A 144179-nucleotide genomic window follows, 5' to 3' on the forward strand; every position below is an offset into this window, starting at 1 on the left:
ATGTGTGACCATTCTAGCCAAAAACTGGAAGAAATCCAAATGTCCATCAACTGATGATAAGCAAACAAATTGTGTACCACAGAATACTAATATGCAATAAAAAGAGGATGACATATTAGTACCAGCAACACAGGGATAAATCTCAGAAACATAACTCTAAGTGAAAAAATCAAACTCAAAATATTGTGCATTGTGTGATTTCAATTATAAGAGATTCTAGCAAAACTATAGCCAGTGGTTGCTGGAGGCCAGAGGTATGACAGAGGGAGGAGAACAAGTATAATAGAAACAAGGAAGGAACCGTTCTGTATTTTGGTTGTCATGGTGACTATGATTGTATACAATTACCAAAATTCATCAAGCTGTATATTTAAAACTTGTGAATTTTATAAATAGCATTGTGAGAAATAGAAAAAGAACAAAACAATACAAGTTAATGCTTGCTGGGAAAATTAACGTTAAGTTGAGAAATAGCACATGAAAAGGAGAAAACCTAGGCAATGACATAAGAATGCAGCAGGATGATCCTGGTTGTTCTCCCTTCCTGGGCTGCTTGCAAACCAAATCTGACAGAAGCATGGTTGTTGCATGATCCTGTGTCTGGAAAAGTTGGGAGAACATGTTTCTGAAAGGCAGTATGTAACGAATGGTTCGTCATCTGGTAGAGATGGTTAAAAATATTAACATGGTCAAGATTAATACTTACCAATTATTTACTTGTTCGGTGCGTGCACTTTACTGTGAGTACGTAACAGGAGATGGCATTTAGCTGAATTACCTTGTACGTAAATACATATTCCTTTAAAGAATGAGGTAAAAAAAAAGACATACAGGAGACCAATTCCTATTTGGTCTTTGGGGATGTGTTGTGTGTGAAATTTCTCAAGTTTACCAAAGCTAAATGAGTTTCTCAATACATTTATTAAATGGCACATACTACTGGTTATATCAAATATTTCACATGATTGACAATAACAATAAAAGGCCTAAAGGAGATATTTTAATCCTTGAAAATGCTGACTGTAGATAATTCTCTGTGGCAGGTAACTTTGAATGGGCCAGATATGCTACTTGATGCTGGTTATAAAATGATGAACAGACATGTTGCCCATAGTCTAGAATAGGAGTTAATGCACAAATATCTGAGTTCCTTTTTTCAACAATTTTCCTTTTGAGAGTTTAAAAATTACTTAGTGTGAATTGATGCTTAATATTTTCTATATGTACTTCACAGTTCACAAGGAGGTTTTTAAAAAATCCTATAGATCTGGGATGCAGTTACCATGGAAACTCACTTTCTGATTGGGTTTTTGCATTTCTTCCTATGGTACTGTCACTCTTGTCCTACTAAAGCAAGCAGTGTTTACTTGCCTATTTAAAAACAAACTTTTTAGTGAGGTATAAAACCTACAGAAAAATGTAAGAGTAATAATCATCAGCGTGATGAATTATTCACAAAACGAACAGCCTGGTTTGGGTGTGTGTGTTAGATACACGCATGGGGTGTGTCTGGAAACAAACCACACACAGTCATTTTAGGAAGTCAACAAGGTCTTAAGTTGAAAAAGAAAGAACAATGGAAGTGTGCTACTTAGCTGGAAGGAGGTAAATAACATGATACTGTAAAAGTGTTAACAATTAAAGGTGTTTGCCTCTCAGGAGTGAGAATTGGGGATGAAAAGGTAGTGGGGCAATATTTCACTCTTTTCATAATTTATGTATTTGACTTTTAAAAACAATGCATCTTATATATTACAATTTGAAAAATAATTTATTATTTACAATAAATTAATCAACATCTATAATCTATCCTCCTCCACTCCAAACAAGGCCTTTGTTATCATTTCAAATATTCATCTCGGTTTTTATTTTGTTTAAATTGAGTTTTATTTTTACCTTAATGATGTTATTTTAAATTATGTCTCTACTATTCAGGACTTATTTATAAATCTTAGCCACATTTTATTTTTTAACTATACGTTAGACCCACAACAGCATCTAGTATCCATGTTATGATTCTGACACCAATTACAATGTGTGTTTTTTCCAACACACCACCAAGCAATTCTTTGACACCATATATATGTCCTACAACTCAACTCAGTTCAGATACTATCTACCTGGTGATAGTGTCAGATCCCACAGGTTAAGTAAGGGCTCAGTTGTACAGGACGGCCCCCCTCCTCCCACTTCAGTCGAAAAGTCCAGGTTGTCACCTGTGCTTCTGACCGACTATAGATTGAAGGTTCCAACAACCCTTCCTTGGGTCTGATTAATTACCAGTTTATCATAAAACAATATAACTTAGGAACAGCCAGATGGAAGAGATGCACAGGGCAAGGTATGCGGAAAGAGCATGGAGCTTCCGGACCCAGCTGTCCCTGAGCCCACCGACCAAGGTGTTCACCACCCTGGAAGCTCTCCAAACCCCTGTCTTTTGGGTTTCTATGGAGGCTTCCATACTTTGGCATAATTGATTAAATCATAGGCCATTGGTGATGGATTCAACCTCCAGACCCTCTCCCCTTCCTGGAGGTGGGCCAGGTCGGAGGTGGGGGGGTGGGTATAGGGGGATTGAAAGTTCCAACCCTTTCTTCCCCATCCTTAGCCACTTTCCAAAAGTTACCTCATTAACAAACTCAGGGTGTGGTTAAAACTAGTTTGTTATGAATATCAAGACCCCCTTAATCACTCTTATCACGTAGGAAATTCCAAGAGTTTTAGTTCTGTGCCAGAAACCAGATGAAGTCCAAATATATATCTCTTATTATTTTCCATGACATCACACATCTTCCTGTTTCCTGGATATTTTATCATTATTCCCTCTTTTTGGTGGAATAGATCTTCAAGTAATTCTCTCAGAAACGATTTGTGCTAAATTTTGAGTTCTTTAAATTCTTTGCTCATGCAAAAATCCAAGTCAAATGCTAACTCCTATGTGAAATTCTTAATCAAGTAAAATCATTTTAAAGAAAGGAAGTCATTTCAGCAGAAAGTCTTTCCCATAATTGATACACGTTTACTATATTTTATAGTATATTACATTGAGTTAACCTGACTTTCCACCTACAAGGCTATGAAATGGCCTGGCAACCAAGGATCCTACATGGTTAGTGCCCAACCCTTAGTCGGTGTTCAAAGTTTATTCTTTTCTTAAATAACAGAAGGATAGGGGAGAACAGGAAGATAAATGATCTTTATGTCAGCAGCAGGTGAAAGAGTCCAGAGAATGGGAAATTCCTGCTAAGTCTTAAAGATAGGCCAGAATGCAGAAGAGGCTCTTTGTTTTCGTTATGGAAGGGGACTTCTTGGGCAAAGAGAAAATAAGATTCCAAATAGAAAAATGGCAGCACATGCCAAGATACAGACGTGTGAAGATGCACGATTTGCTTGGAGTGCATGGGTGACAGTGGCAGGCTGTGAGGGGCTGTCAACATCAAGATTAGCCCATTTAAGGAGTTTCTGTGATGTCTTGTAGAATATGAGGAAATAGTAAGTTTTATCCTCTCTGGGATACCTATGTCCTCATAGGTAAAAGAAAAAATTGATTATAATCAGTAATTTTTAACATGTTCTCTAAAAAAGCAATGGAACCTTTCTTTCCCCGGGTCCCATGCTAAACACCAATTTTTATGTGAATCTCCAACTTTGTTCAAGTTAAAGGTAGAGCTGTTCTAGCCATAATTAGGCTGAGGAACCTAGATCCCAGGCTACTTATTCTATACCTTTCCTTCCCTTTCTCCCTCTACAATGTGGCCACTGAAGAACTCACAGACTCTATAGAAAATAAGCATAATAATTTTTTGACAAGTGGTTCCCAACTAGATGGTATCTGAGAAAGCATCATGGAAATTGTGCCCTTCGCAACATGGTAAACAGTTTTTAATTTTTTAAGTACAGCATCAATTTAGATATAGTAACACTAATTATCTGTGATGATTGTTAACACCCAAATTTCTATGGTATGTATGTGGGGCTAAGGGTGAGATGGGGAGGAGAACTGATGCAAAGGGTCTTTGGGGCCCAAATACTGAACTAGATGATCTCCAAGTTTCCCTTGCAATCCTCACACTAAAATACATAGTGGCCTGGGCTTCTTTATATAGCCTTGTCACTCAGCTCTGTAAAAAATATTTTACTGGTGTCCATGGATATTTTGATAGATTTGAACTAAAGAATAAGATTCCACAACTATGCCAATAACTTAATAGTTTATTAGTCAGTCAACAATATTACAAATATTTAAAAATTACTTAATATAAATAGTTGGCAGCAAACTATTCCATTACAGAGTTAAATTACCAGTACAACAGACAGACTGGAGATTTAGACACCTGGAAGATAACAATAAAATAAACTAAAGTATTTTAACAAAAAAATTTAAGCTGAAGGCGTTTATCTAGTGTCCATAAAAGCATGGGTTCTCTTTTTATTTAGAAAAAAATAAAAAACGGCTTTAACATCCCATTAGGAATATAAAATAAAATCAACTGAAAATATTAATTTGCATATCAAAGAACCATTTATAATTACAATCCAAACACTCCATAAACCACTTGTGCGATTCTATACAGAAACTGGGAATTAGAAACTAGTTGCTTTAATATTACAAAGATTTCAGCTCCAAAAATAATTCAACATAAAATAAACTTTAGCAATTAGTGTCATAAAATTATATATTTCCACATAAAAATACAAAATAATATTAATGACAAGAATATGAAAAATTATTCCAAGTATTTTACTACTATTAAAATAAAATAAAACCCAAAAAAACAAAATAGAAATATGCATGAAAAAAGTCTTTCCTTTTGTTAGCAAAACACTATCCAAAATAACTACAATCATTTACATCAGTACAAAGATTTCTGGATTTAAAAAATAGTTGCAATGACAAAAGGGGTATCTTTTCTGACAGTAAAAAATGACACTGTGGATAAAATCTGCAAAATATGCAATGAAAAAAATAAATTTGCATTAAAAAGGTTTACACTGTTATTTTTTTTATACAAACATTAGAAACAGTATTGCACATCACAACACAGAATCGAGGTTAGTCAGCCTTCCAAAATGTGTTATATTCAAGTTTTGTAGCATCTTTGAGGAGAGGCTCTGTGCAGCCAGATGCAACAGGGATAAAATATCAAGTGTTTTCCATACACAAATATATAAATGCTAAATGTTTCCTTCTTAACAAAAAGTGTGGATTTTTAAAGTTTTTTTTTTCCTCCACAGTCATACTTTTGGGCAGCAATAAGAACATTTAGGGAACACAAATGAAGAAGCTTTGAAAATACAAAAATACAATCAAAATTAAGAATTTTCTACAAAAATAGTAAAATAAATATGATCTGTAAGTTAAAAAAAATTCCAATACAGTGTTTAACAGTTAGAAAATAAGAATGTAGTAAATAAAAGGAAAAAAAAAAGAAAAAAAAAGAGGTAGGGGGAAGGTGGGGAAGGAATAAAAGATTAGACTAATAAGCTTTCATTGTAACAGAAATGAAGGGAAAACAAACCATACATTTCTGTCATTTTTACCCATGGCAAAAAGGGTGTTCTATTACATTTCCCTTCATTTCCAATATTTATTTCTGTTTAAGAAGGGAAAGTGATTTTCAACATCTCCAATTATTTTCATCATATAATTTTAGTGTTCATTATTTAATACATGAAAAGGCTCTTCAATTTTAAACATTAAGCAGAAATTATGAAAATAAAGTTTAAAAATCTGCGAAATTAAATATCTAAATAATTAACATTGCAAAACTACTGATTTCTTTTCTAAATTCCAAAAATTGAGGTATAGCAAAGGAGATGTCATCAGTCAAAAAAAGTGTGCCATAAAATAGCTGACTGTTGGAAAAATCTCTCACAGAGATATAAAAATAGTGCATAACAAATGTCAAATGGATCAAGGTTGGCAGGGTTAAGGTTAGAAAAGAATACTCCAAAAATCTGGAGGATCATGGTTAAGTAACAAATAGGGAACATTGACAAATAAATTAGTAAAAAGCTCTTCTGAAAACAGCATCAACTTTAAACATTAAAAACTTGAACCACAACCACAATAAAACAGCAGAGTTAGACATGAACCACATATTTTTACAGTACAAAAAAGCACACCATAGACAACCAGTATTAAGATCAACACTTTGCTCACGTGAAGGATTGTCCCAAGGGGCTGCAATACGGCAACACCCTTGTAATTTTCTCTCTTTAGAGTCAAGAATCTTATTTCAGCATTTTAAAAAAAAACATCTACCATTGCTGGGTGCTTTGCTTAGATTGCAGAGTAACTCTTACATTAAAATATAGGGGCTAGTTGCATTAAAAATGCTCTAAAGAGAAAAAATATCACTAATGATATTCTAATAGTGTTCAGTACCAAAAGAAGCTCATTAACTATTGCATGTTTCCATGCCACTTTCTCAAAAAAACTGCAAGCAAAGTCATTACCAAAATTCCTTCATCAAAATTTTTTTTTTAAAAAGCAATTCTTAACCATTAAGAACAACAATTTCCATGCAACAGTGACCCCAGTTTAGACAGAAGACCCCAATATACATAGGTCAAACATGTATGCAAGTTTAAGCCAGATTTCACCATTATCTTTAAGGTAAAATTGAATTTTATGCAACTAGCCATCTGTATATTTCCCCATCTCCATTTTGACTTTACTTAGGTTTACTAAAGTTTTGCATTCTTTGATAAAGTTCCTTTGTTTAAATATGGGCTTCCTGTGTGTCTTACATTTGGTGACCAGTTAGCAGTGTGCTGGCCATCTTTGGTTTATAAAGGATGTCTTAACCATGAACTATCAAAGGGGCTAAAATCAACTTTCTTTAAAATTCTAGTAATTTTCTTTTACTCAGTCTTTTATCTATACTATATCACTGCACATGAATTAGAACCGCACATCACAAAATTGCACAGGGATTACAAATATTACATCCAGTCTGCATAAAATCAAATTCCACTACCGACCAGATCACAAAATGGCTGCACTCTCTAATCTAAAACTAATTTGCATATTGTACACATGTAGGACATTTTTTTTTAACTTGAAGTCACAATAATGCATGCAAGTTTGCTTTTTTTAAACAAATTTTATAATTTGTTCATGCTACCTAGATTCAAGAGAGCTTTTTCAAACATTTGCAATACCTCACCTCTTGTTAGTTAATAATTCTAGTGCATGCATATGGTGTATACAGTTAAGTAAACATGCATTTTTTTTCACATTCTAAAACTATGGCAGTTTAGGCCATATTGTGCTGCCTGCATTTTATCTGCAATGCAGTGTGTCTCTAACGTTTTCAATCCCGTATTAATAGGTGGCATTTACACATAACACCTATATAGCAGCAAAGCTAATACAGCTTGTGATTAAAAATGTTTAAAAATAGCTAATAAATCAGATTATCTTGAGGTATTATTTCTTGCAAGTCAAAATGGAGAGCAAAAAAATCAACCCTAATTTTTAGTTTATGTATACACTGAAAATAGCAACAATAAAAATAAGCATTTGTAGCAGACATATTCCATCTTCACTATTATTTTGCTACCTTTGGTAAATTACTGGGGCAGATCTTGAAGTTAAAAACCCACGTTTAGAAATAAGTGCACGCTTCACCCACTATATAGCAGCAGACTGTTTGCCCCTACGCAAAACATTCTCATATCTAATTTTAACTTTACATATAAAAATAACTTGGAGAAAATACAAAAAAACATTTTATATTAACATGAAAATATCACAAAAATTAGTAAGCCTGAGATGTAGGGTTTTGGTGAAAAACAAGAGGCTTGTAGTGTTTTGGCTGCTGATAAAGATGCATGTATTGATAGCTGGGGTGAAAGCAGAAGAATGCACTTATTTCTTCTGCATGTCAGTATCTTCAGACACAGTAAGCCACATGCACCCTTTCTTTCCTTGTTAAACAGAGGCAGGTTTGCTATTCTTAGTTCCAGCGGAAGTGGATCTGACGTGGGCGATCAGCACCTTCCTTTACCAATGGCTTATGGAACTCACGTCCTGCACGAGAGTGGATATTTGCCCAACAAAACTCACAGTAATACTGCAGGCAAGTGACATTGGCACAAAAAAAGGGAGCAAATTTTCCACCACAGCGTGCGCCCTGGCATTCATCACACATCTGGTCATCTAGCACATATGGCTTTACCTCCACCTAGAAAAAGAGAGAAAACATATCCCATTAAGTCTGCTTCAAAAGTCACTTTAGCAATACTTTAAAAGGTTCATACAATGTTCTAGAGAAAAGGACCAACAACATTCAATGCTGAGAAAGCAGGCATCTTCCCTGGGTAATAGCTTCACCATACAGTAGGTTAAAAAAAATTAAATCATTTTGTTCTTGCACTAATCATTTTTTATGTTTCATGTTCATAATTGACCATATGATTAAATGAGTTCTTAGTTTGGCAATTTTATTGTATTTTGATATGTTTTCTTCTGAGAACTATAAACTGAATAGTATTTAAATAACTCTCTTTTCCAAAGACAAAAAATAATTTAAAAAAACTATAGAACCCTAATTGATTCGCAAAACATTCCACCCTCACCTTTCTTGAAGTAACATCTTTAAAACACCTGTGTGTTAATATTTTCAGAGGTGGGGGTGACTGTGAGTGAAAAACAGAAGGGTATGGAAGACAAATAGTATTTACACCTTTGTTTTCTCATTCCAGTGCCACTTGTGAGATGGCATAACCCAGCAGCCACTGATCATGGCAATGCGTCTCTACTACAGGTGAGAGCGATACCCTGCTTGTAAATAACTGGTACAGACAAACCAGAACTGTGGATAACCTTATTAAGGGTATGTCTAGACTTCTGTGTATTTATAAGATACGAAGTCAAAGTCCCACTGTGAAAGCCTGACTCAGTAGAAGACCTCAGACTTAGGTCAGCTCTGAATACTAAACTTTTTAACCTCAGTTTCTGTATCTGTGAGATGAGAAAGGCAATAGAACCTGCTTTATAGAGCTGTAAGGATTAGATTATGCAAGTAAAAGCACTGAAGATAGTATGGCACATGGCAAATACTCTGTATATTAACATTAGCTACTATTAGCTGCAACAGCCTTGTTTTCTGGCTTGTAATAACTTTATGAATGAAAGGTTACTACTTTTGTCTGACTGAATAGTGCCAGGCAGCCTAAGATCTCTGCCTTTCCTCAGGAGAGAAGAGAAAATTGAGTGTTTAAAGGGCTTGGTTTGCCCAAGGTAAAGAATAATAACCCAACAATTTCTATTTTGAATGTATTCTACTGAAATACTTGCATGTGTGCAAAAAATGAATATATAAGGGTATTTTTCTTCAGCATTATTTTGAACAAAAACAATAACAGCAAACTACAAACAACCTAGTTGACTGATGAAAAGAACTGTAAAACAAACATTTGATAGAAGGGTAATGAAATTATGTTTTTGTTTGCATTTGTATTTCATGGTTAGGATTAGGATAAACATATTTTATATATATTGGACATTTTATTGTCCTAAATTGTATCTTTTGCATATTTTTAAATTCTAGATATTATTTTATGAAGCTAATCTACTTAACTCAAAATCAAAACTTCAAAGATGAAAAACTGGATTTCAAATTTATGATTTTAGAATACAGTCAAAACCTATTTGCGATTAATAATAATCTCTAACAGCTCTTGAATGTGTGAAAGGGAGTTTCATTGATTCTTCACTATTCTTATTTTCCATTATTTTCCCTTTTTCCCTTCAGAGGAGCTATCTATGATACACAATCACCTGGAGTCATAACTAATAAAATGATTAATAATTAATTAGCCAACTTGAAGTATATCACAATTCACTTCAGTAACTACCAGAAGTCACAGTGAATTATACTACTCATGGAATAACATATAAAATTTAAAACGATTTACACATTTGTGGTGATTGTTCTTCATGGCTATCAGGGAGATGAAAGTAAACTTCAAAGTGTTCATGAGCCTAAAAGGTGAGTTGAATAAACAATTTTAGTTCCCTCCAAATAAGTATCCTGTGTATCTTTGGATTATCAGCTATAAATTTAAATTTAATCTGTTTTTATGGTTTAATAACTATATTCTTATTAGAGAGATGAAAGGTATAAAGATTAAGGGTTTGATTTTTTTGTATAAGCAAAACTAATGACTTGTAAAATATTTAAGGCTCAAATTCTTTCAAATAAAGTTCAAAACATACCTTAGTAGCACATATCTTAAAAAAGTAAACTTTTCTCTCAGGTAGTTTAATGACTTTTTAAGAAGGCAAGTGTTTCTCAATTCACTTGCTTTGTATCAGGGTTTCTCTTTAAGAATCAATATTTTGCCCCAAATAATTGGTCCTCCACTATCATTTTGGAAACAAAGAGGTATGAAGCATGACACTGCAATAATTTTTTCCCTTTGCTTCTGCATATTAAACAACTACAATTATATAATATGTAAATAACTTCCTCTGTGACCCTATCACCTCTCTGCAAAAGTAGGGGGTTAGACTAGATCAGTGGTCTAAAGCAGAGGCCCCCAAACCCCGGTCCGTGGCCCAGTACCAGTCCGTGGCCTGTTAGGAACCAGGCTGCACAGCAGGAGGTGAGCGGCGGGCAAGCAAGCAAGCAAGCAAGGGAGCAAGAGCAAGCGAAGCTTCACCTGCTGCTCCCCAGCTCGCATTACCACCTGAACCATCCCCTCCATCGCTCACATTGCTGCCTAAAGTATCCCCCCCACCCCCACTACGCCCGTCCGTGGAAAAACTGTCTTCCACGAAACCGGTTCCTGGTGTCAAAAAGGTTGGGGACCGCTGGTGCATGGCTGGACATCAGAATCACCCTGGGGGCTTTACAAACTACTGCTGCCCATGCTGCATCCCAGACCAATTACAGCAGAATCTCTGGGGATGGGACCCAGATGTCAAGGTTTTCCTAAGTTCCCAGGTAACTTTAATGTGCAGTGGAGGTTGGAAACTACTGAATGAGAGGAACTCTAAGGTTCAAATCAGTTAAACAAAATTTCATAGCATGTCTGAGTAAAAGCAGAGCCCTTTTTCTTACTTAATTTTTTTCTTTCTTTATTGGGGGGGCAACATTTTTAGTAACAATGCAAACAAAAATGCCACTTTGCAAATGTGAACTGAACTTATGCTGTACGTCTTTTCTAAATGGTATGATTTGATAATTAAATTTTGGGGACTACTTCTAGAGTCTATGGTCTACGGGTATTAGTTAACCAGCTCCCCTGCCCCCAAAACAGTACAGCCTCAGAGAAGAAGCTTCAAGAAACTGTTACACTGGTAAAATAAGTACTCACTCAAGTTATATCTACGGTAATGGGTATAAAAAAGTTAATTTACCTCATATTTTTAGTATATCTCATCTGTACTACAAATGTAAACGTGATTATTCAGGAACTATTCACAGATTTTAGCATGAGATAGATTTGTAAAGAAACAATTGAGTTTTGTTCACTCCTTTCTCTTATTTTAGATGGTAATCAGTATTAGAAATTATTCAATAGGGTAGCTTTCACAGTTATCATCCATAACACTTCCTAAAAGTTCTTATTGTGATGACCTAAGCAATGCTACTAAAGAGTAAATGTTTTAAAGTTTAGGACAATCATCTTATATATTTACTTTATTTACATATTTATTTTTGCATATATTTAGGAAAATATACAAAATGTGTTTTTATTTTAGATTTTATAAATCAAAAATAAGTAACACTTAAGTAACACTTAGTGCCAAGCTCTGTTCTAAGTGCTTCTACATATGTGAATTCACTTACTCCTCAAAATAACTGTGAAAGAGATACTATTACTGTTTTCCATTTTATAAGTGAGGAATAAGAGGCATAAAGAGGGTTCATTTGCCCAGGGTTACAGAACAAATGGTGGAAATGGGATCCCAAGTAGTCTGAGTCCAGAGTACAAGTTTTTAAAACAAGCTCTGCCTCTATAGTTAAAAGGATATTAAGACCTTATTGGCTGATAAAAATTTTTGAACTGCCTTTAAAATTATATTTATATTTTGTGTATTATACCTAAAATTTAAAGTCTGCTCAAGAATTTTACATTTCAGGGATATTTTGATATAATACTCTTTAAGAGCTAAAGGAATATAGAAAAATAAACACTCGGTTTTTGAATTACATTATTAACTCTGTAGGGTAGTAAGCTTTGGATCAGCACCTCACGATAGGACTTAAATGATTTCCCAATATGCAACTTACACGTTTATCAATATCACCGTGCTGAAGCTGAACAAACCGAGCACTAATGGCAGCAATATAGCTCTGCTGATTGGAGAAAGCAACTCGACCAGCACCTTTTGGATATTTTAGCTCAGGATCTGTATCAATTCCTGCATAACAAACGCCACCATACAGCCGGTCCATGATCATAGCGAGCTCCACTTGAAAAGGAAAAGTAGTTCACATCAAATGGGAGAGAACACAGTAAATCAACAATTTTTAAGTACTTTTTTTTTAAAGTGAAAGTCTATAGGATAATGCTCTTTTCTAAATCTAATCCTTTCTCTTGTGTACTAGAGCTCACCTGCTCTCACCACAGAAGAACTGGACAACTCAACTGTCTACTGGACAAGTCATATTGATATTTAACAGACACTGCATCACTCAGTATGTTCTAAATGGCACTCCTGATCTTCCACCATCCAATTAAACCTATTCGAGTGAGTTTTTGCTGACTCAGTGAGCAATGGAAAAGATGAAGTTGCCAACTCAAGACCCTTGGCTTCATCCTTTCTATTTTCTTTTTTCCCCACTGTATATGCAATCCTACGAACTTGATTTCCAAGACATATCTAGAATCCAATCTCTTTGCCTCCATCACTAACATCCTGTTTCAAGGTATCATTTTTTTCATCTAGATCATGGCAATAGACTTATCTCCTTGTTTCTGCCTCCTGCCCCAAGTTTATTTTCAAAACAGCAGCAAGAGTGATTCTCTTAAAAATATAGCAGATACCAATGGCTTAACTGAAATTTCTCCTTAGGAACTCTGAATGGTGGCACAAACTAGCTTTCAAAACCAATACCACAACCTTCTTCCAACCTGCTCTTTCTCCAGTGTTCTTTATCTTCTCAGTTAGCGGTACCAGTGTCTACCTAGTAGCTTAAGACTGAAAACTGAGATTCAGCCTTTGCATTTATCTTATAAATATCTGTGACACCTGTTCACTTGGCTCTTCCACCACCACCACTACCACTAACCCAAGCCACCACTATTTGTCTCCTGGACTGCAAAAACAGGCTCCTAAATTGGTCTACGTATAACTACTCTCAACTTGACTCCCCTCTCCACAAGTCATTAACTAAACTGGTCTTTTAAAAATGAAAATATGATCATGTCTCTCTTTTACTTAAAAACTCTTCATTGGTTTCCAGTTGCTCTGAGGATAAATAACAAGTTAGCTATTAGACTTGTATGATCTGACTCCTATTTACTTTTTCAATGTCTTCTTGTATCTCTCACCTCATTCCTTATATCCTAGGCCGTGACTCTGGACTTCCCTCAGTCTCTCCGAGGCACTCTGCTTCCCTCCACTGAAGATCTTTGAATATGCTGTTCCCTTTGTCTGAAACACTCTTCACAACCTCCTACCACCTAACCCTGCTCCTTCTGTTCAATCTTTATATGACAGCTCAAATACAAGTATCTTTAAAATATCAGATTACAGCACATTTCCTTGCTGTATGCTCTTCTGTTCCCCTTAGTCTTTCTTTGTAGTAGCTATGTCTGTAAGTATTTACATGTGTGAATAGTTCTTTAACATGCACCTCCCATACTGGAAGAGGATGCTTTCAGTGATGGAAGGCGCTAACACACTTCACAAGGGTACACCGTATCATAAAACTTGCTTGTATGGCGGGCATTTACATCTATAATTATGTTCCTATATGACCTCTTCTGGTAGATCTCTGGTTCCTGATTACTGATGAACATAAGTTTATCATTCACTTATCTAAAGTGTCTTTAAAAAAAATCCCGTATTTCTTCTTCAGATATCAGAATCAAACTCCATAAAAAGACCCCAAATTCTCATTATCTTAGAGAGTTACACTTAAGAAAGTCATAAATGCAGTATTTGAGTGGATTCTTCTTACAGAGTCTGTTTGGAGTTAGCTATCAATATTGATAGATGAGTGTCCAATTCTCCAGTTCCTTAATGGTCTTAAGAACAATTCTCAGAATTTGTCTCAAAATTCTGTAGCAAGCAACTATTGGAGAAGGAGAATCTGCCCTTCACCCACCCAGCGGTGACATGTACACAATAGTACCAAATGTGTACCGAATCAATTCATATTTAAATGATTGTTTTAAAAAAAACAAAATTTGTTAACATTCTACTTACCAGCCCTTAATGGCCTAGGAACACCTCCAACAAAAATTGTTTTTCGAGGATCCAAAGGCTGAGAACCATCCATCACAAAATCACTATCACTTAAATTCCAAGGACGGATCTGAACCTATGAAGAAAATGACATTACTGTATTAGGTCTCACTCCTTTAATAGCTGATGAGCTTTGTGCCACTGTACTGTTCAAAATTTTGGATAGATGGGTTTGGAAACAAACTGTTAATATTTTATCCAGATATAATAAATTATATGAATTTTAAAAAATTGAACTCAAAATGGTAGTTTATTTATTTTTTCACTAATGATCATTTCAAAACTGTTTTTGGAAAACTTGCATTTGTAACTTAAAGTTTGAGTAGCATTTACTTACAGGTTTGTCCTTGATAGTAGGGCTGGAAACACACAGATAGAGTTTTCCATCTTCTTCAATACAAGCATCAATTAGTGCCTGAACTGAGCTCTCTTCTTGAAAGAGAAGGAATGCATAGCCTGTATTAACCATAAGAATGAGGCAATATGTCAAGGTAAGTGATTTTACCCCAAATTTCAGTATGGTTTAGAAAATACATGCCTTTGAAAAAGATGAAAAACCTATAAAGTAGGACTACATTATACTTTCTCTAGGAGAACATAATATCCTATGGAATACACACAAAAAGAGATACTCAGTAAAATAACTAGCTACTTTATATAGAGCACTTACTATCCGATACTGTGATAAGAGCTTTATGTGAATTATTTAATTCTCACAAGTCTATGAAACATTATTCCCAATTTACAGAAGACAACCCTGAGGTGTCAGGTGGTTAAACTACTTGCCCAAAGTCAGTCACATAAGTAGTTGGTTGATTAATTTCAAACCTAGATCAGCTCTAAGGTCTCCTACGATACTGTCTTCTTAAAGACTGTGGCAGGATTAACCAGTTGAGCTTAGCAGGAGTTGAAGTTTCCTTCAAATGCCCTCAGGGTAAGACAAGTTCTAGAGCATACTTTTGGACAGGTGGAAAACAGCACATGTGGAAAGGCCCAGGAATTTCCATAAGTAGAGGGAAAATTCCACAATCATCCTGACAACTTCCAAACGATACTAAGAAAACTCCCTTAGGGAGGTTGGAATGAAACAGGTTCCAGGCTTCCCTGGTGGCGCAGTGGTTAAGAATCCACCTGCCAAAGCAGGGAATGTGGGTTCAAGCCCCGGTCCGGGATGATCCCACATGCCGCAGAGCAACTAAGCCCAGGTGCCACAACTACTGAGCCTTCGCTCTAGAGCCTGCGAGCCACAACTACTGAGCCCATTTGCTGCAACTACTGAAGCCTGTGAGCCTAGAGCCTGAGCTCCGAAACAAGAGAAGCTACTGCAATGAGAAGCATGCACACCACAACGAAGAGAAGCCCCCGCTCACCACAACTAGAGAAAGCCCGCGCGCAGCAATGAAGACCTAACAACAAAGACCCAATGCAGCCATAAATAAATAAATAAATAAATTCATTTAAACCAAGAAACAGGTTTCTTAAGGATAGGTCAGACTTTTATTTTATTTTTTACATCTTTATTGGATTATAATCGCTTTACAATGTTGTGTTAGTTTCTGCTGTACAACAAAGTGAGTCAGCTATATGTATACATATATCCTCTCCCTCTTGAGCTTCCCTCCCACCCTCCCTATCCCACCCCTCTAGGTGGTCACAAAGCACTGAGCTGATCTCCCTGTGCTATAAAGCAACTTCCCACTAGCTATCTATTTTACACACAGTAGTGCATGTATGTCAGTGCTACTCTCTCAATTCATCCCAGCCTTCCCTTCCCCCTCTGTGTCCACAAGTCCGTCTCAAGGTGGATGAGCAGCAGAACACTTTTTGTCAAACAGCCTGGAGACTATGTTTGCACTTGGGATCCAAGTTCTTGCTTAGATTCCTGTACCTTTTGAAAATATGCCCCTCCTCCTTTCCTTGTGACAAGCAATTGTCAATTTTTAATCAAATATGATGTATCTAGTAGGCAGAACAGAGTTCATTATAAAAAGGCATCGAAATTTACATTACAAGTTTACTGTTATGTGATTAATTCCCAGCAGCAGATGACTATAAATGACCTAACAATACCCCTTTTCCTTGACAAGATTTCTATGCACAAAACCTAGAGCACTGAAATCTAGTCCTAATGTGAAGATGTCTTCAATCAGGCCAACCATGTCTGTGCCATTAAACAATGGGAAGTAAGAGGTCATGTTTTACTAGGAATTCAAAAAACACAGCTTATTGCCAACAATGGCTTTTAGTGCCACAAAGGTCTGATGTGACACACACACAAAGTACTTCATTTTAATAAAATTACAATACCTGATTTCATAAATAAGCCATAAAGCCAACCTACACAAATAGAAACTTCCAAAGGTATGATTATGCAAGATTAAAACCACATCTTAGAACTTTTTAATTGCTAGAAACAATTTAAATAGGCTTGGAAAAAAAAAAAAGACTAGTTTTCTTTATGTGAAGGATTTAATTTTGATACAAGCTAAGGTTTTTTTATTTTAAATTTTTTTTTTATTTTTTGGCTATACCACATGGCATGTGGGATCTTAGTTCCCCAACCAGGGATCAAACCCATGCCCCCTGCATTGGAAGCGCCGAGGCTTAACCACTGGACCACTAGGGAAGTTCCCAAGCTAAGGTTTTGAGAGCTGTAATTGTTTTGTAATAATTGAGGGGATATAAGACTGATTTACTAAAATAGTATTTTAAAGTCAATATTTTTAATGTTATGTTTTTATGATGTTAATTTCTGATATTAATATTTTAATACTGCTTAATAATTTTTGTGATTATTATGGAAAAAATGTATCACAAAAATTAATTAAGCAACATGGCAGGTAAATTATGATCTAGCTAAGGCAAGCCATTAAACATTAAAATACTCGTACCAAAAATACCATCTAATAGTTCTTTAGAATTTATTAGCACAAGCTAATGTTTACATAGGGTGAATCTTATTCACTGCAAAGGACAGGTATGTATAAGTGTGGCTCAGTATCCAATGTCTCAAATCATTACCTTAATTACAAGGTAGCTTTGTCAACTGAATGCTTCTACACAGTGTTTTCCAAACCATGGAAAATGATGAATTACATCAATGACAAAAATGCTTGAAAGCACAAGGTTTAGGAACATTGGTCTTTGGCAATGAGTACAACTAACTATAATGTACCAAAATAGTATAATTTGCCACTGCTAATATTTTTTGTTGTTTTTTTTCTTGTTTTCAGTTTGAGAAAATAAACTAACAACTACCACAAAAACCACAATAACAATGCAACAGCAACAAAGACAGCAACTATTCTGTTTCATGAAATTAGTGCCAACCTACCTTTCTTACATTTCTGCCCATGCAGAAAATGTGTATCTGTCTTGACAAAAACTAATTCTAATACCTTTCTAAAATTATATTTCAACTCCTGCCTGGAACTCTATTGAACAACTTTTTAATCTATCTAAATTGCACAGTATCTTTTAGATTTAGTTCAAAATTTCTCAATGAAGCTTTCCCCCACCTACTTCAGGTCAAAGGATAAACTATCCTACAGTATTTATAGTTGTATATATCATTTATTAGGCAACTATCAACCCATGAATTACTGAGAATACAAAGATGAGTAAAGACACAGTCTGAGAGATTAATGGAAGAATCTGACATTAATAAAATAAAAGCATATTTATAAAATTGTAAAACTGTAATATTGCAACTGTGAGGAGTGCTCTGAAAGGGCACAGTTCTAGAAGGGCCTACAATAGGAGGATTTGACCTCATTAGGTGGGTCCTTAACAGTTTCCCACCAGCAACAGATATTTAAGCTGAGAAAAGTAGGAGATATACAGATGAAGAGGCAGGGAAAGCCTTCAGGTCAAGAGAACAACAAACATAAAAGTCCTGAGGCAGGAGAGAGCAAGGCCAGTTTGCAGAGCTAGAAAGAAACAAGAAGCAATACTGGGAAAAGGAATGGGATGGGGAGGGCTGGCAGGGAGAATGCATTTTTGCCTTTATCCTAACAATAAGAGAAACCACTGATGGGTTTTAAGCTGAAAGCAAGGAGTAGCACCATCAGATTGTTTTCACAGATATTACTCTAGCTATGCTGTGGGAGAAAAACTGGAGATAGCCAGAAATGTGGACAGACTAGTCATACACCTGAAATAGTCCAGACAAGGGATGATGGTAATTTAGTCAGGAACATTAGAAACCAACAGGCATTTTTATTGAACACTCAGTAAAATAACTGTATAAAAGGACAAGATCATAACACTGAACAACAGATTAAAACTAAGCTAAGAAATGAACATCTACATCAATATGGAGCTAATTTTCTCTCTACACCAAGGATTCAGGACCTCCAGGTCCAGTAAGTTCCAAAATCATGTGAAAATTTAGAGTATATGGAAACAGGTCCATATCTCTAACTAGACTCTCATGGAGGTCTGGGATCTAGAATCTCTGGTTCAAAGGATTCTGTAAGTATAAGATCTAAAGGTATTAAAAAAAAATCACCACATTATTCCATTTCTCTAAGGAACTACATAAACCACTAATGGAAGTTCTATAATTCTCAATGACAAAAAGTAGAGACGGCTCATATAATTTATCACCAGAATTCCTTGGCTAGTTTTTGTATGCCAATAACTCTTAACATGTTTCCTTTCCTGGAGCCAAAATCAGATTATTCAATAGATCTACTGGAGTCTTTTTTCCAGGCTTGAAAATCCACTCAGCCATGAGAATAGTGTGTTTTTTCATTTCTAAAATTACATTTCAATAATATTCAAAGTAAAGTCTTAGTCTTTCAACCTCCCCTTTCTTTTATTCACTTCAGAGAATGTGCCATTAGCAATCTGACTGACTGGATTCATGTTCACTTCTCTCCCCTTGCCTCCCCTCCCCACTCGGGCGGGTGAGGTGATCCTTCCTGTTCCCACTGACTGTAGCATTGCTTTGCTCAAATGAATGTGCACTCAATTTGTGATTCTTGTCCTCTAGTGACCAGTCACAGTAGTATCCTGGCAATATGTAAGTAACACAACTAGGCATCCTCTGCACATTTTATCTCTTTATGTAGTTGAGTTTTTTTCTGACCATTCATTTTCTTCTCTATCTGAATTCATCAACAGAGTATATACTGCTCTCTTGTTATCTGCTATTATCTGGAACACTTATGTATATCTTGCAATACTTAAAATAGTCATAGGTTTATATTTTATTCTCACTTCACACATTTCTTAATTTCACTGATCAGAGAAACTTTATTATATGTCTGTACCCAAGTTACTTAGAATGATACTTTAGGCAGAGAAAATTAGCTCTCATATAACTTATTCCCTAGCAAATATTAACAAAAAAATCTCTTACCTTTTGGTGGAAAATAGGACTTGCTTTCTGCTTTATGAGGCCAATCTACTACCAAAGGCCCAAATCTTCTGAAGCTAGCAGTTATTTCATCTTAAAAAAGTACAATAATATGCATTAGGAATCAGTTTTAATGATTCATTCTAAAAAACTCCTATATTTTATACGTTATTTTAAAGATTTAAAAATTTAAAGTACCAAATAGCCTAAGATAAACTAGAATATAAATACTAGAAACATGTCTAATATCCTCACTAAAATGATACATAAATCTTAATAGCTATTTTAATCAAAATAGTTTTTAAGTAGCACATTGGCTAGAATAATCAATTCAGTGTGACTTCTAAAATTTTATATACTAATGTATGGACACTAATGGATTTATAGTATAGCAAATCATAAATATCACTGGCTTGAAAAACATGCCAACATTATATCAAGTTAAAGATCCATAAAGAGATCCATTACTGCTTGATAAAGTAAAATATTATAGGAAAAAAGGGCTGCTGAAACAAGACATGTAAAGCTATAATATTTCTAAAATATACTAGGGTCTGATACATGCCAGGCAGTTTCACTGAAAGACATACAGGTCACATCCAATGACATGTTCTAGGTTATTTTATCCCATGGAAACTTTATTATACTGATTAATACATAGAATAAGTTTGTGGATATTTGAATCACAACTGAAAAAATTCCCAAAATGTAGCAATATATTCTCTATTAGTAAGTTGTGAATGACAGTGGCAGATTTCCCACAGCTTTGCAAATATTAGTTTCTGTATTTTTAATCTTGAATTATTTTTCTTGTTATTATTACACATGATAATTTTTACATATGCTTATTAGTCTTTGTATAACCTAAATTTCCTGTTTATGTACTGTTTTCATTATTTGCTTGGGTTTTATAGCCTCTTTTCTTATGTGTTTCTAAAAGCACATTTATACTTAAAGAAATTGAATTTTTAACTGTCATGCATTACAGGTAAAGTTTTGTGGTTGGTTACCTTTAATTCACTGTGTGTGTGTGTGCGTGCGTGCATGCATGTGTGTGTGCATGCATGCATGTTATAGTCATACAAAAAGTTTTAAATAAATACATAAAAAAGTTTAATGTATTCAAATATGTTCTATATTTAAAAACATAAGTGGGAGATGAACTAGATGAAAATCTTATTTACAAAAAATTCTCACAATAATAATATGCATAAGATATAAACTAAAGAAACAAACTTAAAAAAGTTATTTGTTCAATTATCTTTATATTTCAACAGGTGACAAAATATTTAAACGGAGATGGATATCCATTTTAACTGAAAATCTCTAGAGGTAAAAAAAACTCCATATCCCCATTCACATTATATTTCAGGTTTGTTTTTTTATATGCCAAATCATCATTTTACCTTCATCAATATCTGGAGGAAGACCACCAACAAAAACTTTTCGAGAGAAACGTTCTATTCGCTCTCCATTTTGATGAGCTGAGTAACATGTGGGTGAATTTAAAACACCAACTTGATCATTATGACCATCATCCAGCAAGCCATCATCTATTGGAAAGAGGGAAGAACGACCTAAAATATAAGAACAAATATAACTTGAATCTCGGATCTAAGAAAATGATAAATTAAAGTCAGGCATAAAAAGAGCAACAACAAATTCAAAGGCTTAAAATTGAAGGCGACATAGGCATAAAAAAATTAAGGAAAATTCAGAGAGTTTAAAGGTTTAATTACCTAGATTCAAGAGAGAAGTTGTCTGAGGAATGACTTAGAAATAAACATGGTCATATGACAACAATTACATCACAAACAAACACTAAATCACTTCAATTTCTTATGGAAAGCAGCAAGAATCTGATGTATGGGGATGGGTAGACTGGATGTGTAACCTTTTAGAAGAAAGGTTTTAGGAGAAACCTTTTAGAAATTGGTGGCAGAAAGAAATGGCACAGACTAAACAGATAAGAAGACATTAAAAACCACTTGCAGACTACAGTAAGTAAGGACAAAAGCACCAAGTAATACTTGCATATAAGACCTTGAATTAATTTACTGCATGTGTAAATATGCACATATTTACATACATATGTGTAAATATGTGCTTCTGCACATATGCAAAACAGAAAAAGGCACCCCCTCTAGGACTTCAGTCCCCATCTGAGCCCACCCTCATATGGGCACAGCCTGTATAATCCTCTGCAGCAATCCTGATGCTAGACTCTGTGGCCTGCATACAGTTGGGGTTGAGGTGAGAAGGAAGGGGCTACATGTCTGTGAACTATAGCTAGCTAGATGTTAGAAATAAGAATTTTAATTTTATAAGACCAAAATCAGGGAGAAAGATCATATTTGGTATAGGAAACAAATTATTCTGCAGATTCAAATTCAGTTTAAGTAAGATGTTCTGAAAGATACCCACGTTCACTGAGTAACTCTGGATATTTAGCTTTCCCAATACCTTTGCTATCAGGAATAAGGACCAATGAGAAAAAAACGTCAATATTCTTTGTGATCAATGGAAAGAAAGCTCTTCAAAATGAAACTATTTTCCTTAAAATGAACCTCATCAAGAGCCATCAAAAGTAATATTAATTATGAATAACTGGTTCAACTTTCTATGGTTGGACTTTAAGTAAATAATTGTATATTTTAAAAGGAATAAGATGAGGTAGAGAAACAACATGCACATTAACTAGTTTTTGATTAAAATGGCAAATCCAAATTTTATACTTATTTCAGACATGGCAATACTTAAGTATAAATATCGAATGCAGTGACAAAGAAAATCACTACATAAGCAATGTCACACAAGTGACCCAAAATGACTTAAAATTTTTTCTTAACTATAATATTGTAAGAATATTCATTATATATTAATGAATTATTCTATATTTCTAATTATAATAAATACTACAGTTAGTAAAATAACTATCAAAATCTATAATCTATATGTCTAAAATCTATTAACCAAAGTTCAGCTGAATGAAGGATGTAATGGAAAGGCTAGGAATATGTCACATACTGGCCATACTAACAAGAATCTTCATTGTTGGAAAATCATGACCACTTTCCTTCTAGAAGCCATAAAAGTTATAGAGTTAAATACCTGTTTAAAAGAGGAGTTAACTAAATATATATCACCAACAAAAATATTTTTTACCTTTCCAATTATCATCCCCTATAACCCAAATCAACATGGCAATAAAAGGAGAACCAGTTAATAATTATGTTTTCCATGTACTTTAAACATACTTTCTAAGAATGATCCATGAAAATGACTGGCAGTAAAGGTAAAATTATATGTGTTGAGAAAAGTAGAGTTTGATCATAAAGTGATTTGGACTAAAATATTTACAACAGTTTTCAACCAAAATTAAATTACCTTTCTCCTTTTTTGCTCTGAAACTAGGCTATATTTTCAGGTTTTACACCTCAAAAGAATGAAATTGACTGATAATGAAATCACAATATAAAATCTGTGGGATGTAGCAAGAGCTACTTACTTAGAGGAAAATTTTCATACTTACAGGGAATTTTATAGTTTTAAATGCATATTCGAAAATAAGAAATACTTAAATAATCCTAGTTTCTGCCACAAAGAGATAGAAAAATAATAAATTAAATACAAAAAGAGTAGCATCAAGGAAATGAAAAAAGTAAAATCAATGACACAGAAAACTAACATTAAAAAAAGAGTCAATAAAGGCAAAAGTTGGCTCTCTGAACACTTAAAAAATCGATATACTTCTCAGTAAAGTTCATCAAGTTCATGAATAAAAAAGAAAACTAAAATTACCAGGAGAGGAAAAGAAAACATTTGTACAAAATTAGTCAATTTATAGCTTAAAGCTGAGCATGGTTCTTTGATATCAATGTATATCTATACTTTTATGTACTGATTGTTGTTTTAAAAATAAAAGCAAACACAAAACAAACTATTATTATTAAGAATGAATATTCCTCCCATCCTCAAGATCCTAGCAGCCACTCTACTGGGTTAAATAACCCACCAGTGTGATGGTATGATTTTTATTTCATATGCAAGGATTAAAAAAACTATCAAAACAACAAAAGTAGGTCCAGGACTGATCTCTCTCAGGCACCATCTGTTTAATCAGACAGAATCACTATCACACATGTTTCTCCAAAGAACTGAGACAGGAGCTATAAGGTACATTTGTTACTTAAAAGCATTTTGCCCCAATAATAGGTTTGTCCTTTTCTCACAGAGAATGAATAAGGTATTTAATTTAAACAACCAATTAAAACCTAGTACCCTGTATGTCTTTGTAAATTAATGTCTAGACATAATATATTTACTTTATAATTAAGTTCACTAAAATTCTGTTTCTTTTAAAAATTGCTATTTCTGGGTATAAGTGTAGAGTAGGTAAGTCAGTCTCTTTGAGGAGGAGGGATTAGCAATTTTTTTCGGTAAAGGGCCAGATGGTAAATATTTTAGACTTTGTAGGCCATACATTTCTCTGTTGCAACTACTCAACTGTCATCACTGTAGCTCCAAAGCAACCAGACAAAAAGTAACTGAATGGGCATGACTGTGTTGTAATGAAACTTTGTTTAAAAAACCAGAAGCCTTGGCTTGTGGGTTATACTTTGTTGACCCTGTCTTATAGTGTTACCCTGGCTTCTTTTTGGTCATGCTTTGAAGATTTCGTCCATTCTCTGACAGTTATCATAATAATTAACATACAGAAATCTGTTGCATTTCTACACACTAATAAACTATCAGAAAAGGGAAAGCAAGAAAACATCCCACCTACAATCACATCAAAAAGAATAAAATACCTAGGAATAAACTTAAGGAGGTGAAAGACCTATATTCTAAAAACTATGAGGCACTGATGAAAGAAATTGAAGATGACACAAATAAGTGGAAAAATATACTGTGTTCATAGAAGAATTAATATTGTTAAAATTTCCATACTACTCAAAGCAATTTACAGATTCAATGCAATCTCTATTAAGATACCAATGGCATTTTTCACACAACTAGAACAAATAATCCTAAAATTTGTATAGAACCATAAAAACAAAAACAAAAACAAAAACCTTGAATAGCCAAAGCAATCTTGAGAAAGAAGAACAAAGCTGGAGGTATTAGGCTCCCTAATTTTAAGCTATACTAAAAAGCTAGACTAATCAAAACAGTATGGTAGTGACATAGAAACAGACACATAGATCAAGGGAACAGAACAGAGAGACCAGAAATAAATCCTCGCTTATATGGTCAATTAATCTATATGACAAAGAAGGCAAGAATATACAATGGGAAAAGATAGTCCCTTCAATAAATGGTTCTGGGAAAACTGAACAGCTACATGCAAAAGAATGAAACTGAACTACTTTCTCACACCATATACAAAAATAAACTCAAAATGGATTAAAGACTTAAATGTAAGACCTAAAACTCCTAGAAGAAAACATAGGCAGTAAGCTCTTTGACACTGGTCTTAGCAATACTTTTTTTGAATATGTCTCCTTAGGCAAGGATAACAAAAGCAAAAATAAACAAATGGGACTACATCAAACTGTAAAAAGCTTTGCACAGTGAAGGAAATCATCAACAAAATGAAAAGGCAATCAACTAAATGGGAGACGTATTTGTAAATGATATATTCAATAAGGGGTTGATATCCAAAATATATAAGGAACTCATTCAATTCGATTATCAACAATAACAACAACAACAAAAATAAGCAGAGGACTTGAATAGACATTTTTCCAAAGAAGACATATAGATGGTTAACAGATACACAAAAATCTACTTGGCATCACTAATCATCAGGGAAATGCAAATCAAAACCACAATGAGATACCAACTCACACCTGTCAGAATGGCTGTTATCAAAAAAGACAAGAAACAACAAGTGCTGGCGTGGATGTGGAGAAAAGGCAACACTCATGCAATGTTGGTGGGAACAAAAACTTATGCAGGCACTATGGGAAACAGTACAGAGATTTCCTCAAAAAATTAAAAATAGAGCTGCCATCTAGCAATAATACTTCTGGGTATTATCTGAAGAAAATGAAAACACTAATTCGAAAAGATACATGTACCCCTATGTTTACTGCAGCATTATTTACAATAGACAAGATATGAAAGCAACCTAAGTGTCCATCAATAGATGAATGGATAAAGAAGATGTGGTATATATATGCCATGGAATATTACTCAGTCGAAAAAAAAAATGAAATCTTGCAATTTGCAATAACATGGATGACCTAGAAGGTATTATGTTAAATGAAATAAGTCAAAGATAGATACTGTATGACTTCACTTATATATGTAATCTAAAAAATAACACAAATGAATAAACAGAACAAAACAGAACCAGATTCATAGATACAGAGAATAAACTGGAGGTTTCCAGAGGGGAATAAATGAAATAGAAATAGTTGTAAAAGGGATTAAGAGGTATAAACTTTCAGTTGTAAAACAAGTAAGTCACAGAGATGCAATGTACAGCATAGAGAATAAAGTCAATAATACTGTAATAACTTTGTATGGTGACAGATGGTTACTAGACTTATCATGGTGATCATTTTGTAATGCACACAAATACTGAATTACTATATTGTACATCTGAAACTAGTATAATATTGTATGCAAATTATAATTCAATAAAAATGTGAAAAAAGTATTTATCAAAGATGAAAATTTTCAGCCTTGATGTCATCATAAAAGGGTTTGGTAGTGGTGATATTAGGGAGTATACACTTAGTCTGGCTATTTCACAAGACTGTTAAAAAAGTCAAATGAGTTCAAATTAAATCTAATCATAGAAAATCCCAGGTCAATTTTTAAGCAATACTTTAAGTATAATGTATTATTAATAATTCCTTATTCATTATAGCACATGAATATGAATGGCTACATATACAGTATGAATAAATCCAACCTCTCTAATTAAACCTCCATATTTTCATTCTCTTTAAAAAGTATTTCTCTTATCTTCTCATTCCATATATAATCTACTAAAATCTACTAACTAAAGCTTTGCTTGTCTGCTAGAAAAGATTGCTTTGTGGTGTTTAGTACCACTAACTAAAATACTGGAGGTTCTTTATTTCTGTTATTTTAAAAAATATTCTATATATTTTTACTCCTTCTGGAGTAGAGCAGCCCTTTAATCCTTTATTAAAGGGAAGATTGCAATAATAGAAATATTTTAGATTGAGAGATAGAGTTTAAGTTACATTTCACACCTCCCTTCACAACCTACCACCCTACTCCAAGCTCAGACGAGTATGTTCACTCTCAGAATGGAATAAACATTGAACAGACAATAAATACAATAGATGTGAGAGTCTTTCTCCTTTCTAATCCTGGCCCCCAGGCAGCACTGAAGTAGAACTCTTTATGGCTCCCACAGTACAGAAATACATAGGAGTTGGGGCAGGACACAAATGAAAAGCAGGGAAAAAAAACTTTGCTTTTTCTTACTTTCAGTATAATTAAATTTTGATTATTCCTAAGGTATATTTCATATATTAATATCTGTAGCCAGTTTGATTTAAAGTTCTTATGTTGACATTATTAAAGATATTAAAATATATAAATTCATTTTGGTAGTAATTTGGTTTTACTGCAGTCAAGCGGGAAATCTTTTAAATGAAAATAGCCACTCTGTGCCTGAGCTTAAAGGTGAGTCAAAGGTGACAAAAGAAGAAAAAATAGTTCTTCCTAAACTAGATTATAAAGTCAACATGCCTTGAGAAAATAATACTGTCCACCCACCACTGCACTGGTAAAGAACAATGTCTTATTTTTTGGCAAAAATTATATCAACTCAGTGTGACACATCCCACATCAACAGATCTGATGTGTATGAGATTTCTTTTTAGAAAAGAAAAATGACTAAATAAATGAATAAATGTACTTCCTTTGATGGACCAAATCTAAAACATGAAACCCATAAAAGGGGTTCTTGGTAGTTAAAAGGTTATTGATGTGATACTGATATAACATCTAGCATAGGAAGAGGAAAAAATGAGTAGAAAATAGGAAGAGAGCCAGGCTACTTCTAGTTCTTTCTGAGTCATTCCTTTGGTATGCGGCTTTTTTTTTTTTTAATGTTTTATTACTTAGTGTGTTAAAGTACTTTCAAACTCAAAATCTCTCAATAGTTATTTCTAATGGATAAACTTTAAAAAAAATTTTATTGAAGTATAGTTGATTTACAATGTTAATTTCTGCTGTACAGCAAAGTGACTCAGTTATATATAATATATTATATATATATTCTTTTTTATATTATGATTTATCACGGGATATTTTCATCTGACCATCAAATCCAAAATTGTAAAAGGTCCTATATTCACAGAGGACCAACTAAAATAATTACTAATGCCATGTAATTTGGTCCTATATTCACAGAGGACCAACTAAAATAATTACTAATGCCATGTAATTTGAGAGGAAAATTCAGTTGTTACCCCCCCAAACTAAGCCATATAAATGTGACAACTGTCAGTTCTGTCCTATAGAAGGCTTCTACCAAAAGCCTTAAAACCATCTGAGGGGCTTTCCTGGTGGCACAGTGGTTGAGAGTCCACCTGCCGATGCAGGGGACACGGGTTCATGCCCCGGTCTGGGAAGATCCCACATGCCGCAGAGTGGCTGGGCCCGTGAGCCATGGCCGCTGAGTCTGCGCGTCTGGGGCCTGTGCTCCGCAATGGGAGAGGCCACAACAGTGAGAGGTCCGCGTACCACAAAAAACAAAAAACAAACAAACAAACAAAAAACCATGTGAGATCTTTCTTCCAATGCTGGGAGGCAGTTATGATGTAGAGGATATCTTTACGGCTCCCAGAGGACAGAAATATATATGAGTAGTAGCAAGTTCCTATCTAAAAGGAGAAATTTTTGCTTTTTCTTGATATTATAGTCACAGTCTACAATTATTATTATTTTTTTTTGTGTAAAGTTACTTTTGCTTCATCTCTCCCATCATCACATCTACCTTTCTCCCCATCAATTTCTGCACATGAAAAAGAAAAGCAAAGTTTAAGCCATGGAAAATGTCAGCTGCTTTCCTACGAAGCTGAATAGCACAGTATCATATAGTCCTGGCCTTTTCCTTAAGATAACAAGAACCCAGAGGGGAAGACTTTTGTGGGAGAGAAAAAGAATGTGTGTGTGTGTATGGGGTTAGAGACAGGGAGAGAGAAACTATTATATTCTTAGAAGACACAGAGAAATATTAGCAACATGATTTCTATATATCAGTGTTAACAGTAATCTGTTTGGTATTTGTCATTTTCAACTGGGTCAAACATAAAACTAATAAACTAGAGTTGTAAATTACATATCATAGATAAGACAATCAGTTACAGATTGAGAGAGCATGTCACCTTCACTAGTATTTATTAAACAAATCTCTTAAAAAAACTATAAACAGCAGGTTTATTTTAAAAGATACACAAATAAATTTAAAAACAGTTAAAATCTGGACAGCTTAAAATGGAAAAGTTTATTAAATAACCATATTAGTATGAAAATGTACTTTAAAGGTTAAGATATTTAGGATTCAAAACTTTGACAAGTGCGCAAATCAAAATACAATTTTTTCTGTGAGTTTCCAGACATTGCATAATAAATCTGGGATAATTAATTATAACATTGATCAGTAAAACCCAATTAGAAAGAGTTATACCATAGCAAACAGAAATGAATTACCTCGTCTTCGCCCATAACTCCTTGCTGCATGTAAACAAAGGACAAATTGTAAAATGTCAGAACTAAAAATAAGCCCACATATACAAAAGCTACGTGGGCATCTGGAAATTAGTGCTACTTTGTCTTAAGAGCTACCACAATGTCATCACATAACATCAGCATGGTGTTTTAATATTTACAATGCACTCATATATGTATCATCTGAACTGTATAAAAACTGTGAAATTAACAGGAAAAATATAATTTATTCTCATTTGTGTTAAAATTCATGAATAAGTATTTGTTTCATCTAATCAGGATAAGAATATGTAACACTTTATGGTTAAATAGCATCTCAAATAATTTTCCCAACGAATGGAAATAACATGAATTAAATCCTTGTTTTTCTACTTATTATAGTGATATAGCATATACTGTCCAACTAGTAATTCAGATCTAAATCACTTTATACCAAGCCCTGCATGGAAAAAGTAAATGGAAGACACAGAAGAATGAAAATATATAACAACATTAAATTCATTCTCTGAAGCCTGTAGAGTTTAGATAGAATGTAAAGAAATAAATCCATGTTCAAACTTGCTTAGCTGAAAATGATTAATGATGTACTATAGCTAATAATGCTTTCAATCTTTTTGGTACAATTTATAACAGCTAACTAAGCGCTTATGTCTCTACATCTGGAGTAAGAGGGATTTAGATACAAATTATTATTAGTATCATTGAAGAATAGTACATGTGTTAAATATTGTAAAACTATAAAGCAGAAAGCATTTCAACCTATGTTATTAGCAGTTTACATAATTCCTCATGGATAAAAAATACAGCAATTTATTTTTCATAAGAAAGTACCAGCTTGATAAAATTTGCAACTTGTTTTTAAATAACTCATTCCCCCAAATCTGAGTATACAATGAGTATTTCCACTCTGGAATTAACAGTAAACCAAAAATGACTGTCAAAATCAAGATCTTAATTTATGTTCATGGATATTTTTAGGCCTGGGAAAAATGTGATATTGAAAAATTTCCAATCAAAATATATATTAAAAGTTGTCAGAAATGTAGTTTCTCCAAAGGTATAAAACTTAAAGATCAAAGGAAAACATTTCATGTCATTAAATACATTCTATTATAGAGATTTTACCAAATTAAACAAAAAATTTATACTAATAAGGCTTTAATATAAAGAAGTGTGCCTACAAGGTTAGGATACAGCAGTAGTTTCCCTATAATAAAAAGGAGGAAAATCAAACTTGAAAACTCTTAATCATTTATACTTCAAGAAATAAGTCAATAAATATTAGTCTTTTATATAAAGTAACCCTGCCATTCTACTGTCTTTAGTTATATAATCTGTTGCAGAATTAAACCTGTCCATGACGTCCAGTTACCTCAAAGCCTGGCAGATTTACCTGACCTGTATACTAGTTTATACATAGCTTACCTCTATGTGTGTTTCTGTATATATAATCTGTATATATATAGATTATATATAGCTTACCTGACCTATATATTAGTTTAGGATGAGGGTAGGGGTGGAACCAGCATTTAGAATTTTGTTGTGTAGGTCTTCTAAAAGTTATATAGGCCTTAAGGAAAACAGGGTTTCAAAGAGATGGAAGTCAACTATGGAAAATCAGACAATAGGAATAATAAAAGGAGCTATCAAGAACAGGCTATAGAAGAATGAATCCCCTGAAGTCTTACTAGTTGTATTAAGCATGGAAATGGTCAATAGCCCCAAAACACTTCACAGCATGTCTTAGGAGCTGGGCTTCCTGCTTATCCTTAGGCCTGGTCTAATGGCATTAATCCAATATAAATTTGCTTTGGGGAATTTCATTCATAGCTGTAAAGGGTCAAACATTTATAAAGCAAATGAAACTGTTTTAATCAAATTTAAAGTCAAATTATGAATTATGATGAAATAATAATGTGTAACATAATTCATGATCTATTGAGAAAATTAACGACATCATAACCAGTTTATGCTTCTTAGCTGAGGCTACTCAATATTAAAATAGTGAAAATATGCACAAACACAACATCTTAGGTTTCATGTCAGTCCTAGGTTTGAACACATTATTTAGAAAATTTCTCCAACTATCTCATACCTGAGGAATTTTAGAATCCTGTAAAGAGCTATTGCACGTATTTTTTGGACAACTCTCAGATTCCAAGTCTTTACATTACCAAAAATAGAACTGACTGCAGATGAAGCTAAACCATGTGAAACGTTTCCTCTTCCCTGTCACGGAAATAACCAATCTGCTACCACCACGCTAAGCAGTGGTATGTGTACTCACTTTTTCTACCGATATTTCTATGTGAATTTCAGGGATATGTCCCACTGCAACTGAATCAGAATTATCAGAAATCCTCAGTGAGAAAGAAAAATCATTAAATGTCTAGTATTCATTATGTTTTAATTAAAAGAGACTTCTTAAAACAATATGTTCCTCCCAAACTCATTTAGAATATGATTTAGAAAAAAAGCAAATAATTTGTTGTATAAAACACTGTATTTATAATATTAGATTTCAGTTACATAAATTTATAAAGCCTTAGAAAAAGTGAGGAATTGTCTATTTAACATACATGTGTAAATATATATATATTATGCATGTGTGTTAAAATATGTATTATACACACACACACACATATATATATTTCTTTGTTTTAAATGAAGGTAACAAGAACGATGTGAGAAAAGCCTGAAGACCTTTCTTATACAAGGAACTTTACATTTTGGTCCTGGATTACCAATGATCTTATTTAGATTCTAACCCACAGCTACTAAAAAAGAAACAGGATAATTCTAACATTCTCCTTAGGACCTTTGTGCCCTTATATATTGACTCTTAGCTATAGTTTGTGGTACCTGAATTACTGCAGCTGGAGGAAGGGATAGGTAAACATACCAAATCAGCTGGAAATATTTAAAGGTTAAAGTTCTCTTGGTGTGAAACTAATGACATTCTTATTTTTTGCTCTAAAAAAGCCAAAACCAGGGAGAGAAATATGACTCCCAAATCATAATCCTTTTCAATATCCAAAATAAATCTGCTGCTATCTACTTTACTTCCATCAGCATAAAAAAATGAACTGATTGCATACTCAAGTTTCCTATTTTCATAACTTAATACACTTAAAACAATTTCATTACTGAGTAAATTTTCTTAATTAAAAGATACACATAACTTCCTCCCAAAGTAGAGCAAGCTCTTGATTACAAACATGGCTGTATGTGGCTAATCACGACAAATTTGAATTTCAAACCAGCTTGCTAATGCCACCCCTTCCCCATACTTCTCGATCTGTTCTCCTTTTGAAAAATCATATGTACTAATAAAAATGTAAGCTATTTTCCTTGGGAGACATGTGAAGGGAGTACAGTAATTCCTACAGTAATAGAAACAAATACTCAAATACATCATTTTGTATTGCTCCTTACTTCTATGGAAAACAAGGTGTTTTTCAAAATTTTGTATTTTGTTTTTTACTACTGATAATTAAAAGTATAAGATTTATACACTTAGAAACATTAAAGCCGTCATTCTAACATCAGAGAGTAAATCCTTTGGTTTTTAGACAATCTACCCATTCCTATATAATGTGACTTCCCTAAAGGACTTCTGGATGTTAAATTTGGACTCTTCTACAAAATTTGAATTACTCAATAGTGGCAGTGTCCACTAGTCAATTCAGCTGGATGTCTAATTGAATTGAGGAACATGGTCTGTTCAGAAATAGGAGCCTATTTGCAGTTACGTTTCTATGGCATTTTTTATTGTTAAAATTAAAAAAAAATCTAATATAACAATTTCATGAGACATACAGGTGTGGGATTATAACTTTTTCTATATCTGAGTAAACAGAGGCTCAGAGTTAAAGGATGTGCCGGGGTAGTTCATAGATTTACCGGTTTTGACCAACTTCCTGACCTTTATTCCAGTCCCTGTTTATCCCTTATAGGAATATTTACATGTTTAGCCATAATGCTAATTAATTAGAAAGGTAGAATCACAAAATCTTTACAATGTTTGCCTCATCTTCATAACAACTATATTCATATTTATGTATTATTTTTTAATGGACTCAATCAAGCCTAGCACCACTGTAACATCATAGATTTCTGCCAGTTCTGTATTTTCTAAGGAACGTTCTTAAGCTGTAATAGTCATGTGTTTATTTTAATGTGTATTTGTGCACCATCAAAAATCATCTTAGGTACCACAAGGGGCAAGTGTACCACACTGTAGAAAACACTGCTTGAGAAGTCATTTTACTTTTATTGACTAAAATTTTGTCCCTAAATAGCTTCTTCCAAATGGTTCTAGTTTGGCTTTTTGAAATAACATAAAACAAGCCTTCTTTGTCCACTATACATAACATTCTTCAGTTGAAAATATCAGTTTTGTCTTCTCTTAATTTTATATTCTCCAAACAGATCCAACTCCATCTATTCACAGGACATGACTTTTACTCTTTCAAAGTCATTTTTATCACTGTTCATCACCCATTGCCACAACAAACTTTGACTTTCAGTAACTAAATACTGAATACTGTTCTAAATACTGTACATGAATGAATTCACTCACTTCTCACACAATCCCCCTGAGGCAGGCAGCATGCTGCCTCTCTTTTACACATGAGGACTCTTGAGTCAAAGGGAAGCTGCCCAAGGTCACACAGCTAGAAATAGCAAACTTGGGTGTAAACCCAGATAGTCTGGCTCCAGAGTCTGTGATGCTAACCACTACGAACTACTGCTAAACCACCACACAAAAGAAATACTGATGTATAATTTATTACCAATATTGATTTTCAAAGTCTGTAATATTAGCTATGCTTGTTGGTTAAGTAATACAACTTACTTAATCAATTGCCTAATAGTGAGTGAAATCTGTAACAAACTAAAAAGAGCAACAATTTAAAAAGCAGGTCTATGTGCCGAGATGCTATAATTTCTTTAATCAGTCAATCATATTTATTAATAATTTAGTATAGGCAGAGGTTTGGTATTAACATCACTTAATTCTCACTTCTTCAATAACCTTGATGTCTACAAAAATTATCGAAATCTTTAATATTCAAATACTTTCTTACCCTATAAATATACCCAATTTTCCACTCTTGCTTTCCCTCTTAACCAATGATCCCAAGTGAGTGTCTTTTTTTTCTCTTTGGATCAAATTGTTTCTACTGGCCGAAACACTTTGATGTCCTAGTTTCATTATAATTTTTCTCCCCTAGTCCCTTGCCAGAAGAAGTTCAGAATTTCCAGGATGGCTTACTGTACTGAGTATGTACTATAGCCCTAAAATGGCATTCTGTGAAAAATGCTCACATAATGAAAAAACAGATTTGTCCACAGATGCAACTCTTGCCTGCCTTAATTTTATATTCTCCAAACAGATCCAATTTCTTCATCTATTCACAGGACATGATTTTTACTCTTTCAAAGTCATTTTGAAAATATGACTTTGAAAATATATATTTAATAAAATATGCTTTTGTCTACTATGTTATAAAACACTTTCAACCTAACATCTAGATTATTTATAAAGGCTTTAGACAACTGAAAAAGTCAATTCGTTTAACAATTAGTGCAACCAAAAAGTATAAGCTGTAAAAATAGTGTGGCTACTAAGCTCTGCTCACACAGAACCAACACATTCTACTGTGATTACGATATACTTCTGAATCATCCTAGTTTAACTATGTATTCAGCAGTCTAAGAACATCTGTGAATGATCTAACAAATTATCTCATACAGTACTTTCCTTCAGATGGATTTTAACAGAATACGTGAAACATATGCAAATTCAAATTTTTCAAGTAAATTGCTTTTTTTAGAAGTTAAAATAGAAATGTGAATGATCTTTATTTACCACATAGACTGTTCCAAAAGAAAAGACTTTAAGGAACTCAGGATCAATATATTAAAAATTTATCGTTACCTAAAGCTATCATTATTTTATAAATCAAGCCCTGAGAGTAATAAAGATTATGATCTATTTTGTGTTTTGTAAACTCAATTTCAACAGTCTAATTTTTAGTCACAGATTTAGAGTTCAGAGACCAGCTACTTAAATGATATGTTTTTTTAATTCCATGGTAGAAAAAAAGAAGTCCTGGAATGTAATTTCTAGTGCCTTTCTGGTTAAAGTCTATGGAAACACCAAAATTCCCTAACTTCATAAATGTGGACTACTAGACCGCTGTAAGGTCTAGCCTGAACATGGCCTCAGCCTAGAGTGCAGTCTGGCCCCATTGTTAATACCTTGACAATTCTACCTCTAACCATCTTTGAAGATCCTTACTAATAGTTAATCCAGTGCTTAGACTAGGCTGGCATGTGGTGGGTGACTCAATACAGAAGGGTCAAATGTTGAATGAATCAATTTAGCACCTCACTTAACACTTTGCGTCTTCAATTTTTCTCTCATTCCAAAATCCTATCTACCCTGACAATCTCCTAGGTAGCCTAGACTTTATTCCTATCTTTTCATCTTTTCTTAATATTAGTTTTTACTTAACACTAGAGTTCACATGGTCTAGCTTTACACTGGCTGTTTTTTCAGCCTTTGTTTTTCAATTTCATTGCCATGTTTTTTCAACAAAGCTTTAGCTGAAAAAGAAGTGCCAAGCCATTCTAGTAATTAATTATGTATTTTAAAGGAAGTCCTATGCTATCTTTACCATTCCTTCTTCATCCTACTTCCCTCTCCTCAGACCCGCCCTCTGATTTAAAAATACCTTTGTGAAGGATATTTTAACCATGCATGTCTACTCCCACAGTCATGGATGTGCTAGGTACCGTGACTCTGAATGCAATGTTTGCCCCACAGAAAGAAAACAACTTTAATGAAAGTTTATTCTTTTCCACCAGAATAAAATTCACTGTGTAAACTTTCTAGCTAGAATAAATTAAGTTGGTGTGACTCCCATAATTATAGAATCACCAGTATATTCCTTAGGTGAACATAAACACAAGTACTATAATAAGTAACAAGCTCTATGCACTTTGCAAATATTATCTCATTTAATTTTCATAATGAACCTTTAGACCGTTACTTCCATTTCACAGATGGGAGACTAAGGCTCACGGAAATTACTTGACCAAGTTAATACAATAAACTGGAAAGCCGATATTCAAACTCAGGACTATCTCCAAAGCCGTGATCATTGAATTAAATCATACTGTCACAAATACACTTTAATGACTGCTTTGCCAGTGAGAATACACTCAAACTCCTAATTCTGCTTTCTGTACAGGAAGAGTTGTAGCTTTATTTTTATACTGAATACTTATAAAATGATTAACTTGTGTATATGGGGAAGGTTTAGAGAAACATGTATTCATTCATCTTTTTTTATATAAATCAATTGGAAACATAAAATGTTGTTATAAAACTTACCATTTAACATCAACAGATTGTCAGTTCCTGGATGTGGATAGCTCAATCGACCTTTAAAAAGACAGGAAAGGGAAGTTTGAAGATTATGGAACTGTTTGAAAAGCAAAAAAATGGAAGGGGAGTAAGGAGGAGAAATTTATTGAGCACAGTACAGTTCTTAAGGAATAAAAAATTAATGTTTAGCTCAAATTGTATTAACTAAAACTGTCTTTGAAAATTGAAAACAAAAAGAAACAGTTAACTTTAGTTCTTAGAATATAAGAGCACAATGTGATTTGGGAGCAATGCTTATAGAATAAAGCCTATTTGTTTTTTTTTTATGTGAAAATGATGTAGGTATCCTAGTCTTTTAAACTTAATATAGGATGTGAAATTTAAAAAAAAAATTTTCAAATCTGTTTGTAATTTCTGCTAAAGATCTCTTTTCCCAAAAATGATATTTGAAGGAAAGAAACTTACATTCTTAAATAAAAAAACAAAATATCATAATAAAAAATAAGCCCCCCAAACTTATCACAACTTGCTATTGAATTCAATATGATTTTATCAGTTTCATTTAAAAAAAGAAGTTTAGGGCTTCCCTGGTGGCGCAGTGGTTGAGAGTCCGCCTGCCGACGCAGGGGACGCGAGTTCGTGCCCCGGTCCGGGAAGATCCCACATGCCACAGAGCGGCTGGGCCCGTGAGCCATGGCCGCTGAGCCTGCGCGTCCGGAGCCTGTGCTCCGCAACGGAAGAGGCCACTACAGTGAGAGGCCCACGTACCGCAAAACAAAACAAAAAAATCTTAAATGCTTTATTACAAATGATATTGGAAATTTAACTTGTTCAAAGTTTATAAATGTCATAAAAATATTAAAAATGAAAATATTAAAGCTGAAGAGCATAGTACTTCTTTTGAGTCATCCTTCATTAGAAGTTTTGCATTTACTAAAATGCAGAAGGGACAGTAGCACTACATACTGCTGTGGAAGAGAAAAAAGGTATGCATGAACAAACTGTGGTTTATCCAGCAGTTTTACATCATAACACTTATTTGATTAAATGCCAATAGTGAGAATGATTATTGTTTGTAGTCCATTAAAATACAGGATTTTCCTCTAATGCCTGAATCTCTGATAGTCTATTAGAAAGGTACATTAAAATCCACTTAGAAAACTTCTAAAAATTAAATATCTGTGAGATTGCATTTCAGCAACGTTTAGCACAGCCCTTTAAAAAGACAATATGATAGTGTGTAATGCACTGACACCGGGGGGGGGACCAATAAATATCTGAATGGATTTGACATGATTAGTAAGGAGTAGAGATTAACTGCATCTACCCTTACCACTTCAGCAAGTACTTTATACGCTAAGCGTCCTTTCCAAAATATCCCATGCAAAACAGATATTTTCTATTGGCTTTTAATTATGAAGCTAAGGAATTTGATTATCTCCAGTACAAGAGCCAAGTGGCAAAGATAAGCTAATTTTGACATTCAAATAGATAGCTATGTGTGTGTCTGTATATATATATATATATATATATATATATATATACACACACACACACACACTTATGCATACACACACACTTCATCTGAGCTCTAATTTAACTACACATTTTGTTTTCAGACTCAACATAGTTAAAGTAAATGTTTCTGTCCTTCAAAGGACAATTTACCACCTCTCATTTACTCCTAAGTTTCATGCAGCATGATATTAGTTAACTAAATGACCTCTTAAATAAAGCTGTCATACTCTAAAAAAGCTTATTGTTGTGATACTTTGTGATACTTTTTAGTATGGAGTAAGAAATAGAAGAGTATGCACAAAAGGCACAAGACAGAAAGAATTAGGAAGCAGAGCTTTCTTAAACTGGATTTCAACAGCATGTACTTTGTCTGAAGGATCACAGTTTATTTTGGAAATATACTATTTCTAAACATCTTGTTGCAGCTGACCAAATTTACAGAACAACTTAAAGTCATGAAAAAAATCACTGTTATTTCTTACTTGAGATTGAAAATCAAAATCCCTACAAAAGTGGCAACCTGTATTGCTCTGATCAGTGTAACAAGTTCCTTAAGTCTTGTATACTGATAGTGCAGGATGCTGAGGATACACATATGAGTGAGATACAGTCTCTGCTTATGATGTGGTAGGAGAGACAGACACAAATATGCAATTTCAATAAACTCTGCCAAGTGTGAAGAGTTATGTACAGTATGCTATATAAAAAAACACAAAGGAGTACTTAACCAAGCCCAGGGATTCAAGTAAGACTTCCAAGAAAAGTAAATTAAGCAAAGCCTTAAGACTAGTTCCACTTCAAAATACACTCAACTTTCAATTGCCACATAATTATCTTCTAAAAGGTTCACTGTTCACTTTATTTGTCCCAAGACACAGGTAACAAGATATTTTCATTACTAATAGTTTTTTGACTTCTGGTCTCTAAATGGACTTAAAAGGCACACCTTATGTGGAAAGTTCAAAAGACAGATATCTATTTGCAAATGGATATACATCTGTAAATACGTTCTAAAATACAATTCTCCAAAGAAGAAAATCTCTCAATATAACTAATGAAATATTCAAAAATGAAATAAGCAAATTTAGACTGTTTTAAAATTACCCAAGTACTTTTCCTCTACTGCAGTGAAATACTAATACATCTTTACAAGTCAACTTTCACAGCTGTATTTTACATGGGATAGTATTAAAATTACTTTAATTAAGAACCTGCCAATTGGTAGTAATAACTAACACTGGAGGGCTTATTATGTGCCAGGAGCTTTTCTAAGTTCTTTACAACCAATTATGTAACCCTCATAATAATCCTGTGAGTTAGGTACTATTATCTTCCCACTTGAAGGTAAACTTTGCCATAAGAGGTTAAATAGCTTGCCCAAGGTTACCCCACTGGCAGGTGGCACTGGCAGAATTCGAATCAGGCAGATTAGCTCCATACTTAGTCACTATCTTATAATGACTTCCTAGCTAATAAAATAACCTGGAGAAAAGTATGCATGGTTGGTTGTAGGGTAAATTCATCCATTAAAAATATTCACAGAATAATTATGTAGCATAATAGCTAACTTATACTTTAATATAGAAAAGAAAAATAGAAAAAAGCCACATTGCTATAAAACCAATTTCTCCCTATTATCTAAGGGCCTGTGGCACAGACCGGTAGTTGTAGACTAACACCTGTTTCTGTCGATACTAGGACACCCAAATGGACAGACACAGGGCTGCCCAGAGTAAAAAAGTAAATTTCCCAGCCTTTCTTGTAGTTAAGTATGCCCATGTGTCTAAGATGTGGCCAACAGGATGTAAAACAAAATTGGTAAGTGAAGTTTCTGGAAGGTATCCTTAAAAGGGAACATCTTCTCCCTTTCTTTTACCTTCTCTCCTGCTTGTCGGAATGAATGCAGAAGCAACGGCTCAACTGAATCAGCCATCTTAGATCATGAGGCAGAAGCTGGGTGTGAAGGATAGCAGAACAACAAGACAGAAGGACCCTAGATCCATGAAAATCACAGTACTGCTTCTAGGAGTGTTATGTTTATGTAAAAGAAAAAAACTTCTATGTTGTTTAAGCTGCTTATGAGTTTTCTGTCATACCAGAAGAAACTAACCTTACAAATAAAGTCCTCTAGTAATGAGTTTGGGCAAATTGAATTTTAGGTAACTGGGTTATTATTTATTATTGTGAAAATATGATAAAGTATAATAATTTAATGGTGGTTTTAACATATCTATAAGTAATCGGTATATACTACCTCTTGGTACTTTTTCTTTTACATTAAAATACTATAAAATTTAAAATAAACAATTTTGAAAAATATATATTTATTCTTAGGTGTCAGTGAATAACTAGAGGACCTACAGTCTCAAAAATTGTCTTATTAGTCTATTATGATTTTAATATACATAATACATATATAAAAAAACAATTCATGTTAGCCATTTCAGATGCATATTAGAGCATCAAAAAACACTGAGAAATATGACAACTGCATACAACTTACCAATTATAAAGACAAATTACCAGTTACTAAAATTTTAACAAAGCAGTATTTAAAGACCTTCATTCAATAAGTTAAGCCAATATTAGACTATTCACATATATACATTTATTGATATATATCAACATATGAGTTCTTTCTCTAAACTACTTACTACCAATAAAAAGAACTTACCAAATAGTGATAAAATTATAACATTTCTTATTTCACTTTTTCCTTGGATTTAAACATTCTTTTAAGTTACAGATATATGAATTGGAAAGGATAAAATGAAGCAATCACTTCCTCAACATCTCTTAATGTTTGTGTATTCTCAAATTTAAAGCCTCTAGTTAACAAGAAAATGTCCATTTGATGAAGTATCATCTTATTTCCTTTCCCAGATACCATACTCTCTTGGTTTTCCTCTATCAGCAGCCACTCCTGAAGTCTGCTTTGCTATGTCCTCTTCCTCTTTTCAACCTTTAAATGCTAAAGCCCCAACGTTCACTCCTTGGACTTCCCTTTCTACGCTGCCTCTCTATGTGATATTATCTACTACCAAAACTTCATATGTCATCTCCAAGCAGATGACTGCAACTGCAACTCTCTACCTCAACTCCATATTTCCGCAGATCAGTATATAGCACTTTTTTCCATTAGTTTGCTCATCCCAAAACCTTGGGTTACCTTTTCTCCTCACTCTGTCTAATCTGTGTATAAATCTGTCAACTGTTCTATTATCAACATACAGATCAACCTGATTGCTCTTCACCAGCTCCTTCACTGTCTCCCTGGCCCAAGCCATCCCCATCTCTTCAGACTGCCAGAATAACCTGTCTAGTCTCCATTCAGCAGTCTGTGTGATCCTTTTAAAACCTAAGTCAGCTCATGTTGTTTTATTGCTTAAAACCCTCCCACACTTAGAATAAATATCTGGCCCCTCATGCTCTACCATTCTAACCACATTGGCTTCTGCTATTACGTAAACATACTAGGCATATTCCCATTTCAGGATCCGTATTATTTCCTCTCCTTTCTGTTTGAAATGCACTTGCCTAGATATGACAAAAGCTTGCACCTCTCACTTCACTTAGGTCTTTAAGAGATGCCATCACAGACCATCCTGTCTAAAACAGCAGCTTCTTTCTTTCTCTATTCCCTTGACACTATATTTCTTCCTTCATAGCACTGATTCCTGTTGTCTCTATCCTTCATTCAAACAGATGCATAAGGGCAGGACTTTGTCTTTTTTTGTCTTTTTTATTCCCTACTCTAGCATCTAAAACAGAGCTTAGTACATAAGAGACTCAAATATTTATTAAATGGATGAATGAAATAGCTCATTCTGTTATGTGAAACATAAGCTCAATCTAAAGCACAGTACCTAAATATATGTTTGTATGTGGGGGCATGGAAAGGACATTGTCTCAGTGAATGGAAAAATCAAAGAACAAGCTTTTATCAGTTCATTTCTAAACCCCTTAAATATGGGGAGGGGAGGGAAAAAGACAAGTCTTGCTTTTTGCTCTTTGCCAAGATTAATTTTTCCCTTCTCCACGACTGTTTTCTTTTTCTTAATGAATACATCCAAAAAATGATCTCCAAAGCCCCAATATTCACAGTTAATGATGCCTCATTATTGATGAGAAAATTGCTGAAGAACATGCCACACATTCTGCCAACTCCTTTTAATAGGAAAAAAAAAAACATTTAAATCACATATTAGAATCATAAAGAGTTTGAGTTAGAACATTAAACCAACTAGTAAGAGAGGCAGTATGGTGTGGTGGTTAAATGCACAAACTCAAGAGCTATTAAATTCTACCACTTACTAGCACTGAAGCTTAGACAATTATTGTTAGTAAGCCACCAGTCATCCAACTGTAAATTAAGGGTAAATATCTACCCTTAGTTGTGAGAATTAAATAAGTTAATACATACATGTAGAGTCCTCAGAACAGTGCTTGGCATATAACAAGTGCTCAATAAATGATATGTTATATACTGTATACATATATTAAACACACACACATACACACACCCTCAAATGAAAAATTCTAATATGAAAAATTCCTTTTTATATGCTTTAAATAAAGCATTGCTCCCACTGGTTTGGTACACTCTTCTCATATTTTTTTCATTATCTACATTTCACCTTTACTTTGAAATCTAATTAGAAAAAAAAAATGGTTCATAGGAAGCCTGGTAAAAGCCACTCAGAATGTGGTCATTACCAACCTTGAATAACTCCAATCTCTGCTCAGATCCTACGGGTAGGACAGTCATTCCTGACCTCACTCCCAAATCTCAATGCATGCCTCATAAAAGCCTACGAATAAGATCATACAAATGTAGAAAATACCCTTAGATCCAGATCCCAAGAAAGCAACAGAATCATTCCTTAACTACCTCTAATAAAAGCCATCAATCTACTTTAGTTTCCAGGAAAATTAATCAAGTTAACTAACTCTTAATTCAGGATCTCATCATAATTTTTTCACCTAATAATTATTTATAACTTTTTAAACTTTTATCCAATTAATACCAGAAAATATATTAAGAAACATCAAGGAACATAGAATAGCAAAAAGTTTATTTCAAGTAAAGTAGAACCACAAAGAAAGACAAAAAAACACAAAAGGCTAAACCAAAGTCATTAATCATCTGGTAAGATAATGTATTATCGTAAAATTACTTCAATAAAACTGGTACTAACTGATATATGCAATTAATGTTAAAATCAAGTTGCACTAATGGTCACAAAACTTTAAACTGTAAAAGGGTTTACTAACAAAAATAATATTAAGAATAACAAATGGGCAATCAAACATCATCAGTGGCAGTATAAACTGGCATAAAACTTAAAAATAAGTTGCAATATACATCTAGAGCCTCAAAAACAAATGTATTAAGTTTATTCTATGTATATAAACTCAGAAAGAGCTCACTGAGTTTTATTTAAAAATTGAAATACCTAAATGTCCAACTATAGGGGAATGGTTATACAAACTATTTTACATGTGTGTAAATAATTTTAAAAGTTCTAAACAAATAATGATAAAAAATTATTGTGGAAAAATGTTTAATCATTCAGCCAATAATTTATTGAGCCCCTTCTATTTGCTTGGCACTAAAACAGATGCTGATTAAAAATAAAGCAAAAACAGAAGTGGTCATTGCTCCCATGACACACTATCATGTGAAAAGTTCTATACACTGAAAAAAAAAAAAAAAACTGACTGAATCAAAAATAAATGAGAAAGGTGCTCAAATTAAAAACAAATATAGTTCCTTAACAATCTTTACCAAAGTAACCTACTATTGACTATAGTGTTAGGGAGGCTTCATTAAGGAGTAAGTGGACTAGGAGTTACAGAGACTTCCAGCTGAACATGGAGGACTGAACACATGTGCTCATCTCTGCTGCTTTCTGAAACCACTAAAATGATAGCACATTAGAACAAAGGGAATGGGAAGAGATCACAGAAGAATCATATCAACATTTTCAAAAGCTGTGAACATGAATGGGTGAGTGGTAGCTGACTTTGGAGACCAGAAATCATTGAAAGCACTGAAAGCAAAACTGGTGTGTGCCTGGGGAAGATTATCAACAAACAAGCCATTTACTATAGCAGAAACCTGGAAAGGTTCAGAAATAAGAAGCTCTGGTTATCACTGAGAGTAAATATGAGTAGAACTGAAAACAGGAAGGCTGATGATTGCTTGTCAGTTTCTCCATGACCCAGAGAGACACGCAGCCCCTTCCTTCTTTGGCTCTTCTAAGAAGGCTAGTAGTAGACAGGCATACAGCTCCCAGGCAGAAGAATGGAAGACATACATCCAGGTTCATTCCACAGACCAAAAGAAAAGATGTGAATACAAACATTGTGATAGTTCCATGATTGGCTTACAGTAATGCTCGCTAGATTATAAGCCCTAATTACATACACAGTTTCCAATCACCATTTTTGTCTTATCTTTAAAAATGAATGGACAACCCTCAGAATGGGAGAAAATATTTGCAAATGAAGCAACTGACAGAGGATTAATCTCTAAAATTTATAAGCAGCTCATGCAGCTCAATAACAAAAAAACAAACAACCCAATCCAAAAATAGGCAGAAGACCTAAACAGACATTTCTCCAAAGAAGATATACAGATTGCCAACAAACACAGGAAAGAATGCTCAACATCATTAATCATTAGAGAAATGCAAATCAAAACTACAATGAGATATCATCTCACACCAGTCAGAATGGCCATCATCAAAAAATCTAGAAACGATAAATGCTGTAGAGGGTGTGGAGAAAAGGGAACACTCTTGCACTGCTGGTGGGAATGTAAATTGATACAACCACTGTGGAGAACAGTATGGAGGTTCCTTTAAAAACTACAAATAGAACTACCATATGACCCAGCAATCCCACTACTGGACATATACCCTGAGAAGACCAAAATTCAAAAAGAGTCATGTACCAAAATGTTCATTGCAGCTCTATTTACAATAGCCCGGAGATGGAAACAACCTAAGTGTCCATCATCGGATGAATGGATAAAGAAGATGTGGCACATATATACAATGGAATATTACTCAACCATAAAAAGAAACGAAATTGAGCTATTTGTAATGAGGTGGATAGACCTAGAGTCTGTCATACAGAGTGAAGTAAGTCAGAAAGAGAAAGACAAATACCGTATGCTAACACATATATATGGAATTTAAGAAAAAAAATGTCATGAAGAACCTAGGGGTAAGACAGGAATAAAGACACAGACCTACTAGAGAATGGACTTGAGGATACGGGGAGGGGGAAGGGTAAGCTGTGACAAAGCGAGAGAGAGGCATGGACATATATACACTACCAAACGTAAGGTAGATAGCTAGTGGGAAGCAGCCGCATAGCACAGGGAGATCAGCTCGGTGCTTTGTGACCGCCTGGAGGGGTGGGATAGGGAGGGTGGGAGGGAGGGAGACACAAGAGAGAAGAGATATGGGAACATATGTATATGTATAACTGATTCACTTTGTCATAAAGCAGAAACTAACACACCATTGTAAAGTAATTATACTCCAATAAAGATGTAAAAAAAAAAAAATGAATGGACAGCAAAGGATCATAAGATATTTGACGACAGCCTCCAGCATGCGAAAACAAACAAATAGAAAAGAGGAACTTAAAAGAAGCACAGACAATCCAAGGAAATGGAAAAATAATCTTCAAAACTATAATACAGTGTTTAAAGATAAATACTCCAGAGAAATAAGATCAAAGAATAAAACTAGGAACGTTTTCAGAATTTTTTAAAGAGGGTCTTAAAAGTTGTTCAGAGAAAAATTTTAAAATAAAAAAATCATTAGAAGGGTTGAAAATAAGAGATGAGGAAACCTTTCCAAAAGCAAAACAACAGATAAAGCAATGGAAATTAGAAAAGCAAATGATGCGTATAGGAGACTTAATATTTCAAGAACAGGAATTTCAGAAAGAGGTAACATAAAAAACAGAAGGGAAGAAATTATCAAAGAAATATAGTAAATTTCCATGAACTGAAGGAAATTAATCTCTTAAATAGGATGGCTCAATGAATGTGCAGTGCAATAAATAAAACAATGAAATGGAAGGAAGGAAAGATGGAAGAAAGGAAAGAAGACAAGGGAAGAAGACAGGTAGGTAAACCCTTCCCCACCACCATACATTGGAAGACCTGCATTCATTATTACAAAATTTCAGAACCACAGGCATGAAAATATTCTAAAAGCTTCCAGTAAAAAAAGCAAAAATTTAAAAACAGAAAATAAGACAATCAATCAATCATACAAATGAACAGGTTTTATAATGGTATTATATTTACAGTAGCCCTGGAAGTAATGAAGCATTGCTTTCAATATTCTAAATTACTAATATATAATTCCACACCAGCCTATCATCTTATGTAGGTAGAATAAACATGTTTTTGTACATACAAGTCTCAAAATTTATATCCCGTCTGAAGGAAGGTTCTGTAAGACAGGCCCAATAAAACAAAGGCATAAACCATTAAGAAAGCACACGGAGATCAGGACATGAATTCCCAAGGAAAAAGGAATTCCTGGGATTAGGAAAGTCCCAAAATGACAGTTACGGTGGGCTACAAGGATACCTACAACAGCAGGAAAAAAAAAAAAATCAATCTGAATGACTATTTGATGTTTTTACATGTATTGAGAGAAGCGTCAGTGTTCTATAAATATATTTTGGGATGAATTAGTGACTAGTACTTAGAAAACTAACCAAACAAACCAAAAGAGATGATGATTAATTCCAGGAAAAAGAAAGTTATATGAAAAAGAAAATGTTATAGTACAAAACATATGAAGTGCACCTATGAATAATATCTGTATTATCATAGTAAATATACCCTCTAATTTAAACAAAAGTGGTCCTAAAATAATTTTGAGAGGACAGAGCAGGGAGAATGTTGGGGTATGGGTAAGTTAAAGTAGATAGTCAAAAGATAATACCTAAAATGTAGGAAATATAAAACATACACTAATTGGTAAAACAAAGTTGAAAGTGGCTACATCTAGGAAACAGGAATCAGAAGTAAACAGAGAAGAATGAGGGAAAAGACTTCTATTTTTAGCTCTGTAAGTCTTATGGCACTATTTCACTTTTTAATCTATGTACATATATTTTTCTTAACTAATTTTTTAAAAGCTAACCTGGTTGGAGGGAAGGTAAACATTGGAACATCTCAAATATCTTATGCTTATATATTTAAAAAGAAAAGACTAGAAAAATTTTACACCAAAAATATCGAACGTGGTTATTTTAGCTTGTGGAACTATTGATGATTTCAAAACTTTTGTTTTCTGAGTTTTTCCAAATTTCTTTTAATGAATACATACTACTTTTTGTAATAAGAAAAACATTTTCAAAAGGATAAAGTCCTATACTCTGGAGGAAAAACCTTCATTAGAGATTCTCAGATCCTTTTCAAATACCATAAGCAGCTAAAATTCATAGGCCTAGTTATCCCATATACTTGCTTTTATCACTGCAAGTTCTATATAGAAAGTATTCTTTTTGTTTTTATTTTCAATTTAAAAATAAGAGTTACAAGCCCATGTTTAAAGTTCTAAGAAAGATGCTTTGTGTGAATAACAAGCTTTTAATGAACACATATATTCCCTGAATAAATGTGATTTTTAAGAAAATTCATTGTCATTTCTGTGTGATGGGTTTAAGTTTTTAAAAAAGGAACTGCAGTCTGATGTAACTCAGATCATTTAGTTGAATATTCAAAGATGCTTGGAAGAAATAACAACTATACTCTAAATTTAATAATATTTTTGCTAATTAAGACACATATCTAAAAAGAAATAAAAATTTAAAATCTCTATCCATGATACCATATTTCAAATAAGTCTTCTAAAACAAGAACTTTTACAGCCACACTTTCAAAATTTTTCAATCTGCAGGCATTACGACAGAAGGTAAACTCTTGTAAATCGTACTTTCCTTAAGATGAACTAAATTCTGAGTAGTTGGGGGTAAAGGTATCAGGTATGTCACAACAGTGATATCTCTTAAAGTCAGAATACATATAATAAAATGTATATGGCTTCTATATAAATATAATTTATTCCAAAGATAATGATTTTTTTCTCTTTATCAAAGGCCAGTGATCTACAGGAAAAAGAAAAAAAATCAATGAAGTAAAGGGAAAAGAATATGTAAATTCTACTTGCTCCTTTTTAAAACAAAAGGAAACATTTTATTGAAAAATTTAAAGCATACATAGCAATTCATCCTTAATTATCTTTTTTTGAAGACATTCTAATGAAATGATTTTTGTCGTATACTTTTTTTGGTACTTGTGAAAATTTTGACTCAGGAACCACAAGTGGCTGAAGAAAAGCAAAACTGGTTCTGAGAAATGCATGCCTCTCTCTGTCAGAGTGAATAAGCTAGGGCAGTTTAAGAGGAGCCATGTAACTACTTTGGCATGGATATTATTGGTATCAGTTTTATTTTTCACTCTGATGTATTTTAATAAATTCCACTAAAATTTAAAAAATTCTTCATAGATCTCCTTGATCTTGTTCTCCTATACGAGAGTTTCTCAAAGTGTACTCTCGTTACATAGTCTGCAATGCACAATCTCTAGGAGCAGGGTCCTGAAACCTGCCCGTTAAACATGTTCTCCAAGTTTGAGAACCTCTGTCCAGCTTAGAAGTTCTTAAGTTCAAAATGTAAGTTCTCACACCAGACTTTTAGAAATTTATACAAGTTATTTTGTGACTCTGTATTTCAATTTTATACTAAGGCAGGAGAAGAGAATCAGAGGGAAAAGAGAAGTGTCTTCTTCGAAGAAATGCAGCAAGAATTTACTTGGTACTACCAGGACCACTTAGCACCTTATAGAAGTCATTCCTTATTTTCTCAGGGGTTATTTTCCTTAAAATAAGCAGAGAGTTTTACTTCAGGAGTCTTAGAATAGGAGTTTAGCAGTCAAGTAATAAAAATGATGCTAGATATATAAAAACACATAATAAATAAAAACATTTTAAAGGCATCCACTTCTAAAATATGTTGGTATTGTAAAATCACGCTCTAAATCCTTTTTCCTGAATTCCCCTGAATTGTTCAGGGAACATTAGTAAAGGCATTGTGACTTGCTGAGACAGATCCTCCTAAGATTGTTATATAAGCTACATTTCTTCCTACTGTTCTCAAATGATCTTTTATGCGCTTAAATTAAATTTTTTTGTTCTCCCTTATGCTTTGGAGGAGGGGGTAAGCAATTTTTGGTAAAAATGCTTACACAGTAAGACCTTTTTTGTAAATTGCTGAGGGCAGAGAGGGAAGAGAGATTAACAATAATCGCTGTCTTGTTCTTTTGTTTAAAGGGGAATGCACTGACCCACACATACATAAAAAGATCACAGATTATTTAAAATAGGTATGCAAACACAAAACTGCAGAATCACAGAACTGCACTTGGCAAAGCATGATTTACTTTAACCATTAAAAGAATTCATATTTGTCCTTTCTTTGAAAAGGAAAATATTTGTCAAAAATCAAGACAGTCATCAGAAAATAGGAGGTTCATGGTGAGAAACCACTGCAGAATAAATAAAACAGATCAGTCAGTGCCACTCGTACTAAGGAAAGTATAAAACAGTGTGTTACTGTTCACAGTACAGAGGAAAAGGCAGCAGCCCCCCCCCCCCCCCCCACCCTTGGACTGGCTGAGCGGTGTTATACCCAACCAGCATCAGGAAGCCCTGAACAATCTATGCCAGGACCAGTCTGCTTTCAGTTCCTCAGTTGTGATGAGCTCTTAAATACAACCTGGTCCCTTTGTCTAGGTGATACTTTCCCCCCCAATATTTTTTCATCTTTGTGCTGCTCAGGTTTCAGGTCTCAGCTTTCTTTACTCCATAGCTACGTTAGGTACCTCCACTTATTACCTCCTTGAACACTTTATAACCTCTCTCTATACTATTTCTAACACTTGTAGCTATATCTATACATAATCTGCATGTATTGCATGTATACATCATGTTATATTAGTATATTCTATGTATCTATGTATATTACACATATAAAGTCTCTCTTTCCCCCCTAGGCTGTACATTCCACAAGAACAGAGACCATGTCTGTTTCACATAATGCACAGCAGGGTCTTGGACACTGCATGGTACAAAAGTAGAATAAAAGGAACAAAAGTGGAATAAAATACATTCAGAGCCCCATCTTTGGTTGCCATCACTTCACATCTTTAGAGCCTCGACAAGACCCTTCCACCTGCTATGCTTGACTATAAAGAACTTAACATTAAACAGTGACCTACTGACTTGTAAAAACCATCAGGCTTGCATTCTGGGCTTAAGTGGGGGTGGGAGGGTCCTTCTGTTAGTATAATTAGTCAGTTATCAGTCATGTCAGTAACCTGCCATAGATTTTCTTTGGATTCCGGAGAGCTGCTTGATTGCTTTTCTATCAACATTAACTCTTACCTGAAGTACTTTCTCTTTTCCTTTAGAGAAGTAGAACCAAATGCAAATTTAGTTTTTGCCTTTCATCTCTGTGGAAGGCAGCTTCCATGATGGCCTCCGCTGATCCTTGCCTCCTAGTAGCCACAGCTCTTGAGTAGCAGACTACTCCCCAGCTGAGCAGGGCTGACCTATGTAGCTAGTAGGATGTCATGGAAATGATGGTGTGAGACTTCCGAAGCTAAATCATAGAAGACACTGGGGCATTCACCTTGAGCTTTATCATTTGCTCTGGGGGGAATCCAGCACCATGCTCTGAGGACACTCCAGCAGTCCTGTGGAGAGGTCCACATGATGAACTGAGTACTCCTACCAACAGCCTGCACTAACTTGTCAGCCACATAAGTAAGCCATCTTGAAAAAGGGTTCTACAGCCTTAGTCAAGCCTTCAGATAACTGCAGCCTCACTGATATCCTGACTGCTACCTCCTGAGATCTTCACCAGAACCAATCAGCCAAAGTGCTTCTGAATTCTAACCCACAGAAACTGCATGTGACAATAAATGTTTATTGCTGCTTTAAGCTACTAAATTTGGGGGTAATTTGTTATGCAGCAATAGATAAATAATATAATCTTTCGTTACTCAAGTTCATACAGAAAATTTTCTAGAAACTTTCACCATTAACACAAAGGGAAATAAGAAATTCATTTTTATTTTTTCAAGTTTACCCCACAACTCCCTCCTCCTTGTTCATTAGATCCCATAAGGAAGACAAAGCAAATGGTTGGTTTTTTTGAAAATATTTTAGAAGGATAAAATATGATTCATTCTGTTTTTTAGAAAAAAGAAAAGAATTTCCTTATATTAAATAGAGAATAGAATTTTCTGAAAGGGATGAAAAGATAAGAGAGATGGGATAGAGGCTGAAGTGATGACCTAAAGATCAGGAATGGAAGGGAGGAGAAGCAAATTCAGGGATTGGTTTCACCTACTTGTCATAACCTTGCTTTCGCAGATTTTACTGAGGCCCAGCACAAAGAAGATGTGTAATGATCAGAGTGTGGGGAGGAAGATACACAGTATGATATCCCAGAAGGCAGGGAAATTTGTACTAGTAATAAAACAAAAAAACAAGTGGAAGCACTTGGTATCAAGATAATTTTTAAAAGGTATATGATGGCAATTTGGCAGAAGTACCAGTCTTATTTCTTAATTCTATGTGGAGAAGCATTCTCAAAATGTTTTTTTCTTTTATTTTTTTTCTCTGTTCCCTGTCATAATAAGTGTAGAACATAAAATACTCCAATTAGAAACAGAGATGATTCCTAAAGGTGGTGATAAGCATGTTTTTCCCCTTCCCACATCCAAAGATAATTTTTCTAACAAAATAATTCTGAATTAACTTGAGGTTTTTAATTACTAAATTCCTCTTAGCCTTATGCTGCTTCCATTTTCTTTTTCAAAGTCTTCTTTCTAGGTTTTCCTCCACTTTTATTATATAACAGGCTAGAAAAAAAAGAAAAACTGAGATAATTAATAGTGAGATAATGTTTTCTCTTAACATGTTCAAAGGGCTTTTTTAAGGAAGACTGGGAGAAACAACAATGAAAAAGTTTTAATTATTCACTGGTAACAGTTAATACTGACTTTATCTTGTATTAGAATTTCTAAGGGTTTTCTATCTACAGAAGGCAAGGAAATAAACAGAGGGAAATTCTTCATAATCACAAGCTGCTTGCCGGTTTCTATTCTTAAACAGTGGATCCAAGACAAATGCCACTGGAACTGTCGGGATAACAGTGAAAAAAAACAAGCCCTCAACTACAGATACTCAAAAAATTAGGCTGAATTTTAGTTAGAAGCAACCGCTCTCAAAAAAACGAAAACCAAAAATCAAAATATAACTATCATTATTAGTTTGTGAGCAGAATTAACATTATCACACATCACTGACAATCACCAATGATCCCGAGCTTCTCTAACAATAAAGGAAATAGACAAGAAACTCCTTCACAAGCAAAATCCAGAATCAGAACAAAAATGTTTAGATATCTGATCAATATTGCCAACTGAGCCACAGCCATCATCTTGCTGCCAACTCTGAAGTTCTAGAGTTTTTAGGCTAACTCTTGTAAGGTAATTCTTGGCTTTACAGAATTAAAGACGGAAAGATTACAAAGTAACCCGTGGTTTTGACTCAATGAGAGATGTTGAGCCAGAACCAACCAGTTAAGCTGCTCCTGAATTCCCGACGCCCAGAAACTGTGTGAGGTAATAAACGTTTATTGTTTTAAGCTGCTAAGTTTGGGGATTGTTTATTAGGCAGCAACAGACAACTAATATCTCTCATCACAAGTTCACACCGTTTGCTAGATTTTCACCATTAATGTAAAAGGCAAGGAGGTATTTTTTATGAAGAAATATAAAATAATTACTAACATGTAATGTGCAGACAAATGAAAACAAGTATGTTAACGGAATTTCTTCAGATACAGTTAACTGTAACTGTGATGAGACTGATAGTGTAAGATTAGTGGGGCTGATTCTTTTTCCTAATCTGCTCCAACTTTTACGAATAGCTTCTCTACCTTGAAACACTTTCAAATCCCTATGATATGACAGGTAGAAGAAAAATGACAAGGGAAGCTAACCTAGAACAATTTTAGGATGGAATTACTGTAAACTGCAAATTCAAGTATTCCAAGAAAGTTATTATTATTATTTTTTTTTTCTTTTTTTTTTTTTAACATCTTTATTGGAGTATAATTGCTTTACAATGGTATGTTAGTTTCAGCTTCACAACAAAATGAATCAGTTATATATATACATATGTTCCCATATCTCTTCCCGCTTGCATCACCCTCCCTCCCACCCTCCCTATCCCACCCCTCCAGGCGGTCACAAAGCACCGAGCTGATCTCCCTGTGCTATGCGGCTGCTTCCCACTAGCTATCTACCTTACGTTTGGTAGTGTATACATGTCCATGCCTCTTTATCGCTTTGTCACCGTTTACCCTTCCCCCTCCCCATAGCCTCAAGTCCATTCTCTAGTAAGTCTGTGAAACAGGAATATTATTATTTTTTAATATTTCTGTATTTGAAAGAATTCTAGAATAGTGACTATAACACCTTTAGATCCATTCTTCATCCTTTGGTGAACAGACGAGCATCTTTAAACAGTGGCTTTTTCTTAAACAACAAGTCAAGAGAGTAGGTTTACATTTCTCGCTGTATAAACTGACATAAAGCTAAATAAGGAAAAAGTATGACCTTTCATAAAAACAAGGGTTCTTATTAACAAACAGAATTTTATAGATGAGATAGGTGTTACTTAGTGCTCATTTTCATGTGAAAAATGATAAGCAGACAAAATGGTAGATAATATAAGAAAATAAAAATCACTTACCCTTAAGAGGATCATGCTCTGCTCTCATAATATCAATAAGGGAATTTTCCAGAGAGTGCATATTCAAACTGTCATACATTCTACTTCGATCCTAGAAGAGAAGAAAAAAAAGAATATAATCTACGCAATTTTTTCAGAAAGTGATGATTAAATACTATCTAAATCTTCTTACATAAAAGAGGACATCTGACTAATATAATATTACTAGTCAGTTTGCATCCCAAGACAATACCAATAACTAAGGATCCCATGAGCTACAATATCTCTTGTACTGGAGGACAATATATTTCATACATTTACCTCCAAAATCACATATCAAAAGCAATCTTATTTCATTGGCAGTATTAATGCAATATAGTAAAATAATTTCTCTTGTTATCATTCTCAACTTATAAACATTTCTGAAATGTTATACGCACAGAAAGCATTTTTAGTTGTTATTTAACTTTTAAACTTTTCACATATATCTAGGAATTCAGATGCTGGCACTTGAAAAATAAACATTTGAGGTGAAAGGGCTTAATTCCATAGTGCACCATACTTTAAACATCTATCAAACATCATATGTTATTTGATTTAATAGTCAGAACTTCATAATAATGAATGCATAAACATCTTAAACAATAAAAATAAAAAACATGAAATACCAATATTGGAACCAAGACTAACATCTAGAATACTTATATTTAAATCTTGCTCTCTGAAATCCTCACATATTGGCCTCTGCATTTCTAAATCTTCCCTACCCTCTACCCACCCCTGCTAAAAAGGAAGGTGGGGAGAAAAGGGTGAAAGAATTCTCAATGCAGCAAGTTTCCTATATCATCAAGTCTCAGAGCAAAGTCCTGTGTGTAGCTGGAAGTTTTCTTTGCTGTATGTTATATCCCTCAACTTGCTTACTAGAAGGAATTTGATTCTTTAATGCCCATGAATATATACTGTATTCTGCTCAATATATACTCAATATACTTGAACAAATACATATATAGGGAACCATTACAGCAAGCCCTGGCCTGTGCTCCTCAAATCACCAAGCAGTCTATTCCCAAAATATGTCAGTGCCAGCCCCCACTCATTTAGGTATGTGCGTGTATGTTTGCTTGTGCAGTGTATGTAAATGAAGGAGAGGCAGGGCAGGCCATTTTTAACTCTCAAAAAATGATTAACATAGAAAAAGGAAAGGGAAGAACTGGAAAAGTGGAAAAAACGTTTCCACAGAAATCAGAATGAGGCACTTCTTAACCTGGGTCTCTGAGCTTCAAGAAGGACCATGAAATCTGTGAGAGTATATATAATGTTCTGTACATGCATGTACACATATTTTTTTTCGGAAAAGGTTTATGGCTTTCATTAGTTTTCCAAAGGAGTCCACAATCCGGAGAAGATCCAGAACCAATCTTTTAGAAAGCTGAGGAAAAACATAAGAAGATTTCCTGAGAATATGTTGATTTTTTATTCTACTTTGATGTTTAAATCAGGGTTGGGAGCTTTTTAAAGCTAGGGGGACAGAATCACTACTGTAGACTAAACAAGTTGCTGTCAAAGTATTTGAAAGTGTGAAAAGTAACAGTGAATGGAAAGAGTGCTAGACTTGGAGGATCTTACTGGAGTTTTATCACTAATTACCTACATTAGTACCCCTTACTTATTTTTATTTAAAGACTCCTGAGATATAACACACCCATCAGTAACAGGTGTTCACTAGAACAATGATCTTGATTGGTGAGGGAGGCACAGAGAATCACTAAGCTATAACAGTGGTTCTCAAACTTGAATATGCTTCAGAAACATCTGGAAGGCTTGTTAAACACACAGGTTGCTGGGACTCATCGACAGTCTGATTCAGTAAGTTTGGAGTAGCCCCTGAGCATTTGTATTTCCAGTAAGTAACCAGGTGATACCGAGACTACTGGTCCAAAGACCATACTTTAAGAAGCACTGAGCTTCTTAACCTGAAGCTACTGAACCTTTTTAGGCTCTGTTCCATCTTCTAAAAAATAAAATAATCATGTCGAACTAGCCAATGCCTAAAGTCCACTTTAAGAATAATAGAAATAATAGAAAAGCAAAGACTCGAAGTAGTATATAATAAATAAAACCGGAATAGAGAAGAGCAAAAATGAGCAAATATGTCCACCTTTGTGTTTCTACTGTACTTGTTCATAGCTAATTTTTTGGTTTTCCTGCCTCTGCCACTACACTTTTAAGCTAATTAGGGGTAGGGACCTTCTAATTATGGAAATAGCTAGCTCTCAAATGTTTGTTGAATGAATAGTACTTTATCTTTACCATAAAAACTTTGCAAAAATGTTTAAGTTTAGCTCAGTGAGGGCAAAGACTGCACTTTTAAATGGTAATTATAAAGGACCATAAAGCCTTCTCAGAATCCTCCGTGGAATAGGTACTCAAATGTTAAGTAACTAAACTGAGACAAGTATCAGATATTAACGTGACCTTGCTATCAACTTCAATCTCCAACCACACAATGAAAGATTAAGTACTACTATATTCAAAGCTCCAAAATGTACTTAAAATAGAATTTAGGGGCTTCCCTGGTAGTGCCATGGTTAAGAATCCGCCTGCCAATGCAGGGGACACGGGTTTGAGCCCAGGTCCGGGAAGATCCCACATGCCGTGGAGCAACTGAGCCCGTGCGCCACAACTACTGAGCCTGCACTCTAGAGCCCGCGAGCCGCAACTATGAGCCTGTGCACCACAATTACTAAAGCCCATGCGCCTAGAGTCGGTGCTCCGCAACAAGAGAAGCCACGGCAATGAGAAGCCCGCGCACCACAATGAAGAGTAGCCCCTGCTTGCTGCAACTAGAGAAAGCCTGCATGCAGCAATGAAGACCCAACACAGCCAAAAAAATAAAATAAAAAATATTAAAAAAAATAGAATTTAAAAAGTAAACTGTCAAGACAAAAATTGTTCATGTAATTGAGCAAAAAAATCTCAAAAGGTATCCTGTATCATATAGGTTCTAAGATGGAGTATATTCTAGATACTTTATATTCTATTTAACTTAAATTCTTGCAAAGAAAATGTGTTATGGTTCAGAGCTATCTTCTCAGGCTGATGTTTTCTGAACAGAATCAGATCATGCCCCGTCTTTAGTCAACCTATGAACTCAATTAATGGTGACTATTAATACCACCCAAATGATATTTCCCACACAACTTCTATTTATTTATTTTTTTGGCCAGCCACTACTTCCATTCCAAAGAGTATGCTCTTGCTTTAGAGCACAGCAAAATTAATGTAGAATCCTACACAACTGTCAATGCCATGGACAATATTTAAGGTATGAGGAGAAAACATTTAAGCAAGCTATTCAATAAATATCAGTGACTACTATATGTCAACTCTGATAACTCTTATTCAAAAACAAGCTGCATGTATTTATATCTTTAGCTTTAATGCGTACATCCAACTGAAATAGTGAGATGCCCACTTATAAGGTCCCTTATTTTCCTTTGCATATCAAGTCTTTCATCATAAAACAAACTCCTACTTCAGCAAAGAAAACAGCAAAGCTATTTTAAAACTGTTAACTAAGTTATACTTTATTAAGCATCAGCTGCATCCCACATGATTTTTAAATCACTAAGCACAAAATAGCCTTGAGCAGGCAAAGAGCTCATGACATCTCAAAAGTCACTTTCTGGATAATGAAACCTAGAGGTTCATGTTAAAAACATACAGATAATTCCATTAAGTAAAGTGTGGGGATTAAAATACGACTTCTGAAAAAAACAAAAACAAATCTGATAAGACAAACACTCAGGCATTCTTCTGAAATAGGGATATTAGAAAAAATTGTGTTCACATAAACTGCCATTGGTTCAAAAACTAAATGGAAATCCTGAAACCATTTTAAAGTAACCATAAATGCACCAACACTGATTACCATTAAAAAAATATGGAAAATCATGGCAATGTAACTAACATTTATTACTACATGGCTATTTGAAAACAGCCAAGATATTTCATAAAAGTAAGAATCTCTATCAGGAAAAGTTTACCCAAATCTACTTTAAGTATGAAAGATATGTGGCAAAGAATCAACTAACTGGGCTTTCAGAAACTGAGATTACAGTATCCCACAACAAAAATGAACAGGCAAAAATTAGAACACAATGGTGGAAAAACTGTAATTTCTTATATTCTAATATTTTATTATTTTCTTCAACCCAGAAATTTGCAAAGACTTACGGAAGCAACAGTGAAGTCCTAGAAAGACTAAAAAACATAGAAAGAACAAAGTCATCCTAATTTTAAAAAGGATGACCTGAGAAAGATTATAAATGCTGAAAATAACTAATGTGTTCAACAATGATATTAAAATACAACAAAAGGAATTTGAACTTAATTAAAAGGGAACTTTTTAATGGGATGCTGTATTTTTGCTTTGACATATCCAAAACCCTGTTTTATTTCAAAAGAAGTGATTAAGTAGAAGCTTTTCCTTTTGACAGTGATGTATCCTTCCTAAGAAAAAGGAGGTGGATTATAGAAAAAACATGCATCATCATATTTAAAGTTATACCAATGCTTGGTCATATATTCTTCTGCCTAGGTAGATCAACTTTTGTTGTATTTTTGTATTTAGTCATCCAATTTTTCCTTTAAAATAAAAGAGCAAATTTGTACTAATATTGTTCTCAATTTTAACACTGATTATACATTTCTCATTACATTCTGCTATCGCACTATATTGAATTAGCAGATGATGTGTTGCTCTGCCTCACTATACAACGTGGCTCTCAATCTCATACTCTCTAGTTGTTCCACACAGATATTTCTTACTCATCCAGCTGGACTTTCATCTTCTCTAAGGCAAAGAACACTATTTCACCCATATATCCTAAGGGTAATTAAAGTACTACCACATATACAATGAATATACATTTCTCGACCTTTCTTCTTTATTCTGATCCTCAACAAAGTACTATAACAGTGATTTTCAAAAAAAATTAAAAAAAAATTTTTGAAGCCGCAAATGGCCAAAGCTAATCTAGTATCCACAATGGTTAAATAAAATGGAAAGGTAAGTAGAAAATATTTGGGTAAGAATGTATCAAGTACAATTAAAGAACTGAACAAGGATAGGAAACATAAAAAGGATCCATTACTTAAGCAGGTATAACAGGTCCCTTTCTGTCTCATTTTCAGTAGGTGTGACAGTTTGACAACAACTAATGTCCCTATAACTCATCTAGTTTAAGAATCACAACTTAAGGAATGTTTTATTAAATGAAAAATTGGACTTGGTCTTGTTTTTTTTTGTATAAGGTGAATAAAGTCTCCAAATAATGTATTTTTCTGAGAGGTCCCCATATTATCATTTATCATGTTACCATAACAGCGTGGATATTAAAGATTAGCAGAAAATATCTTCAATTAATTCAAGATAGTTTATGTGACATGATCAGGAACCGCAAGCAGAACTTCTGTAAGACCAAAAGTTTAGAGCTAAATATATAGATAATCCCCCAGCTAGAGAGCAGGCCAACGCTCATAGCCTTCACAGGCTATATTACAATTTTGAAGGCATCATGTTGCTTTGTTTACAAAAAACTGATATTCCACATGTAAACTTCTAAGTAATAACCTCAACTACTAGTATATTTACTCTTGATTTAAAATATTCAAGTATTAATGAATAAATATGCTGTAGCCTTATTATCTACCTGAAAGATTCAATTTTAAGGTAATTTAGAATTTATACTTTTGAGTATGACTTCTTGCAAGGGTAACTAGCTAATAGCATTTTAAAGAAAAGTAATTCTTAGCCTTAAAGAAATTAATAAGACTATCTAACATTCATTTTAAAGTCAGAAGTGTGTATAACAATTTACATTTGTTTTTAAGAAGTTTTAAATTTAAAGCTTTTCCATAAAAAAATAGGCCATTTTAAATAAGGAAATGCCAATCTGAAAAATTTTACATACAACTGAAATAAAAGCTACAAAACTACAAAATCTTTCCCATTTACTAAATTCAATTACATGTCCAGCTCTTGGTATATTTAATTAAAGCCAGGTACAAGAATTAAGACTTTAGTTCTAGAATTTAGTACATTTTAGGCTTAAATCAATTTGAGACCAAAAGAAATAAAAAAGTTAAATGTTTTTAAACAACGTATTTGTTAACTAAATTTTATTGGTATTAAAATGTTATATATGATGAGAAAATATCAGGACTGAAAATAATCTACCCAGATATTTAAGCATCTAAGTATTTTCTATAATTTTAACTTTGTCAAATAGTGAGGAACTACCCAACTGTTTAAGATACCAAATGCAGTTTGTAGCTTTTGCTGTATTTCTAAGAACCTCAACTTCAAATACCTCAACCTTTTATGGAAAGATAGAAACACAGAACAAATTTTGTATAATAAGTACCCTTAGGGTACTCAAAGGATACAACAACATTGCTTTTAAGACCACGTGGGAGGTCATACAGGATACCTCCACTGCTTGGGACCAATGCCCACTGCTTCCTCCCCAATAAACCAAGACCCTTGTATTCTAAAAATAAAGGAGGGGGGAGCAGGAAGCAGGGAGCAAAAGAAATGGCCACAATAGATGAAAGAAATCATAAGAGCTGGCTAAAAAGGCCTTACACGATCTAGTTCAAGGTCTTCCTTTTATAGATAAGGAAACTATGACCCCAAGAGATGAAAGCCCATAGACTGTGTCATCCAGTGTCACAGACTGTGAAAGGAAGAATAAGAAGATTCAGGTTTCAGACCTCCTTTCCTTCTAGTTCAGTTTACTTTCCACTATCTTTTTCTTCACCATTCTCTTCAACTTCATCATCACATCTCTGGATCAAGAGTCCACAGGGAATGCCAATATCTTAGCAGTTTACCAAAAAAAATTAACCTTTAGCATCAAAATCCTTTTTCCTAAAATGAATTTACCTAAAATCATAGGTTATAAAATAGGTAAGAGCAGAGAGTCTTTGAAGTCTAAGTGGGAGGGCTCACCCTCATCCTGTGGCCCTCATCCTGTGGCAGCCCCAGGGGCACCTCTGCAGAGCCCAGTTTGAAAATTTCCCTTTCATTTTCACCTCTATCTACTCTAGCATTATTCTACCAACTGAAGCTATCTTAATAACCTAATTTCTCAACATCTGTCCCCCACCCCCATGGATCCTCATGGGAGCTAATCTTCTTTCTCCATAGATATATATCCCTCGCACATATCCTCTTGCTTCTTCCTGCACAAGCTTTTCAAATAATTATGTCCTTTCCTGTCTAAAAACATGTCCCTTGCCACCTTCAAAATTATTATAATTTTCCTCTTCTAACATACCATCTCCTAGGCATTTATGTATTTAATTTGAACACCATAAAAGTGCTACCATAAAAATATCACTAATATGGCCTAACTGAGCCAGAGTAGAGAAGAGAAATATATGGATAACATTACAACATTAACAAGACAATAAATTACAAATTACATGAGACAATTACTTATTTCTAAGTGGAGACCCTGGCAGGACTACTTTGGTAAGTAGGTAGGACTTGTTTAAAACTGGTGCTAATGGTTGATTATTGAAGTTACTGCCAACCTGCCAGGTTAGAATGATATTTACAAATGCAATATTAATCTATTTATACAGTCCTTACTTGTAAAATGATTTCATGTTGATAAAGTAACTAAGGATAACAGAGCTCCTTTCAGTGGACTCCCACAATGTCAAGTCTATGCTCATTCAAACTTGGGCTCTGTACGAAAGAATCCTCTTATGTGAGGACTGAGTGTTCTATTTGTCCTGAAATAATTCTCATCAGCTGGTACCCAGTATGCATTCAAATTTCATCTGCAGAAGAGAGATAGCATTTTGTAACCACAAAGGACTTGAAGGTAATTTGATTAAGACTGACTCTCAGCTTTTCGACTCAGAGCTTTTCCATAGGAAACTGATTATTTGGAAGAAGACAGTATATAATAGCAGTAACAAAATTTAGAATAGAGAAATACTATAAAGTTTTTTATAAAGGTAAAACCTGAACTAAGGGCTTTCTTAGAAATACATCTCAAGACAAATACAGCAGATTTCATGAAAAAAGTTTACCAAAAAATTTTATATATCATTTATGAAATGTAAGATTAGATATTAAGTAAACATATGATTTTATACCTAATTGCAAATGATTCTGAAAAGAGATAAAATGTGTTCAGTTTGACTGATGTTTAAAGTCAGGTGCTCTTGGGTATAGGATTCCTTTCTCCAAAAACAAATTTATTATGTTTAGGACATACAAAATGATTATGAATTACTTTTAAATTTAAAAATGAAGCATTTTACATTAAATAGTTTAAGTGACCCTTTAAAAATAAATTGCTTTAATGCTCTCTGACATATGCTTAAATAGGTATAATTGGAAAATAAATAATAAATCCTACTCATAATACAAATACTAAACTCCTAGCCAAAATCCTGAAAAATATACACTGTCCAGCCTACCTGGTCTATTCTGGATGTTCCGGCTGCAGTGCACCAACTATCTTGGAGTGAATCTGAGCCCCAAGCTGGCAACTGCAAACTAGATCTCACCTTCAATAGCATAGAAGTTTTCATCAGAAATAAGCAGTTCTCTTCCCCATAACCACCCACAAAAAAAAAAAAAAAGAATGAAAAGAAAAAAACAATCAAAGTTTTTTCTATCTTGTATCCTTGTTCCATCCTCTAACAGTTTTAAGGAAAAATATCTCATTTTAAATAGTCATAAGGGGACTTTATTAACCTATAATATCAGCAAAATATTAAAAGCCCTGAAAAAAATGTCTAATCATTATAAGTATTAGGCCACATTTAGAAAAAAAAAAAGTCACTGAACCAGTGAACAAATTTTAATTCTATGTAAAAAGTCCTAATGTTATTTTTTCATGATCGTAGCTGTACTAACTATATTTGAATATACATACAGCTGACCATAGTTATATTTATGCACAATTACGAAACATTTTAGTTCAGCTATACTGGAGGAGAAACTCATTTTGGTGGCCTGTTAAAGATTAATGAATTAAGGCATTCTTAAGGAGCTGCCAAGTAAGAGTTTCAATATGAATTTAAGAAATACAGCAGGGTTTTCTACACTTTATGAAGCTTATTTTCTATTATGTGTTTAGAGATTTTTTTAGTCTCAATTTTTTTGTATAGGTATTTTATCCTTTGATAATCAAATTATATGCTTAAAAATTAGAGCTTTCTCTTTTTTAATCCGTTAATTTTACCATACTATTACTACTGCCACCCCCAATTTCCTATTTTGAAAGATTAACATTAGAAATAAGGCCATTTACATACCATTCTTACCTGTAAGGGTAAGAGCGTATTACTATTGTTGTCTGTTCTGAACACATTATCTTCAATCCAAGATTTTGGAGTCAGTGATGGAGTAGAGCGAGTAAATTTCGGCGGTGCTATGACATTACCAGAAAACGGTTTCTTCAATGGAGATATCTGATTCATAGTTCCTGGAATTCCCATGTTTCCAGTTCTACGATGATCTCTGCCATGCATTGCTCCCCACGACATACTTCCAGTGCCCCAGCCACTGCTTTGATGGTTGCTCCAAGGAGATTGTTTTAGAAGAGGCTGGGGAAAATACATCTATTTAAATTATAAGCATTTAAAGAGTTTATAATTCAAATTCAAATTTAGGCCTGAGCTAAGAATTTATATGATCTTAAAAAAATGAAATATATAAAGGCAACAGAATATATCATAACTAGTTTATAAAAAGTAACAGGCTTGACATCTTGCTTATGAAAACATATTCATTTAATGCTGAGTTTTCATACTCTTGTCTACTATAAATTATAATGAATCAAGTAGATATTTCATGACACTCATTAAAATAGAACCATGCAGTTACTTTTTTTTTCCCCTTTAGAGAGAACTGTATAAATGACAGATATGAAGAAAAAAATACTTTAAAATTGAAATTAACTTTGAAGATCCTTACAGATATAACCTACACTATGATCTTAAAGCAACTATGTTCCGCTAAGCACAGAACTAAAAATATGATCGTTATCAATTAAAATATACCAATCATATGAGTGAAATATCTAGACTTTAGGTTTCTAAAACAAACTGTACCACTGCAAAAGTGGATAATAACATTTGGTGTTATTCTACTGCACAGATTAAAAATGCCTTTTGAGATAGGGAAAATATAGCAAATATGTCTTTTTTTTTGCACTGCTTATTCAACTTTTAAGATATTTTATTCCGGTTTTAATGTAGTTTCTTTTAAATTTTCATAGTTTTTACTTCACTTAATTATCCATGAACTGTTAAATAATTATCTGATATTACCCATAGGTGGATACACTAAGATAAACAACTATATACTTTGATCATTCTAGTAAAGATCTTAGTAATACAAGTCTCCATGAACTTTATTCATTTTCAAAAGTAAAGTAATATTCCAAACTCTAACTCTAAACTCTAGCAAGAAAAGTTAAGTCATCAAAGAATGAAAAATTCACCAAGAGGCTACAACTGTAGATTGTGAAAAGTATTAATTGCTAGCAATTTTACAGTCAATAAGCTTATAATTTAATAATTTTGTGCCAACATTTAGCCAAAGGGAGTATGGGTCGTGCACTTAACTGTAAGTCAATAAGTTATTTTAAGTCAAGCACTCTTAATATTAAACCTGCTTATTTTTTTTTCTGCAAACCTGGTCTGTAGTGCCTATTACTTATTAAAATTTTTTTAATGCTAATATAATCATGAATATATACTACCCTTTCCCCCTCTATGTAGTTCAAAAGGATAGCTAAGGGACCACGGACATATTCCATTCTTCAGGACCTTACTTTCATCACTGATGCAGTGCTCAAAGTTCTCTTCCAGTGACCTAAAATTCCATATAACAGCTGTGACCTCTTACACTCCATTGCAAGACCCATCTTTTGACAAAAAGCAGATTATAGTTAAATATGGATCTTGGTATATGGTCTTCTAGTGATATACCAAGGCCTTAAGAATACAAAAATACCTACAGATAATTTTCTGTGGCAAGTTTCCAGTTAAAAAACGAAGACCCTGACACCCAAAAGACAGTTGCTCAAGATTATGTAAATCATGGAAAAGGGGAATACTATTTCAAAATTAACTATTTTCAACCCTTATAGGCCACATTCTCCTTCCTCAGGAAGAAACCAGTGATTCAACAAAAACTGTTGTTATTCTGGTTAATTTAAATAAACTGTTAACTGTTATTTTGGTTAAATTAGATAGTATTCACCTTTTTAAAAGGGTAACCCTTAAAAACTTTAACTGGGCAATGGAAAAAGTTATATGAGTACGTAAGTAGTGGTTAAGGTCCAATCTTGCTTCCCTCTCAACCTTTAATCACGAAATTGACCTTAGACAGAATGATCACTATAATAAATGCTGACTAGATCAAAAAAGAACAACAAAATACTCCTTCAATGTCAATTAACCAAACCAGCGGCCACTCAAACGTTGTTTTGAGAGGATAACAAAACAGACCTTGAATCTGAAAGGGCTCGGATGAATAAAAAAACCTGCCTGCTGTGATTTCATAATTATACTACCCACTTAAAATACACACACCCTATCATTCAAGAGAAGGTTAAGGCCACCAAAAAAAAAAAGAGAGAGAGAAAAGAAAAAAAAGAAAAAAGTGAAAGTCTTCTCTTCAAGGTAACACACAAATAGCAGACTCGTTTCGTTTTAAAACCTACAAAATAGTACCCAAACATTAAAAAGCACAGAAAATAAAACCGTCTTGGAGCATCTCAGTCTTAACCATCTGACAGCTCGGGGGGACCGACCCACGTCGGGAGGCAGGTGGGCAGGAGGAGCGCGGCCGGGACGCTCCTCGCCGACCCTGGTCCCGGTAGGTTGTGCGGGCGGCAACTGCCTCGCCCGCGACAGGTCTCGCCGGCCAATTAAGAATGATACAAACTCAAAAGAAAAAAAGCTTTTCCGCCCGTTCCCTCATTGGACGACGGCGAAAGGTCACGGGCTGACCACACGCACAGTCTCCGGTAATCATTCTCCTCCTTCCCGGGTTCGCTCCCACGGCCGCTGCCCCCCCTCCCCGAGGCCGCCGCCCGAGCCCGCTGGTCCCGCGTCCCGGACCCCAGGTCCTCCGACCCCCGAACCCCGGCCGTCTCGCCGTGTCTCCGGGGCTCGAGAAAGCCGGACGGCCGCTCACCAGGCCAGGGGGCGCCGGCCGGGCCCCGGGGTCGCCCCGTACGAGGTACGAGAGGGACGTCGCGCCCGGCCGCCCCCCGCCCCCGCCCCGGCGCCATTCCGCCCCTGCCCTAGACCCACCGCCACGCCGGGGCTTTCGAGGGGGCGCCCGGCCGGGGCCACTTCCAGCCGGACCCGACTCTGGAGCCCCACAGCCCACGGTGGCCACAGCCCTCACGCCCCGCCAGGGTCTGGTGTCCCGAGTCCCGTCGCCCTTTTCCGCCCTCCGGGTCCTACTCGGTCGGGCGAGGGGCCCTCGCAACTGCCCCTCGGGGCCGCGCCGGGCCGAGCCCGGTCTCCGGCCGCCCCCGCCCGCAGTCTCCCCGGCCTCGCGGCGCAGCCGGGCCGTCGCCCGCCGTACCTGGTGGTGGTTGTAGGAGTTCCTCTGCTGCAGGAAGGCGGCAGCGGCCGCCTGGTGCTGCTGCTGGAGCTGCGGGCTGACGGGTGACCTCCGGCTCTGAGGCTGCTGCGGCGCCGCGGGCGGCGGGGGCTGCTGCTGCTGCTGAGGTAAATTCATGGCGGGCGGCGGTGGCGGGGGCACGGCGGCCGCCGAGAAGGGGCCCCCGAAGCCGCCGCCGCCCCCGCCGCCGCCGCCGCCGCCGCCCGCCGGCACGCTGAGCCCAGCACAGCCGTGTGGGGACACGGGCGAGAAGCTCGGGAAGAAGGCCGGGTTCATGGACGACGGCAGCCCGGGGTAGAAGCCGTTCTCCGAATCGGGGCTGGGCGGCGGCATGGCGCTGAGCGAGCCGCCGCCGCCGCCGCCGCCACCCGGGGTGGCGGCCGACGAACCCGGCTGCGGCTGCGGCGGCTGCTGGGGCGGAGGCGGCGGCTGCTGCTGGGGCGGCGGCGGCTGGGGCTGGGGCTGGGGCGGCGGCGACGCGGTCTGCACCGACCAGGGGGTGCCGAAGCCGGGCAGCGGCGGCGGCGGCGACGCGGAGCCGCCTCCCCCTCCGCCGCCGGGGGGCCCCCCGCCCCCGCTGCCGCCGCCGCCGCCGCCCGGGTGCGGAAGGTCCGGGCTCTGCAGGCTGCTGAAGGCGCCCGCGCCGAGAGCCCCGCCAGGCAGGAGGTTACTGGGACTGTTGAGCAGAGGATGGTTGGGGGACTCCATGGAGCCCGGCGCGGGGTTCACCGGCGGCGTCGAGGGGGCCAAGCCCGCATTGGGGGGCTCGGCGGCGCTGCCCTCGCCCACGGCCGGGGTCTTGCGAGGGCTGCCCGCGCCTCCGTGGCGGCGCCGCGGGGCTGCAGGCGGCGAAGGCTGGAGCTGCGGGAGCGGGGGCAGGTCGGCCGGGCGCTGCTGCGGTGCGAAGTCCTGCGGCGGGAGGTGCTGCGGGTGCGGGAGGCTGAACTGCTGCTGTTGTTGCTGCTGTTGCGGCTGGCGCTGGGCGAGCTGCGCCGGCTGGAGGAGCTGGCCGGGCGGCGGCGGCGGCGAGCCGAACCGGCCGGGGCAGTGGAGCGGCGGCGGCGGCTTCGAGTCCGGAGGGTGGGGAAGGCGGGGAGGGCTGAACTCTTTCCTCTTCTGGCTGCTCAGCTGCTGCTGCTGCCGCTTACTGAAGTCCTGCGGGGAGGAGGTGCGGCAGCAGCAGCAGGAGGAGGCGGAGGAGGAGGGGTGGTGCAGACTCGGTTTGAAGTCCTGGGAGGGGAGGAGGTGGGTCACACCCGCGTTCGTGCCGCCGCCGGGGTGGTGGTTGGGGAGTTTCTCCGTGGCCTCCGCCCCCGAGAGTGGCCTCGCCGGCTGCTGTGTCAGCCTCAGCAGCAGTTCATCCTGCATGGTCTGCTGATGCGCCGGGAACGGGGAGGAAGAGGAAGCGGTGGCGACCGAGCTGTCCGCGCCGCCGCAGCCAAAGGGGATAGGGAAGGGGGAGGCGGCCTCCGAGAAGCCGGTGACAGGCAACGGCAGCGGCGAGAGCGGGCCGAAAGGCGTGGCGGAGGGTGACGGGGCGGCGGCCGCCGCGGCTCCAGCGGCGTAGGGACGGTACGCCCCGCCGCTGAACAGGGACCCGGGACTGCTGCTTCGGAGCCGGGCGGTTTGCAGCACCCCAAACCCGAAGTCCCTCATTTATCAGGCCGGCGGCAGCGGGAGGAGACGCACCCCGTCCGCTGCCCCGCCTAAGAAGCCGCCGGATCTGGGGCGGTGCGGCCTTGGTGGAAGGAGGGGGAGTCAGTGAGAGAGGGACACCGTGACTGAGCCAGGGGCACCTACTTCGGCCCCGCCACCCCTCGCGGCAATGACCGCCACCTCCCGAGACCTGCTCGGGCGCAGCCGCCGCCGCCGCCGCCCTGGCCGCTTAAGAACCCCGGAACGTGCGTCAGCGCCACCTCACAATCGCACCGCCCCCCGCGGTGCGCCCCGGCACGCGCGGGCTCGAGGCCGCGGCGCCCCCGCTGCCCCGCCCCCGTCCCGCCCCTTATTAATATGCAGGCTCGGCCGGGGGCGCGCGAGCGCTCTTGGGAGGGCGGGAGAGCGCGGGCGCGAGCGGCGCGTCTCCTCGGGCTTCCCCTGCGCCCGGGGAAAGGAGAGGCCGGTTGAGGCGGCGGGCGGCCGAAGAGGCCTGTGCGCCCGGCGCGCGCGCACGACGGCGAGAACGCGCGGGGGGCGCGGACGGTTACTGGGCAACCGCCCCTCCCGGCTCTGGGTCCTCGCTGAACCTTCAGCAGGTCGCACGCGGTACTTTCCCCCCGTCCAGTCGCCCTCGGGGCCCTGCCTCCTTGTCACCTCCGCTTCGTCTTCGGTCACAGGAGCCTTGGTCGCAGGGACAGGGGCTGCCCTAGGCGACGCTGGCCAGCCGGGGAAACTGAGGCCGGTTAGTGGCTTTCAGTGTCGGCGGCCGCTCGTGTCCCGCAGCGCGAGGGAGCGGGGACCTGGCCCCTGCTGCCGTCCGGGCTCTGCGCGGGAGGCCTCTTGCCGACCCGCCTGTGCGGGGCTCCGCCAGCCTTGCTGACTGCGGAGCGCGTCGCCCACGCCTCTGGCCCCACCATGGCCCAGACTCGCAGCCCTCCTCGTCGCCCTAGAAAGCGTCTCCTTTTCGCTCCGGTTTCTGTTTTTAGCCTCTCGTGCCGAGTACTGTTATCCACCCTCCCGCAGCCGCGTGAAAGTATTTTCTGTAGGGTAAACACGAAGGCCCGGCCATATACCATACATTTTCATTTAAGTAATGAGGAACAAAGTCCCTGGAACCCACCGCGGCTCCGTGCGGTTATTTACACACAGACATGCATATAATGGGTTCCGAGGCGAGCTCCCTTGGTAACCCTGGGCCCGCTCCAAGTCCTCCTGTTTCAGAAAGCGTTTCGTGTGTTGCCGTCGGGACTGCAGTGGGTGGGATTCCTCCCCACCACATTCATTCTGGCATCCCCGCCCCTTTCCCCTAGGGAGACTCTAATTTAAACATTTCCGAAGCTTTATGAATTTCCAAGGGAGAAAGATTTCTCACATCAGGGGGGAAAAGGAGGTTCTGACTCAGCAACAGACTTGTTGAGACTTGCAAAATGGAAGGGGAGAGAGAGCTTTCCATGGTAGAGCTCTTGTTGGAAGCAACAGAAGAGGAACTAAACCTGTGTATTTCCTAAAGAAACATTTTACATAGAGAAAAAATATATGTATGAGGGTCTAGGTAAAGGAATAGCAGAGGGATCCATACTAGTAAGATATGGATTTCATGTTCCTGTTTTGCAATTTTAACTTTTTCTTGGCGTTTAGAGAAGTGAAACTATTGAAAGAATCCTGGAATACAGGCTAATAATCTCAAAAGCAATTGAAAATGGGTTCAGATTCTACTTGATTTGGATTTACAACTGAACTAATATTAAATAGTGTTATAAATGAGCACACTTTTACTGATGTAGGCAAGAGTGTACACTTTTATGAGTCCTCACTCATTCTCTATTAGTTAAATTTCATCCCCTTTTTACTTTGCTTTTGTTACTTCAGTGTTTCAAATTTATATAAATCAGAATAAATACAGAAGAAAGAGAAAAACAATGCAAGGGGAAAATATATTCCATGTATTTATGTTTAATATCCTGTCTAATAAACTAAGTTTGACATTGCCTTTAAATAAGGAAAAGGTACTTTTTAAAAACAGGTCATAAATCGTTTAGAAATCAGTGGGTACATAGAAAATTGGTTTGAGTTAATAATCTCAAAACCATTTTTAACAAGCAAAATATAAAACTGGAGAATTCCTTTTTTATTCTAAATTACAATGTCTAGAAGATAACCTGAGCTCTTTAGAATTAAAAATATAAATGGCCATTTTCACAGCACCTATTGACATATTACTATTATTCATTAAGCTATTTTGCACGGAAAATATTCAGCAACTGAGGCATATAAAGTATTGAAATGTAGAATTTTATTTCTAAGTAAAGTTATATTTGATTGGACTCATCTGCAGATCCAATGACAAATCTTGAAAATGTAGGCACGAAAGTTAGCTCAATCATCCATTAAAATTGCAGTTAGTGCAATGTAAGAAAAGAGAGCATACGTTTAAAAGCTAAATGGTGCCATTCTGGGCTGAAGTTTGAATAAAAACAAGATTTCTTAGTGTGCTGAGACTGGCTTTGTTTTAGAGCATTTAGAGCTCTCCAAAAAGGAAAAAGCCATCAAGTTTGGTATTATGTAATAAGGTCAAACTCCATATTAAGTACACTAAATTCTGAAGTTCCACTGCCAGGTCCTCTACTCACTGCTTTAACATCTGAGAGAGTGTTGTGAGGGTCCTGCTTTTTATAGCAAAGAAAGTTATATTCTGAAATCTAAAACTTTTAAGCTGGTGAGTGTCCCATCATTGAAAATATTCCAACATAAAGGTTTCCTATAGTGGAGGTAGGGGTGGGTGGGAGAAGAGGGGTTGTGGACCTCTAGCAGGTCTAAAGCCAAGTTCTTATGAATCTATATTCTAATCATATTTACATGAAAATATGTTAATTGTATGGTCAGTAACTCATTCCCTGAGTTTAATTTGACTGTCCCTTGTTCATTTCCTCCCACTGCCCTGGGCCAGTGTGTTTAAAAATATTTTGCTGCAACCCAGGACACACACATACACCTGAAATAAAGCTTTTATTAAGCAATTCTCACTCTTGATACATGCAACAAACTCTTTTAAAATTTTACTTTTTAAAAGAATTGTTTTTTAAAAGAATTGATCACTGAATTGATCTCAAATCACTAAGCTGATTTTAAGACTCACATTTAGGTCATGAGCTGAAATTGAAGAACACTGTCATAGAAGACTATTTCACACTTTCTCTATCTTAAAGCCTCCTCACACCTTCTTCTGTCCTCACTCTCAGCTGCTGAGCTGGCTTTCTATTTCACTGAGAAGCTAGAAGCAGTTATAAATCTTCCCCAGGTCCTCACGGCTCCCTTTTCTAGTCACTGCCTCTGTCCCTGTACACCTCACCTTCCTTCCTGGTACGTGGAAGGCCTGTCCATGCCCCACGTTCCCGTCTAAGGCCAGCCCCTCCGCTGGTACACCAGCTCCTCCTCCCACTTGCTCAGGACACAGCTTCATAGACATCCCAAATTTAACAGGCCCCAAATTGAACTCCCCACCTTGTTAATTCCCATCTGGGTAAGCACCACTCCATTGGTGTAGTTGCTTAGGCCAAAAACCTTGGAGTCGTTCTTGACTTCTATTTTTGTTACAGGATATCCAAGCCATCATTACATACTGCTTTGTCCTACCTTTAATTTATAACCAGAATCCAACTACCTCTCACCACTCCCACCTCAAGCAACCTGGCCCAGGCCACCATTTTTTCTGCCCTGGATTGTTGCTCTCAACTCCTAACTAGTTTCCCAGCTTCTGATCTTGTCTACAGTCTATTCTCCATGAAGCAGCTGGAATGCTCCTTTCAGACAGATCACATCCTCTCCTCTGATGAAATACTTATACTTATCAGAATAAAAGTCAAAACATTTTCAATAACCGAAATGTTCTTCATGTTTGCCTCCTGCCCCTACTAATCCCTCTGACAACTTCTACCCCACAATAGAATGCTTATTTCTTTAATGTGCAAGGCCAAGTCGGCCCCAGGGACTTTGCTCTTGCAATTCCCATTGTCTGGAATACTTGTCCTCCTCAATACCAACAGGGCTCACTCTATCAGTTTTCTCATCTCTCTCTCTCACTTCTTTTAGGTCTCTGCTCAAGCTCACTCTTCTCAGTGATATCCTTCCTGCCCGCCATTGTAAAACAGCAGCACCCTCCCTCCATTCCAGCCTCCGTCTCCCTCTGTAGGTGGTTTGATTTTTCTCCATCTGGCCCACTATGTACTTAAATTGTTTATCTGTCTTCCCTATTAGTTCGCAAGCCGCATAAGGGAAGATACATTGTTTTGTTCACAGTTGCATCCTCAGCACCTAGAACAATCCTGGCACACAGTAGGCACCCAAGAGTTGTCAAATGCATGCACTGAATGAAGGCATCGTGGAATTAACAAATAGCAGTTTTAAGAACTAATAGCTATAAATATACTGTAGTAATATGAGAGTCCATTTATCAGTTGCTTGTTTGTTGGCAAGAGCTATCCAAACACCACCCAGATGCTCTTAGGAATTATAAGCAAGGCAAGATAGTTACAGGCATTGACAGGATATGTGAGTGAGGACAGACAGGACAGCTCAGGATTTTAACACAAGGGAATAGACAAACCTGGACTCCAAGAGGCAAGACTTCTGTCTTAGGAACATGGAGAAGGACGTAGCCTCCAGCACAGGGGTTCATTACAGGAACTTGAGCAAAGACAGGGAATCAAGACTCCAGCTCGTAGAAACAGCGAACCAGTTTAGGCAGCATGGCAATGAGGCCAATTTGATGCTGAGCCTCCATGATGCTGGTTTCTTATTGCTGCCCAGCCTGTGAATGTGTCTGACCCCACAGGATGGGAAAGGATTAGTCATTAGGTGGGAGCTCATTAGTCTTGGCTTTGGGTTGGAGGAAAAAATAGAACTTAAGGTCTAGATTGACCCTGTCCAACTTTAGGGTGCTTTATTGACACAGTATCCCAGTGTAACACCATCTTCAATTACTTCTGGTTCTTCCTCCACTTTTCTAAACCTTCCTTCATTCTCTCCTCTACCTTCCTCTCTCTTTACATATCCCTTTTATGTTGGAGTTCCTTAGCTTATATTCTTGGTCTTCTTCTCTACTTCTACATACTCTTTCTAAGTGACTTTATCCACTATCATGTGTTCAAATATCATCTGTCTCAGACCCATGAATTCAATGTGTCCATACCTGAACTTACCGTCTTCTCCTAAACCCACTCCTCCTCTTTGCTCCCTATCTGGCCGATGTCATCATCACAGAACCAGTTTCTCAAGCTGGAAACTTGTTATCCTCTTCTTCCCTCTCTCACCCTCCAAAAACAATTGCTTACTATACTCTGTCAGTTCTGCTGCAGAAATGTTTCTCAAAGGTAGACCCCTTAGCCCTTTCCCTTACCCAAGTCTCAGCTCTGAATTTTTTCTCTGTCCTGCTCTAGTGCACAGCCTCTTAGCTGGCTTCCCTACCAGTTCCTCTTCTGAATCTCTTCCCTTTAATAGTCCCAAAAAAACAACTATGATCCTGTCCTGTCAATAATCACTCTCTAGCTTCCACAGTATCAAGTCCAAACTTGCTAGTAGACAGGACCCTTCAGAACTTATTTGCAACTTGCCACTTTGCCTTTATCACCTGTCGCTCCCCATATTACCAGATTCTCTGAATCAGCCATGTCATTTCATAATTCTGGGCCTTTGCACATGATGTTTCTAGTTCCTGGAATGCCTCTTTCCATCAGCTAATGCTTCCTTTCCTTTCAAGACCCAGTCCAAATGCCATAGCCTTTCCTGACTCCCCCTGGACAGTGAGTTGAGGCCTGTTCTACACTCTTAACATTGTCGTAATAATTTTTTTTTACTGTTATAACGTGTCATATGGACATAACAAGGAAACAATTATGTTTCCTTGGCTATCTTCCCTTTTAGACTGAGAGTTGCTATAGGTCATGGTTTTCTTTATGTATCTCTGCATCTTTCTTGCCTGCCACAGTACCTGGAACATGGTTCCCAATAAATTTTTATTGATTATTAATTGCCCAATTAATACTGTAGGAAGGATGAAAGGAATGAGAGAAAGAAGAAAGGAAGGCAAAGAAGAGGGAGGGAGGGAGGGAAGGAGGAAAGTGTTTCCAAAGCACACTTAAAAGGAGATGTGCCATTTTCTAGAAAACTGTAGCATTATTGAGTTATGGTTGCTGGAGGAACAAAAAATAAAACAAACAGACCATAACAAATAACAAAAAAAATCTCACTTCCCTTCCCAGCATTTTCTTTGATAATACTAAACTGAAAGCTCCATTCTTGTTATTACAATCTTCATTCTGCTTACTCTGCCATTCCATTTTGACAAAGGAAAGTATCTAGACTCTTTCCCTGATGATAAAGTGTAGCCCCCAAACACAATAAAAGGTTTTCCAGATGGTGTTACCCTTTTTGAAACCTGGGAGATTTGTCATTCAACTCCAGTGTTCCCGTATAGGGAAGAAGCCTTCAGTCTCTCCAGTAATTCCTGCCATGATGCTATTGGGCTGCTTATGTAGACTGACTTAATTGTTCCATTCTCACCTTTTATCTTTAGGCCTAGTCAACTTGATTAGATTACAAATCTTTGGAGACAGTGGCCTTATATATTTATTTTCCTAGTTCTTCTTGATTCTTTTATGTATCCATTAACTATCGAGTGCTTACTATGTGCCAGACACTGCCAGGCACTGGGGATACAACTGTGAACAAAACAGAAGACACATATATTATTCTGTGCATAGTCAGAGATACTGTAAATAAATGTTTGCTGTTGATACTAGTTATGATAATTCCCAGCCCTAATTATCTTGACAGATTCATGAACAGTGAGATTCGAGACTGAAACTGACCTACTAAATTGGAGTCCTACATGCTGCAACATCGCCTTGCTAGTCTGGTCATGGGTGGAGCCCTGGGGTGCATGTGGGATATAGAGGTAAGGAAAATTCATCAAGAAGGCAGAAGAAACCACACACTGAAACACATTGTAATGCTGGCTTGCAATGAGATTTTCATTTGTTTTCTCCCATACTTGTCACAATATATTTTGTGAGTAGATAAAGCAAAAGTAAATAATATTTCTATTTTACAGTTGGAAAACCAAAACCCAGGAACAAAATAATTTGCCACAGGTAGTTTCTATAGCCTGGGCTTAATGCCTCCATCTCCCCATTTCTCAGTCTCCTGCTTCATTACTTGGACATAAGGCTATCACCTAAAATACGCAACATATTTGAGCAAAACAGAGCTACGGCGACAAGCCCTAAAAACACTGGTGGCTAGTCTACCAAAGGATAAAGGATGGAAAGGATAACCCTTGAAGCATTCTCAGTAACACCTAACTAAATGAATAACAATTGGCAGTAGTGACTCAGAGTGAAAGCATCTTATTTTCAAAATTCATATCCCATGAAAATTCAGAAATAGTCCTCAAATGTGCTTACTCATTCTTCTCCTATTAGAAGAATGAGGTCTGACAGTATATATTTGATATACCGCATTTAACTCTTTTCTTTCACATTCTGGAAAGCTAACTCTTTTTATTGATAAATTATTCTGTGCAGAGAAAAGTGAAGATGCATTTTGACTAAATACTTAGCCTTTATATAGATGAAGGGTGTTACATCTATCAAATTTGATCTTAGAAGATTAAAATTTGTAAATGTTTATTTTGGAGACTAAGAATGTTCAATAAAAAAGAAAAACAGGAGGTTTACTTGGTAGGAAGCATTGATACCAGCCTTTGTGCAAAGGCTGATTAAGTGTAACGACGGTGGATGGAAAGCTTTCTGAAGAAAGGGGGTGGTTTGATTTTAGACCAGATTTGTACATCAACCTGATTGCTATCAATTTACTTTTACCCACTGTCTACTTTTTGTCTACATAGTAGTCTAGGAGTTTATGTCGCCTTGCATCCAAGCTTCATTTATAAAGCGTACATCATTGTATTACGTTTGCAGACCATATTTCATAACAATACAAAGAAAAATAGATGTCAATTTTCAATAGAAAAATTATAGGTAAACTTTTATGAAAAAAACTTTAGAAGATTTTCATAAAGGCATAAATCATGCATATGAAAATGCTTATGTTTTAGGCTGCTCCATATTTAACTCACATTAAGGGACATGGAGGAGGGGTATGTTGGACACAGTGGGGCCTATGGAGTCAGAGACCTGACGTTTAGTCCCAAGTCTTTCTGTTACTGTGTATCTTCAGCAGTTAAGCCTTGGGAACCTCAGTTTTCTCATCTTTGAAGTGAAGGAAGCAATGACCGTCATCTGTGAAGTGGGAGTTGTTGTGAAGATGATTAGCAATATTTTATTTTTTTTTTGAATTTTTTTTGTGAAAAAGTTGTACTAAGTGAAATCCCCACCAGCAATATCAGACTCTGTAGGATTCCCCATATGCACATCCACACTGGAAATTCTCAGTAGATTATTGTTTGTTTGTTTGTTTTTAACATCTTTATTGGAGTATAATTGCTTTACAATGGTGTGTTAGTATCTGCTTTATAACAAAGTGAATCAGTTATATATATACATATGTCCCCATATCTCTTCCTGCTTACGTCTCCCTCCCTCCTACCCTCCCTATCCCACCCCTCTAGGTGGTCACAAACCACCGAGCTATCTCCCTGTGCTATGCAGCTGCTTCCCACTAGCTAGCTATTTTACATTTGATAGTGTATATATGTCCATGCCACTCTCTCACTTTGTCACAGCTTACCCTTCCCCCTCCCCATATCCTCAAGTCCATTCTCTAGTAGGTCTGTGTCTTTATTCCCGTCTTACCCCTACGTTCTTCATGACCTTTTTTTTTTTTTCTTAGATTCTATATATATGTGTTAGCATACGGTATTTGTCTTTCTCTTTCTGACTTACTTCACTCCATATGACAGGCTCTAGGTCCATCCACCTCACCACAAATAACTCAATTTCGTTCCTTTTTATGGCTGAGTAATATTCCATTGTATATATGTGCTACATCTTCTTTATCCATTCATCTGTTGATAGACACTTAGGTTGCTTCCATGTCCTGGCTATTGTAAATAGAGCTGCAATGAACATTTTGGCACATGATTCTTTTTGAATTATGGTTTTCTCAGGGTATATGCCCAGTAGTGGGATTGCTGGGTCATATGGCAATTCTATTTTTAGTTTTTTAAGGAACCTCCATACTGTTCTCCATAGTGGCTGTACCAATTCACATTCCCACCAGCAGTGCAGGAGTGTTCCTTTTCTCCACACCCTCTCCAGCATTTATTGTTTCTAGATTTTTTGATGATGGCCATTCTGACCGGTGTGAGATGATATCTCATTGTAGTTTTGATCTGCATTTCTCTAATGATTAATGATGTTGAACATTCTTTCATTTGTTTGTTGGCAATCTGTATAACTTCTTTGGAGAAGTGTCTATTTAGATCTTCTGCCCATTTTTGGATTGAGTTGTTTGTTTTTTTGTTATTGAGCTGCATGAGCTGCTTTAAATTTTGGAGATTAATCCTTTGTCAGTTGCTTCATTTGTAAATATTTTCTCCCATTCTGAGTGTTGTCTTTGGTCTTGTTTATGGTTTCCTTTGCTCTGCAAAAGCTTTTAAGTTTCATTAGGTCCCATTTGTTTATTTTTGTTTTTCTTTCCATTTCTCTAGGAGGTGAGTCAAAAAGGATCTTGCTGTGATTTATGTCATGGAGTGTTCTGCCTATGTTTTCCTCTAAGAGTTTGATAGTGTCTGGCCTCACATTTAGGTCTTTAATCCATTTTGAGTTTATTTTTGTGTATGGTGTTAGGGATGTTCTAATTTCATACTTTTACATGTACCTGTCCAGTTTTCCCAGCACCACTTTACAGACAAGCAAAAGCTGCGAGAGTTCAGCACCACCCAACCAGCTTTACAACAAATGCTAAAGGAACTTTTCTAGGCAAGAAACACAAGAGAAGGAAAAGACCTACAGTAACAAACCCAAAACAATTAAGAAAATGGGAATTGGAGCATAGATATCAATAATTACCTTAAATGTAAATGGATTAAATGCTCCCAGCAAAAGGCACAGACTGGCTGAATAGATACAAAAACAAGACCTGTATATATGCTGTCTACAAGAGACCCACTTCAGATCTAGGGACACATACAGACTGAAAGTGAGGGGATGGAAAAAGATATTCCCTGCAAATGGAAATCAAAAGAAAGCTGGAGGGCTTCCCTGGTGGCACGGTGGTTGAGAGTCTGCCTGCCGATGCAGGGGACACGGGTTCGTGCCCCGGTCTGGGAAGATTCCACATGCCACGGAGTGGCTGGGCCCGTGAGCCATGGCTGCTGAGCCTGCGTGTCTGGAGCCTGTGCTCCGCAATGGGAGAGGCCACAACAGTGAGAGGCCCACGTACCGCAAAAAAAAAAAAAAAAAAAAAGTAAGCTGGAGTAGCAATTCTCATATCAGACAAAATAGACTTTAAAATAAAGACTATTACAAGAGGCAAAGAAGGACAGTACATAATGATCAAGGGATCGATCCAAGAAGAAGATATAACAATTGTAAATATTTATGTACCCAACATAGGAGCACCTCAATACATAAGGCAAATACTAACAGCCATAAAAGGGGAACTCGACAGTAACACAATCATAGTAGGGGACTTTAACACCCCACTTCCACCAATGGACAGATCATCCAAAATGAAATAAATAAGGAAACACAAGCTTTAAATGATGCATTAAACAAGATGGACTTAATTGATATTTATAGGACATTCCATCCAAAAACAACAGAATACACATTTTTCTCAAGTGCTCATGGAACACTCTCCAGGATAGATCGTATCTTGGGTCACAAATCAAGCCTTGGTAAATTTAAGCAATATTTTAAATGGAGAGTCTTCTATGACGTTTGACGCAGAATGTATGTTTAAACAAACAAACAAATCTTGACTATCATCTGCCATGCTGCGTAAGGTAAAGAGTAGACTAGAAGGCCAGCTAGAAGAACACACTGGTAGTCCTGTGGGGGGCAGGGGGGGTTGATAACAAAAACAAAAAATTACCAAAAGCATGCAAATGGATGGTGGTAATGGTAGTAAAATCCCATTAACAGAAATGGAAGGATAAGTCCAAATGAAAAATGGAAAAGGTGAGGAGGCTAAATTCTTCCTACATTTGAAAGGAAGAAAGAAATTCTAAAAGTTAAATATTAAATATCTTCAATGACTATTTAATCTCTAAGGAAAACCAGTGATGTAAACAGGGCAAACTCAGGCTTTACGGGCAGAACTGAATTCCAATACTAGTTCTGACACCTACAGGGTGGAGTGTGTTAACCTGGGCAGGTTAACCATTGTCAGTCTGTTTTCTCCTCTGATAAATAACATGAAAAATACCTAACGCCATGAGAGCACTGGTCTTGAAACTAGGATCCATCCAGATCATCTCAGTCCAATGAAATATATTGTGAGCTACAAATGCAAGCTACATATATAATGTGAAATCTCTTAGAAGCCACACTGAAAAAAGGAAAAAGAAGTGGGTGAAGTTAACTTGAGTAATATATTTTTTAACTCAGTATATGAGAAATATTATTTCGTCATGTAATCGATATAGAAGTTATTACTGAATTTGCAGCATCTATTGAGATCGTTGTGGTTTATTCTGTTAATATAATGTATTGCACTGATTGAGTTTTAGATGTTAAACCAATCATTCATATATACATATATATATATATATATATATATATATATATATATATGATTACACACATGACCAAGAGGAATTTCTTCCAGAAATGTAAGCAAGATTGGTTTAACATCTGAAATATATATATATATATATATATATATTTATATTGCTGGATTTGGATTGCTAGTATTTTGTTGAGGATATTTACATCTGTATTTGTAGGGACTATTGATCTGTAGCTTTCTTTTCTTATCATGTCTTTGTCCTGTTTTGGTCTTAAGGTAATACTGGTCTCATAGAATGAGTTGGGAAGTGTTCCTTCCCCTTCTAAATATTTGTAAGAGCGTCTGAAGGATTGACATTAATTCTTTTTTAAACGTGTGGTAGAATTCCCTAGTGAAGCCATCTAGACCTAGACTTTTCTTTGTGCGAAGATTTAAAATTGCTAATGAAATATCTTTACTTGTTTTAAGTCTATTTGGATTTTTAATTTTTTCAGTTTCAGTTGTTTGTGTTTTTCTAGGAATTTTCCATTTCACCTAGGTTATCTAATTTGATGTCATATGATTATTCATAGTATTCCCTTACAATCCTTTTTAGTTCTGTGAGGTTAGTACTGAGGTCCCCTCTTTTATTCCTGATTTCAGTAATCTGGGTCCTTACTTTTTTCTTGGCCAGGCTAGCTAAAGTTTAATTTTGTTGATCTTTTTCAAATCACTAACTTTTGATTTCATTGATTTTCACTATTATTTTTATTCTTTATTTTATTTGTGATCTAATCTTTATTATTTTCTTCCTTCTGCTTGCTTGTTTTAGCTTATTCTTCTTTTTCTAGTTTCTTAAGGTAGAAGTTCAGGTTATCGATTTGAGATCTTTATTCCTCTTATAGGCATTATAGCTATAAGTTTCCCTCTGACTGCTGTTTGAGCTGCATCTCATGAGTTTTGGTATGTGTGGTTTTATTTTCATTTATCTCAAATTATTTTGTAATTTGCATTGTGATTTCTTCTTTGACTCAGTTGTTATTTAGGAGAGTTTTATTTAATTTTCACATATCTGTGAATTTCTCAAATTTCCTTCTATTATTATGACTTTTCATTTCATTCCATTGTGGTCAAAGAACACTGTATAATTTAAATACTTTTAGATTTATTGAGGTTTGTTTTATGGCCTCCTAACATATACTCCTAACATATCCTGGAAAATGTTCCATATGCACTTGAGAAGAATGTATATTCTGCTTGCTGTTGATTGGAGTGTTCTGTAGAAGTCTGTTATATTTAGTTGGTTTACAGTGTTTACGTTTTCTGTTTCCTTGTTGATCTGCCTGGTTGTTCTACCCATTGTTGAAAGTGAGGTGTTGAAGTTTTCAAATATTATTGTTGAATTGTCTATATCACTTTTTAATGTATGTATTTTACGTCATGTTTTGGGGCACTCTCTTGTTAGATGCATTATGCTTATAATTATTTTGTCTTCATGATGGACTGACCCTTTTATTATTATGTCCTTTTTTGTCACTAGTAACAAAATTTGTCTCTAAGTCTATTTTGCCTTATACTACTGTAGCCACTTCAGCTCTTCAGCTCTATTTTGGATACTCTTTGTATGGGATATATTTTTCTATCCTTTTACTTTCAACTTATTGTGTCTTTGAATCAATTATGTCTCTTGTGATGGCATGTAGTTGGACCATGTTTGCTTCATTTGACCATTCTCTGCCTTTTGACTGGACAGAGACACACATTCTTATTAGAGGAATGATATTATCATTATTTCATAAACTGTACACTCATTGCTTTATTACAGATTTGATACTGAGAGCTAACATATTGCTTTACCTTTTTTTATAATTTATGAAAATGGATTAATTATTCATATTAGATCTATATTATTTTAACCTTGACTACTTTTTATAATCTGTCTTACAGGATTCATTTTGCAACTTATTTCTCATTGTTTTTATAATGTTTCTTGCAATGCTTATTAACATATATATTTGAATTGAAATAATAAAAGCAGAATTTTTCTGAAAGTGTAATTCGGCTTATTGTTTGCCATGGATATTTTTGTAAATTGACCTAAATATACAGCTCCACATTTCTGATATAATATATATGTATAAAATCCAGGAAGAAAGTGTAGTGGAAATGTGAGTTGAAATAGACAAAGAAAAGGCCTAAAATTTCCAAGTATTACAAAATAGTTTTTCATATATTTTTAAATAGCTGGTCTTGAGTATTAAATTATTATAATATTCAAATTTCATTTGATACATTTAAAATGATATAGTAATTATATTTAAAGTGACAATATTAAATATATATTGAAAATTACATCCTTTGTGACAATGTAAACTTATGATAAAAAATTTAGATACCTTAAAATGTACAAGACATTTAAAACTGTTCAAAAATACATGATATTGTTTAAATGTTCAAAATGTCTTCGGGTGATTCTCGAGGAAAAATATTTGAAGACCATGTCAAAGAACAAAGGCACTCTAAATTCATCACCTCTGGTTGCCTTATTTACTTCTATATTCCCAGTGCCAATCACATCTCCATGATTGAGTGAATGAATGAATGTCCTGAATGGATAACATTACAAATTACACACTTGCTGCCTAGAGAAAGGATGACCCTGGAGGTGGATTTTTCCCTCTCTAGGCTAGATAATTATTAGTTGGTAGGTAGAGAGAGCGGGGTCCTGATGGAAATGAGGAAAGGATACCTACACTCCTGACTTGATAAGACAGCCTTGGGTGAGTAACTTTACCCTTGTCAGACTCCAGCAAAATGAGATAAAGATTGATACCTAGACTTAAGGGAACTCAATGAAGTATTATATTGAGATCCATACATAACAATTATCTTGAATTCTATAAGCATTTTCTGAGAATCTACTTTTCCATCACTGCTAGGCACTGGGCATGCAAGGAGGAAGACAGAGTATAAAGAAGTCTACTGAAGCAGGATAAGTGGTGTAAGAGAAACATTAATTTATAGGTTGAATTATTTGAAATTACTGTTATTTGGCCATTTTTGACCTACCAAAAATAAGGTAAATCATATGGTTCAATCTACACGGTATGTGTAAATCTAGGATAAAGAGCAAGAAATCCTGAGGGATTCTGGTTAATCAGGGAAAGCAATATGTAGTCATTGGCATTTGAGCTGGACATTGAAGGATGAAAAAGAAGGATGGTGGATGGATAGCTGGCAGATAGGATATCTGAGATAACAGGATCAAAACAAGAGCAAGAGTAGAGAGAATTAGAAAGTACATGTGTGTTCTGGAAAGGTATATTGGGTTTCCTTTTTGTTGAGGCCTGAGAACTGTGAATAAAATAGAAAGGAGCCCGAGATTTGAGTTAAGAGTCCTGTAGGCCTAAGAAGATGCTATTGAGTCAGCAATGGGAAGCCACTGAAGGCTTACCACAGGGAGAACTGTGAACAGATATAAGCTTTAGAATAACTCAGGTGGCTGAATGGGGAATGAGTGATGGGTAGGCAGGTTGAGACTGGAGGCCCAGAGATGCATAGGAAGCTCCTGCAACGTCAAGATGAGCGCAGTAGGTGTGTATATGGGTTGAGAAATGGGGCATGCTTCTCAGACAAATTTATCATGGTTTGGTCATTGATTAGGTTGAGAGATTAGTTGTAAGAGGTATAGGTTCAGGAGTGGAGGAAGGGAGTAAGCTACTTGGGGATATCCTGCAGTGAGGGTAGAGTTCTGCGCTATAGGTCTTAGCTCTGAAAGTAGATGCAGTTATCAGGGGAATTTGCCTAGGAAGAGCAGGGAAACAGAGGAAGGCAGAAGGACAGAGCAGGGGATTAGGAATGGATCTGTGCCCTGTGCTTAACCACATTTTATCTTCATCACAACACTTGTTTACCTCAGTGTCTACCCTTCGCAAATCTGTGAGACCTCCAAAGGTGGGAATTAGATCTTGTCTATTCTTCAGCATTCTCAAAGCTCATACATAGTCAAGGAATAGACACTTAAAAAAGTCCTTGCTGTTTGGCACAGGGAGCTCTACTCAATATTCTATAATAACCTATATGGGAAAAGAATCTGAAAAAGAATGGGTATGTGCATATGTATAACTGAATGATTTTGCTGTACACCTGAAACTAACATAACATTGTAAATCAACTATACTTTAATATAAAATAAAAATTAAATTTAAAAATGTCCTTGCTGAATCAAATCTTAACTTTTTATGGAATGTTTTCTAGGTTCTTGTCATTAAGTGCCATACAGGTGCCCTTCCATTTCATATTTCACAGACGGGGAAACAGAAGCATGCACTTGTTCAAGGTCACAATTAGTGAGAGGGAGCCTGGATTTGAACTCAGGCAGTCTAACACCAGAGGCTGCTGGCACAAAGCTCCCATGCATGCTCTGGAATGAATAGTCAGAGTGACATCCGTTTGGCACTTTACAGTTTAGGGTTGCTCTCATAGTCAGTTCTAATATCCTCAAAGTAACTTGGTGAGATGGAGGGAGGGGAAAATCTTATTATTGAATAAATGAAAGTTAAGTGAATTCATGAGGAAACACAGCTAGTAAGTGGCAAAACCACACAAAGCCACCATCTTCTGAGTTACAGCCCTGTGTTCCATTTCAGTCTTGTTTCCTGTGAGTCCAGTTGTCTGTCTTACTGCTCAAGAAGATAGAATGCATCAGCAAGTGGCTGGAGAGGCGGGCTGTGGAAGAAGCAGAAATACCTCTTGACTAGCTGGACATGTTTCCTTGAGGGATTTAGGAACTTCATTCTGGTAAGACTATAAGGTGTTTGTGGGTCAGACTTACTTGTGAAAGCTAATGTGAATGTGAATACGAATAGTCTCTTTTATTAGTAATCATGAATGCTCAATATTTAGGCACAACTCACATGTAAACAAATGATTGGTTTGTTGATTTTAGATGTAAATGAAAAGTAATCTATTGACTTATCTATTCACCATTGCTGGGGACATAAACTGGAATCTGTCCTTAGGCATAATGTCAGGGATCCCTCTACAGTCTAACCACCCCAGCCTCTTTAGAGGCCTCTATGGTTCATTTACTGAGGAGGATAAGATTTGCCCTCTTAATAGGAGAATGGAAAAGAGAACGATGGATATTGAATTTCTATAGGTGTTTGTCTAACCTAATCCCCTACCACACATACACTCTTCTTTGGTGGCTGGTCTCCTTAGATAGGAGAGACTCATGAAAGATTTCAAAGGAACTGAAAACGAGATTGATAATAAGCTTCATACTTGTGTTCAGCTCATTTCAGTTTAGAAAAAGAAAAGTGTCGGTGCCTCTGACAGATACTACCTTGTTTGAATTTTATGGGTCCTAGGCAAGGTTGGCCTGTCATTTCTCTGCCATTATACAAGATTGGTTTTCTTGCCAAGTTTCACCATTGCTAATATAGACTCTGAAGCAGCAAATACCACAGAGGATTCGTAGATGAGACATCTTCTGTTTTGTAAGTAGACGTGTTTATTTATGCAGAAGGTGAAAGTATATCCTCAGTGTGACCAATATATTTAGTTCCTTAACTTCTAAAATAAGCACTGTTTTGATAATTATAACAGAAGCACCTACATTTTTCCTGTTTAAAGAAGGGACTAAATTAGTAGTTCTTGTCTATAGTATTAACTAACATATAATATTAACTATTAATTTATAATAAATATAAATGTGTATTTAGGACTCTCTACATGCAATGTGATATTCTAAATATTTAATCCACTTTACAACTCTATGATAAATACTATTATTGTTTTCATATTAAAGGCAAGTAAACTGAGGCACAGGACTGTTAAGCATCTGGCTTAAAACTGCAGAGCTAATGATAGAGCCAGAATCCCAGGGGTCCTGATATTAACTGTGCTAAAATGTTGTGAGTCTAATGACTTTGTCTCCACAAAACTGGAAAAGACTTCTGAGAAGTGGTGGGACATTATAAAAATGTACTAAAGATGGGAGAAAATTTAGGAAAACGGAGAGCTAGAGAACTTACAAAGTTTGTAAATGAACGCTCTCTTGTATAGCTTTGAGGGATTCTTCTCCCACTTCTCTCTGACCTTAGGGTTTCAATGAAATCTTGAGCAGGGTCTCTCGATGTAGCAGAGGCATGATGATGTCTTAGGTTTATGAGAAGCTGATGGCTTTGTGCTAGCATGGTTTTCCTGTTGGTCTTACTGAAACCAGCAACCATAGATTCCAACTGCTTCATTCGTGCTCACTGATGACGCCCCTCTTCTCAGTCAAACACCATACAAATGGATACCATTCCTTCGTTGTTCCCTTTCTCCCTTCCTTCCATTCTCTAGGTCAATGAAATTAGTTAAACGAGCCTGATTCTGTGCCAGGGGTTGATGATTAAATAAATACATATGTAAATAAAATAAGACAATTGTTCCTGACCTTTAAAAAGACTCAAATGTGGCTTTAAAAATGGCCATCTGGGGAATTCCCTCGTGATCTGGTGGTTAGGACTCAGTGCTTTCACTGCCAGGGCCCAGGTTTGATCCCTGGTCAGGGAGCTAAGATCCTGCATGCCACTCAGTGTGGCCAAATAAAAAAACAATTTGAAAATGCCGTCTGTTCGTAGTATAAGTAGGTACAAAAGAGGGAATGCTTACCTCCACCTGAGGTGTTGGGAAAGGCTTCATAGAAGAGGTTAGTACTTGAACTGAGTTTTAAAAGATGTGTATGTTGGAGGTGGGATGGTCAGAGGAAAATGAGAAGAGCATTCCAGGAAGAGGACTCATCAGTAAGAGTAGCAAAGGATTGGAGGAGGAAACAGTAGGACTTGAAGGAAGTGAAGGGAAGATTTCCTGGATGGGGCAAGGGTGTCGGGTGAGGCCATTAGAATAATGCTGGAGAAGTAGGCAAGGGCCAGACCAGGTATGACAAAGAAAGGAAAATCACCGAAAAATCCACCTCCAGGACCTAAACCCAACACAACACCTGTATATGGTGATCTTGTTTTAAAAATTCCCTGCAGTTCATCAGATAATATTTGAACTTCAGGGCTTCAGGGATAGTGGATAGTTTTATTAACATATTTTGTGGTATTTTATACACATCCTGGCTAGATTAACACATCATCTTCTATGAGGAGAGTAGCTAGTGTGAACTTAAGATCAGTTTGATCTTTGATATAAGGTGTAAAGAATTTTTTTAATAATCACCCCAAAGCTTTTGTATAACACCTGTTTTCAGTTCTAATTTAATGCAAAATATGTTACTGAGATTCAATATTAATGCCAGCATTATTTCATTCCAAATATTTCCATCCAAGTACTCTTTTTAAAAACGATACATAGTGCTTACTATATGCCAGGCATTGTTCTAAGCATTTTACAAATATTAAATCATCCAATGGTCTAACAACACAATAAGAGGTAGGTACTGTCATTATCGCTATTTTACAAATGAGGAAACAGTAGTTGAGTAACTTGCCTGAAGTTACAAAGCTGGTAAGTGGTGGAGCTGGGAGTTGAGTGCAGGCATCTTACTTCAGAGATGCTAGACCATGTCTTTGTTTTAAATTATCATTTATCTACTCTTTCAACTTACTTTTTTTCCAAACTAAATTATTAGACAGGTTTTGAAGTTCTTTTGGTCACTTGTTTAACTGGCATCACACTATATTTTATAAACATTTCAATACAAAGATTACATTTTCATATATTATATACGACATTTATTTTTAGGTTATAGTTCTTGACTCTGGCTACACGTTAGAATTATCTAGGGAGCTGTTTTTTAAAAAAAATATATTGTTGGCCTGAGACGTACCTCCAAGAGATTCTGATTTAATTGGTTTGGGTGAAGCCTGGACATAGTATTTTAAAAACTCCCCAGGTGATTCTAATGTCATCCAAGGTTGAGAACCACTGATATAGATGGATCATTTATTGATTACTTTAGGCACTATGCTACGTATTTTAAACATCATTTTTAACATTTTTGTCATTTCACTTGACAACCTGATTAGATAGGTATTATAATTATTGGTGTTTTACAGATGAGGACACTGAGGAACCAGGACGTTATATAATTTGTCCAAGATCACACAGCTAGTAAATAGCAGAGACAGGATGTATGAGGTAAAACTACATTTTCTTAATCATAATGTGGTTGAGCATCCCATAGCATAAAAATAATTAATATACTGTATCATAAATTAGTTGATCAGCATTCTGGAATCTATTTTTATTAATTAATTAATTTATTTTTGCTGTGCTGGGTCTTCGTTTCTGTGCAAGGGCTTTCTCTAGTTGTGGCAACCGGGGGCCACTCTTCATCACAATGCGCGGGCCTCTCACTATCGCAGCCTCTCTTGTTGCGGAGCACAGGCTCCAGATGCGCAGGCTCAGTAGTTGTGGCTCACGGGCCTAGTTGGTCTGCGGCAGGTGGGATCCTCCCAGAGCAGGGCTCGAACCCCTGTCCCCTGCATTGGCAGGCAGATTCTCAACCACTGCGCCACCAGGGAAGCCCTGGAATTTATTTATTTTATATGTAGGTGTTAAGATGCTGAAAATTTTAAAAATTTAACTGCCTTTCCATTCAGTTTCTTAAAAATACTTTTCAAACCAAATTATGTGTAGTTATATACATTTTTATATTATATAATATATTGTTATATATGTCATGCATTTGTTATATTAGTAGACTTTTTATTCTTTTGTATTTCTGCATATGAATACATAAAACATTCTAAATAAGTTTCCAAATACATAAATACCTTATTAAGACTACTGGATGTTTTCTATTACTGAGAAGAAAGTGATACAAAAGCAGTTTATTCTTAGTAGAAAAGGTTTGGGTTATACTGTGTGAAGAATTTTCTAACCGTAAGCAGCATTTTCTAGCTAATATACTTTGAGCATATTTGCTACATGCAAAGTGAAGTGTCTTCTACTTTCCATGCATTATTTCAGTAATACATTTAATGCATTCATTCATCTCAACCCATCTATATATAGAGTCTGTCATACAGAGTGAAGTAAGTCAGAAAGAGAAAAACAAATACTGTATGCTAACACATATATATGGAATCTAAGAAAAAAAAAAAAAGGTCATGAAGAACCTAGGGGTAAGACGGGAATAAAGACACAGACCTACTAGAGAATGGACTTGAGGATATGGGGAGGGGGAAGGGTAAGCTGTGACAAAGTGAGAGAGTGGCATGCACATATATACACTACCAAACGTAAAATAGATAGCTAGTGGGAAGCAGCCGCATAGCACAGGGAGATCAGCTCGGTGGTTTGTGACCACCTAGAGGGGTGGGATAGGGAGGGTGGGAGGGAGGGAGACACAAGAGGGAAGAGATATGGGGACATATGTATATGTATAACTGATTCACTTTGTTATAAAGCAGAAATTAACACACCATTGTGGGGCAATTATACTCCAATAAAGATGTTAAAAAAAAAAAAAAAAAAACCTCCCGTGCTCATGTATCTAGCTCAGGACTCCTTTCTGAAATATGAATTTATTTATCCAGCTGCCTACTGATAGCTTCACCCAAATGTTTCATAGATAACTCATATATAACATTTCCAAAAAGAAACTCAATTTTGCTCCATTTTTTTCTTCCCTCAGTCTCTTTTATCTCAGTAAATGGCTCCATCATCTATCCTGTTGCTTCAGGCCAGAAACCTAGAACTCATCCTTGATTCTTTTTGCTGTCCTTCAAAATGGGCTTGATGGTTTCATCTCCAAAATGTGTCTCAAGTCCATCCACTTGTCTACACAGCCACTGCTACCACTATAGTCCATTCATCAGTGTATCTTGAACAGACCATTACGATAGCCTTATTACTGGTCTCCTTGTTTCTTTCCTGTTCTCTTATGATCCATTCTCCACCTTTCACCCTGAAGCCAGTGTTGCAGTTAGGGTCACTATTCACTTGCTAAAAAATCTTTCAATGCTTTCCTTGCCTTTGCCTACCAGGTCCTGTATGATTTACTGTCAACTCCCATCACTCTCCCCCTCTCTCACTGTGTGCAACCACATTGGTCGTTCAGTTCTTCAACCACTCCAAAAGTCTTCTTTGGCCCAGCAGACCCTTCTCCCAACTGCATGGCTGGCTCCTCATCTTTCAAGTCTCATCTGAAATGTAATTTCCTCAAGGAGACCTTCATGGACCATTTTCTCCAAAATGCCTCCTTTCCCAGACCATTCTTTATTTCCTTATTAGCACTTATCATCACTTATAAGATTTAATTTATTCACTTATTTTATTGTCTATTTCATTGAATGTAAGATCCACGATGGACTCATATCTGCCTTGTTTTGACTTATCTCCAACTGGTTCCTTAGCATATAGCACAGAATATGCTCACAAAAGAATATATTTTAGTTCTATGTTAAATGAATATAAATGTCATGAATCTTTGATATGTAATAAAAAACATAGTTATTTCTTCCTGAGATCTTAAAAGAAAATTCTAGTCTAGTGTTTCCCAAACTGTGTTTTATGCAGTGAATTAAGGAAAGAAAGCAAGAGCCAAATTTCTGTTGCCAAGATTTTGCTGTTACTGTTAAGTCTATATATAAACAACAACAAAAAAGCCACAGTTTCTATGTCCACCGTCATTTTACCAGACAGAATGATGGAGAGTTAAAGGCATTATAGGCCAAAGACACTATAAAGGTGTAGAAATGGAAATAGTGTGATAGCTTTGAGCAAATAGTAAAATTATTAGAAGAGAGTGACCAATAAAGAATTTGATAGGTTTATATAATGGAAAATTTTATATACTATACAAAAGCATTTGAATTTTATCCTATAAGAAGTGAGGCACTCTATAGGATAAAAGAGCTTTAAGCAGGAAAATGACATGCTTCAATCTGCATTTAAAAATTATCATTTTGTAGCCAATGTAGCAAATGGCTTGGAGGGAGATGAGACGCAAATCAAGAAATCCAGCTAGAAGGTTGTTATAATCTATGAGCAAGATGGCAGATCTGGCTTGAAGTAAGCAATGACACTGAGGACAAAGGGGAAGGAACAGGTCTCTCCTATGAGCTTTTCTTGGAATGATTTCTGTGAAGCTCCAACAAAGTCGTATTTCCAGTTTCAGCTTATATCATCCACCTATGGACTTTAGAATGAATTTCCATATTATTTACCTGTTGGCTTCATAGCTATCTTTTTTGATGACTATACTAAAAAACCCCACTAAACAAACTATAGAGCCTTCATTGTGAGGATTAAAAGAAGAAATGGATATGAAAGCACTTTGCAAAGTACTATACAAATGGAAACTATTTTTATTACTACTAAGTCAATTTAGTGTACAAAGAGAAAAATCACTTTCTCACATGTATGCTCTCATAAGCCAAGTCCCCAGGCAGGATGAATCACTCTTATAACCATAGCACTTTTTTGTACTTCTATCATAACACCTCCATTAATTATAAATTGTTTATGCATTGGTTTTTCCTTGTAGGGTATAAATCCTTTAGAGACGGAGAGAGAGTCCTATGAATCTTTGCAACCTGGTTTGTGGTAGACAGTAAGAGCTCAGTAAATGTTAATTGCATGCATGAATGAACAATTAGTTCCCAGGAAATGATAAAGGCAGATAGTAGGGAGCTGATGGGGACTTTAAAAGTAAAATAAATAATACAGTAAATGTGTTAAAGTGAAATGATTCAGAGTGATTGATGATCATATATTTTCTTTTAGTCAGAAGATGTATATAGATTTACTATATTGCCAAAATACTGTATTAACCTACTCTTAGTAAAATTAAATATTTTGTAACACTGATAATTAAACATCCTTTTACAGTATTGTATTCATTTATCTATTCATTTAGCAAATCTCTTTCCAATGTCTGGTAAGTACAAAGCACTGTGCTATTGGTTTTATTTTTTTTAATTTTTTCTGTATCACCCTAAGTGTCCAGCAACAGATGAATGGATAAAGAAGATGTGGCACATATATACAATGAAATATTACTCAGCCATAAAAATAAATGCGCTATTGGTTTTAAATAGGCATGCCCCTGTCCTCATGAAGTTCCCTATCTAGTGGGGGGGGGGCAGTGGTGAGGGGAGGAAGGCCTGCTCCATGCCAAACACTATCCTTGAAATTTTACATATTTTATAATAATAATTACCATTTACTGAGTACTCCTATAGTCATAACAACCCTGTAAAGTAAGCATTATTATGCCCGTTTTGCAAAAAAGAAACCTAAGCTAAGAAAAATGTTATTAATTTATTTGAGATCACAGAGCTGGGAAGGGACTAAGGAAGGCTGATTGATAACAAGGAAGAACATAAGGATTATTTTTTATTTGAGAATCTAGGTTCTCTTGCATCATTCAAGTTAATTCAACAAATATCAATGGAATGCCAACAAGGACAGATATGTAAAATTATAGTGAATTATAATAATAAAGTCCCCACCCTCATGGGGTTTTTGATTTGGTAGAAAGAGTTAGAAAAATAAACATAATCATAAGGTGGGATTTTAACCAAAGGTTGACAGGTCTTTGGGGGAAAATGGCTTTCAGGAACTGAGCATTATCAATGTGTGATATGAAGAGCATCCTGGGTTTGGGGGTCAGAAGACTAATTTAAAGCTAATTCTCCTTGTTGTGGGACTGTGGGAAAGACACTTAGGTTTCTGGGCCTCACTGCCCTTATTTGTTAAATATGGAAATAATAGATTATGTGTCTACTTTATTTTAAGTGTTAATGGGTGGAGATAAGGGAAAGCATTTTCTAAAATGCAACACAGATTTGTGATAAAGAAAGCCAATTTCCTAGGAATATCTTTTTGGTATAAGAGTCTTCAAATAAGAGAAAGCATAGAGAAATGACTTATAAGTCTTTATCCCTAGTATATAATGTGGTGCCTGTCACATAGTAAGTACTTAATAAATACTTATCAAGCTTAGTTCCTGAATGGCAGAAGGATACCAGAGGAAACCAAATCTCTCCTCCAGCTAGTGGGAAAGATATATTGTACTCAACTTCTTGTGACCTTTTCAACACATCAAGTAGTTGTCAATAAATGTATTAGTTATAATCCAAAGTTCCTTTTAAATTGGGTACTTTTATTTGTTTGTTCATTCAGTTGTTTGTCAGAGATGTATATTTGTGACTGTGTGTGTGTATCTGAAAGAACATATTTGGGGGTTGTGATGACCTGTTTTCATATCTATTTGTTTCTGTTAGGTATCTGTTTGTTCCTTTCTACTGGTGAGTGCTCACAGCATACAGCACTCTTGGGGTCAAGAATAGAACCATATATTCTCCATGGATGTTTATATTTCAACAGGTATTATAGAAATAGGCTTATGGGATAAAGTTGAAACCTGGTAATGCTATGCACTAGCCAGAGAGAGGATTTACTTGAGGAAATCTGGCTTACTTAACACCATGAAACCATACACCCATAGGCAGTTATCTGTCTACCTACGAAGACTAGACTAGCCTTAGCTTGGATCCTTAGCTAGACATGTACATGCCTTTGCTACGATATGACAAATGAACACCACCTACAAATCTTAATCTTGTGTTTAATTACAATGTTAATATTAGTAAACATTATAAGAAGTCTTTTTTCTAGCTTTAACATCTCATTTAATGTCACTCAAAATTGTCTTTATAATAAAATGTTATAAAAAATGAATGTTCAGAACTTCATGAAGATAGAATAGATGATCTTTCTTATTCCAAGTACTTTCTTAGTACCAAGTACTACTAATAAGCCTGGACATTATATATAAAGTAAACATAGACCATCTAAAAGGTAGAGAGAAGACAAACTGTCTTGGAACCTTGGAACCATAGGAACAATAAGGTCGTGAGATACTTGGGTGTCCTTTTTGCCTTATCTATCTGAAAATTGGAGCTGGAGAAGGTAGAATCTGCAAACGCCACAGGTGCAGACCAGAAAAAAAGCCCCAGCAAAAACTTGCTCTCTGTAGCCAAAGGACCAAGAAAAAGGCAGGCTCACATCACAGAAAGCTTTTAGACAATAACCACTCTACTAGAGCCAAACACCACAGAAAAAATTGTGACCCCACCTTCACCTATGTCAGCAAAGACCAAGAGGGTAGCCTAGAGTTCCACCCTCGTTAGGCTGTAACAAGGTACCTCTCCACCCCCGGGTGGTGTCAGAGAGGGCTGAGTAGGGAGATGGTACTTTCATTCCTGCTGAGTAGTCATGAAGTCCCTTACTCCATCTACAGTGTCAGGCGGGCCCTGTGTGAAACCTGGACTTTCACCCATACCTTGCAGTATGTGTGAAACCTGGACTTTCACCCATACCTTGCAGTAATGAGGTTCCCCTCTCCCTCCCCATTGGGCTGATGTCAGAGGAGACCTGGTGATGAGTCAAAACTTTACTCATCACCAGTGATGAGTGGTTTTCACACTCACTACCAGTATCCAGTGCAAGCTCTGTGGTAACATAGGAAGACATGTGTGGAGCAGTAATGAGGCACTCTTACTCCTCCCAATCAGAGTGGTGTCGGGGAAGGGAGGCCTCATTCCTCCCATTTCCTCCCAGTGGTACTGTGGAGTCCCCTGACCATCTCAGGTGTCAGCAGAGACCAAGTGAGGAACTTGGGCTTCTACCCCCACCTGGCAGCAATGGGGCAACATCCTCTCTTCCCCTGCCACAGCAATATCATGAAACACAGCTAAAACAGAAAGTTGAAATAAAATCTGTAGTTTTTAAACAAAATACCAAAAATGTTCAGGTTCCAGTTGAAAGTGATTCATCATACCAAGTCCAGGAAAATCTCAACATGGGAGAGTAAATACAATAAATGCTAACACAGAGATGACAGAGATATTAGAATTTGGGAAATCTTCAGTCATTTTTTTTTTTTTTCCAGCTTTACCTTCTTTCTCCTCTTCTTTCCATATTCTGGTAACACGAATGTTAGAACTTTTATTATAGTCATATAGGTCCCTGAGTGTCTGTCTGTCTGTCTCTTTTTTAGTTTATTCTCTCTGTTGTTCAAATTGGGTAATTTTTATTACTCTTTCTTCTAGTTCACTAATTCTTTTATCTATTCCTTCCATTCAGATGACAGAAATTTAAAGCAGCTAGCATAAAAGTATTTCAGTGAGCAATTACAAACATGATTGAAACAAATGAAAAAAAAAACACAAAAAAACAAAAAAAACACAAAATAGAGGCTATAAAGAAACCTAAACTTTAGAACTTCAAAATATAGTAACCAAAATAAAAAACTCAATGGTTGGACTAACAGCTGAAAGGAGGGGTCAGAGGAAAGAAGCAGTAAACTGAAAGAAAGAACAATAGAAATTACCCAATCTTAACAACAGAGAGAAAATAAACTAAAGTAAAAATGACCAGAGACTCAGGAACCCATATGACTATAACAAAGCACCTAATATTTGTGTCACTAGAATACTAGAAGGAGAGGAAAAAGAGGTTGAGACTGAAAAGTGTTTAAAGAAAGAATGGCTAAAAACTTCCCAATTTTGGCAAAGGACATAATCCTATAGGTTCAAAGAAGCTGGATGAATTCCAAACAGGATGAACTCAAAAAACTCATGCCAAGACACATTATAGTCATACATCTAAAATTAAAGAAGAAAAATTCTGAAAGCAGTGAGAGAGAAATAAAACCTTACCTATACAGGAAAAACTGTTCAAATGACAGCAGATTTCTCATCCAAAATCACAGAGGACAGAAGGAAGTGACATAACATTTTTCAAGTGCTGAAAGAAAAAAACTGTTAAATCAGAATTCCAGATCTTTAAAATTATCCTTCAAAAATAAATATTCAGACCTTCTAAGATGAAGGAAAACTAAGGGAATTTGTCACTAGGGGAATTACCCTAAAAGAATGGTTAAGGGAAGTTCTCTAAACAAAAAGAATCTTGGAAGATTGAGAAAGAAGAAAGAATTAAGCAAAAATATGGTAAATAGAATAGGCTTTCCTTTGCCTTTTGAGTTTCTAAATTATGTTTGATGGTTGAAACCCCAAATTATAACATTTTTCTGATATTGTTCTGATGGTATGTAGAGGAAATACTTAAGACAATTATATTATGAATGTAGGAGGGTAAACTGACATAAGGAGATGGACATAAATTTTCTATACTTTATGCTAACTGGTAAAATGTTAACACCAGTAAATTATGATAAATTATGTACATATCACATGGAGCAGCCACTAAAAATCTCTACAAAAATATACACTCAAAAACATTGTAGGTAAATCAAAATTGAATTCTAAAAATGGTTCCTGTATCCCACAGAAAGATAGGGAAAGGAAAATAGAGAAACAGAAAACAGATAGAACAAACAGAAGACACAGAATTAAGTGGCAAACTTCAGCCCTAACATATCAATAATTACATTACCTGTAAATGGTCTAAATATACCAAATAAAAGATACAGATTGGCAAAGTGGATTAAAAAGCATGCCTCCACTACATGCTGTCTACAAGAAACTCACTTAAAATATGAAGATATTGGTAGGTTGAAAGTAAAAGGATGTAAAAACATAAAACATTCAAACATTTATCAAAAGAAAGTAATAGTGACTATATTAATGTCATATAAAATAGACTTCAGAACAAAGAACAATACTAGAGACAGAGACCAATATAACATAATGCTAAATTGGCTCAACTACCTTAAGACATAGCTATCCCTTAATATGTATGCACCAAATAGAACAGCAATATATATGAAACAAAACTCATAGAAAAGAGAAACTGATATCCACAATTATATTTGTAGATTTCAACATCTCTCTCTCTCAACAGTTGGCAGAACAACTAGACAGAAAATCATAGTATATTGAAGAACTCAGTAACACCATCAACCAGCAAGATCTAATCTACATTTATAGAACACTCCCCCCAACAGCAGTAGAATACACATACTTTCAAGCACCCATGAGACATACACCAGGTTAGACCGTATGCTGGACCATAAAACAAACCCAACAAATTTATAAGAATTAAAATTGTCTAGAGTATGTTCTCTGACCACATGGAGTCAAACTAGAAATTATTAACAGAAAAATAACAGGAAAATCTCCAAACATTTGAAAACTAACAACACACTTTTAAATAACCCATGAGTCAAAGAGGAATTCTCAAGGGAAATTAAAAACAAACAAACAAACAAACATTGAGCTGAATGAGAATGAAAGTAAAACATATTAACATTTGTGGGATGCAGCTATACTAGTGCTGAGAGCAAAATTTATAGCACTAAATGCTTACATTAGAACACAGAACAAGTTTCAAATTAATAATCTAAGCTTCCACCTCAAAATATTAAAAGAAGGAAAGCAAAATAAACCCAAAGCAACTAGAAGGCAGGAAATAATAAGGATAAGAGCAGAAGTTAGTAACATTGAAAACAAACAAAAAAAAAAATAGAGAAAATCAATGAAACAAAGAGCTGGTTTTTAGGAAAGATCAATAAATTGGCAAGCCATTAAAAAGACTGACAAAGAAAAATGGAGAGGAGCCACAAATTGCCCAATATAAAGAATGAAACAGAGGATATCATTACAGATGCTGCAGACATTTAAAAGATAAGTGAACAACTCCACACACAAAAATTTGACAACTCAAATTTTTCCTCAAAAAGCACAAACTATCACAGTTCACTCAATAAAGGACAGATAATTTGAATAGCCCAACAGCTCTTAAAGAAATTGAATTTGTAATTTTAAGACTCCAAAAAAGAAATCTCCTGTCCCAGATGACTTCACTGGATTATTCTACAAAACGTTTGAAAAAGAATTAACACTAATTCTACATAATATCTTCCATAAAATAAAAAGAAGAAGAAAGAAAAGGAGATAGCACTTCCCAATTCATTTTATGAAGCTATTAATACTATGACATGAAAACCCGAAAGACAATTCAGAAAATGAAAACTATAGATGACTATCCCTCATGAATATAGACACAAAAATTTTTAACAAAATAATAGCAAATAAAGTTCAGCAATATATAAAAATACTTATACTTCATAACCAAATGGTATTTATTCCAAAAATGCAAGACCTGTTCAATATTGAAAAATCAATCAGTATAACTCACTATATTAGCAGGTAAAGAAGAAAAATCATATGATCTTATCAATCAATGCAGAAAAAATCATCAGACAAAATTCAGCACCCATTCATGATAAAAAACTCTTAGAAAAATAGGAATTCAAGAGAACCCCCTCAACTTGTTAAAAGGCATCCACAAAATATCTTAGCATTATATTTAATGGTGAATGAGTGAATGATTTCCACTTAAAATTGGGACCAAACATAAATGTTAGGTTTCATCATTTTACTCAATATAATAGTGACATTCTAGCTTATGCAATTAAGGCAAGAAAAGGAAATAAAAGATATACAGATTAGGAAGGAAAAAATAAAACTGTCGCTATTTGCAGATGATGAGTGTCTGCAGAGAAAATCTCAAGGAATCTACAAAAAAAAACCCCTCCTAGAACTCAAAAGTAAGTTCAGAAAGATGACAGGATACAAGGTAAAGAACAGAAATCAACTATATTTTTATATACCAGCAATAAACACACAGACATGAAAAAGTATAATACCATTTACAATTGCTTAAAAAATGAAATTCTTAGGGGTAAAGTGTAAGTATAACAAATATGTATAGAACTTGCATGCTTACAAGTAGAAAACACTAGTGACAGAAATCAAAGATCTAAATAAATGAAGAGGAATGCCATGTCTATGGATTGGAAGATTCAACATAGTAAGAATGTCAATTCTTCCCAAACTGATATAAAATTTAATAAAATTCCTATCAAAATCTCAGTAATACTTTTTGGAGATGTAGGAAAGATTATTCTAAAATATACATGGAAAGGTAAGGGAACTAACATAGTGAAAACGTTTATGAAAAAGGAAGAATGAAGTGTGAGAAATCACTCTACCCAATCTCAAGACTTACATAGCTATAGTAATCAAGACTGCATATTACTGGTGGGGAGATGGACCCATAGATCAATGGATAAGAATAGAGTGTGAATCTATAAATAGACCACACAGAATTGCCCAACTGATTTTTGACAAAGGTGAAAACCTAAACTTCACACATACAAAAATTAGCTCCAAATGGATCATATAGTTAAATGTAAAACATAAAACCACTAATCTTTTATACAAGAACATAGGCAAGAATCTTTGTGACCCAGGGTTGGGTGAAGAGTTGTTAGATATTACTAAAAATACAATCCATACAATTTTAAAAAATGGATAAACTGGACTTCATCAAAGTTAGAAACTTTTGCTTTGGGAATGGCATTTGTAAGTGGACAAAATACAGACTGAGAGAAAATATTTGCAAACCACTTATCTGACAAAGGACTAACATCTAGAATACATAAAGAATTCTCAAAACTCAACATCAAAGAAATGAACAACCTGATTAGAAAATGGGCAAAGGACATGAAGAGACATTTCACCAAAGAGGATAGACAGATGGAAAATAAGCATGTGAAAATTTGTTCAACATCGTTAGCCATTGGGGAAATGCAGATTAAATCCACAATGAGATAACACTACACAGCTATCAGAAAGGATCAAATAAAAAATAGTGACAATACCAAATGCTAATAAGAATATGAAGAAACTGGATCTGTTCATGTGTTTGTGGCTGGTGGGAATGTAAAATGGTATAGCCACTCTTGAAAACAGTTTGGCAAATTCTTTATAACCTAAAATGCAACTACCATATAATCCAGCAATTACACTCTGGGGCATTTATCTCAGGGAAATGGAAATTTATGTTCGCACAACAGCCTGTACATGAATGTTCAAAGAAACTTTATTTGTTCTGGGAAAAACTGGAAATGACCCAGATGTCCTTCAACGGGTGAATGGGTAAACAAACTGGGGTACATCCGTATATTTATTCAGCATTTGTTTGGTGTCAGGACTCTACTAGGGTGCTTAAATACATTTGTGACTTAAATCTTGGAAGGTAAATATTATTATCATCCTAATTTTGTGGATTAGAAACTTGAGGCTTAGAGAGATTAAATGGCTTTCTCAAGGTCATTCAGAGCAAAGGCATGGAATTTGCAACCAGGGTTTTTGACATTCCAAAGCCCATTTGCTTTCCACTACAGAGACTGTCATTAAAATTAGGTGAGGTACTATATGTGTTTGTAATCTGGAAGGATGTAGCTCATCATGCTGTATCCTGTATAAGGATTGGTTCTGTCAGCAGACCTTCAGCACAAAGCGATTGCCTAAGAGCAGACTTTCCTTTTCTGTAGTAGATATCCATTGCTTCACCTAGGCATCTGCAAAGTCATGTCATAGCATTTGTATAGTCTTCTCCAAGAAAGAGGGTAGGCCTGAACACACTGTCCTCTGTTGACTCATTTCATCATGTGAAAAAACTAAATCTTGTTGACACCTTGATTTTAGCTTCTAATGCTCTGACTAGGTTATAGAATCTAGTCACCCTGTGCCTGGGTGCCTGACATGCAGGGCTTTGAGCTAATAAATGAGTGTTGGTTAAGCCATTAAAATAATGGTAGTTTGTTACACAACAATAAAAATCTAATATACCTTCTATGTGCCAGGCACAGTACTTGGTTCAGGGGATATAACATGGCTTCTTCACTCATAGAGTTTGTATTCTGGGAAGAGGATAGGGGATGAAGGAGATGCAAAGAAGAAAGACTAATACATAAACACACAGTAAAAGATCAGATGGTGGTCAGTGCTGTGGAGAATATTATAATGTGGTGATGATCGATAGTGTATAGGGGGTTCCTTCTGATCAGTTGGTCAGGGAAAGTCTCTTTGACATATCTGTATTTGGAAAAGCTTTCATGACAAGAAGATTCCAGCCAAGTTCAGTTCGGGGGAAAAAGCTATCCAGGCAGAGAAGGGACAAAGGCAAAGGGCTTCATGTGAGAAAGAACTTGTGATTGACAGATAGATGGAAGGGCAGAATGGCTGGGACCTAGATGATTAGGGTTCAAGCAGAGGAGATTGGAGAGGTGGCTAGAGGCCAGGTCAGGTAGGATTTTGTGTGTCATGGTAGGCAATTTGAATTTGACTTTAAATGTGTTGGGGGCCATTGGAGGACTTTAAACAAGTTGTCATGATATGATTTACATTTTCAAGATTTTGTACAGTGTAGAGGCAAATAGAAACACTCCAATTAAAATCAGAAATAGAGCAAGACTTTTTTTCATTAAATTAAAATACTTTTCCCAGCTGTTTATGCATAGAATATATTTAAAATTTTAATGCAATCTTTGGTTCAGGGATATTTTCCCTTTTTACTTATTTTGTGGCTATTTATCCTCCCTCCTCTGTATTTATTTTCTTTTTATCTTGAGAAAATTAGGAAAAAATTACAGAAAACAATATCCAAATGTCCAATGAAGAATTCACATTTTCATATACTTACATGTTCACTTCAAGTTCTTATATTTTTTAATAAAAGAAAGATATACTATGTATAAAAGTAAAGTCCATTTTGTCCTTTTTTCCTATCCTATTTTCTTTCTAAGCAGTTAAATGTATTATAGATTTTGTGTATGTTATTTTAGGTTTTTGTTGAATTTTGATTTTTTAAATACACATGTATGTTTTTATTATTTGGTGGATTTTTAATTAAAAACACTATCCTTTATACATTATTTATATGTCATAAAATTTACATAAAGGCTATAATAAATGTAAAAAAATAAGATTTTATAGGCCAATAGGTAAACAGGCAACCAGTTGGGAGTTGATTGTGGACATTCAGATGAGCAAAGATAGTGGCTTGGACAAGGGGGTGATGGTGAAAGTGGAAAGAAGTGGACAGATTTGTGGTCTGTTTCAGAGGTAGTGTTGATAGGTCTTGCTGACAGCTTAGATGTGAGAGAAGAGGGAAAGAGAATACTCAAGATAATTCCTAGATTTTTTTGACTTGAGCTATTGAGTGGCTGACATTGACTAAAATAGGGAAGATTAGGGTTGGATGATGGATGATGACCAACCAAGTGGTCTATTTTGGCCATATAAAGTTTGAGATACCTGGTAGATGTCAAGTTTGCAGTTGAGTTTATAAGTTTGGAGATCAGAAGGGAGGTGAGGACTGGAGACATAAATGTGGGAATGATCAGCAAAATGAATTATACTTAAAACTTTGAGATTACCTGCAGAGAGCCTGTAGATAGAGAAGAGAAAAGGAATGAGGACCGAACTCTGGTGTACTTCAAAATGTAGAGATCAAAGGGTAGAACTAGCATAGGAGGCTGACCAAGAATAGCCAATACATTAGAAGCAAATAGGACAGTGTGGGGTCCTGGAAGCCAAGAGAAGAGAAAGAAAAGGTCGAGTTGTGAAATCAAGTCAGTGACTTTATGCAGCTCTTTTCCTTTTGATTTCCACCACGACCTTGTGCAGTAGGCAGTGACAGAATCATTATTTTCATTCTGGAAATAAAGAATGGCTTGAGAGATTAAATGACTATTCCCAAATGACCTGGCTAATCAGAGGCCCTTCAGCGTGTGTGGTTCCTGAACCCCTACCATTCAAGGAAACCCTGCAGCTGCCCTGTCTTTTTTTGTTGGGTTGTATTATAGTAATGTCCTGGGACCTATGGTATAGTTAATACTCTGTGCCTCTACAAAAAAATGAATGCTAGGGTTTTATAGGCTTGTGATTAGTTTTTATGGTTTTCCTGCTTCCTCATTTGTTGTGAGGATGTCAACTAGCACTCCTCCCTTCCCTAAATGTCCCTGCGTGGAGCAACTCTGGCTTGCCTTCTCTTATTTTAAATTTGTTGTATTCTTTATGATTTATACCTGAATTTCAATTGTGTGGCAGGTACCTGAATTCTCCATAGATGATGCTAAGTATAGAGTTCCTTAATTCTTACATCATGTTTGGCCATGTTTAATAATTGTTAACACTGGGTCATATTAAGTGAAACAGAATATTAACCTGGAGTTTTAGTATTCTTGCAAAAGTGTTAGGGCTTGGAGTAAATAATAGTACTGAATTTTCTCTATTCTTGCATAGCAAATAAATCTGAACCAAAACCATCTGTCTATTGCTAGTTCTGGAAAAGCACTCTGTTTTAAATTTGGCTTTAATCTTTGGAAAGCCAAAGATCACTAGGATCAAATGACCTCAAACCCATGATTGAGAACGTTCTGGTATTTTTTTGGGGGGGCTTTTCTCTGCTTGGTTTATGGGGCACTCAGATACTGAGAAGCAATACAGAAAAAAATTAAACAATGAAAATCACATAGAGCAAGGCACTAGAAAAAAACACATTTGCAAGATATGGAGGCTGAGTTTACATATACAATTATTTGGTTGACTTGGTAGTATATTGAAATTAAAAATATTTGTTCTGGGCTTCCCTGGTGGCACAGTGGTTGAGAGTCCGCCTGCTGATGCAGGGGACATGGGTTCGTGCCCTGGTCTGGGAGGATCCTACGTGCTGCGGAGCGGCTGGGCCCGTGAGCCGTGGCCGCTGAGCCTGCGCGTCCGGAGCCTGTGCTCCGCAATGGGAGAGGCCACAACAGTGAGAGGCCTGCGTACTGCAAAAAAAAAAAAAAAGAAAAAAATTTGTTCTAAGCGTAAACCTAAGCCAAAATTTATAAGTAAACGAAATGGACTGAGATTGTTTTTAATGAAAAATTTTAAGGTACTAGTTTGAATGTTTAGTTCACAATAATTAATTCTTTGCAAAATAAAATGTGTCATCTTTTTACTTAAACATGTCCTTGATTTTTTGCCAGATGTAGAAGGCTGCCAAATTATAATATTAAAGGAAAAAGATACCTTAAAATTGTTAAGTATTTAGAGGCTACTTAATTCTTTTATGGGGAAACATTTATTCCATTATGAGGAGCAAGAGAGCAAGGAGGGAGACATTTCTGGAGTCTTATTATGTAGTGGGCACCATATGACATGTTTCTATATGCATTACTTTGTTTTTTTATTTAGGTGTATTATGTCATTTTTTTCTTCAGATGAAGGAACAGAGAGAGGTTAATCGACTGTCCCCAAATCACACAGCTAGTTAATGTTGGAGCTGATATTCAGACAAGACGGTCTGTGTGAGTCTGTCAGACACAAGGCCAGAACTCAGGGAGAAGGAAGGCCTCATTCCTGGTGCCTAAAGCACACTGCATTCTCCCAACACAGGGTTGGCCTTTATCACCACAACGATGGCAATGTCATCTTTATTGTCCTTGCAAAGGACAAAAGACTTGATTTTATCAAATGCCTGCTTAGAAGAAACATATGCTCAGAGAGGGGCAGTCATCTGAAGGATCTGAAGATTGCTGTATTAGTTGGCTAGGGCTCTGGTAACAAAGTAATATAAATGGAGTGGCTTAAACAACAGAAATTTATTGTCTCACAGTTCTGGAGGCCAGAAGTCTGAGATCAAGGCGTCTGCAGGGTTGGTTCCTTCTGGGGGCTGTGGGGGAAGAATCTATTCCAGGCCTCTCTCCTTGGCTCTGGCTTCATATCGTCTTCTCTCTATACTTGTCTCTATGTTCAAATTGTCCTTTTTATAAGGACACCCAGCATATTGGACTAGGGCCCACTCCAATGACATAAATTTAGTTTGATTAACTCTGTAAAGACTCCAATTATGGTCACAGTCTGAGGTACTGGGGGTTAGGACTTCAACATATGAATGGGGAGCACATAACAACCCATAACAATCAGACATCTTTAGTTCATTAACTTATTAATTTATTGGTCCCTTATACCAGATCAGACACTGTGCCAGGAATTAAAGCATTGAGGCAGTCAGTTCCTTACTCTCTATCAGAGAAGACAGATAATAAACAAGTACCTGCAATAAGATGTGGAGAGTGATGTGCTTAGAGAATTACAAGGAGCTATAAGAGATGACTGGGAGTTGATCAGAGGAAGAAATTCAGCGTAATGTGTTTTCAAACCTCTCAGCTGAACAGACCCCAAGGATAGAATAGTGTGATATCACCCCTCTGGGGGTTTGAATATAAACCCAAGGCTGTCCACACAAGTGGGGCATTCCTTTCATTGAGGTTTCATGCTCTTTCTTTCAAAGAGTGTATGCATCTTATATTCTATTCTGTATATATTCATATTGGTTTAAATATGTAATTAATGTTTTAAATCCTTTACCACCAAGATACCTACAAGGCCAAAATGGCTTCCTACCTATCTCCAGGAAGAGGTACCATTTCACCTCCTGCTGTGTTCCCCAGGATACTCATTTTACCCCAGTTTGAGAAACATGGCTTTGATCAGTCTAGATTTTATCCCTGGATTAATCCAAGGCATTTGACAGTTGCCTTGGTTTGGACTAAGTATCTCAGAGTAGCCTAAATTAAAGTTGTGTTGCTGTTGCTAGATGTTTTAAAACTTGCTGTTACGTATACTGTGGGGATGTTACTGATAGTTCCATTTAGTGATATCATTTAGTGATCCTTTTATGAAGAGCCAGGAGAAAAAAATATTTTCTCTGAGGATTTCAGGCCAGAAATAACTTAGCTCTTCCTAAGTATACTGTGACTCTTTTAACTGATCATTCTTCCTTCTATGCTTTGGCTGCTAGGAAGCTCAAAACTAAATTACCATTTCATCTTTAGTATCTAGGGATTTACTGTAGAAGTCTATTTAGTAAATTTCCCATTTTGCCTTTATTATCTCTTCACCTTTATTTTTTAATTTCAAATCTTATAATAATATTATGTATTGTTATATAGTTATATGATTACATATATTATAAAATAATATTATAATACTATTATATTACATCACAGTGTCTATCATTTTTAGAATGCATTCTAAGTTCAGTGGACATTGCTGTTTATATATTCCATATCCAGTCTCTTCACCCTTTGTAAACCATCCCAGTGTTCATTCACTGATGCCACTTCTTACCATCACAGCCCATGGTTTCAGGGAGTCTGGCTCCATCCTCAGTTCAGGAGGTGGATGTGAGCATCCTAGGGATAATTCCTCCAATGCTGGCACAGTGGTTCAGGAATCCAGGCCTAAGACAGTCAGCATCTGGCAGATCCCTGGACTCAAGGGTTGACTCATAGATGGGCATGTGACCCAGATTAGCCCATAGAGACAAGAGGGGAAGTTTCTTGGGTTTCTGAGTTAGATATTTCCTATCTCGAAATAGGAAACCACTGGAAGTTGGAGGGAAGTAAATATACCAAGAAAATGGTGATCACAAAACTGCAGAGGAACTGAGCTAGCTTCTCTGTGTTAATAAATCCTGAAGTCTAACTGGTCTCTAGGATTCTCCTTACTAGAACCAAATACATCCCCTTATTATTTAAGCCAGTCTGAATTTTTGTTGTTTTATTTTTGTTGTTGGTGTTGTTAGTGTCCTTTAAACCACCTCAAATCCCTTTGGGAGCAAGATAGAACAGAAATAAATAAAACCAGACTAAAAAGTGAAGCCCATGTCAACAACAGGAGTGATTCATGATTGTTTCTTGGTCTACTTCTCCAGCCTTATCTCTTGCTCTGTGTACTTCTTCTTCCAGCTCCTTTCCAACTCCAGAATGACTGGCTAGTCTCTGGATACATCAAGCCTTCTTGACTGTGTGCCTGCTATTCCATATCACCACAATGTCTTGTTTCCGTCCATTAGCAAGTGTCAATCCAAACATCACTCCTTAAGGAAGACAGACCTGAGTTTGCTTTTTTTTTTAATGCTTCTTTGGCACCTTTGTACATCATGTCTCCATTACTGCAGCCATGGCATAGCTTTGTAGCTGCGTATGTGCCTCTTCTAGGCAGTAGATTCCTTGAGGGCAGGCACCAGGCCTCTTCACCTTGGCATCATTACTGCCTGGTACAGTGCCTGACAAATAGCATGTGCTCAATCCATTTGTGTATAGTTTGTTTTCTTTCAAAGTAAGCAACTGGAAATTGAGAAACAGATCCATTGGGTTCATTAGTAACAGAAGAGTTTTAATCCCGGAGAATGATCTATCTTGTGCTGTACTATGGAAAAAGATTAGAAAATCCAGGTTGGATTCTATAATTCAGAGTAATAAAATTGAGAGTGTTCTTAGTTAAACTTCTCATTTTTCAAATAAGGAAGCTGAGACCCAAAATGATGAGATGACTTGCCCAAGGTCGCATAGCTTATTAGACTCAGGGCCAGGAAGAGAATTCAGGTCTCCTTCCCAAACTGCTGCTATCCAGCTACTCTTCTGCCTTGCTGTGTGCTCTCAACCCCTTGTGTCACTGTGACTTCAGTAACCTAAACCTCGCTGAGTCCTTGTTTTTCCATTGCAAGAACGGAACTGTTCTCATGGATATTTGGCTAGAACCAAATGATATAAAGTGTGAAAACACTTTGAGAACTATAAATGCGCCTTCAAAATATGAGGTTTCATTATAGGATGCTTCTCGACCCTGGGTACCATGCAGAAAAAGTCACTCATTCCCTTTGGTGACAGGAAACATTGTATAATCCTGCAATTTGGCAAGCCTACAAAGAATAAAATTCAAGACATTACAGAGAGCATCTTTTTTCCATTTGTTTTAACAAGCATTGTTTCATTTTAATAATCTGTAACAAAATGTCTGGCTAATAAGAAAAGTATGGTAAATTCATGAGGTAAAAAGAAATACAGTCAGCATTGTAGAACTTCCCTGAAACACTCTGCTATCAACCCTTTTGTAAAGTGGGAAATCAGTACTGGTAGGTGGGCTCATGTGGGATTTGCCAGGCTTGGAGATTTGTGAGAAGAGTTGGAGTCAAAGTGGGTTGTTTATTTCAGTGCTGCTCAATGTGCCTGGTTTATGCATAAGAAACAAAAAAAAAATCTGGATATGAAATATCTGGGGGCTTGTCAGGCCATGAGCATGAAATGAAAAGCATGCCAAACCAGCTATTTTCTGTCCTTCCTATCACCTCATGCTTGCTCTTAACAATGCTTATGTAGATCATTTAAGCAGTTTGCAGTTCTTATCAAAAACTACTGTGTGAGAGATACTGTGCTAGGTGCTGGGAATATAGAGGAGAATTAAACCAGGTAATGAGTTGTATTAAGTATAAGGCCCTATAAGAGAACATATGGGGCACCTCATTATTCCCAGGGATTGTCTGACATATCAGAATGCTCCTCTAGCCAGTTTTTAAGCCTGACAGTCAATCTCCGTGGTAGTTTAATACCAGCTTCCCACTTCTGAACTTTCAAGGTGTCTTCTTTGTCCCTTTCGTATCACATTTAATAATAATAATAGCTACCGCTTAATGCATGCCTATGTGAGAGATTCCTAAGTAGCATTTTATACAAATACTCATGTACAGTTTAATCCTTCAGAATAACTCTAGTTTTTCTCAGGAAACAGAATCCAGTATAAGGCTTTCATAACACCATCACTGACTCTCCATACAATTTTCTTGTCTGCTTATCTAAATTATTTTTGCCAGTCTCTTCAGTCAGATTTTCTCTGTTAATGTGTATTTGTGTAGTTAGATGATGATGATGATGTTGATGATGATGATGATGATAGTCTATGTTTATCTGGTTCTTACTCTTTTGCTAGATATGGTGCTAAACTCTTCACAAATCATCGTCTCATTTAATTGGCTCAATAAAAGTATGAGGCAGGTCTGGTTATTCTCCATATTTGACAGATGAGGAAATGGAAATCCAGAGAGGTTAAATTTTCCTGATAGATACACAGCTACTAAGTAAGGGACCTGGGATGAAGTCTGTATCTTTCCAGATCTTGAGCTTGAAAATTGAGTGCTGTGCTATCTTATCCATACTATCTTATCCATAGATAGTTTATTTTATATGTCTGCTAGAAGCCCATCATGTAGAATTCTGCCTGGACTGCCCTATCTATTCTCTCCACTTGGCTAACACCACTGTTCCTTTGAAATTGACATTAGGCTTCCAGTTAATCATAGAGATGGTTCACACAGGCTTTTCTCTTCTCCCTCCCCATACTCTTGATATAGTGGCAGAAGCGTAAATATACTGGTCTTCAAGGACAAAAAGCATAGAAGGAAGGGCAATAATGAATAGAATGGTTCAACCACTTTTCTGAAGATAGGAAACAGATGCAAGCATGGCAAACAACTTAGGAAAGCGGAGAAAGTTCCCACTTAAATGCCTTCAGGTGACTTGCCCATGGAGCCTCTGAGAGGCTCTGTGAGAAGAGCACCAGGAGCAGTGGAAGGAAGGGGGGGCACAGGCTAAAAACTGGGGGACTGGCAGACACCTGGCTCCCTCCTTAACCCTTCATAGCCAGAAGGTGGTTTCTTTGTTGCCTTTGGAAAATTAAACTGGTGGGACTCTGTTCTCCTGGACACCAAGGTCTGGGAAAGAGCAAGGTGGTATGGAATGGGGCTAGAACAGAGGATTAAGAAAACTCTATATAACAAACTGTGAGACCATCAGCACCCTTTCTGATTACTTAGAAGGCCAGAATCCAAGCATATATCCCTTTCCTGAAGCTCTCTAGCAGCAGATTGGAAGGTCATTTTGTGGAGAAATGAAGTAGCTCCAAAGAAAAGCTTTCCAGAGACAGACAAATGGAGCTTTCCATCCACCAGGATGGCGTGCCCTTTCATTACCCCAAGTAAAACCCAGCAATTAAGTTTCTGTCCATGCTCACAGTGCTTCAGATAAACATTTGGTGCTTTACTCTTAAAATAAAGAAAAAAAAAGGGCAATCCAGGATAACTATTTGAGGATGGCCTTCCACATGAAAGTGATGAAAATGCACCCCCCCCAAACAACCAAACAATGAAATAAACAAACCAACAGAAAACAACAATGAAAAGGAACTCAGTGAAACAGACAATGCTGGAAGCAGGGGAAAACTTTAAAAAATCTACAATTTATATCTTCAGAAAAATAATTTGTTATATCTATAAAATATCAATAGGATGCTTGGGAAAAGGAAACAGAACAACAAAGAGCTCTTGGGGGAAAAAGATGTTTTTATTTCACAACCCCCCAAAAACTAAAAAGTTCATAAAAATGTTGAAAAGTAACTTTGTTTCCCAACAAAAGGAAAAATGATGGACAAGAAGGAAGAAAATACAGGAAAATTAAAAGCTCAACCCAGGGACTCCCACATTTATACCCTGGAGACTCAGAAGAGAAGACAGAGAAAATGGAAAGGATTAAATTATCAAAGGACTAATGTAGGGATGTCTCCCCTAACTGAAGTGTGTGAACTTCTATATTGAGAAGCTCCTCATTGCTCAGAACCCTGTATGCAAAAGACCCTACACCAAAGCACATTAGTGTGAAATTTTAGAACACTTGGAATAAAGGCAAGAGAGAAAGACAGAGACAGAGATAGACAGAGACAAGATTCAGAATTCAAAATGGCTGCAAACTTAACCATAGTGACACTGGATAATAGAACAGAAGAGCAATATTTTCAAATTTGGAGAGACAATTATAGTCACCTAGTATTCTATACACAGCCAAATTATCAATTGAGGATGTAAAGTATTATGTAAACATTTTCTGACATGAAAGGCTCAAACATTTTATCTACTACACATCTTTTCTTAGGAAGCTACTATAGGATGTGCTTTATAAAATGAGGAATCACTTTATAAAGAAATGGAAGTCAAGAAAGAGGAAGGCATGGGTTTAAAAAACCAGGGCACTTAGTGCCTGGAATTGAGGAGGGTAGAGAAAATAAGGCCCAGTGTGCAAGCCTTATAGCAGGCTTGGAGACAAATAGGTCCAGATAGGAACAGAGGACTGAGGTCAATGAGAAAAAGGATGACGGTTAGGTGGGTGGAAGAGGAGAAGGCAGGAGACAGAAATAAAGCATTTGAAACTGTGGTTGAGCATTTGTGAAAATTACTGATAGATTTTGAAAAATTTGTTGGGATAGTTGGGAAAAAAGTAGCAATAAGTACATTAAAAAATGAACAAATGAAAAAGAATCAATTAACAACCCTAAGAAAAACAGTAAGTTCTATTATAAAGGGTATGAAATGTCAGTACATTACTTGGTTTAGTAATAAACAATATTTATATAGTCATAATTATGCAAATATTGATTATTGACTAACTCAATATCAGATATATAATTAAGAAGTTGATGTAAGAAAGCTGAATGCTTAACTTTTATAACAGGAAGTCAGTATATAAGGTCTTAAATTTATAAGGCAATATATAGCAGTTTGAGCATCTAGTTTAGAGAGGGGGAGATAATTACCAGGGAAAGTAGGTAAAACAGTTGAAAGAGATAGGCTCTAGGGAATAGGACTGGGGATTTGGTGGTGAGTGGGGCAGTAGATTACCATTTTTCAGTATAAACGATTTTATTTGATTTTTAAAAATCAGTGTTTATTATTTAGATAAAATAAGACAACCTTAGCAATTATTCTTTCTGTGTAGTTTTCCTTGATGCCTCCCATATAGTCTAAATTAGTTGTCTTCCCCTCTTCTCCCACCCCAAATCTTGTCCTCATGTAGGTTATACGATTTATTACACCAGTTTCATTGATTTTTAATGGTCCAGTTTTGCCTTTTACACTCTTTGAATGTAGGGACTATGTAAGAAGTTTCCAAAAATCTCTTGGTTCACTTTGCCCTCATTGTCTCAGTAGTTTCTTTATGGAATCTCTACTCTGAAAGAAACACCTAGCAGGTCTGTTTGTTGAGTAATTAGGTCCAAATAACTTAAGATCATCCTTTATAAATATAAGTGCTTTGGGAAGGAGCACTAATAGCTTACAGTGTATATTTTTTTCATTTTGGAGAGGCCCCAGCTTGTGTCCCTCAAAGTAGTAGGGGGAGCTACCTTCCCCACAACAGGGATTGCTTAAGCAGTTAACCACAACAATAACGGAAATCAAAAATTAAAAAAGAAAAAGACTAACCTAGAATTCTGCCCCTTGAAGAATCACTTGTTTTTCTTTTCCTATCTAGTACTTGTCCATATGCAGACATGAGATTTTTACAATCAGTGAAGATGTAATGTCATGTTAAGACTTTATTACACATAGTTTTCCTCACTGGTACATCGTTTTCATAATGGTTATCCTAAACAGCTGTATATTTCAGCACGTTGTATTTATTGAACCATATCCCAATGAATGGATATATTGATTGAATCTTTCTTACTCTGCAATTAACATCTTTCTACACATATCTCCATTACTCTTTTTGATTATTTACAGAAAATAATTTCCTGGTAGGGGCTAAAATGGGCATAAATCTCTAGAATTTTTATATCTTAAAACTGGAAGAGAAGTTGCAATATCAGATCTCAAATTGAAGGCAGGGATGCCTTTTAAAGCAGCATGCCTCTTCCTGACTTCTTCCAATAAACCTTACTTCCTCACATGGAGGTTCATCCAATTTGCTTAGAAAACAGAAACTTAAGTCCTGGCTTTTTTCAGCCAAAAGCAGCATCATTTACTGTACTTGTTGGTCCTCGTTCTGCCCTCAGGAGCTGCGCAAAACCAGTGTGTTCTCTCCTTCCACGTGGCAGCCCTTCAAATGTTTGAAGATGATGATTATGGACAAGTGACCTTTGTTCAGTCTTTCAACTAAAATATTCCCCATCCATAACTGTGAATCCTCCTATTCATTCACCTTTGCCATTTTCTGCCCCAATTACCCAAACCTTCTTCTCTCCCTGCCAATAGCCCACAGTTGTCCCAGCATCCTTGATGGGCTGCCTTTCCAGGTCTACGCCACTGCAGTCTGTTAATTCAAAGATGCCATCATTTGTAAGATGGGCCGTCATTTTTATGTATCACTAAGAAACAAACAAAGACCTCTGCCAATTAAACTCTGACATGACATCAATTATAAGGCACACTTCATTTTCAGAGCTGTTAAAATGTGAAAATAATGCGTGTCTTAGAATCAGTGAAATACAGCAAGGCAGTTGTTTTTTTCTAGGTCAGCTTCAGACTGTAAATATGTGCCATGCAGTGTGGGCCCCTGGACTTGGAAATAGTATTCCCTGGGTGGTTGACTTTCCCTGACAATGGTAGCTGTTGCTGCCCAGGCCTGTCCCAGACCTGGGGGAGATTTTGTAATCATGTGTCATATGGTTTGGTACTCTGTTGTGTGTGCTTGTGTGTGTGTGTGTGTGTGTGTGTGTGTGTGTGCATTGCAAAGGCATGTTTAATTTAATTTAATGATTAAATATTTGTATATATTGTGAAATGATCACCACAGTACAGCATGTAGACAAATTCATAAACACAGAATCCACAAATAAGGAGGATTGCCTGTATTTCTAGTAAAATCTTATTTCACCCTTCTTCCTCCTCTCCCTCCCTATCTAACTACCTACTTGTCCTTATATCTTTCTATCCATTGAGAGATGTCTAAAATTGTACTCAGCAAGAATTTGACAATCATCATTATTGAATGGTGGAATTTAAAATTTTTGTTTGAAAACAAAAATATCATAGAACACATTTTTACAAATATAATGATGTCATTATTAAAATTGATATTAAAATATAATATTAAATATAAAAATAATAGTAAGAATTTTTGTTTATTTACTGCAATGGTATTTGTGCTTTTTTTTCACACTGCAATTCAATATTTCATGAGGATGTGAGGAATTAAGCAATAATATACTGTTGTTTTTGGTGTAAACTAGCACAGTGTTTTTTGAAGAAATTTCTCAAAATGCATCAAAAGCTTCAATGGTTTTATCCCCTTTTATCCAGTAATTTCATTTGGAAATTTCACCCATGGAAATAATCACAAAAATGTATTAACAATATTATTATAGTTGTACACATGGAAGTCAACCCAATAGACCATCAATAAGAGTTCAGAAGAAAGAAATGCTTTAAGAATTTGTATGACATTCTTAACATAAAGTATTTTACCATTGTATGGTAAAATACCATACAATGCAGATATGTACATTAAAAAGTCTTCAAAAATATACAACCAAAATGTTAGCAGTGGTTATCTCTGGGAGGCAGAATTCTAGGTAACATTCATTTAAAAAATATTTTTATGGACAGTCCACAATTTCTACAGTAAGTATATATTTATAATGAGAAAAAGGGTAATAAATATTATTTTAAAATAATACTTGGCCTCTCAAGAAAACATAATGATCAATAGCATAATTTACATAAATGCAAATGCCTGCTTTTTTGGTCATTTTTTTGAGGACGTTGTACTTGCTTGGCATACTCCTAAACATTGTATCATTTAAAGTGATTTGCATTGTAACCTTGTGAGGCAGGTTAATTATCTTCAATTTATAGATGACAGTACCTAGATTCAGAGAGATTATATACATAACCTAAGAGCCCCCAATTAACTGGGGACAGAGTCAGGATTTAAACACAAACTTTTGACATCCACCTACAAAAGCCAATGTCAGAGTTGTGAGGCCATTGTCCTGCAGTGACCAGCAGAGCAATCTGCTATTTTATTGCAAAAAAAGACATTTTCTATAGTGTATCTCATTTAAACCTCACAACAACCCAATGATTAAATGATAATACTACTAAAGATGGTCCTTTATGTTATTATCAGTAATTTTTTCAATCAGGAATATATGATGTTCAATATAGCATTCATTCATTGAACCAACATATTCCAGGTGCCTATAACATACCAAGCACTGTTGTAGGCACTGGTGATAACAGCAATTAACAAAGTCCCTGCCGTCATGGAGTTTTCATTCTTTTTTGGAGAGACAGATAATAAAAATATTAACATATGACATAGAAAGTGGTGAAAGTATTGCTAGTAAAAGAGAAAGTGGGAAAGGGCCTCCCCCATTTTATGATCCTTTGGGGTTTTGAGCAGAGTGGGTTACCTTGTCCTGAGGTGGAGAAGCTGGGAGTGGAGTGTGTATGGAAAATCAAGAACTTAAATTTGAGATACCTGTTAGACACCTAATGGAGTTGTCAAGCTAGCAGTCACATAAGTCTGAAGTTTAGGTGAGAGGTCAGGTATGGAGGTATAAATTTGGGAGGCGTTGGCTTATAGATGGTACTTAAAGTCCTAAAATTATATGCAATTATCTAGGGAGACACGCCCTGGAGCACACCAACATTTAAAGGAAGAGAGGAAGATTGGGAGGCACTAAAGGAGACTGAAAAGAAAAGTAGAAAAAAAACAGGGGAACGTGGTGTTACAAATCATTTATTGTAGAACCTGGATTAAAATGCAGTTCTTCTGACTCGTAGTGTTGTGCCATTCCCCAGTTATTGAAGATTTTTATGATGCTTTTTTTTCTTTTTATGCTTATTTTTTGTCCCTAAAAGTGTTATTATTTAAATAATTGAAGCGGTAGATTTGCCAGATGGTAATTGCTAAAATGACTTCCTTTACTCTTTAAGTCTTTTGGGCACCATTCCAGTTTTCTATAGCCTTCAAACATATGTGTAAATAGTTCAGTGAGTCTGTTATCTAACTCCCTGAACAGCAAAGCATGATATTATCCAAAAGCCAATTCTCACTCCCATAAAATGGAGCAGTGAACCATTTAGCTTAAAGGACTTTCACAGGAGGGTCTGTATTCTTACATGGTCGTTCAAAATTCATGCTTTGTTATTTATTTTTATTTTTACATTTTTACCTATATAAAAGTATAACCTTTATATGATAAATTGAACTAATTTTAAGCTCAATGAATTTCTACACCTGTGTATGTCTATCTGTCCACCATGCAGATCAAAAGTTAGAAACTTTCTAGCACCCGGAAACCTGCTTCATGGCCTTTCTCAGTCAATACCCACTCCTCTCTTTCCCCATCATTATTCTGTGTTCCGTTATCATTGGTGAGTTTTGCCTGTCCTTGAACACAATAGAAATGAAATTGTACAGTATTTTCTTTGTGCCTGACTTCATTTATGTATCATAGTGTCTGTGAAAGGCATCCATGTTGTTGCATGTAGTAATTCATTCTTTCTAAAATTTCTCTGTAGTGTTTTGTTTTGTGAATATACTCCAATTGATTTATCCATTCTACAGATGATGGACATTTGAGTTGTTTCCAGTGTCTGGGTATTACGAACAAAACAACTATGGTAGACACACATTTGTTTCTCTTGACTATTTCTCTGGAAGTGAATTGGTGGGTTAAAGTGTGTGTGTGTATATATATACATATATATATATATATATATATATATATATATATATTCTAGCCTCTAGGAAATGCAAATTAAAATAATGGGATATTGGGCTTCCCTGGTGGCGCAGTGGTTGAGAGTCCACCTGCCGATGCAGGGGACACGGGTTCGTGCCCCAGTCCGGGAAGATCCCACATGCCGCGGAGCGGATAGGCCCGTGAGCCATGGCCGCTGAGCCTGCGCGTCTGGAGCCTGTGCTCCGCAACAGGAGAGGCCACAACAGTGAGAGGCCCGTGTACTGCAAAAAAAAAAAAAAAAAAGCAAGGGATATTATTTATTGCTTTTAAAATTAGTAAATATTTCAGTATATTTAGTACAGAAGATCCACCATATTCTTTTCTCACTTTCATACATGACAGGTGGGAGGATAAATTGGTATGTCCATTTTGGAAATCATTTGGTCAGTATTAATAATAATGGCCTTTAAAATTTTTATACCACTTGGACCAGGAGTCTTTTTTTTTTCTTTTTCTGTTTTGGAGCCTACCCTAAGGGTATTTTATTATTGTAAATATTATTTAAGGTTTATATTTAATATAAATATATCAAATGTTAAATATGATCATAAATATTATTAAAAGTTTATGAACCAAGATATTTACTGGAGAACTATTTGTAGTGAAAAAAAAGAAAAAACAGTGGAAATGACTTATGCCGAACAATAGGGAATACTTGAAGTAAAGCAGGCAACAACCTTTCAATGCAATATATGTTTTGTCTATGAAGAATTTATAATGGCATAGAAATATGATTTTCTAGAATGCTAAATTTAAAAGCAGAAAATGTATTTAGAGTTTGAATATAACTTTGGGAAAATATATATAACACAAAGAGAAAAAAGCCCCAAGAGGAAATATTAACAAAATGTTAATGCTGACCAACTGAGTGGTAGGTTACTGGGTGATTTTTTTCCTTTTCTCTATTTTGCAAAGTTTTTAAAATGGTTAGTGTTGGTTTATTTGAACATTTTGAAATTTAAGTCTTCACTTGCATTGTCAGTGGCAGGATGGGATGCTGGTTGAGCGTATGATTCTAGGAGTCATATTTCCTGGGTTCAAATCCTAGAGTTCTGGTTTCATTGCTTGCTAGCTGTGTTTCTTTGGTCAAGTCTCAGGTCCATTTAATTCACCAAGTATTTACTGAGTGTCTAGTATGTGCCAGGCATGGTTCAGCAAACAAACGGGTAAAATTCCCTGTGCTCATGGAGCTTCCAATCCGGTGTGTGCCACCTGCGAAACGGGAAGCAGCAGAGTGTCCAATGGACAGGGTGGCGACGAGCCAACGCTGGGGAAGTGTCTGAAACACGTGAGCCCTCAAGAAGTGCTAATGATAACTAGTACTTTTATATAATAATACCTTATATTTTTATATAAAAATGTCCACTATAGTTATAGAGTTCTGCAATTCCCAATTTCACTATCAGTTAAAAAAAAACTTTCTGAAAGAATGCATTTGACATGGTGTATAATTGACCACTTTTGCTGATCATTTGACAGAAATACTGATTACCCACCTAATCAGTACGTTTTTATTCTATACTTACCACAGATCAATGGACCTGGCTGTGACCAAGAGAAGCCCAGTTTTCCAAGTGCTTCCTAAGAATTTCTGCTTCCTCATACTCTTCTCAGTGACAAAATTATTTCTTATTATCTTTTGTAGCAGTCTAATATTTTTACCATTTTCAACCAGTGATGCAATTATTAGTTTAGTGCTTTCAAAACCATTAGCGTTTTAGTTTTCTAAGGATGCCATAATAAAGTACCAAAAACTGGGTGGCTTAAAACAACAGAAAGTTTAGAGGCTAGAAGTCTGGAATCAAGATATCAGCAGGACTACACTCCCTCCAAAGCCTCTAGGGGAGTGTATTTCGTTGCTTCTTCCAGCTTCTGGCGGCTTCTGGGAGGTGGCAGCATAACTCCAATCTCTGCCTCAGTATTTTCTCATAGCCCTTTCCCTGTGTATCTCTCTGTACCCTCCCTCCTTTCATAAGGATACCAGTTATTGGATTTAGGGCCCACCCTAAATCAGGATGATTTAATCTCAGGATCTTTAACTAATTACATTTTCAAAAACCATACTTCCAAATAAGAACACATTGTGAGATTCTAGGTGAACATGAATTCTGGGGTGGGGGGCACACTATTCAACCCATGACAAATAGCAATAATAATATCAACAATATCACTCGTGATCTTTAAGTTCTTACTATTGATGATAAATAGAATAATGATTTCTTTAAATGTATGCTGTTCATTGCCTTCTTATAAAAGGTGGATGAGGCCCAGATTTTTCTAGTGTGATTTTGAGGAGCATGAGCCAGAAAATGTTAAGAAACAGTGTAACCTATGGTGCTTAAGGCTCTGATTTTGTGAAGCTTTGGGAAGACTCATATATCTCCACGAGAACTGAGATATGCACATGTTAAGGGTTGTGTCTAAGGCAAACTTACTGGAAAAACAGGAAATGAATGAGGTGCCCAAACATTTGGACAGAGATTTTGTTCTTCTTTGCCATTTCTCTTGATGTTGTGGAAATTCTGATAATCTGTTATTTATACTAAGTCGTTCATATGCCAGTCTAGTTGAATGTTGTTCCTTGTGACTGTACTATTGGTAATGGGAATTGTTTCCCCAGTAATTGAAACCTTTGAATTCCGATACCTCAGTTGAGGCAAATTCCAAAAGCACTTACTGTAAACTGAACATACAGGAATTAGTTTCTGGCAGGTGTGCATTTTGCAGTGTTTTATAGTTGTATGAAATAGATGTAATAAGGGAAGACTTTGGACCACAATTGTCTTTGCTCTGCTGCTCTGCCAAGCAGCAACACCAGGATGTAGGACAATGGCAGAGAAAGAAGACTGACGTTCAGTTACCCATTTATTCAAAGAAGTATTTATCGAACACCTACTATGCACCATGCCCTAGGCTGTGTGTTGGGAATACCACAGTGACCAAAACAGTGCATCTTCCGTTAGAGAGATCCCAGTCTTTTAGGATAGATGAACAAGTAAACAGGCATTCAGAGTGTAGGGGAGGAGGTCGGAATGGGGAAGAGTTCTAAGATACAGACAAGCAGAGTACCATAGCAGTTAAGAGAAGGGGCATCTAATTTAATCTATGTGGTTTGGTGGTGATGGTTGGTGTCGTAAAATGTTTTATGGTGAAAATTCTCAACTAAGCAGAGGTCTGTGGAGCTAGCAGGCTCCATTATAATTACTCAATAGATCTTTTTTGGAAGGGGAGTGAAAGAATGTGCTCACAGCCTCCCATGCTTTTGAGAAGAGTGTTATTTCTACTTTTCTCACTACAACTACAGTTTGAATCAATAGGGAAATGCGTTAGCCTTTGCACAGGGAATCAGAAATTTAGGGAATTATCCAGAATTCACAAGCCAATACAGTGCAAATGAATTGACACTGGGAACATATCCTATAATGTATTGTCTGGAAGAAAGCCTGATACAGTTATCTCCATGTAGTAGTTGTTCAATTAATGCTAGTTAATAGAAATGACAAGAATTAATTAGGGGTAGTCAAAACTCTAGTCATTTGATGAATCTGAAGTTTTATTCTGAAAGTTAAAATAACTGAAGCCTCAGGTAGGAAACAGTTTTGTAGTGAAGCTTATGTCTTCTAAGTATTTTTAAAAATTGTTTGTATATGTGTGTGTTTATGCTTTTTTAAAAAAAAATAGAAGATTTGTGGTGAAAAAATCGACCTTTAAAAAATTAACTTGATTTAAAAAAATTATGTGAAATATTTAAAATACAGAAAATGTGAAAAGGATTGATATGGCAGTGTCCAAAAGCTTTGTCAAATCTTAACATTTTTGGCATGTTTGCCTCAAAAAATGTTTTTTAAGAAATAAACCATCACAGATAGAGATGAACACTCTGTGTGTTCCTCTCGCATACCATTTCCTTTCCTTATTAATCAGAGATTAACAGCTAAATCCCTCTAGAATGTTATTATGAACTGGGTGTTTGTTGTTACCTAGTTGCCTACCTTTATCCAGTCTCTCTTCCTCCCTTAGAACAGATGACTTTTGACTATTTAATTTTGAAGAGGTATTTTTTTACTGTTGCTTGTTTTGTGACTATTCTTTTAAAATTGTATTTGCTCCTGTTTCTTTCTTTTTTTTTTAATGTCTGAAACATTTATTTTAACATATTTCCATACAAATAACCCAAAGAAAGTTTAGTATTAGTTGTTTTTTGTTTGTTTGTTTGATCGTTTATACTGCAGGTTCTTATTAGTCATCAATTTTATACACATCAGCGTATACATGTCAATCCCAATCACCCAATTAACCACACCACCATCCCCACCCCACCACGGTTTTCCCCCTTGCTGTCCATACGTTTGTTCTCTACATCTGTGTCTCACAGCCTCCCATGCTTGTTCATTCTGCCCTGCAAACCGGTTCATCTGAACTATTTTTCTAGGTTCCACATACATGTGTTAATATACGATATTTGTTTTTCTCTTTCTGACTTACTTCACTCTGTATGACAGTCTCTAGATCCATCCACGTGCTCCTGTTTCATGGATGCAATATCTTTTACTTCTCTGGGAATATTTTTTTTCCCTTTGATTTCTTTTGCTTCCTGCATTTTATCTATTTCTTTGTTTCCTTTTTTAAAAATAATTGTGTTGGTCTGTTTTATATTATAAGTGATCTTAAAAAAAACGATGATTCTTTTCTGTCCATTTATATTGAAAGTAAGGCACATAAAATCTTATTGAAAGCCCAACACATGAGGTCAAGGCTTATTGAGTGGTGAGCTTCACTCTTAGGCAATTTTCTTGCAGAATTTCTAATTGTTCAGCAATCATAGTCTTTTTACTTGGGCTTATCAGTCTCCTGAGGAGTTCCTGTATGCTCCAGTCTCTTGCCCGTGGGTATAAGCCTGGCTGCTGGGCTTCGGGGAGTTGAGGAAATGAAAGGTTTTGGACTCTCATTTCAGCATTTTTAGCTTTGCACACTTCCCTTGGCTATACCTGGTACCCCTGAATCCAGCGTTCACTGCCCTCAGTGATAAACTTCCAGTCTTCTGTGGCCATGGGGTAAGTGAAGAGGGAAGAGTAATTATGTCATTTTGGCTACAGGAGGTGCCCTAGGAGTCTAACTGCTTCTTTCACACATATACACCTTTAATCAGTCCTTCTAGTCTTTGATCCACTATATCTCCAACTTCAAAGATATCTAGCATTTCTAATTCCTGGTTTCTATGCCATTAGGGTTTGACCAGGAAATAGAGCTAGGCTTAGGCTTAGGGTTAAATGAGAGAATTTTATATATTCTCTCTCTCTCTCTCCATCTGTATTAATCTCACCTTACCTAGTGATTTGACAGTTGCCTTCCTTTTGCTCCCAGACCCGTGTATAGATCCCTAGGTCTCACCCTAGCATTTTAGGAATCCTGTTCCACATACAACATTAATGGGAATATTGTAGATCCAATCTCTTTGTCAGCATGTTGCTTGATTCCATTCCTACTTGAGAGGTAGTGCCTGTGTTCTCTGGGCTCTCTCAGGCCTGAAGCTTGCTCAAATCCGTAGCTCCAGATGGGAGTGGGCAACAGGCATTTCCTCCCCTTTTTCATAGGTGGGAAAACCCTATATATCCATCCTTGTCCTGGCTCCCTATCTTGGGTTGTGACTTGTTTTATTTCAGTCACTCTGCAGAAGCTGAATCTTCAGCCCCACTCCAGACTCAGAGATCAGGAGCCTTATGACTACAGCTCCTCTCACTCATTTGTGTCTTTGTTCCACTCCTCATTCAAGAAAGGTAATCTTTTTCTCCCTTTATTCCTGGAAATATCTTTTTATGTATATCTATCTATCTACACACATTTATTCTATATATGTATATATTTATTGTATATATATTTATTTATTTTAGTTTTTCCCTATCACTTCTATTTGTTTGGAGCAGAGGAACAAAGTATGAATTCAATACACCATCATCACAGAAAGTCTAAATATTGATTCATCAAAAATTAACCAGATGTCAGCAACAAAAACAAAAGCCAACAACCAAAGGAAAACCCATGCCCTTTCACCTGGTAAAAAGTGGTAAGGGTTGATTGAGTCTGATTTGGATCCATTAACCAGGATACTGTATATGACTGTACTTTGAAATACCCAAAGCCCCTCACAAATCTTAATTATTTATTTTATGTTTAGGTGTCTAGGTCACCCCATTAGGAAATTCTCTAAGACCTGCCTCACACCGCCCCTATTTTTACTGATGTCCCAAACAAAAAAAGATGGACTTCTAAAGACCTGGGATTTCTCGCTGTCTCAGACACATTCCCTGAACTTCCAACACAAACAGAAAAGCATTTTCCTGTCTCTGGAGTCCTTGAGCAATGTTTGGCCAAGAGACACACGAGACGAGGGTTAGAAGTGTGTTCTCAGCAGGCTGGGTGAGTAGAATGGCCTCCTTCCTGCACAAGCTCTCCAGCCCGGGCTCACTGCCAAGAGCACAGAAGTTCACCAGAAAGACAAACAGTGAGAAGTTCACCAAACACTTGGACTTTAATTTGCTTCTTGAAATGTCAGGTTATTTTCTTTCTTTCTGGCAGAAATTGTTGTGCCTTCTCTAACCTCACAGTTCTACTCCTGGTAGCAGTTTTCCCAGAACTTCATTAGTTCAATTCAATAAATATTTACTGAAGTGTGCCAGGCAGTGTTAGGTACTGAGAGTGTGATGATGAATACAGCATAGTTCCTGTGCTTAAGCCCTCACAGTCTGATGTCGGGAGTGGGGGAGGACAAACAGGACTGTGAATCAAGAGAATTAGTACAGGTGGCAAACCTTTGTGCTTGGAGCTCTAGCTGTGGCGTCCAGCTGCCCAGGTTCACATCTGCAGGAGTTGTTATTCACTGTGAGGCTGTGAACAGTTAGTCAGCCTCTCTGTGCTTCAGTTCTCTCATCTGTATAAAGGGCATGATAACAGTATCATGTAGTGTATATATGTACAGGCATACATATGTACACACATATACATTCAGGATTTATTATGGTGCTTTTATATATATATATAGTACATATGTTTTGTATACACTCACAGATATATGTATATGTATCTATATGTATATGTATATATGATGTATCTATATATATATTTAACCTATATCTAGCTATATCTATCTACATGTATATGTACATAGAATGCAGTCTGTATATATGTGTGCTGTATGTATGTATATTATATTCTGTATGTTCTGTATGTAAATATACTGGTATTATAATATGTTTATATGGATATATATTACATCGATATATACTAAATGTATATAATTGAGCCTGCCAAACAAGAAGCACTCCATAAATGTAAAACTCGATTATTATGAACATTTTAACTATGGAAAATGGAGAGAGATTAAACTAATAATAGATGGAACATGGACTTTAGAGTCAGACAAGTCTGGGTTTAAAACCTTGCTCAACATCTTGTAACCTAGAGTAACCTTGTATGTGAAGTCCTTAGGCCATTTCAAAATCAATGCTCAAAAAGAGCTGCTGTTATTATTATTATTCCTTAATTAGGCTGAAATAAAGTTTCCCCAGCTCAAAAATAATGATTACTGTATTCATATTGATATAGAACAATTGTTCTTCTTATTGTTGAAAATAAGAAATATATCATTTCTAGCACAAAGGGGTCCATTATAGGTAATCAATAAATGGTGATCATTTAAAATATGATTATCGTCTCTGACCATGTATTTTTGATGTAAAGTGTCTCTTATGGGGCAGAGAAGACTAAATTTCCAACCAAATTTTCCACTCTTCCTTCTATAGGATAGAGTTATATCTGGGAAAAAGTTGCCAAACCAGGGGCTACATCTCCTTCCCTTTTGGGCCAAGTACCTGGTTCTCATAGTAGAATATGAAAATAAGTTATGCATGTCCAGGTAAAGGTGATTAGGAAGTATGGCTTTTCTCCCCTCTCTTTCCTTTCTACTAGCTGGAAGCAGAGGACTCTGAGATATTAAGAAGTGACAGAACTGTAAGATGCAAAATTCCTGCGTTCCTGAATCACCATGTGGAGGAAAGTTATCTACTGATCAGGAACACCCACATTGGATTCTTACCTGAGAAATAAATGAACTTCCATTGTGTTAAGCCAATTTGAGGGTCTATTTGTTAAAGCATCTAGTATTATCCTAATAAAATGGAATATGCTAAATGTTGAAGGTACCAGGGATGAACTACAGTTAGGTAAATTTTAGAACACTATCAAAATTAGGCCATTATAAGGTCCAGTTAAAATGTTGAGGGTATTTAAAAAGAGAGAGAGGCTCAGCCGCCACAACAGAGGCGAGTGCTGTGCTCCAGGTGCCGCAATCCCAAGGACACGGCTTCTCTGACACTTCTGGCCAAGGGTAATCGGCGACATCCACGGGAGGAGTGGCTGTAGACACCTCGGCTCCTCAGGGGACTCAGTTCCTTCCCATCACCTCACTGAGAGCCTGTCCCGGCCATGGGGACGCCTCTTTCATCATCCCTCTGAGGCTCGCGGGACCAATGGATGGCCGCAGTGACAGAGGACCAGACTGCGGGTAGCGGCAAGAGACCTTCAAGATAGTGGAGGAGTAAGACGTGGAGATCACCTTCCTCCCCACAGGTACATGAGAAATACATCTACCTGTGGAAAAACTCCCACGGAACACCTACTGAATGCTGGCAGAAGACCTCAGACTTCCCAAAAGATATATATATATATATTTTTTTCCTTTTTCTCTTTTGGTGAGTGTATATGCATATGCTTCTTTGTGGGATTTTTGTCTGTATAGCTTTACTTTAACCATTTGTCCTAGGGTTCTGTCTGTCCTTTTTTTTTTTTTTTTAGTATAGTTTTTAGTGCTTGTTATCATTGGTGGATTTGGTTTTTGGTTTGGTCGCTCTCTTCTTTCTTTCTTTTTAAGTTTTTAACTTTTTAATATTTTTTATTTTAATAACTTTATTTTACTTTACTATTTTTTTTCTTTCTTTTTTTTCTTCCTTTTCTTCTGAGCTGTGTGACTGACAAGGTCTTGGTGCTGCGACCAGATGTCAGGCCTGTGCCTCTGAGGTGGGAGAGCAAAGTTCAGGACATTGGTCCACCAGAGACCTCCCAGCTCCACATAATATCAAATGGCGAAGGCTCTCACAGAGATCTCCATCTCAATGCTAAGATCCAGCTCCACTCAATGACCAGCAAGCTACACTGCTGGACACCCTATGACAAACAATTTGCAAGACAGGAACACAATCCCACCCATTAGCAGATAGGCTGCCTAAAATCATAATAAGGTCACAGACACCCCTGAACACACAACTGGATGTGATCCTGCCCACCAGAAAGACAACATCCAGCCCCATCCACCAGAACACAGGCGCCAGTCCCCACCACCAGGAAGTGTACACAATCCACTGAACCAACTTTAGCCACTGGGGACAGACACCAAAAACAATGGGAATTACGAACCTGCAGCCTGCGAAAAGGAGACCCCAAATAAAGTAAGTTAAGCAAAATGAGAAGACAGAGAAACACACAGCATATGAAGGAGCAAGGTAAAAACCCACCAGATCAAATAAATGAAGAGAAATAGGCAGTCTACCTGAAAAAGAATTCAGAGTAATGAGAGTAAAGATGATCCAAAATCTTGGAAATAGAATGGAGAAAATACAAGAAATGTTTAACAAGCACCTAGAAGAACTAAAGAGCAAACAAGCAATGATGAACAACACAATAAATGAAATTTAAAATTCGCTAGAAGGAATCGATAGCAGAACAACTGAGGCAGAAGAACGGATAAGTGACCTGGAAGATAAAATAGTGGAAATAACTACCACAGAGAAGACTAAAGATAAAAGAATGAAAAGAATTGAGGGCAGTCCCAGAGACCTCTGGGACAACATTAAATGCACCAACATTCGAATTATCGGGATCCCAGAAGAAGAAGAGAAAATGAAAGGGTCTGAGAAAATATTTGAAGGGATTATAGTTGAAAACGTCCATAATATGGGAAAGGAAATAGTCAATCAAGTCCAGGAAGTACAGAGAGTCCCATACAGGATAAATCCAAGGAGAAACATGGCAAGACACATATTAATCAAACTATCAAAAATTAAATACAAAGAAAAAATATTAAAAGCAGCAAGGGAAAACAACAAATAACATACAAGGGAATTCCCATAAGGTTAACAGCTGATCTTTCAGCAGAAACTCTGCAAGCCAGAAGGAAGTGGCAGTACATATTTAAAGTGATGAAAGGGAAAAACCTACAACCAAGATTACTCTACCCGGCAAGGATCTCACTTAGATTTGATGGAGAAATTAAAACCTTTACAGACAAGCAAAAGCTGAGAGAATTCAGCACCACCAAACAAGCTTTGCAACAAACGCTAAAGGAACTTCTCTAGGCAGGAAACACAAGAGAAGAAAAAGACAAACCCCAAGCAATTAAGAAAATGGTAATACGAACATACATATCGGTAACTACCTTAAATGTAAATGGATTAAATTCTCCAACCAAAAGACATAGACTGGCTGAATACTAGCAAACAGAATCCAACAGCACATTAAAAGGATCATAAACCATGATAAAGTGGGGTTTATCCCAGGAATGCAAGGATTCTTCAATAAACACAAATCAATCAATGTGATACACCATATTAACAACTTGAAGAAGAAAAGCCATATGATCATCTCAATAGTTGCAGAAAAACTTTTGACAAAATTCCACACCCATTTATGATAAAAACCCATCAGAATGTAGGCAGAGGGAACTTACCTCAACATAATAAGGCCATATATGACAAACCCACAGCCAACATTGTTCTCAATGCTGAAAAACTGAAACCATTTCCTCTAAGATCAGGAATAAGACAAGATTGTTCACTCTCACCACTATTATTCAACATAGTTTCAGAAGTTTTAGCCACAGCAATCAGAGAAGAAAAAGAAATAAAAGGAATCCAAATCAGAAAAGAAGAAATAAAGCTGTCACTGTTTGCAGATGACATGATACTATACATAGGGAATCCTAAGATGCTACCAGAAAACTACTAGAGCTAATCAATGAATTTAGTAAAGTTGCAGGATACAAAATTAATGCACAGAAATCTCTTGCATTCCTATACACCAATGATGAAAAATCTGAAAGAGAAATTAAGGAAACACTCCCATTTACCATTGCAGCAAAAAGAATAAAATACCTAGGAATAAACCTACCTAAGGAGACAAAAGACCTGTATGCAGAAAACTATAAGACACTGATGAAAGAAACTAAAGGTGATACAAATAGATGAAGAGATATACCATGTTCTTGGATTGGAAGAATCAACATTGTGAAAATGGCTATACTATGCATAACAATCTACAGATTCAATGCAATCCCTATCAAACTACCAATGGCATTTTTCTCAGAACTAGAACAAAAAATTTCAATTTGTATGGAAACACAAAAGACCCCTAATAGCCAAAGCAATCTTGGCAAAGAGAAAAGGAGCTGGAGGAATCAGGCTCCCAGACTTCAGACAATACTACAAAGCTACAGTAATCAAGATTGCATGGTACTGGCACAAAAACAGACATATAGATTAATGGAACAGGATAGAAATCCGAGAGATAAACCTATACACATATGGTCACCTTATTTTTGATAAAGGAGGTTAGAATATACAGTGGAGAAAAGACAGCCTCTTCAATAACTAGTGTTAGGAAAACTGGACTGCTAAATGTAAAAGAATGAAATTAGAACACTCCCTAACACCATACACAAAAATAAACTCAAAATGGATTAAAGACCTAAATGTAAGTCCAGACACTATAAAACTCTTAGAGGAAAACATAGGCAGATCACACTATGACATAAATCACAGCAAGATCATTTTTGACCCACCTCCTAGAGAAATGGAAATAGAAACAAAAGTAAACAAATGGAACCTAATGAAACTTAAAAGCTTTTGCACAGCAAAGGAAACCTTAATCAAGATGAAAAGACAACCCTCAGAATGGGAGAAAATATTTACAAATGAAGCAGCTGACAAAGTATCAATCTCCAAAATTTACAAGCAGCTCATGCAGCTCAATATCAAAAAACCAAAAAACCCAATCCAAAAATGGGCAGAAGACCTACACAGACATTTCTCTAAAGAAGATATACAGATTGCCAACAAACACATGAAAGGAATGTCAACATCACTAATCATCAGAGAAATGGACATCAAAACTACAATGAGGTATCACCTCACACCAGTCAGAATGGCCATCATCAAAATATCTACAAACAGTAAATGCTGGAGAAGGTGTGGAGAAAAGGGAACACTCTTGCACTGTTGGTGGGAATGTAAATTGATACAGCCACTATGGAGAACAGTATGGATGTTCCTTAAAAAACTAAAAATAGAACTACCATACGACCCAGCAATCCCACTACTGGGCATATACCCTGAGAAAACCATAATTCAAAAAGATTCATGTACCACAATGTTCATTGCAGCTCTATTTACAATAGCCAGGACATGGAAGCAACCTAAGTGTCCATCAACAGATGAGTGGATAAAGAAGATGTGGCACATATATACAATGGAATATTACTCAGCCATAAAAAGAAATGAAATTGAGTTATTTGTGGTGAGGTGGATGGACCTAGAGTCTGTCATACAGAGTGAAGTAAGTCAGAAAGAGAAAAACAAATACTGTATGCTAACACATATATATGGAATCTAAAAAGAAAAAAATCGTTCTGATGAACCTAGGGACAGGACAGGAATAAAGACACAGATGTCTTGAGTCTGTGGGGAGGGAGAGGGGTAGACTGGGACGAAGTGAGAGAGTGGCGTGGACATATATACACTACCAAATGAAAAGTAGATAGCTGGTGGGAAGCCGCCACATAGCACAGAGAGATCAGCTCAGTGCTTTGTGACCACCTAGAATGGTGGGATAGGGAGGGTGGGAGGGAGACGGAAGAGGGAGGAGATGTGGGGATATATATATATATATATATATATATATATATATCTGATTCACTTTGTTATATAGCAGATACTAACACACCATTGTAAAGCAATTATACTCCAATAAAGATGTTAAATAAATAAATAAATAAAAGAGAGGGAGGGGACCAGAAGAGGTATCATCAAAGATAAGAACTTTGCCTGGAACTTGAAGAATTTGGACATTTAGCAAATCTGGGTGAGGTATTTACTGGAGGTAGAAGAAGCCAGAGAAATGTAAGGATAATGTTTAGTAGAGAGAGATTACCTCCTTTGAACTTGCATGCAAGAGGGTACAAAGTGGAATCGAGAAAATTAAAGATAAGAAGGTGGATAGAATCCAAATTTTGAGGAGAAATTGGAATGAAAAACAACTGTCTGACTAGTTTATTCTACCAGCAATGGAGAATTATTGATAGGTTTTGAGTAGAGGAAGGGATTTGATCAGATTGCACTTAGATGACATTTATCTGGAAGTTCTGCAAAAGATGGTCATGAAGAGAGAGTAACTGAAAACAGGGAAGTTAATGAAGTGATTAATGTAATCATCTATGGGAGAAGTCACCAGTATTTGAGCTAGAAAATGGTGATGGAAATGGAGTAGATGAGATGAAAGCAAAATATATTATGGAGATAAGATAATAGATACTGTCAATTGATTAGATTTGTGGAGCAAAGAGACAATAAATATAGAGTCAGGTTTGTTAACTTAGGTGACTGGGAGGATGATGGTGACATTAATATAAGTGAGGAAGGGAGGATGAGTATGGAGGAGGAAATGGGGGAGAATTAAATTTATTTTGGATGTTAGTAATAGGATATATGTGTGGGATAGACTGTTGATGTTGATCAACAGGTGGTTCTTGTTTATGGACTAGTGTTGCGGAAAGAGCTTCAGTCACATCAGTAATGTTTCTTGTAAGAGGTGGATTTATAATGACCATTTGAATGGGGATGTCGGATACTGATTGGTGAGCTAAAGAAACTAGAGACACAGCGTCTTACCTCAGGCTACTGTAACAAAAAATCATAGACTGCATAGTTTAAACAACAGACTATCTTTTTTTTTTTTTTTCAGTTTTGGAGGTCAGGGTCCATGATCAAGGTGCCAGCCAATTTTGTGTATGATGAGAGTGGTCTCCTTGGGTTGCAGGCAGCTACCTGCTCACTATGTCCTGACAAGAGGAAAGAGAGAGCAAGATCTCTGTTATCTCTTCTTATAAGGGCACTGATCTCATTCATGCAGGCTCCACTCTCATGACCTAATTACATCCAAAGACCTCATCTCCAAATACCATCACACTGCAGGTTAGGACTTCAACATATGATTTTCGGGGGACATACACACTCAGTCCTTAATGCATAGATATTCAAGTCAAGGAGAAAGTAGCTAAAGTCAGGGTAGAGAAAATTCTTAAAGAAGTTTAATCAGAAAAGGCAAAAGTGATTGAAGCTGAAAATTTTGAGTCATTTCCATAATATTAAGAGAAAGAGAAACATTTAATCTAATTGATCATTGAGGAGAAGCCAGGAATGTGGAAATGCTACCTAACTTTTTTTTTTTTTTTGCGGTACGCTGGCCTCTCACTGTTGTGGTTTCTCCCGTTGCGAAGCACAGGCTCCGGACGCGCAGGCTCAGCGGCCATGGCTCACGGCCCCAGCCGCTCCACGGCATGTGGGATCTTCCCGGACCGGGGCACGAACCTGTGTCCCCTGCATTGGCAGGTGGAGTCTCAACCACTGCGCCACCAGGGAAGACCCTAACTTTTTAAAGTGTCTGTCATGGCAAGATTTGAAATGTGGCTTTACATTAATATCCCATGAATGAAAAAACAAAAAATTCTGAGGCTTTTAATACAAATATTAGTTTAGCCGATTTATAAAGTTTATTTGGCATGGTCTCCTTGCTGAAGATGGTTGTTTCTCTTATTCAGTTCACTTTTGATCTGAGTCTATTTAGACTTTGTTTGAACATTGAATCTGTGGATTAAAGGAATTATAGACCTAGATGAGCCCCCTAGAGATGATTTTAGAGTCCTGTTTTTCAAACTGTGTTCCTAGGAACCCCAGGGATGAAGAGGTTGTGTATCACAGTTTACCTTAGATGTGAGAGTGGTGAGTGCCTGAGTGGGAATAGACACCTCCCATATTACCCCCACCCCACTCTTCAACCAGCCAGATCCACGTGGATTCTGTGTTATATATTGGGTTGACCAAAAAGTTCGTTTGGGTTTTTCTGTAAGATGGTACAGAAAAACCTGAACGATCCTTTTGGCCAACCCAATATTAGGCTACTAAAATGCCATTTGAAGAAAGGATTTCATGCCTCTATGTCTACACTAATGTGAAAAGCAATGTTCGAGATCAAGATCAAGGGTCTGTAAACTTGGTCTGTAAAGGGCCAGATGATAAATATTTAAAAAGTTGAAGTCCATACTGTCTCTGTTACAGCTATTCAACCACTGTAGCAGAAAAGCTATTATAGACAATACAGAAAGAAATGAGCATGGCTGTGTTCCGATAAAACTTTATTTACAAAAACATGTGTTGGATTTGTTTATAGACCCTGATCTCTAGCAACCCTCCACTCATTTTACATGTTAAGAAATACAGGTAGAGTGAGATTAAAAGACTTACTTAAGGTAATATAACAGTAGTTGTTATGAGAATGAAACCTCAGGCTCCTCATTCATTTCAGTCACTCTCTACTCCATCCCATCCATACGCAGTGTTTCTCAAAATTCCTCAACATGGTGTTCTGTTCACATTCTCACATTCTGTAAGATTCAGTTAATTATATATCCTTGTTGTGTACTCTCTTCACAAACAGAATGCTTTGCAGGTATTGTCTCTTTTAATGTTTGCAACAACCCTATAATGCAGATATTATTCTCCATTTTATAAAGAAGAAAATGGAAGTTTAGAGACTTGCCCAGTGTCACAATTTTAATTGACTTCTGAATAATCCTTTTTGGCTCAGGCCACTCACCTTAGAATTATCACCTACTCCTCCCTTCCTCTTGGACACCACAGTCAATCAATCAGGAATTTGGCTCTGCCTTCAAAATAGGTTCAGAATCCAGCCACCTCTCATCACCTCCACGATTACCATCTTCTCCTCATCTACTGTCATCTCTCTCTGGGATAACTGCAATGATCTCCTGGCAGTTCCCCCTGCCTCTAGCTTTGTACATTTAAGGTTTATTCCCACCATGGCAGCTGGAGTGTTCTTGTTGAAACATGAGACAGATAATGGCAATTCTCTGCTGAAACCCTGCCGTGGCTACCCATGTCACTCAATAAAGGCAGAAATCCTACTGTGGCCATCATGGCCCTGTATAATCTTCCCAGTCTTAACTCTCTTCCTCCTCTCCCCTCTCTCTTGGTACCTAACCTTGTGGGCTTCCTTACTGTTCCTGGAAAGATCTGGCTGGGCCCTGCATTAGGGCCTTGTCTCTATCTGTTCCCCTACCGGCATTGCTTCCCCTCCTCCACCCCATATCCACATGGTCGCCCACCTACTCACCCTCTTCTGGTTTCTGCTTACATGCCATCTTCTCAATAGGTCTAGCTTGAAAACCTTATTTAATACTGCATTCTAAACTTCCTTGCCACATATTTTCCAGGCCATTAACCCAGTTCTATGTTTTCTTTTTCCCATAGCATTTACCAGCTTCTAATATACTATATGATTTATTTATTATGCTTCTTGTTCATTGTCTTACTCTCTCTCAGTCCCCAACCAATGTCCTTGACTGTACAGGGATCTATATTTTGTCAAACTTTGTTTCCTAGTGCTTTGAGCAGTGCTGGGCAATTAGTAGGCACTGAATAAATATTTATTGAATGAATGAATGAATGAAACTTTCTTATTTCAAGGCCAGGTTCTTAATAACTAAATTATATTCTAAAGGAGTGAGAATTAAATGAGGGAATGAATGGACAAAATGAGTGACTATTCTACTAGTTTGAGAGTTCACTGAGAGACCTTGGGTTGTATGTGAGCATGTCTGGCTCAAAGAAGGTGCTTAGTGACTGCTTGCAGAAGTAATGTATATCCTGCAGCACCAATTCTGACATTTGGTAGCCCTGTTACCCTGCAAAATACTTCCCTCCTGTTTTGGCCCATCATGACCACAATTACTTCTCTTAGCCAAAAAAGCCCTTTTTCCCCTTGGCTGAGATTCAGACCCTGCTGCTATCAGCCAGAATGGGCAACAAAAAGGAACTTCAGAGGGAAGGACAACAGTCACTTTCTTTCAACAGGCTTCCTCCCAGGCTGTTTAAGCCTCTCTCTATGTCCTCTGTTTTAAACCTTTTTGCTTTCTTTGCTTTGCAGGATTCTAACTGACAGCCCAAAGAGGTGACTCTGGCTGGAAAGTATAAGAGTGGGAGAATCCTGGGGAATCCCTTCCTCAGGAAATACTGAAAATTCTTGTATTTTATATTCCAGAGCCCAGATATTGGGGCAAAATCAAGGAAAATAGCAATTTGGTACTTACAAAACAGCAATTCTGTAGCAGCAAATTTGTCTATGGCAAGTTCAGTCTGAAGACAAAGCCCTGATAACTCCTTCTAATGCTCTTGCACCCCAACCTCCAACCTTAAGTTTTTTCATGTCAACACATCCTGAGTGTCAGAAAATTACAGGTACCAGCTCTGCCACTTAGGAACTATGTCATCTTAGGCAAGTCACTTAGTTTTTCTGAGCTTCATTATATTACCTGTAAAATGGAAATATTAAATCCAGAACATCATGAGAAAAAAACCAAGATACTGTGTTATTTGTGAAATGCTTTCTGATTTTCTTTAACAGTTAATTTCTATGTATGTGACAAAATCTCATAGCTCTACACACACACACACACACACACACACACACACACACACACAGAATACATCTAAAAATTGGTGAAATCTGAATAAGATCTGTAGTTGAAACTGACCAATGTCAATTTATCGGTTTTGATGATGAATATAAGATATATGGAAGATGTTACCATAGGGGAAAGCTGGGAGGAGGATATACAGAATTCTGCATTATTTGACAATGTCTTGCAAGTCTAAAGTTATTTCAAAGTAAGTTTTTAAAAAAGTTAATTTCTGCTGCTTTTTGTCCTCTTGAAACACCTTCCAAATGCTTTTAATAGAACATGTCATACTTAGAACTGCTGGATCTGATTCTCTCAAGGACTCTGTGCTCCTTGAGGGTGCAGTTGCTTTCTTATCTTTCTTATCTTATCTTATTCACTAGACTAGCATACTGCTTTGGCACAGGTTGGTGTTCACAAATTTTTATTGATTTTTTTCAGCTCAGAATATCAAAATAAGCAACTTCTCTTCTTAGATACTCTGGTGCTGAAAATATCTGAAAATATTTAAAGAAAATTAGCTTTTGTTGACAGCCAGTCACTTTATATAAAGTTCTTTTAATTAATCCCCATAGCAATCTTATGAGGTATAAACTATAATTCCCATTTTACAGATGAGGAACCTGAGCCTCAAAAAGCTAAATCTACTCGCCAAAGATGGGCAGGATGGAGGTAGATTCAAGCCCTAAGTCTGTCTGGCTCCGAAGTCCATTTTCTTTCATTCATTCATTCAAAAATGTTTATGGATCAATGAGTATATGTCAGGGGGTCATTCGCAGACCTTAAAATATAGTCACGAACAAGCAGAAAGATTGCTCCTATTGTGCGGCTGATATTCAAGTGACGAAATACTGATGATAAAGAGTAAATAAAATTAAGAAAAAAAGCACGTGGACACAAAGGAGAAAGAACAAGGAAGGGAAATTAAGACAGTGGGGACTGAGGGCAATTTGTAGTAGGAAATAGAATGTTCAGGGTAGGCTTCACTGAGAATACAAGATTTGAGCAAGGTTGATACAAGATTTGAGCAATGGAGTTAACTAAGCAGATCTTTGGGTAAAGAGCCTTCTAGGTGGAGGAGCAGCCAGTGCAAAGGCCCCCAGACTGTGGACATGGGCCTGGTGGGTGTGTGGACAGGCAAAGAGGCTGCCTTGATTGGAGCAGAGTAGGCACATGGGGAATTAGTAGGAGAGGTCAGGGATGGAATGCAGATCATAGTGGACCACAGAGGTCATTGCAAGGACTTGTGAGGAGTTTGGTTTTGCTCTGAGACAGGAACTACTGCAGCGTTTTGAGCAAAGGAGTGACATAAGCTGACTCACACCTTTATGGGCTCTCTCTGGCTGCCGTGTGGAGCCTAGACTAGGCTGAAGGAGTCAAGGTCAGAAGCAGGAGACCAAATGAGAGGCTGTTGCAGTATTCCAGGCTAGAAAGGCAGTGGCTTCAAAATGGCAGTTGGAGTTGCGGGCCTACCTTTTTCCTAATACTTCTCTCACCAGATGATGGCCTGTCTTTCACTGGTGTTTACAGAACCTCAGACAGTTGGTTCATCAAGCGCAAGGTGGCCTTTTCTTTCTCCCCCTGTACCATGTGGCTCAGATCCTCACTCTTTCTCCTCCCAGCTTCCCACACATGCACCCTGAAACCGGTGCTGCACATCCTAACTCTTTGCTCTGGCCCACTGTGTGCCCCGGACCTTGCCACAGTGGCCCCCAGACTCTTTCTTGCCTGCTTGTCCCTGTTGGCTATTGTTATTTTCTCAGACACCTGTTTGCCCTGATCTGTTATATGTTGTGAAACAAAAAGGCTTGCGGTTGCTAATGGATGAACTTGGAAACACAGTGGGGCCTCCACCCATCACCCCAATGCTGGGAGGCTGGAAAACTGACTCTCAGTTTCCACTCCTGCCAGCTGAGGATAATCAACACCTGTCTCATGGGAACATCAAGTGGCCCAATGGGACAACACGTGGGGAGTTGCGCTGCAACAAGAACATTCCGTAGATAATAGGGAAGAGGGAAGAGACTTTGTTCAATGCACACTGGAGCCAAGCACTTAGTATCCACTATCTCATGTGATCTTTACAAGGACTCTGTGGGTTGGTGCTAACCTTCCTGCTTCCCAGGTGAGAGAGACTCAAGAATAAAGTAGCCAGCAATGAGTCTATTGCCAATTCTATTTTGGGGGTATGGGCAACCTCCAAAGCAGAAAGAAGGTTCACATCTGTAAAAGACAACAAATTCCTTGCTAAAAAAATTAAAATGAAATGATAAAAAGAAAAGCTTGATTTCTCAGGCCTGGGCATGTGAGTCAATGAGTCAAACCAGCAAATTCTCCAGTGCCTCTGTCAAGTGTCAGCCCTCATGTGGATGTGGACACCAAGTGAGGGTTTCCCACAGCCTGCTGTGGGTGCTTCTCCTTGACCTACAGAGGGAAGGGTTGTGTGAATGCTTTCCCATGACACCAAAATGCAGCTAAGCAGAAAGGACACATGGCTTGGGGCTGGAAAGACATTTATTACAACCTGGCAATGGAATCCATTTGGCCCAGTCCAGCTAAGAGTGGCAAGTTGGGACAAGAGTCATATCTAATGATAAAGAACTCCTCTTCATTGTGTGTAGTTGTCTTCCCCACTCCCCACAAGGTGCAGGGCTCATGAGCATGTGGATTGTGCCTGGGGTGCAGAAATGTACTGAGAAGGTGGTGCCTAGGTAGCCCTGCCCTGCATGTGTTAATCACCCAGTTAGAAGGCCATTTGGGCTGATTTGTATCTTGTCAGCATTTTAAAAACTGGTAATTTTCTCACCCAGAATGTGATATTTCCCCTTTGCCAGAATCTGGAAAGGAGGTCAAAGGAGTTGACATCTCCAAAGCCAGGAGCCTTTTATTTCTTCTGCTGCAGGAGTTTTCTGAATGCTGATAGAAGTATGGCTGTGATGGCTAATCGTATGAGTCAACTTGGCGAGGCTATGGTGACTAGTGGCCTTCCAAGCAAAGATTGTGTTTTCCCAAAGAAGGAATTTGGTCTCCAGATTGTAACATAGAAATCCTGTTTGAGTTTACAGCTTTTGAACTCAAGTGGTATTCGAAGGGTGTCTGCTGTTTTACTGCAGACTCAGAAAGGGAGACTCCACACCGTTGCCTACTGGATGTCAAGCTGGTAGGGCTGGGGCTAAGCAGCAAGGCTGCAGTGTCTTTAGCCACTCAGCCTTTTGCAACAGGCTTTTCATTTTGTAGGACAGAACTGATTGGGTACAAAAGAATACGAATGTTGGAGTCAAAGGGCCCAGGGGTATGTCCATGGGCAGATTCCAGACATTCTGAGAGCTTCAGTCCTTTGAGAACTTTGAATTAAGTTGGGGTGCCCATACTTTTCTTTGTAGAGCACCCCCTCTGTTATTTACTGTTGCCACATGGAACCCATATCTTGATTTTATTCACCAAACATATTGAGTGTATTTACTTTGGTTTATTGGTTTATATTTATTTTATTAATTTCTATTGGTTTATATTTATTTTATTAATTTATTTTATTTATTTTCATTAAGTGATAGTGTTACATGTATTAATTTATTGTAGCAGGAGATGACCTCATTGTGATGATAAAATCCCAATCATTAGCAAAGAGGCAATTTTATAGTTAAATTAGGTGACTTGATATTAATATTGCTATACCTGCTTCTCTTTTTGTCAACTTTTGCCTATCATATAATTTTCCAATTTTTTATTTTATTTGATATATTTATTTTAGGAGTGCATATTATGATATATGAAGTTGTATTAAAAAAAACCTCAGGTTCTGTCCTTTAATAGAGGAATTTAACCTATTTACATTTTTGTGATTACCAGCATATTTGGCCCATGTGAACAAAATTTAATCAATGTAAATTACCCATAAGGATAGCTGAACTATCGAAATAGGTTGGGGACTACAAAAGCTCCCTTTCAGTACTCCTGAAGTCCTTTGGGACTCTAAAATTCCACAATGTTCCTCATTTGTACATGTGGATGCTGGAACCCTTATCTGAGTATTCCCTAAAGTGGTACCTAGTCAAGAAGCAGGGTGCAGCTGAATCATGGCCAAGGAGGCTTCCATTTGTATATTTGCAAGCTGCTTCCCTCTTTGCTTGTGCATCTTTCCTGCTTTGCTTTTGGATTTGTCCTTTCAGATTCCTGGCTAAGGAGATGACTGCCTGAGTGATACTATTTTTATATTACTTTCTAAGACTCAATTATCTCTGTGAAATCCTGCAGTAGCAATTCACTCACTCATCCATCCATCCATGCATTTATGCATGCATGCATGCATGCAACCATCCTTCCATCCATCTTTCCATCTATCTATCCATCCATCCATCCACCCAACAAATATTTACCAGCATACTTTATCCACCAGCTCTTGTTCTGGGTGCTATTAGGAGAGATCACTTAAGTGTATAGATAAACTATTTTGGAGGTCTAGAGAAATTCTACCCTTGGGGACCACAGGGGACAGTTCTAATCTCCATTTCCATGCACAGCCTCAGCTCTGCAGACCATAGCTTTGTGTTTGTTCTGGCCTCTTTCTCTGAGCACAGGCCTGTGATCTGTAGTGCCATGGGTGACCACTATTCTTGGCCTTGGCTTCATCTCATTCTGCTCCATCGTGACAGTTCAGGGCCTTGGAGTTCCTCTGAGGGCTCCTGCCAGGGGTTTCAGTCACCTCCTCCTCTCACTCCTCCCTGAAATCGTGTTTCTGACAGTGAGGACTGATGTTGACCCCTCTCCTCTCTGAGTCTCAGGCCTTTTGATCATGGTTGCATTTCTCCAAGTGGATGATTCCTTTTCTTCAGGGGTGGCCCTTTTAAAGAGTGACCCCAGCCTGGAAGCCCATTTGGAGCTGTGGGAAAGGAGCATCCCGTCCTGATGGATGGACATACCTGCAGTCTCCAGAGTGGCTTTGCCCCTGGACCTCACTGCTCATGCTTAGCGCTCAGGCTGAGGCTCTTGCTGCTCAAATATCCCCATGATCCCCTGCATGCTGTGGGTGGTGGCACAAGCCAGGTTTCCTTGTCCTTTACTTCTCTCCTGGATGTGATTGCATGTCTCTCCCTTAGGAAAGAGATTGACATGAAAAACAAACTGAGAGTAGTGTAAAGAGTTCCGTGAAGAGATGGCTGCAGTGCTCTGAATCACCACCTCCCAAGTCCGAGGTGGTGGGACAGGTGAGGTTCAGCGAAGGCTTTCTAGCAGAAGGGCCCGTAATAGGAGGCCTGAGTGGTCGAAGGGGTTAGCAGTAAACTGGAGGGTGGGCAGGAGAGTTTCAGGTGGAGTGAACACCTTGAGAGGTGATCAAAAACCTAGAATCAGTCCCCTGAGCCAGGAGCACTGGGTGTGAGGGAGAAAGTGATGTGGGAAGGAAGGAAAGGTAATCTGGGGCTACGACAAAGGACCTGTTTCTCACTCTCACTCCTGGGATACTGCCACCCCAATGGGAGGGAAGCACCTGAATCCATAAACCTCTCCTCTAATAAATGAATCTCCTCCAAGGGGTACTTTCTGATTGGACCCTTGGCAGGTGAGTGAAGCAGATGGACACACTTCAAGTCACCTTCCCTTGTCATACTCCACTTCAAGGAACACCAGCCCAGTTCCTGAAAATTCACGTTGCAAAATCATGTGGATACTCTCACTTCAATTCTGTAAAAACAACCACGTGAGAAAAAAAGGCTGGAAAGAACTACGTAAAAGGATGTAATTATGTTAGGGTGATGTGTTTGCTGGTGGGTATTCTTGCCTCTATATTACGTGGGCTTTCTTGTTTTTTTTTTGGTTTTGTTTTACTAACTTTAAAATTATTGTAAAAAGAATTATACTTGAATTACATTCAAAAAGATCTCCAACAGACATCCTGGGTCTGATTTCTAGGTCACGGCCAGAGAAACTCATCTCCCAGGAGGAATTGGTCTTGGTTTGTAATATATTAGCAGAGGCTCTATTAGGAAATGATAAGGCCACATACTGAAGTCTCTAGAAATATAAGTGATTTCTCTGCCGATGGCAAGGAGTGTTATCCTACATCAGCCTAATGAATTTGCTCTTTTCGCATTTATGGGTCCCGTTAGGGTGTCTCACTTGTGGTGGTTGCTATTTCAGAAAATGGAAGGAAATTCAGCAACACTGTTTGTGATGTGGCTGCAGAATTCCCTGCTGGCTGAGGGTCCCAGAGAGCCCAGCATACAATACCCTTTGTTTAAGCATCTGCATCTTTCCCTCAAGCGGGCTGTCAGCTCCAGGGAAGCAATCACCTTCCCTACTCTCACACAAACCAGAAATCGAAGCACAATTTGGCCTCTTTGTCATTTTCAAAAATCAAATCTGCCTAGGGACCAAGTTTCAGCAGCAGATGTTTTTGCTTTATGTTTTATTTAAAGATGTTTAATTTTGAACCTTGTGTATTTCCAATGTGTGTGTGTGTGTGTGTGTGTGTGTTTTGTAGAACAGACTGTGTAGATGTATAAAAAACCAGTGATTTATGTGTAACAGTCATTTCATTAACAGTCAGTGCTTTTTAAAAAATTTAAAAGATGAATTAAAATTAATTAAAGATTAATTAAACTCAGATAAAATTATTATAGCTATTATTTTTATTATTTTACTTAAAATAATAACAACTATACGACAAATATACCAAATATTCCATGGCAAGCTTTGCACCAAATGGTTTACATATAATTTCTCTTTAAGCCTTATCAGAATGTTATGAAGTAGACAAAGAAATTTAATATCCATTTTATGAATGAAGTTTCAGAGGGGTAATGACTTGCCCAAGTTCTCACGACCAATGAGTAGGAAGCTAAAACTTTAACCCAGGTGTGTTTGATGCTACAGAATATACATGAACTATAATCTATGTGCTATTACATGTACATATGTGTATATGTGTGTGTATACCTTTATATCATGTTATCTATATATGACATCTGAACTTTCAAGTCATTTTCTCTCTGTCTCTCTCTTTCTGTCTTCTCTCTCGCTTTTCCTCTTCACTCCTTCTGATTGTTGACTAAGCCTGTTGTTCAGAGACATGACCTGCAGATTCTCTGAGCTTTAGCTTCCTCGTCTCATGTGCTGGTTGGTGCCAACAAGAGCTGGTGGTCTGTGTAACCACCAAGGCTGTTGTGAGGATTAAGTTTGAGGATGGATGTGAAAGCCCTTTATGAGCCACAAAGTGTCATAGTCACTCTGTCCTGTGCCTTGGGCTGCAAGTCCTCTGGGATGAGGATTTATCTTTCAGGAGAGACAGGAAAGTAAGGAAAACAGGAATCACTGCTGAGCCAGCCTCACAGACAAGCAGGATTTAGAAAAGGTCACATGGGATCCAGCAAAAGTCCAGGAACCAGGATTAGTCACCATCCCAAGGTGGGGGCATCTGTTTTTCCGACTTCAAGATTATGTCATCATAACAACTTCACTGCTCTCTGCCTCTGCTTATGCTGAACCTGCCATTATTGATTAACTTATTTCTATTCCTGTTTCTCCATTTTATGACTTTTGCTACCTCATAGCTCACAGCCATCTCTTCAAAGTTACTCTGCTTTAGGACCACTGTTAAGGACCACTGACTCTTTCTGTAGGTCTCATTCTCAAACAGCCAAGGAAGAAGATTCAGTTTATTAGCATTAGTGTTGTGCTGGTAAATATTTAATAACTGGCTATCTGTAGGAGATTGGGGTGGGAGGAAGTCCTGATTTGTAGAGTTTGTCAATTTCCATGATGCAAATATTCCCACGATGGTTGATTTCAAGCTACTGACACAATGTCATCTGGCTCCTTGAATCCTGAAAATTGAATAGTTGGATCCTATCAGCTAGTATGAGCTAGCTTCTGCCCATCACTTTCATCCCATCTGCCACTGCACAGTTTCTGGTCAGTTTGGGGATTGTCTGGCCTTGAACTGGGTTCCCATCCTGGTCCACTTAACTATGGCCATGGTACCAGGAACATGTGTTGAACCTTTCTCAGGAAGTCCTTGGGTAAGAGGGGGTTTCCAGTGTGTAATGATCTCCAACACAAACATTATTTGTTTAACTCTCATTTTATGGATGTCTCCGAGACCTTAATAAAATAAGAGGAAAACTATAAAAATATAAATTAGGAAATGACTAATGCTGCAAAAGATGTGTAAAAAATATGAAATGGGAATTCAGAGACAAGAAATGTCACTGCCAGGTGGAAGCAAAAAGGAAGGCTTTTCGGATCCTATAACGTTTGAACTGAGCCTTTCAAGGATGGCAAGACTTAGAGATGTAGAAATAGAGGAGAATGTGTTCAGGACACAAAGAACAAGAGCTGGAACAACACATGGACTAGAGAAAGCATGGGATAGGTATGGAGTCAGCACTTCAGTTAATGCAGTAGAAGGTATGTGAAAGGGAGAAGAAGGTGATTGTATTATCAAGGAAAGTCATAGAGGACCTTTGGTGTAAACTGAGGTGGCTTGAATACACTAAACTGCTTTTCTCTGTTGTTATTACCAAATAAAAGTGGAATATAAATTTATTTGTGTATTATCTATACCGTTAACATGGGTCTATTGGAATAGAATATTGAAAGCTTACGACAATAAGACTCTGCTAAGGTTCTTGACCTTCTCCATCCTTTTAAACACCTGACCTTATTATTTATATTAATATCTTGCACTAAATAGTGTCAAAAACATGAGGCAGACCATTGGTGAGAATAAGACGGGTGAATCTGGAGACCTGTGTCTTAGTCTCTGCTTTGTCACCAATTCGAGGAATGACCTGTGGAAAGTCGTCTCTTTGCCAACCTTGGTATCCTCACATCTGACATCTTGCAGGATGGTTACTTGATGGTTGTTTTCCTAGACTTTCTGAGTCTATAATCACATACACGTGATCTCTCCAACTTTATTTCAGATAAAGTCATTCATTTTGGGATGCTGGAAAATAGCAAAGAACTCTGTGCCTTTGGCATGTATAACTCTCTTTGGGAGATAGCTAATACTGGAAGCACTGCCAGGGTTCATGTGTGATGGTGGATGAGAACTCTGGTTAATTGAATTTTTTGTTGTTGTTGTTGTTAAAGTGAAGATTAGCTAGAAAAACCTATATAAACCCTTGCTGTTAGCAATATGTCTCAAGTGTACTAGTTAACTTTTTTTCATCTAAGAAACACAGTTTTTTAAAATAAGAAACCAGGCACATAAGGACTATGTATGTGCCAGCCTCTGAGATAATTACTATAAAACAACATCATATCATCATCATCGTCATCATCGTCATCACCATCACAGCTATCATTTACTGAACGTTTATTTTCTGCCAGGTACTGTTCTGAGAGCTTTATATGCATAATTTTAGTCAGTATTCCCAAGAAACATAAAAGCTAGACAAACATGTGGTGGGTTGAATGGTGGTCCCCCAAAAGATATGTCTATGTCCTAATCCCTGGAACCTATGAATGTGACCTTATTTAGAAAAAGGTCTTCATAGATCTAATTGAGTTAAGGGTCTTGAGATGAGGATATCATCTGGATTATCAAGATGGGCCATAAACCAGTGAAAAATATCCTTATAAGAGATACGCAGAGGGGAGACAAATAGAGAAGAAGAAAAGATCACATGACATTAGAGGCAGAGGTTGCAGTTGTGTGGCCATGAGTCAGGGAACACCCTGTGCCTCCTTGAGGAGATGACGAACCGATCGTTTCCTACAATCTTCAGAGGGAGCACAGCCCTGTTGACACCTTAATATCAGATATCAAGCCTTCAGAACTGTAAGAGTATAAATGTCTGTTGTTTTAAGCCACTGAGTTTGTGGTAATGTGTTACAACAGCCAAAAGAAACTAATACAC

General features: G+C 36.9%; 1 protein-coding gene across 15 annotated transcripts; it reads right to left on the reverse strand.

The window, feature by feature from the left end:
- Nucleotides 1-4194: 4194 nt before the first annotated feature.
- On the reverse strand, nucleotides 4195-75532 carry CPEB2 (cytoplasmic polyadenylation element binding protein 2). 15 transcript variants are annotated; one of them, XM_049708805.1, is made up of 13 exons: nucleotides 75449-75532; nucleotides 66922-67062; nucleotides 63630-63920; nucleotides 62787-62876; nucleotides 54306-54396; nucleotides 36925-36975; nucleotides 29502-29525; nucleotides 21203-21373; nucleotides 19800-19889; nucleotides 14772-14890; nucleotides 14396-14510; nucleotides 12252-12433; nucleotides 4195-8192 (listed from the first exon to the last, which is right to left on the reverse strand). In XM_049708805.1, exons 1-13 carry the CDS (start codon nucleotides 75515-75517, stop codon nucleotides 7965-7967), a joined length of 1662 nt encoding a protein of 553 aa, XP_049564762.1. In that variant the 5' UTR covers nucleotides 75518-75532; the 3' UTR covers nucleotides 4195-7964. The 15 variants fall into 15 exon arrangements, with proteins under 15 accessions (XP_049564762.1, XP_049564753.1, XP_033266564.2 ...); XM_049708796.1 differs by lacking the exon at nucleotides 75449-75532 and having other exon boundaries at nucleotides 63639-63920; nucleotides 66922-68764; XM_033410673.2 differs by lacking the exon at nucleotides 75449-75532 and having other exon boundaries at nucleotides 66922-68764.
- Between the last annotated feature and the right edge of the window lie 68647 nt (nucleotides 75533-144179).

Source organism: Orcinus orca, chromosome 4 (genome assembly GCF_937001465.1).
Source record: "Orcinus orca chromosome 4, mOrcOrc1.1, whole genome shotgun sequence".
Taxonomy (NCBI): domain Eukaryota; kingdom Metazoa; phylum Chordata; class Mammalia; order Artiodactyla; family Delphinidae; genus Orcinus; species Orcinus orca.

What these genes read in the sequence shown, in the direction of transcription:
- CPEB2 (XM_033410673.2), bottom strand. Translation starts at nt 68,616, where the DNA reads ATGAGGGACTTCGGGTTTGGGGTGCTGCAAACCGCCCGGCTCCGAAGC. An exon ending in CAATCTGTTGATGTTAAATG is followed by an intron (nt 29,526 to 36,924) that starts GTAAGTTTTATA and finishes GTTTACATGCAG; the next exon opens with CAAGGAGTTATGGGCGAAGA. An exon ending in TCCTCCAGATATTGATGAAG is followed by an intron (nt 19,890 to 21,202) that starts GTAAAATGATGA and finishes TACTTTTTTAAG; the next exon opens with ATGAAATAACTGCTAGCTTC.